We start from the raw sequence: 144,179 nt of genomic DNA, 5'->3' as shown, positions 1-144,179 counted from the left end.
CACAAATGTACACAAATGTACTGCACATGTGATTCATGCACAAAAATTTGACATTTATAAATGAAAACAAAATCATACATTAAAAAAAAAACAACATTAAAAACCAGTTACCAATTTTAATTTCATATATATATATATATATATATATATATATATATATATATATATATATATAGAGAGAGAGAGAGAGAGAGAGAGAGAGAGAGAGCGAGGAAACCTTTTTTTCAACATTTAAAGTAAGATTAGTGGGGGTTTTTTGTTTGTTTTTTGTTTTTTTCTACAATTTTAGAGTGAAATAAGGAAAGTAGCACCCCAAGAGATTTGACCTCTCAGATAACATTTACCGAGGTCTCAGACCTTAATTAGCTTGTTAGGGTTCTGGCTTGTTCACAGTCATTGTCAGGAAAGGCTAAGTGATGCAAATTTCCAAGCTTTGTAAATACTCTGACTCCCCAAACTTTTTCTTAACAATCAGCAGCCATGGGCTCCTCTAAGCAGCAGTTTAATGGCAGTTAACAGGAACAGTGGAGGTGAAGCTGAGGTCTTGAAGACAGAGAAAACTTTCTGAGAGAACTGCTCGTAGGATTGATGGAAAAAGTCACATCAAAACCCCCATTTGACTGCAAAAAACAAGCCTGATGTCATTTGTAAACAAGTCCTGTGGACTGATGAATTTAAAAATCAAACTTTTTGGCCACACTGGGCAAAGGTATGTTTGGAGAAAAAATGGTGCAGAATTTCATGAAAAGAAAACCTCTCCAAGTGTTATAAACGGGGGTGGATCGATCATGCTTTGGGCTTGTGCCCCAGCCAGTGGCACGGGGAACATTTCACTGGTTGAGGGAAGAATGGATTCAGTTAAATACCAGCAAATTCTGAGAGAAAACATAACACCGTCTGTAAAAAAGCTGAAGATGAAAAGAGGATGGTTTCTACAACAGGATAATGATCCTAAACACACCTCAGAATCCACAATGGGGGCATAATAGTTCCCACAGTCCCTCGACCTAAACATCGTTGAAAATTTGTGGATAGACTTCAAAAGAGCCGTGCATACAAGACAGCCCAAGAATCTCACAGAGCTAGTAGCCTTGAGGGATATGCACTGTAGGAAAACCCTCATTTTCAGTGGTGCCAAGGTACAGACATACGATGAATGCAGACACAGCTAAAATCGAATAAAAATAAAGAAGAATGCATGGCTATATCAATTAAAGCAAGGTAAAAGTATCCATGTTTAAGAGTAAAAGTGTAGGAATTAACAATGAGACAAATAAATGAATAAACAATAAAATGAGGACAATTAAAAATGAACAGCAATGACAGTTACGATCAGTAAAGTTAACAGTTAAACCTTGGAATTGTCTCCTTGGTATTAATGAGGTTAACTTGAAGTTTCGTTGAAGCATATTCCAAGTATGTGGGCCACAGTAACAGAAAGCAGATCTTCCTAACTGTGTATGAATTTTTAGCTCCGGAAGGGGGGAGCCATGTCTGTGAACTGCTACAATGGCTACCAACATTCCAAGAAAGCAGGGCTGAGAGAGGGGCTCAGAAGTCATCCTGCTACCTCTATCAGCAGTCACATCATCTATAAACACCAGTGACCCAGTTCCACTGGCAGCCATACAAGTCCATGCCTTAACACTGCCTCCGCCATGTTTGACAGATGTGATATGCTTTGGATCATGAGCCGTTCCTTTCCTTCTCCTTATTCTTCTCTCCCATCATTCAGGTACAGGTTCATCTCAGCTTCATCTGTCCAGAGAATGTTGTTCCAGTACTGGGCAGGTTTTTTTAGTTGTTTTCTGTCAAAGTCTAATCTGACCTTTCTGTTCTTGAGTGTTACCAGTGGTTTGCACCTTGTGGTGAACCCTCTGTGCTTACATTCATCAAGGCATCTCTTGATTGTAGACTTTGACAATGATATGCCTGCCTCCTGGAGAGTGTTCTTGACCTGGCTGGATGTTGTGAAGGGTTTTTCTTCACCAAGGAAAGAATTCTGTGACCATTCACTTTAGTCGTCTTCTGTGGCCTTCCAGGCCTTTGGATGTTGCTGTGCTCGCTAGTACATTCCCTTCTTTTTAAGAGTGTATCAAATTGTTGATTTGGCCACTCCTAAAGTTTCTGACCTTTCATCTGCCTCATTTGTCATGAAATAATGAGGGAACAGGCCACACCCGGCCATGAAACTGATCAGTTGTCAATTGTCCAATTACTTCTGAGCCTCTGAAAATAAGAGACTATGTATAAAAACGGTTGTAATTCCTAAATGGTTAATACAATATTTTTGTTAACCCCTTGAATTAAAGCTGAAAGTTTACATTTCTATCACATCTTGATGGATTTGTTTGAAATCCATTGTGTTGGCTTACAGAGGCAAAAACAGGCAAATTGTGTCACTGTTCAAATACTTATGTACGTAACTAAAACACGATTTACTCACGTATATGATGATTTACACATTTGGGGTAAAACTTGTTTTAGTTGTGTATCATGAGAAACTAACTCACACTTACTAATGTTATTGTGGCATTTTTACCTTTAATAAACAATGGACAGGAAAGATGAGGAATGACATGCAACATTTACCCTAGGCCCCTAGGATGCCCGTATATGACTTATTTCTCACTGTATTTTTTTTAGTTATAGTAGCTTTTCACTACTATAGTAGTAAAAAGCCCCTTTTGTTTAGTGCAGGCTTAGTCTGTTTCTCTTGTTTTTGTAGAAAGTTTATCCTGAAGCTATATTCCATGCTGGAGAAAACCCAAACTGCAGCTTAGAGCTTGATCTTTGATTCAAATTGGTCATTCTTGGGAGCAGGAAAGAGGGGAGCACCTCACTGCCTGACGTCCAGTTTTCCCGAGGTTGGGAATAATACAAATTTGTGGCTTGTCTCTTTGCTCCCCTCACTGTCTCATCGGGTAAATGCAGACAAATTAAACAGGTTTTAAAGAAAAATAAATCAATAAAAAATAAGATATATATATATATTTAATAGGCTTGGGACTCGCTCAGGTTTGCATGAGACCTAAGGCATTTTAAGCCACATCAGTTTTGACCTGATATATGCCTTCCAGGGGCTTAGGTGCCTCAGTATTTTAGGATTAAAAGCACCACTGACAGCAAACAGTCAAAATCTGCTTTGTCTAGATTGATATCTCCAATCTCTGTGAAACCCCATGTATGCTGATGAGCACCTGAGTGAAGACCACGCCAGTTTCCTGTCAGCACTCCAATAGTGACATCAACATTATTGCTCCTGACAGTGTCTAGCCCCAACTCTTAGATTTTTTTTCTCCACCTCTGCCATGCACTTCAAAGAAAATTGAGTGAGTGCACATTCAAATGTCAGTATGCTGCTCAAATAATAAAAACATTCTCTTGATCTGCCGGGCTGCATCCACACTTCGCATTTGATTGGAGAGCCACACTTACATAAAAATTATAGCTGCACTCAAGCACATTCTCAAGTACATTCTGTACAAATTTCAGGAAACATTCTGTACCGTTGGCACATATTAAAACTTAACATGTCTGATTTTCATGAAATATTTGTAAAAATAATAATAATATTAATAAAACTTATAAGGCTAAAAGCAGCACTGGTGACTGGGCAAAAATACTCTTCGTAGTGCTTTAAGTACTTCATGCAATCCCTCTTTACTTATTTAGACACAGTGAATAAGTCATATCAGAAATGAGCCCGTCTATCATTTTTTTGGTGCAGCTGTTTCATCCCTGTGTAAATATGGAGGTAATGAAGGGTTTTGGACCGCTGTAAATAATGAGCTCAAAGCAGACAGAGAGACTTGTTAGTAGTTACCATCTGAGTTTTATTTTTCACATGAATTTCTCCGAGAAATCATTTAACAGGGCAGTTTCCTCTCTGTTTCTTATACATTTGTCTAAATGCTGTAAATGTCCAAAAAGTGATATTTTATGTAAATATGTCGTCCTACTAATTGAAGTGCTGAGACACACTGCGGGGTCAGAGAACCAGAGACTGGGGTTAAGTAATCTGGCTAAAAATAAAGCACCTCCCATGATCCATTTCACTGAAATGCAACAGTTATTAGAGCTTCAACAACAAATTTTCTTCAACTGATTGCAGCCAAAATGTTAAAAGTCCAACTGAATATACCTTTACTCATACCTTTTTATGTTTTATTAAATGTATTGTTAATGGTTTTTTATAATTGCATGGAGGAAGAAAGGTGTTTGGAGAAATATCAGCAATGCTCCATTTTGTCTCTCTTTTCCCTGGTGAGTGTTTGTTTGGTGGCTCGTTCCACAAGCTAAGGTGCAGGACAAGATATGTGTCAATGTTTGTAAGTTAGATAAGAAGGAGACATTAAAAGGACAGCTAATGTGGGCGGATGTTCAAGGCTGGCGCTCTTGTGTAGCAGGTTGCTGTCTGGCTCAGTGTGACAATCTGCTCTGCCAGTGACAGAATGCTGATGTTACTGATTTCTGCAAGGTTCCATTTTCTGTACCCAAATAAAGGTCGCTGCCTACGTAGACGGATATGCGTACCAACCGAGGTGTGCTTAAGGTAAGGGACGGATGATGGTAGAGGTGTGGTTAAGGTTAAGATTGTGCTTCTCTGCATCAGGAGCACACTACCTCCTGCATGTTGGCGCTGGACACAGTTGTAACAATGCTAAAACTGAGTTTCCCTCTCACAGTGAGCTCAATAAAAACACGATTAAAGTAAAGTGAAATCATGGGACTGAAATCTTGATCTATAGTAGCTACATCAACATCATCTATGAGCCGAATCAGTTTCTGAAACAATCAGCCACCCCTGTCCGTGAGCTTTTTTCCCCCCACAGGTATCTATTGTAAGTTTTTTTCTACATATTCAGTTTCAAGGAAAATGATGAGTTCTTGTCCAACTTAATTACCTCCACCAAGGAGGTTATTTTTTCACCCGTGTCTATTCGTTGGCTGGTTTGTTTGTCAGCAGGATTACGCAAAAAGTACCAGACGCCTTTGCACCGGACTTGGTGGAGGGATGAGGAATTGGCGAGGGAAGAAGCTGTTAACTTTTGGGGCAGTCGCGGAACATTAACTACGAATTTGAGTTTTTATCTCTGGAGTCTGGTGTATGTTTTTTGACACTGGCCTTACCAGAGGTATGTGCTCCACTGAGTGCCATTCTAGTTTGAAAAAGCAGCTGTTAGCTTTCTACATTTTCCATATCTGTATAACTTCTACGAAACACAATCTTCTTTATTGAGTAACCTGGTAATAGATGTGATTTAATTTAACAACAGCCAGTCTCCCCAGAGCACAACAATTCATTTACAGCCTGACCAGTCAGCCTGAGCTGCTAGTTCAGTATATGTAAGCTTTTTCCAATTATATACTTGATAGACTTCATGTGCTACCATGCTACAGTGAGCTTTTCAAGTTCTGCTGATTGTTAAACCCCAGGTCGGGTCTTACTGTAAGTCTGTGTTAAAAATCTGTCATGCGACCAAAGCTGCTGCCCCACACCTGCACGCACTCCTCCCCTCATCTGCTCAAACCTGTGTCTCAGTTTCCGTCGTGCTTCATTCTCCCTCAAGTACAAAGGTAATTTAGAACATGGCAGAGAACTGATATTTGTCAGTTTAAGTCTAAATTGCCTCCCTCAGGCTCCTCAACACTTGACAATGTGAATTTATTCTGCCAAGTGCTTGGACCTTGGGAAACATTCACTTTGCATCCAGAGGAGATTTGTCAAAGTCTTCATGGTGACTAAATTCACTGGAAATGTGGGGTCTTCATAGTTGCTGGTTGAGTAGTCGAGGATGTATTAAACACATTGCATATCAGATGGTATTAACTATGTTTATTTTAAGTACTTCCTCAGCGTAAGTTCTTAACGGGTTCACCCTCCAACAAAGTTTCACTCCCTGTTGCAATGTGTTATATTTTAAAACAATATTGTCTCATAGGTTTTATTAAGGGCAACAGGGGAACTATGGCTGTAGCTCAGCAGTAACAGCCTGACAGTGATGATGGCTGGTGTTAATCTGCATCTCTTCTTATAGTCAACAAATCCCACTAAAATCCCAAAACCATCAATGCTTCAGTTTATCTCTAACCTGTCTGTGAGACTCAAGCCCAAGCCCATTTGTTCTTCTTGAAGACACACGTCTTCAAAAAAAAAAAAAGAAGTCACAAATATATTTTTTTAAAGGCTCTGTAATTTCCTGAAACAGCTGGGCACTCTAGTTTTTAGCAAATGTCACTCAAACAGAAGGAAATGGTGCACTTGTTGGGGATTATTTTTAGCAGTGAATTATTACACATTTGGTGTGCTTGTGAGTCTTTACAGCAGCAGGATGCAGGATGGTGTGTGGAACTGATTCAAAATCAATTACCATATCAGCTATATCAGGCTTTGGCTACACTGGCATTGCCTGTGAAAAAGGAAAATATCAAATGTCACCAGGTTTATCCTTTAATGGAGGTGGGACATGATTCATTTTCTGTTCACTTTATTTGGACATACAATCATAGAACTCTGAGGGAGGACATAAAAAAGAAGCTTTGAGTGTAAAGAAAATATCCTGAGGGATATTAAGCACCTCATTACAAAAAAGATGTATCCTACAGCAATTCAGAGACAGCAAAAGTAAAACATGGAGTAAAATACATTGAAGTTCATTGTAAATGAAACACAGAGCTCTGTAGCTCTGTCTCAGCTAGACAATTTGGACATGAATTATAACCCACCAAGCTTGATGAGCCAGACCAATCAGACAGGATGCAATGTGGAGGCTCCCTTAAAAGGTTCAGTGCTCATTTCCTTGATGGAGTCTCATTCCTTTTAATTCATGAGGCGTGATGCATGATTTGAGGTTTAATTGGTGAAACAAGCATCCCCTTCACTCTCTCACTCTCTCCCCTCCCTCCCCTTCCTCACCAATTTGACCTTCAGAAATAACGAACGTGATAACACATTAAGGTCAAGATAAAAGACATGAAATCTCTATTTGCTCGATTACAGTACACATAAAGAAGGTCAAATTTGAATGGACTGCTAAACACAGTGCTACATTGAGCACTATAGATGTGTTTTGCGAGGATTGGGTTGTACTGACCTGGTGGGCATGTTCAAAATTGCCTGACAAGCTGAGTGTCCCTGGCAGAAATTATTTCACAATGACAGATATGACCTGTGATTTTAAACAATCATCCCAGTGGTGGAGCAGTGGGAACAATAACATCAAACAAGAGGTCGGTCCCGTGATTACTGTCACCTGTAAGAAAACACTGGTTCCCTGCTACACCTGACAAGGTCTTTCAAAGGTGTCCTCATGGGTAGTGTGTTGTGGGAGACCTAGACGAAAAGATAAATATTTCATTTAAAAAAGGGCAGCATTGATAACATTGTGTAATAAATGTTGTTTCATGTGCGACAGCATTTTTGGCCATGGGGATGAAATGGGATGAAATGTCGTAATCTGAGCACAGTGTCTTAAAATACAGATGACATGGTCCATGCATTACAAGATACAAAATAACATATGCAACAGGTCCAAGTTTTACACTAAAATAACATGCTGTACAGTCAGGATGTTGAGGTCAGAGAGGTGAAAGGGCATTTACACTACTTCCAGTGATTGAATTGAATTCAACACTAATACAAATTTGTTTTGTTTTTTTTCTTTTTCACTATGAATCAAGTCATTTCATTTTCAGGGAAAGTTTTCCTCATTTATCCATGACAAAAACTTTACCCTTACTACCAGTCAAAACTGTCTCAACTCAACCATTAGATAATTATTTAGGTTAATGGTACATTATGTCTCATTTTTCTGCTTAAATAATTTGATTTTTTCTCTGCTGCTTCCATTCTCACTATTATTTTCATCATCACACTGGTTATTTTATGTCCTTCAAGCTTTCAGTTTGTGAACACCAGAGGATCCTTATCTTGTGCATTTATCATCTTAAAACTGTGAAATGTAATTTTCATCCTAATCACAATACAGCAAAGATGACTGAGAATGTAGTATTGCATTTGTTAAGCTTTTTCACATTGTTGATGAAAAATGTAATGGTTGACTAGGCGTCTGTGTGATTGTATCATGAGAATGAAGCTACTTTCTGTGTGAAATATTTTGTGTTTTTTTTAAAAGTAGCTGCATGCATTCCTGCCTGCCATTGTCTTTTTTGATCCTACCACTGGGGGGCCCCATGTTGGAAATTTTAAAATCCAAGTAAGGCTCTTGAATTAATTTAACACTGTCAGCCATACATATGCAACAAATATTACAACTATACTTTATTTTTAAAAACATCCATTTAAATCTGAACTTTTTAGCAACCCTTTTTCTATTTTCTTTCATATTTATAGAGCTAGGATTCCACATCCTGCCAGGTTTTCACTTCACCCCTCACAACTGTAGGTTATTTCAGTCAACCTCCAGGTTGATTTTGTTGTGCTTCTGGGTTGGAATTGTTATGCCAGTAGCAGTGTGTGTGTGTGTGTGTGTGTGTGTGTGTGTGTGTGTGTGTGTGTGTGTGTGTGTGTGTGTGTGTGTGTGTTCAAAAGAAAAGAGGAAATATGGCACTACACAGACCATCAACACTCACTTGATGCAACCACCAGAGTCTCATAGTTCAATTATTAACGACTGATGTGTCTAAGCAGCCCATGCAGTCAGGCCAGTTTCTCTGCAGTTTGTGTCAGTTAGCTTCACTGTGTACTGCATGTCAATATAAATTCCTAGCCACTGTCATAAGATCTGTCTTTTAAAACACAGAAAATGCAGTTTCTTGTCTTTGATTGTACATGGCAGGAAAGTGTACTTATGGTGTGTTTATCTTTGAAGTCACAAGCAGTAAAACTGAAGGGTTTCCACAAATATATTTATTTACTATATGACTTGTTCCATTTTTTCATCATAAAACCAAATCTTTGCTGTCTCAGGCTTGTCAGTAACAACAAAGTAGACCTTATTCCCTCAAAAGAATCAAGGGAACCAGGGTGTGCCCCGAGTGGTCCCCGAGAACAATTTCAATGCCTGCACATCAGCTCAGGACACAATGCACTCTTGTCACAGAGATGAACAATAGAAGATGACATAGCATACAGTCTCTGTGTAGTATGCCAACAAACCTGCTGCCTAGGGCAAGATAGAGAGTCAGGGGGGGAGAGGAGGAGAAAAAGTTTTGGCATGAAAATCTTACCAGATGCTCTGGCACTATGTGCAAGTGTCAGTCAGCTCTGCACGCAGGCTGCAGGGAGGTTTTGCTTTTACACTATATGTGTGTGTATATATGTATATATATATATATATGTATATATAGGCTTTGCAAGAAACAGATTTACACACAGACCATCACAATCACATTAGTCACTTTTGGTTAGCATGGACAGTGACAGTTCTCAGATCACTTTCACCACGGAAGGATTATTCGAGGTGGAGGACCTATCTCCACTGAAGTCCACTCGCTCTGACAATAATGAGCCAGAGGATCACGGAGGTCCCTGAGCCTACCAGTGTGAACTTCTGGCTGGTTCCAGGCCCTCAGGACCAGAGTCTGCAGCTGGCCATGTAGGTGGCTAGTCCATGGAAAGGACAGGAGATGTTGGGTAATGGTAAGTGGCTAGTGTTAGTGTAGTTCTCATTAGTGAAGGCAATGAAACAGTCATCACTCATTTATGGCCATTTTCAGCTCATCTCACTTCCAAAAAGAGTTTGGTTACCAGCTACCCTGAGAACTGTACTTATGTTCTCAGTGGAAAAGAGCAGGTTAGCCAGGGTTATGCTTTTTATACTTGGCTCAGCAACTGCTACCACAGTTGGGAGGGTCAACAAACAAAATATACCTCAAGGTCTTGGCTGCGGGAATGCCCACAGAATTCAGCTGAACTGAACTTTCAACCCCAAGGAGGCACATATTTTTGTTATTGTCTACAAATCCCATGAAAAGACCAAAACCGACTGTTAGTCCACCTCTTAATTCTTTCCAGTTTATCCAGCCTATCTATGGCACTGTGGCCCCCGAACCCATTGTTCATACTTGAGACACAAATTTGTATATTACTTCAAATTTAAATATAAATGATCAAATAATTTCCTAAAGCAGCTGGGCACTGTAGATGTTAGTAAATGTTCTTCAAACAGGAGTAAATAGGGCATTTATTGGGGACTGTTCTTACCATGTATGCGGCTCTGACTCAAAATAAACTACAGTGTGTGTTCATAATAATGGAGGAACATTCATTTTACCCAGTGTAACAGTGTGGCTCATTGATGTCTGTGGCACAGGAGGATAAGATGTCATCAAGATATCAGGCTTTAGCACGCAAGAGATACTTAGGTGGACATATTCGTTGAAAATATGGGTCTATTCCTGGGATTTGTCAACAATAGGAAAAACAGAGACACCAGTCTTGTACTTGTACGTGATACTTTAATTGAATAAGCATTCATAATACATTCAGATATCTTATTTGATGAAGCTGAAGAGCAATCTTAGATTTAATCAAGCAGTGTGATAATAAAAGGATTATCGAATGTGCATTTTGTGTCACATTAATCATGTCCTGCAAAGCGATGAGATGAATCTCATCTCCACATAGAACTCCTAATGAGTTGCCTGCCACCCTGGCCTTTGTAGAGAATGCTTGCACTGTGTATCATTTCCAGCCATGCACACTGATAATAAGCACTGTGCTTTTCACTTGAGGCGTGGAGTTTTAGCATGGGCCAGCTGATTGCAGGCCCATGCTAAAACCTTGAATGCTCCATCCACGTGAACCATGTTGGCCTCAAAACTGGGCCTACACTGGTCCACTTGGCTTTCGGGAGGAATAAATGGACAAATCACCACACTTTTGTCTTGTTAGTGGGCCGTTCCACTGGGGACATGCTCACTTGGTGGATTGCCAAGATTAATTAAAGCCCTGCAACACATTCTTGCTTAGTCTTTTAGACATTAGCAGCTTTGTTGTGTTGTTTTGCACAGTTGTTGTTTTTTTTCCCCGTCTGTTATCTTCTCCTGCCTCTCTCAGTGTTCCTAAGACTCTCTATCTCTCTTTGCAGCTAACACACTCTGTGACACCTAGGCCAAAGGATGTGGTCTCAGCACACTGAAAAGCAAAGGAAGTGTTGATAGAGCAGAAAATTGCCCTTGTTGGTCCCTTAAGTGAGGCTGGGAAATTAGATAGCCATGGTGATATACCTCCATAGCTGCCACACAGCCTCCACTTAGCAGCTTACCACACTGGGCAGGCACCAACCAATCCCCTCTGGGCAGCCTTTGCTCCCTGATAAAAAAAATCAAAATGCATTAGGACTCCGGGCATATGATGGGGTAAGCAGAGAGCCAAATCCAGGAGGACTCTGGAAGAATGGATGACAGCAGAGCTAGGTAGCTTTTTTGTGTGTTTGTTTGTTCACCACTTTTTCCCCATTTTTGGCTGCCATTTAGAGTGAGAATAACCATAGGGTGAAAAAGCCTCAGTGAGGGAATACGTTGAAAAATATCTGCAGATGCATTCTTCATCCACTACATTGTCATCTCATTACCCCAGAGATGGCTCTCTCCTGGCCAGTGTAATATTGCTGCAAGCCATTCCCACACACAATGAACAGCATGGGTTGGCTTTCCAACAGCCTGATGATCTATCATGAAGTCTTCACAGTAACGGAGCTTAAACACCGGATGACTGGTGGGAAGAATAATATAATTTTACTGTGCTGATTTCGTTTTTTTATCAAGTACATCTAATGGCAGCAGGTGCGACAAACAGATCTGACTGTAAACGGTGTTCATTGAAAATCCCCTTAGTCTTTTATTGCGCTTTCCCCCAGTGGGGGAAAGCGCATAAAAAGTCTTATTTGGTGTGATTACTCTTAATGAGCCAATCTGCTGGAACCCTGCTGTAAAATCTTGATCATGATAGTGTTACCGCATTGCCTCTCACCAAGTTAGAGACCACACTAAAATATAAGAACTCCTACTGGAACTTTGATATGGTTCTATTCAATCAGCTGATGATATGGCTCCTCTTTTTTCTCTTACGTTCAGGTTTTGATTTACTTAACTGTAGTGTATTTTGATATTTGGCTTTATTGGGACAGTAATAATAATCTTAAAGTACAGAATTTCCCATGAGATATGAGCTTTTTATTGAAAGAAATGCCAATAATTTGCCAACATTTGCTTTCAGAAATAAGCAAAGACCAATAGCGCGTCATATGAAGGCCAGCAGTTGGTGTCTGAAAACAAGAAAGAACCAACTCCCTTTGCCGTGATAAAACGTCTTTCAAGTTCCCTCCAAATGCTGGCAATCTATCCTGAAAGCTGTTCATATTTTCCCTTACACATCTTTCTAGGCAGGAGGAAAATCAATGGCTAAGCTAAGTAATGAATTCCTACTGGCCTGCAGCAGCGAGCACACTGCCACTGCCAGGTGTGCATCCCTGGGTAGTGAGGGTCTCCAAACAGAGACTCCAAATAATGTGCTGGAAAACAATTTCACTTCTCACAGATGAGCCATAATTCACCCTTTATCAAAACAGCCTGCCCCCCTGGCTACTGCCTCTTGATTTGGCACTGGACAAACACTTTTTTTTAGTATTATTATTACAGCACAATTCGTCACTTCCTTTGTAGTTGGGAGGGAAAGTTTCATAACTGACATGAGGAACATATTCTTTTCAAATCAATTCAGTTCAATTTTATCTATACAGCGCAAAAATCATAAGAGGTTATCTCAGGGCACTTTTCATATAGACCAGGTCCAGACCGTACTCTTTATAGTTGTATTTACAGAGACCCAACATTCCCACATGAGCAAGCACTTGGCAACAGCGGCAAGGAAAAAAATTCTATTTCAACAGGTAGAAACCTTGAACAGAACCCAGCTCATGGTGGGGGGGCTGTCTGCCCCGACCGGCTGGGTTGAGAGAGAGAGCGAGAGAGAGAGAGAGAGAGAGAGAGAGACAGAGGGAGAAAGGGGGGGTGAATAATAATACTAATAAAACTCAATATAAAAATAGTAATGATAATCATAATAACTGAAGCAGTAGGTGTTGAGCATGGAGGCAGTAGGTGGTTTGCAGTAACGGATCCAGACTCTGCAGCACCAGGAGCAGAAATACCTGCAGAAAGTGACAGGAAGAGGGAGGAGAGAGACGAGAAAGCACAAAACTACCGGAGAGAGAAGCCGTCAAGTTTGTAACGAGCATTGATGGGATATGAATGTGTACAGATGGAGAGGAAGAGGAGGAGAGTGGAGCTTGGTGCATCATGGGAAGTACCCCGGCAGTCTAGGCCTGTAGGGGTGGTTAAAGCAAAGCCTGAGCCAGCCCTAACTAGAAGCTTTATCAAAAAGGAAGGTTTTAAGCCTACTCTTGAATGTGGAGAGGGTGTCAGCCTCCCAGACCCAAACTGGAAGATGGTTCCACAGTAGAGGAGCCTGATAACTGCAGGCTCTTCCTCCCATTCTACTTTTGGAGACTCTAGGAAGCACAAGCAAGCCTGCATTCTGGGAGTGCAGTGTTCTAGTGGGCTAATAGGGTACTATGAGCTCTGATGGTGCCTGACCATTAAGGGCTTTGTAGGTAAGGGGGAGGATTTTAAATACTATTCTGGATTTTGCAGGGAGCCAATGCAAAGAAGCTAACACTGGAGAAATATGATCTCTTTTCCTAGTTCCTGTCAGTACTCATGCTGCAGTATTCTGGATCAGCTGGAGAGTCTTCAGAGATTTGTTGGGACAGCCTGATAATAAGGAATTACAATAATCCAGCCTAGAGGTAACAAAAGCATGGGCTAGTTTTTCTGCATCTTTTTGAGAAAGGATGTGCCTGAATCTACAATAGATTCTCAAATGCCCTTTTCTGCTGCTTCGTTTACTTTGTCTGACTGTTTTCCACGAGGGACATGCAAAGCTTGAAAGTGTTGGGGTGAATTTCTTCATCTGAGATATCATTTAAGGGCTGTTAAAGCATGAAGCTTGTTTTCCTCACTGTTGCATCATTTAAGTGATAAAACTGCACCATTAAAATGACTCATTCTTAACCGAACTGCCCCTCGGTGTGAAGTATAAAATTTGGCAAGTTTTTTACATCATATATATAATATATACACACACACACACACACACACACACACACACACACACACACACACATATATATATATATATTTATATATATCACTTTTTAAATTTTTTTTTACAATTTATTACCTGGTCATCTCTTCCTTTGTTTTGTTTTTTCTTTTTTTCTTTTGATACATATGCAAAAGGTGACAATGCTATACAACTACTCCAAATTTTTAGTTGCCACATGTCGGTATTGTAGTTGTAATTGGATGCAATCTATAGTTTTGCATAAAGAGGTGTGAACAGCATGTCAAAAACACACAAATTAAGTATCCATCTAATGGAACCTGAGTATTAGTCAACCGTGACAAGGAATTAAAATACTAATTAAAATACTAATCAACTCATTCAAAGCGCAGATAACCTAGCTCACAGACCACAGGACACAAGCTAAAAAGCACGCAGCATCACCAAGCAAGCAGCAATTTATGGCTGCAGTGTCTTGGCTAAGAAAGTGTGGTTGGGACAGTTTGTTGAGAACAGTGATAAGGGAGGAACAAACCATCAGCAGTCTGCTCCCACTTTGCAGATCATGGACCTGAAACGGCAGTAGGAGGTAGGAGATTTTATTTTGGTGGAATATTTTTGCAGTCATCTTCAGAGTTTCAGCATACACACCTTGTTTTTAAACTAAATGGGATTTGTTGTGTTGCATATGCAGTCCTCTTTACTTTCCAATGCTGCACTCCCATCATTGCCACAATGGGAGAAAAATGTTGAGGTGTGAAATTGAGATTCACTTGGAGCTTCATGTACTCAACTCTCTTAACGGCTGACCCATTTTTAACAGGATTTCCAGTTCCATGTGTTCTGTGCTTGTGGGTGCCATCTTGTGTGGAGACTACATTTGGCCATCGCCCACTAAGAGAGAATTAAGGCTCTCATCAGCCTCCTATCCACACATACACATTTATTTCAAGTATGCATGTGTACACATACACACACGGACAGACAAAACAAAAATACACAGATGCCTATAGACTCATACTGGCAGATATCTGAATTTATAAATGTACCTGTAGCAGATTGTCATTATCTGCCTGAGATGGCTGAGTAAATTCAGAATTTTTGCAAAGGAAACACACACACACACACGATTGTTTTACATTTTACATTACCCTCGCAAATAAATGCCTAACCCCAACCCTTACCTAAAACCAGTTCTGACCTGAACTCTAAAACCAAGTCTTAACCCTCAAGCAGCCCTTTGAAGTTTTGAGGACCGGCCAAAATGTCCTCACAACGAAATGTTTCCACACAACCTTAAAAAAACATGTATACACACACACACACACACACACACACACACGCACTAATCCACTTCTCTTATGAATGCATTCAGCATATTAATGCAAGGAATACTTTACAATATAACACTAAATTGCCACGTTATAACTTCAATTTACAAGCATTACAAGCAATATTTCTTTTTGTTAGTATCCCAACAAATCCCATTATCGGACTGCAACATGTTGTCACTACATCAAACGTGGCCAGTGTTATGTAGTCCTTGCAGCTCAGCAGACTACCAACACAGTGTAAATGAGGAGCTGCATTCCTGAGCATCCTCAGCGATGTCTGCCTGACACAGAGCTACAGGACTCTCTAAAGATCAAAAAAGCAGTCGTGGACTTGTTTCAGAGTAACCCTGCACTGGCCATTTTCATTGTAATGAAAGACTATGCCAACCAGTGCTTTGGTATGGCTTTTTTATGTATATTAATTATTAAGTTAATAGTTAATACAAATGAAATGGTTAAATTATGCCATCTTTAGCCTCAAAGTCTATGGTGCAGTATATTCTGCTGTCATAAACTTGGAAAAGACAGGACCACAATGGAAATAACATATGGCGACACTTAAGATTTTTGTCACATAACATGATTTTATTTCATGCTATTTTTGTGTTATATGTACTATTCTCTGTCACATTCGTGTCCTTATGTACGTAGTCCAGTATATAGTCTTCTTTAGCTCTGTTGTAGTCTCTAAAACAGAGCTAAAGAGAAAAATTTCTGGCTCTTTAGCTGCTAAAACAAGCTGAAGTTTTATTTCATCAGTATAGGAACCACAAAAATCTACATACAATCTATATACAATCCTCCACTATGTTCAACGGTTAGTCACTAACTTCGTTTATCTGTCAGATAGTGTTTGGCAGGTGCTATACAGTTGGTTTATCAGAGCATTTTTGGCTGGAAACAGCTGCCTGCTGCTGCTGCAAATTACATGAGACTGAACAAATACAGTAAAGTCATGGACACTGAGCTAACTGACCCCCAAAAGGGTTCCATAGTGCAGAAAGGAACTGCAGACTCGGGTGATAATTCTCTATGAATTCATCCCTATGAGTCACCCTTTTGACATAGTAATTTGATACATTGTTTAATGTAAATAATATTGATAAGTGCAGCTTTAAGACAGGAACACACCGCACCCCACATATAATGACTATTTGCCCTTACATATGCAGATTCGTTTAGTCTTTGTACACAGGAAAACGTATTGAAGTTGCTATGTGCAAGTTTTATCAAAGTTTGCCTGTTAGAGATGGTCCATTGCCAAGAGCTTCAGCCATTGTTGCATTTACAATAGGAAAGGTTAGAATACACCCTCTGAGCATAGTGACTCAATCGCAAAGGGGTATAACGAGACGGCACAGGCGAGAAAAGAAGTGATAGAAACAGAAGCAAAACAACTTCAATTTGCCGTTGCTTTCCACTGCTGGAGACAGCTCTTGGCGAATTAATTAAGGAAGTTTGATGCTGAACTCGCAATGTTTCTTCTAGACTGGTGAGTAAACAGCTGTTGATGCAAACATTAGCTATGTGGTGATGGCAAAAACTAACATATAGCTCCTTTAACGAACTGAGTAAATAGCGGGGACAAACTGGATGACAGGTAGGCTATGATTAAAGCTGCATCACTCGGCAATCCTTAATGTACAACTAAAAGGAAACAGCTTGTTTTTTTTTTGGCTGCTACATTATACATATCTGTTCTGTAAATCATCACTCTCCCTGTGTAATCCTTTGAGAAAAAATCCTAATTTTGTATTAATTTGATGAAATATCGACAGGGTACGTAGAAGGAGACCTTATTTGGATACAGCCAATCAAATCATGCGTAAAGCAGTAACATCAGTGTTGTATCATCGGCAGATCAGACGGTCACACTGAGCCAGACAGCAGCCCGCTACACAAGACCAACAGACCCTGAGCGCCAACCCACATTAACCTTCCCATTAAAGTCTCCTTCTTATCTCACTTACAAACACGAACACGTCTTGTCCTGCAGCCAAGCCAGCCTGAGGAGCTGCTCGGCTGCAGCACATTAAACGGCACGTGAACAGAGCTGCAAATGTCACCTGGGTCTGGCTAGATGCTGGTGTGCTCCTTACTCATCAAACGCACTAGCAATACACTGGCTGCCGATGACATGTAGACAATAGCACAGGTTTGTTTACTTTGTTTCTTCTTCCCTACAGCGTGACACCTGCACTCTGGCAGCCTGCCAGCTGCTGTCGATGAAACAGAGACAATGACTCGGCCCTCCAGCCAGCTGAGACAAAAGGCAGCATATCTGATATTCCTATAAAGAGCCTTATCCTTCCTTTTAATAATGGAGAACTATTAATAGTGCATTGGTATTATTTTAGAAAGCAAGAAGGGAAGACTAAATGCGATTTCAGTTGGACCTGAAAATCTTGTGTGCCTGAGAACACAAATTATTCTGTGTTGTAGTACCAGAACAGAACCGAACATCCATCAAAAACAGTTTGTAATACTAGAGAGGAAACTAGAGAGAGGAGGTTGTGGGTGTGGTGGTGGATCGACTCACATACCAGGTTCAATTCAATGAACTAATGCCAATAACATCTATACGATCGATGAAATGCTAATGAACAGCAAAAGGTCAGCCGTTAACAAATCTGGCCTTCACCAAAGTATGATGAAATACTGATTTACTGTTTCCTTTCGATTAACTAAATGAATGATTAAATAAGGTCAGAGTTAATCTGCTGTGTTTGCTGTAGCCATGCCTCTAATGTAACACTGACTTTTGTTTATCGTCTCTTAGAACGCTGACACTCATTACTCAATGTATAATTTGCTAATAGCAAAGTCCCACTGCAGTCAGTGAAAGTTAAAAATGGGGTGCTTCACATGTACTGTACACAGACACACAGCCACAGATGCGTGTCACTTGTAAACCTCTCCGCTGTGATGTACCCTAGAACTGAGTGTTAATGTGGCATCTTTGATTTAATGGTTGCCTACATCTATAAACTCCATACGCTTATTTTTTATTTAAGGCTTTTTTTTTTGGGCAAAAATAAACCACAGAGCTGTCTGCAGTGCACGCATGCACTTACGGACGCTGAATGTGTAGCAGCTACTCACCAATACCAAGATACCAAGTCATCTCTTTGCGTGGCCTTTGATCTTCTGTTTCTGTACATCCTGTTGGTGCACAGAGCTGGATAAGGAATCAGCATCAAAGCTCCTGAATAATATATCTCCGCATGGTACAGTCATTTTATTTCAAAGCAAGTGTTTGGCCTTGTCACATGGGCAACAAGCTGCAGCAGCTGAGCTGAAATAAGCCAAGACTTAAAAGGTTTGACAGATGGATCTGTGACTGTATTTGTGCCACAGATCTATACCTATATGGTTGATCAACTTCAAAGTCGCTACTGGGCTCCAGATATGACCTTGTTAGTGGAATCAAGCCATAAAGAAACACATTTCATACATTATAGCTGAGATAATTCAGTCACTGAGAAGGTCGTGGTCACTGCAGTGTTAAAATAGCTGTGATGGCATAGACAACGCTAAGTGGACACTGAAAGAGCTCCTAGGTGGTCATAAGGCAACGAACCATGATGCCCCTCAGGGTGATCCCAGTTAAAGTTTTTCATCCTATATACTTTCCACATTAGAGCAAGAAAAGGCAGGTGCTTCCATAGTCCCTCCAGTGCATTGTGAGTATGCAGCAAGACCTTTGAGACTGATGTTTATAAGAAAGGGTTACATCTATAAAACTGAAGTGTACAAAATTTACACAGTGTGCTTGCCAAGTTGCTATGGGTGTGCTCACTTTAACAAGAGCCAGGACTTTGTTGTGGTCAAAGTGACCTTTAACCCCTGACAGGTCCCGAGCCAGGTTTTACTTGATGCCTCTGACAGTGACCGCAGCAATTGTTATCCAGCAGCCATCACCCCTGAGTTTTATTACCACACTGAGAATCAAAAGAAATAATATGGTGGCCTGCTGAATATCACAAGGACAGGCTGTATCGAGCAGGCCTCCAGTCACACACACACAACAACAGATATGCAATTTTTTGAGCATTTCATAAACACTTTTATGTTATAGATTAAGTTTTTACTCCCTTTTTACTCTTGTAATTGCTCCACTAACTTATTGCAAGTTAAATTTACTGTATCTTTTAAAGAAATCGACATATTCGCTTTCATATTCATTATCTTTCAATCAATACCACTCTCAGGTCTGTATATTTATGTCAAGCCATATTGTTTAAACTGCACAGTCATGTCAGCATCCGACTTGCATTTCTCAGTCAATTTTCTCGGGTCACCGACCATGTCCCCCACTGGGTGAAAATAAATTGCAGACATGTCTGCATAGACCGTCACCGTTTCCATGTATTTATGCTGACTTTAGCTAATCCTCTCCTGCCATGAAGCACAATACTTAATGCACAGACATGAGAAAGATATTGATCTTCTGAATTGTTTTGGCAAGAAAACAAATACATATTTAATGTGATATGAATAACAATAAAATTCATTGTTTACAGTGCTTTCAGAAAGTATTCAGACCCCCTCGGTTTTTTCACATTTTGTTATGTTGCAGGCTTATGCTCAAATCATTTAAATTCATTTTTTCCCTCATCAGCCTACACTCAATAGCCCATACTGACAAAGCGAAAACAGAATTTTATTAAAAAGGAAATACTATGACACTTGAAATTTAGCTCAGGTGCCTCCCATTTCTCTTGATCATCTTTGAGCTGTTTCTACACCTTGACTGAAGTCCACCTGGAGTCAGTTCAATCGATTGAACATGGTTGGGAAAGGATGATGGGGGGAAAAAGGAATTTGAATGATTTTGGAATAAGGCTGCAACATAACAAAATGGGAAAAACTTGAAGGGGTCTGAATACTTTCTGAATGTAACTGCGTTAACTGACAACTGTTAACTGACATAGTGAACCATGCTAGACTGTGGACCTAAAGAATCTCTCGCTGTGCAAAGCCCCAAAAACCATTTTGTAGCATCTTATATCAATACATTGTTTGCCAAGAAACGGGCTAAAATTGATGGGGAAATCATGGTAAGTTATTAGAGATGCTGAATTAATTTCATCTGACAATAGCAAAAGCATGTCAGACATAGACAGGTCTAGACAAGCAGCCTCAAAGTCGGGGCTGATAGAAGACACTGGATCAAAGCATACTCATTCACCACAGGGCTTTTTTGGCTTTTACTTGACACTGCAAGTTTCTCAGTTCTTTTTTTTGTTTGTTTGTTTTTTTTTAATTTGCAGATTCATAGCAATTAGCTTATGTTTTTCACCATATTGCTCCAGAGAATAGTTTTTGCTCCATGATTTCTCCAAACATACTCTTAAAGGTTGCAGTCACAGCTAGATGGTTTACTTCTACACTTGAATGGCATCACGTGGCCACGCAGAGATGCAAGGACTCAGAGCTGCTGCTGCTGGGATCAACAACAGAACCTGGTACACGCACCGAAGCAAAATGAAAGTGAGCTCCTCTAATCCACTGCTCTAATCCACCTCTACTAAAGGCAACTTGCCCGCTTTTAGCAGAGGAACATCACTTGCCAGAACACCTTATTCAGCAGGCACAGTAGCCAGATGGCTGAAATCTACAGTATACAATTGGAAGAACATCCTCTTATCATAATGTGATAATAAAAGAGAGAAACTGGGTCCAGGAATCTGGAGACATGCACTGTATTCAGTGACAGCTTTGTGAGCCATTTTTGGTAGCATTAAACCGGCCTTATGTAATAACATACAGGTCAGAAAATGCATCTTATATCTGAAGGAATCAGCTAATAAAATAAATTAAGTCTCAAAGCCAGTGATCTAGTTTTACAGTTTTATTCTCACCCTCCGCCTCCTCTTGTTCCCATACATTACCGCATACATGGGGGAGTAAATCTGTTTTCCATACATAATCTCCGCTCCAAATGTATTGCATGTCTGCGATGATTTTAAATGTACTTATTAGAGGGAGGCTTTCATTCCCAAGATCATCAAGCTGACTACTGGAGAATGGTGTTACTTTGCAGAGGGAATTCTCGGAGCCTGCAGGCCTCTGATAACAAGAACAAAAATTGGCAATGTCTTTAAACAGAGTCAATTAAAATTAAAGGAATGGGTGTTCTTCATCAGTCTCTGGGAGAGATGGCTTGTAATTTGATTGGTGGCTTGTGCGGAATGTGTAATGGTGAGGTCTCATTTAATCTAAAGAGTAACAAAGCATATCCTTACTAACGAAAGCTGGAAAATATGATCAGGGACACGTCTTTTCTTTGAACTGAGAGAAAAAAAGAGCCCTTGATACAAGGAAGAATGGGAAGAGATAAGCACAGACCTGTCTGCTGTCTGCCTGTCTGATATCTTCTCAAACAAAAGCTAAAAGCTAACGAGGTGAGGTATAATTAGAAGAGCTGAGGTGGGACAACTGCTTATGATTTCAATTGAAGTCTACGGAGCCATTCCCTTTTGTCTGTTCTGGGCGCAATGCAGGCTGACCACATCTAACACACTGTCTTTGGCCATTATCTCAGCCTGAAAATATGGTTCACCAGCTCCAGCTCATTCTCTTCTGTGTTCCACCAAAGATCACTATAAAAAGGTAATAACATCTACAACACATGGACCCTCAGCTCGGTAATGGAGATTTGATTTACTTGTATCTACCCTCAGGGTGTGAGTCGCCTGAGGCGGCATTCACACTCAGAGCTTTTATGCTCAGTTCCAAATGGCTTCTCCTACCTCTTTTTGTGTAATACTGTGTTTTTTGATCAGCTGTAGATTTCTGTTACTTGATATGATATGCACTGAATACATACTGTGAGATTCTTATACACGACTGCACAGGTTAACGTAATGAGTGTGTATTTATGAGGCGTGTCAGTAAGAGTAAGGCATTTTTAGGATATTAGCTTGCATGTTGCAAATTTGAGTAAATGGGCCTAAGATCAAAATTGAAAATATATGACTCCATGCAGATCTGACTGCTGAGACTGATTAGATAATGACATCTGTTCATGTGTCAAGCTAAAAGCCCAAGAAACCTTTGGCTGCAGTGTGAGAATTACCAAAAGAATTCACCACCGGCACGTTGAACGGGAATGCTGCGGGGCTATCAGAGCTGGTGCTGAGAGAAATTCAAAGTGTGACTTTAAATATATGTTGCACTATGTTAAGAACTTTTGGATTACTACTTACCAGACCCACTTTAAAATGTTTTACGTAACATGTATAACAATAGGCAAAGAAGTTGAACACTAGCCTACATATTGTGAATCTCAGTGCAGCCACAGCAATCACTCAGAATAGCGTACTTAGACTGAAAGTTTCAAGGAGCTGAGAAGAGAGACAAAGAGAGAGAAAGACGGCGCACAAGTAAGACAGAGAGAGAGAAAGGGAGAGACTGACCCATTATACGTTTATTATAGTTTGTAAATTGCAGTGCATTCAAACTTTAGAGCAACCTTCACAGATAAAAATGATCCGAGATGGAAAATAACTGGTGGAATCTGAGTCATGTCCTCTGTGATTATTATGAATCAGGAACTCCTAAAAACCTCCACTTCACTTGTTGTTATAGAGTCTAAAAGTCAGCAGAGGGAAGAGTGTGACACAGCCAGTTTGGTTCCCGTTTCCCGTGTTCATTTGTTTTTAACCATGACCAAAGTCATTCATCCACCTTAACCAAGCAGTAAATTAAAAAAAAAACTAGCTAAGCTAAGCTAAACTAAAAAAAATAAAAATAAATAAACCTATCTAAGTCATTTTTGTGCCACAGCACTGTTACAGTATGAAGCAGATTTACTCTGCAATAGATCAGAAAAGGCTTCTGTGTCTGGAGAGCAGTTCCAAATGTTGTGCATCACCTTTAGCACCCTCACTTCCCATGTCCCCCACCTCTGAGAGCGTCAACATTCTGTCTTTTTGATGTTGCTTTTTTTTTTTTTTTTGGTCATGTTTTTTTTCTCACTTGGAAAAACATGACAGTTAGAACATGACAGTTGAACCATTAGAATAAAACAGAACTGAAACCTGCCTATAATGATGATGACTTAACCACATGACAGCATTGCATCACAAAACTACAGGTTCATGTAATGAGACACAAATTTAAGAAGCCTGCTGGCTGAACAGAGTTTTAGTAAGTTGTTTATCCTGATGGTGGTATGTTCTAGTGTCTCGCCTCTTCAAATCTCCTCATTATTTTATTTTGCTGCTGCCACTGCGTTGTAACTCTCCATTATTCAATGATTCATGAGGGGCCATTTCTTCGCCTAGTGAAACTAATAGGATCTTGCCTCCAGGCTGGGCATGTAGCGCGGCACTTGTCTAACCGGCTCTAATTTTAATAACTCAGATCTGCAAATTTGAAACTCGGGGTGAAGCCTAACCTGCAGCTCATGTTGAGAGCTCACTTCTATTTAAGTGTCAGATTTGTTCTCAGACTCACCCTTCTGTCAGGATCCCGAACACCTAAGTGATGGAAAAGAGAGGGAGGAGTAATTGATGTGAGTAAGGCATGACAGTGCATGCAATCATGGTGAAATTTGTAGCCAATACCATCACACAAAGCACAGCTCCCTAATGGCTGCTTTATGTGACATCAGTGCTCTCATCTTTTCATGAGATCGGATGTACAGAGTATAATGCTCTACTTTTGAAACAACCCCTCGCTCACAATGCTGCTGCATGGATTTCAAATCCAATTACTGCAGCAGCAGATCACAGGACTGCTGAATTTGAAATAACCCTGTGCATGAAATGCAGAGTTGCCTTGCTGTACTGGTACTAGACACCCTAGAACAAAGATACAGTGCAAATATATTTGGATTTTTGTTTTCTTCAAACACCTTAAAGGGGTTAATACCACACATTTCTATTTTGTGTACGACTGCTTATACTGTATATGTCTGCTAGGGTAAGACATACCATTCTGCTCTCCACTGTATTATAACGGAGGAACTTACAGAAACACTTTAAAGGATGTAAAATATACTCTGAAGTCACAAGAAAGTGTCTCTCAAAAAAACATATAAGCTTAAGGATCGAACAAATATAGAAACATAGTAAACAACGCATGCTCCTTCTCCATCGAGACAGAAATATGAGACAGAAATAGAACCTGCACACTAGATAGAATTAAAGCTGGAAAACTTAAACCGTTGTACGGCGCCACTGAACTTGCAGTAGCTGATAGTGTTGATCTTGGCAATTGTGGGTCTCATTTTCTCCGTTTAATTCCAAAAACACACTATCATTTTCTTACCATCTCAGTTTAAGGAGTGTTGGGAAGGAAAGCATGGCAATATTCTGCTGTTGCACCTTTTTTACATCAATCATTGCAACAGTGATCCCTGCTGACAGCTGCGCTGATGAGCTGCAACAATGATGGATATGTAGATCTGTCTTTCCGCTCTGCTCTCAATGTGCAGCTTCATCTCACCAGATGGAAATGGATAGATTAGGGGTGGTGATGATAGGTATTTTCTCAAAAAGGGACCCCTGTTATGGACAGAGAATGGAATGGAAAATAGCAGTATGAAATAGAGATAACTCAAACAAGCAGCTATTGCATAAAGCAAGACCTTCAGTGCAACCGGAAAATACACTCTAATATCTTTTTCTGTACAAGAATTAATGGGCAGGATGTAGATGGTGTGAATTTCTGATATTTGCCTGAAAATAACTGCGATGCTGAATATACACTAAAACATGTCAAAAACAATCAACGAGACGGGCTCGGCTTGCAGTTAAAATCAGCAGGCTTTGACATTATACAGAGGAGACAGCATCTCTAATGCAGGGAGCTGTTTTGAAAAAGCATATTTTTCTGTTCCATGCACTGCGAAACAGGGAAGCTAGCTGACAACAAGAACAGTAAACTGGGAGAAAGTGGATGCAGAGGAGTGTTTTTCTACATCAGTATATCTACAGGAGTGAATTAGTGCAAGCAGCCTTTAACGCTTTTAAATTTACATACCTTATATTATATTATATTGTATTATATTATATTATATTATATTATATTGTATTATATTATATTATATTATATTATATTATATTATATTATATTATATTATATTATATTATATTATATTATATTATATTATATTATATTATATTATATTATATTATATTATATTATATTATTTGGGTAGTTTTGCCTTCCTCAGGGGCTTGTTCCAGGAATACACTGATGGTGGCAAAAGGAGGATTGATTATTGAACCACAGGATAACATCATCAGCCCATCAATCAGAAAAAGATGTTTTACCATGGTAAAATAGTGTCACTAGCCGCAAAGTATAAACAACAAAGTCTTGTCGTTTGGTAGTTTTGTGATCATTTTCAGGTGTCCAGAGGAAAAAAAAAAAACTTTACAACAACAACCCTCCATGTGGAAATAAGCAAACAAGGTCAGCTTCAGATCAGTACAGGATTCTGTGTCTTGCTCAAAGAGCCCTAAAAAGGACTAAAGCTTCTAAAGCTATCATAACATGAAGAGATAATGTTTTTAATGAATGTAACTGCCATGTTCCAACAGGGCTGTTGCTCCGTCACTTAGTATCTGACTAGCTTAGCTGAGGTTGTTGTCATCATGTTATCTCTTCTGCTGCAGTGTTACTGGTGTTATTGTGATTTGCATTGTGTTCTGCAATATTTTCCCTTTTCCACATGGTTGTAGACATAGTCAACATGACTGAATAAAATTAGACTGCAAGTGACTCACAGGAATCTGATGACCCAAAGCAACACTGCTAGTTAATTTAGTTCCACCAGTGAATCATATTCAGTTTCCCTGCTAAGTTTTTTTTCCTCTCTGAAAACCTTATCTTGACAGAACATGCCCACCGACGTTTGTGAACTTAAACCTCAGTTAAACCACATCTGCAGCAGGTTGCGGTTAAACCTCAGATACTGTGACCTCTAGAGGAGTTTAGGTCCTTTCTACTGACGCGTACGCCAACCTAAACAACCAGATAGGCCTCTACCTTCTGACAGAACCCATGGGGGGGGCGTCTCCTGAAATAGCACTCCTACTGCTGCAGGCGTACCAGCCTTTGGTCGTCATGGTTACGATGTGTGTTATTGCTAAAAATCCCATGAAAGAACAACAATGACACGGTGTTGGGCCACCTCTCAATACTTTCTCAATACTTTGCTTCCCTGGTTGTGGCAGGTAATGAATAGGCCCAACCCCATTCTACTGGAGACAACATCTTTAAAAACAGCTGACAAATACATGGTTTCTTCTTTTTTGTTTTTTTAAAAGTCTGTAATTTCCACTGAGCACTGTAGTTTTTAGCAAACTTTACTCATACAGGAGGAAGTAGGGCAGTTGTTGGAGAGTATTTAAGGCAGCAGGACGGTGTATGTGGGACTGTCTCAAAATAAACTACAGTAGCCATGTTCGTGGTAGTGACCAGCGCAACGGTGTGGCTGACTGCGTACTTTTACTAGTTTTTGAACAACAACCCAGCTCTATGGCACGGAAGAACAAGCTAGAGCAGGCTTTTGCTACAAAGACAATACTGTGCATGTTAGCTTGTGGTTTGTTGACAGCGGGAAAAATACAGAATATCATCAGACTTATGTTTAATCAGTGTGCTTGTTTTTGGCCTAAACCCACCCTGACCAAGTTCTTTGGGGAAATGCTGCCCTGAAAATAATCCAGGCAGCAATTAAGTGTACAGGAAAAATAAAGACAAAACAAATTAGTAGTATATAGAAGCAACGTCTAGGAGAAAAATCTGTGTTATTACAACTGTAGAAGATATGCATGTTTATTAAGAATGATTTTTACCCATACGATATAATTCTGATATTCATATTTATCATCGACATTTAAAGCTATCAGTGAAATTCATCACAAACAGTGTCTGCCCTAACCTGGAATCTGGAAGTGAAGTAACATACTTATTTGCAATGTCATCAGAAGAGTCTCTCTGAAGTTGGTCAGAGGGGGGAGAGTGTAAGTACTGTGAAAGCACCTGGAGTGATTTTCCTGTGATACTGATACATTTTCAGCAAACTTTAGTTGAGGGAAAGTCATTTGAAGCTGACTGTCTGCCGGCTCCTTTGAGACCAGGGTCTATAGTCCTCTGTGAAATATTCAGCAGACATGGGCTGCCATGAAATAAACTTAATTTTCTTGTAAATGCTTTCCACAAGATCCTACATTTGACCGTGCAAAGCAAATCTCTGTCATCGTGGATACAGCGACTGACCTATTTGGATTTTGTTTTGACAATCATTCTGTTTTGAATCCTTAACAGAGGGCTTTATATTTTTAAGTAATGCAAGGTGTCAATGATCTTTGTAGGAAGCTGTCTTTTGAAATTAAATAAATATAGGACCTCCCTTTGTTCTCAACAGCCTCAAGTCTTCGTGGCCTGGATTCTACAAGATTCATGCTGTCAGTCTCTCGTTCTACTACATGCCAAGGGTGTTCTATTGGATTCAGGTCTGGTGACCGGGGAGGTCACTGAAGTCCCCTAAACTCACTGTCATGTTCATGAAACCAGTTTGAGAGGACTTCTGCTTTGTGACACGGTGCACTATCATGCTGGACGTAGCCATTAGAAAATGGGGAAACTGTGGCCATGAAGGGAAGCACATGGTCAGCAGCAACACTCAGATAGTCTGTGGCATTCAAACCATGATCGATAGATATTAAGGGGCCCAATGTGTGCCAAGAAAACATTCCCCACACCATCACCCACATCACCACCAGCCTGGACTGGTGAAACAAGGTAGGTTGGGGCCATGGATTCATGCTGCTGGCACCCAATGTTGGCCCTACCATCTGCTTGCCTTATCTGAGTTACCGCAGCCTTTCTGTCAGCTCCAACCAGTCTGGCCATTCTTCTCTGACCTCTTTCATCAACAAGGTATTTCTGTCTTTCTCTGATTCAGCTGATGTCATAGCCATGTTAAACTTTGCCATATCTGACCTTGTACTTAGATCACATTCTTGTAGGCTTAGCTACATAACTTTGCTGTGTGTGTCGTATTGAGGTGACCATTTTTCTGATATTTTGATATCCAAATGCTGATGCAGAAACCGCAGGGGAGCCCCTGCCTATTTATACAGGCAAAAAGGCTTCGTCATAACATTATGTATGCAGCAATCATTAGTAATTTACTTGATGTGAATTTTAAAGTTTTCCTGTAAATTCAGGCATGTCAACAGCTGAGTTTCTTCTTTTTTTTTTCTTTTTTGGAAATGAATATGGCCACTGTGGTGAAGGGGTAGCCTCTAATGTGGTGCCTGCCTCCCCGACCCTTCCGGTCGCGTCTCTCCCCTCCTTTTCCATGTATTATTCACGCTGCGACCACAGAGCTCCGCCGGTCGAGACGGAGTGCTTGTTGACGTCAGCAAACTTCTCCGGCAGCTGTCGCGGCGAGCAGAGGAGGAGAGGGAATGAGACTGCTGGATGTGGAGCCCGGACTGTGAAGCGCCGAGGACCCGTGGGCTGTTGCTTTTTTTTTTTTTTTTTTTTTTTTTTTTTTTTCTTCCTCCCCTTTTTTCTACGGGACTGTTCGGACTTCTTCTTGCTTCAGAGTAAGTAAAGCGGTCTCCTTCTCCCCCTCTCCCCCTGCCTTTTAGAACTGAGATTCCTGCACTGCTGCTAGGAGTTAGCTGTCGAGTTTTCTCGCCTGCCGGCAACAATCTTTTGTTTATTGGGGCTCACTTTGGCGTGTGGGATTGCGTCGTCTGCCCTCCGAACTCGAAGTTGACATTGTTGCTGTGGGCCACCTAGAAATATTTCTTCCCGTCATATGTTGTCGGGGGCAATGTGCTACATTTGTGTTTTCGAATTTAATTCACCCCTGACCTAACGGGAAACTTTGTTGCGCAAGTCCGTGCAAGGTGGACTGCGAGCTAACATGTCGAGTTTGCCTCTTTCCCCCGGTCGAAAATCTTTTACCTTTTTTACTTTTCAGTGAATATCTGCGCGTCACCTCCCCATTTTGACCCTGTTATTAACGTCTGACTATTTGGCAAAAAAAAAACACCAAACAAACAAAAAAAAAACCAACAAAAAAACTGGCGCTGTCATTTGCGCTAGCGGTGGCATTCGATATGTTTGGTGTCATTGTAGTTCATGATGGAGGCACATATTGGAATACAACAAGAAACCCCCCCACTTCGTACACTGTCCGCGTCTAACGATAAAAGCGGAGGCACGACTGCGGGTCGAGCTGCTGCACTTCGCAGCACATCTATTCCGTGCTGCTCAGGCACCGACCGTGAAACGTCTCCTGAGGCGCGGCGCGAGAAGAGTGTTACTGTGCCGGGTCGGCGTACTGCCTCCGTATGGAGTATGCATGCGTGTGGGTCTGTGCGTATGCAGGGGAGGACTTGGGATGTTGAGGGCATCGCTTTCGTGATTTCCTCGGGCGGGAAGAGGCACATTGAGACGAGTGGACCCTCAACCTTCGCAATGAGCGAGGGTCACTCTTCAGCGTTCACCTCTCATCTTCTCTTGTCAGATATTCTGCCTATGTTGTCGTTTTCAGCAGAGAGCAGAGGACTCAGTGTGTTGTTAGCGTTGTACGTTTTCTGCCGTTGGTCCCTGCCAGGTATTAATAACTGAAGTGACTGATAAAGCCAATACTTTGAGGATGGATGAGCATCTGTCAGCTCTGTACTTCTGGTCTCTGTTTCACACTTCTCAGTTGATGGCTGAAGATAATGATCATTGTTACACAAATGGAAATGTCCAGTCTCCAGTCGGCCCCCGAACAGGATGAAGGGGTAACAACCACTGAACAAGCTGACAAAGTCTTGTTCAGCTTAAACAGTCTGGGAACCCAGTGTGTTATCACCCTTTGCTTCATCGAGTTGGAGGGGCTTTCTGCTCACCACAGAGTGTTGGTGACTGTGGTTGCCATACAGCACATCATCAGCAGTGATACTGTCTTTTGGAAACAAGCCGGCTGCCTCTTGTGTTCAGGCGCCGTCGGTTCGGTTGCATTCAAGATTTAAGGCACTTTCAGTGTCATTGTAGAGCCAAATAGTCCCCAGATCCTAACATCGGGATCTACTGACGATGTTGCAAATATGCGAATTCACAAATTTAGGAAACAGTGAAAGAATCTCCTGCAATATGCCTGTAATTCACATTTAGTTGAAAATATAACAAACACACACAACACAGATGGACATGTTTCTATGAAAAAAGACATACCAGTGGAGGGCATGCAGATGAAAAATTACACACAGTATGTCAAAGTGATATTTCAGTTTTTCCTTTTTAATAAATTTGCAAACATTTCTAAAATTCTTTTGATGGAGTATTGAGTGTAGCCTGATGAGGGAAAATTAATTTAAATGAGCATAATCTTTGGCATAAGGCTGCAACATAACGAAAAGTGAAAAAAGTGAAGGGGTCTGAATACTTTCTGAATGCACATATATGTTTTGTCCATCTCTGGTCCCTCCTGTGTCAATTGATTGTTAAACCTTGGCTGTTTTTCCTCATTTTTTCTCTCTTCTTATGTGTAGGCTTTTAGGAAATCTATTTTACATAAAATATATATTATTTTCAGAGAAAGTCAGCAATGCTATCACATACGTGTCAGTGGTTTTAGGATATATCTTATGAAAAAAATTGATTGATTTTATGAAAAATAATTGTCCACAATTTGAAAATATTAAAATTTGTTTTTCTTATGTCTGTATATTTTGAAGGCACATTCTGTGCCCTCTCTATGCTCTTAAATGTGTGTCACTCCTATTGTTTTTATTTTATTCACTCATTTTATTTTATTTTTCAGACTGAATATACTGTATGTTTTGGGCAATGTGCACAGGAGTCATGGAGTTGGTTATATGTGGTTATACTGTTACCATGAATGCACAATGAACTGGATTACTATCGATGCTTAAGAACATATCCAAATTGATTGTTGTGATACAAGATCTGAAGTAATATGAAGCATATAGTATTTCTAAACAGATTTGATGGAGTTTGTCCTCAGTGGACATCAGAGCTTGAACTTCAAAGCATAAGAGAGTAAGTTGTGATTCCAGTAGCATGGGTATGACTTATGTGTGTTCATACTCGTCCAAATTATGACTCTGAGGAGAGGGGGTGTGTGTTTTAATGCAAGTACCATGCAACAGCTTCAGAGGGTTAAATTGTATTAGTACATTTCAAACTGGCAACCATGTAGTCTGACGATGCCTTTAAGTAACTTGCAGCAGAATTTCAGCAAGGAAATGGGTTGGTGGAAGTTGGGACCACAATCAGCCACCCGCTGAGCTGAATCAGACTTATCCAGACATGTTTTAATCAATGTTAGAACTATGTCAGTTTAAACCGTGACAGAGTGCTTCTGCCTGTTTTTTTTTTCTTCCTGAAGTCTAATAAGCCTAATCTTTAGAGGAAAAATGATTAGTTTAAACATATTCTGCATCTATGTTGATGATTAATTAAGTGTTTCAGTACTTTTTCAAACTAGAACAATGAAAAAATGCCAAACATTATCTAGTTTCTGCCTCTCAAATTAGAGTATTTACTTCTTTTCTTTGTCATTCATCATTGTAAACTGAATATCATTGGGTTTTGGACAGTTGGTCAAACAAAACAAGACATTTTAAGACATTATCTTCCGCTATTTTTAACAATTATTTGCGTAATTGAAAAAATAATCGGCAGTATAAACAACAATGAAAATGAGTTAGTTGTACCCCTACTTATATTAAAAGTTAAATTTTCTTCAGATACTAGCTGTGGCACTCACTATTTCAGGCGAGGCTGGGCGCCTCCACTGTAAAACGCTGAAGGAACCCCTGTGTAGCTCACATACACCTGAATGACTTGTTTTTTTCTGCGAGGCAGTGACAACAAATGTGACTTATTATGTGGCACTATGTTTGGTTTGCAAAGTGAACAAGACATTATGAAGTGTTTTTTGTTGTTGTTGTTGTTGCTCCTATAATGTTGACAACACTCATGTTTACCACTCACTGCCTGCCTTCAGAAGGTTCAGCAGGCACTCCATCCATCAGTGCGAGATCACACAGTGACGGATAACATCATTACTATCAGCCCTTGCTCCCCATTCCTCACTGTCACCAAAAACTCTATTACGACAAGTTCATCTTTCCACCTAGAGCTTTTTGTTGTCAGATCGCTGGAAAGCTGAAGCGTCCTCAGCTTCATACACAGTCGGAAACATAAAATAGCTTTTCATCCACTATGACTTTTGCAGCTGTTATCTCCAGAATCAAAATTGAGCAGAAATATTATACCGCTTCTTATTACTGGCTGATCTTTTTATCCTCATCATGTCTATGTCAAAACGAAAATCGTTCTTATAGGCTAAACCCACACCAGTGACGTACCCATGTCTAGATAATTGATATTTTTGTCTTGCTGGATTAAGGTGTTGACACTCACAAATGTCAAAGCCTTCAGTTTCACCATCTCTGAATGAATTAATCCTCTCAATTAATCATGGGCTTAATGAGACACCTGAGGGAACCCTGGGTCTATAAAAGCTACTACCTGTTCCATACTTGTGTCCTCTTTTTGTCTTATTGTTTTTTCTTGGATGAGATTGGTATTGTTTTGTTAAATAGAGGCTCCTTTCCAGTGCTAATTGATCTTTGTTTCATGTTCATATGAATTGTCACTCTGGAGGTATATTAAGACCCAGGCACGTAAAAAAGGTATATTTTACGTTCAGTGCTTTGATGTTTAAGCTGAAAATAACACGTTTGTGCCACTTTCTGCAGCATAAATCATTTAAAATGACCCACATAGCTAACCAAAAAGGTACTGTAATAATGTATGATGATGGAAAAGTTTTATGAAACATTGCTGGACAGTTGTGTAATTCTGTTTCAATCAAACAGGCAAACACTTTTGTTTATTCATCTCACATTAAGTTTGAATTCTTTTGATGCATGGATTTTTGGTAATGTAACAAAGAGAAATACCACACTAGACGTAAAAAAAAATATTTTATCAGTAGGCAGCCATTGATCAAATGATTCTGATACCTGGACTCAGGGTATCTTCTGATACAAAAATACCGATCTGATACTAGTGTTCTCTTTTTGCCAAGATTAAAAATCTGCATACCTCTCTGTGTGAAACTCATTTTTTGTAAGGTAAGACTAGTACTAAAAACAAAGTTTGCATCTCAGTTTGACTGAATGAATGTAAGGTAACCGATAGTAAAAACACTGAATTACAAAACAGTACAATAACACTGACAAAGACACTGTATTTAATGTAGACTGTCCACATCCTGACCGATACCCGATCTGCTTACTAAGGGGCCGATTCAGATCGGGGCCATCGGGGCCGATTCAGATCCAGCCTGTAGGATTAGTTAATTGGCAACTGTTTTGATAATTGAACAAAAATGTCAAACATTCACTAGACCAAGCTTCTAAACTATACAGGATTAGCAATTTAGTGCCTCAGTCAGGGCAGCGTGACTGCTTGTTGTGCAGTACTTGTCCTCCCAAGGTTGTGATATGTTTTTAGAAAAACACACAGGATGAAATTTCTTCACTGTGCCTGCTTATGTAATATAAAGCTTCAGTGTCATTAGTAGTGCTTTGGAAGGTCAGCTGCAAATATGGTCAAAGTTGAAATATGCTGGGGGGCAAACTGAATTGTCCAGGGTAGTGCTGACATCAAGGTGGGCCGTAGAAATATGCCATAAAAAAGCTCTGTCAGTGCAGATCTGGTTTCCCCATCGATATTGCGTCCAAGTCTTAACTTATGTTCGATAATCAGTATCAGTGTTAATTACACAAGTTTTTGAAATCATACTGTCAGAATGGTCCTCTAATCAAAGACTCCTGCACCATTATGTTAATTTAAGTTTGAAAATCTATTAATACATATTTAACCATTGCATCTTGTAATCTGATAGCACTAATATTTTAGGTAATAAATGGGACTACATAAACATACAAATTCATTTAATTTGTAAGATGCTGGACATGGCTTCTATGTAAACATGGCTTGTTGCCAAACCCTTGGGATTTTACCATAATTCCCAATGATGTAGTAGAGCTTTTATGAACTATGCTCAGTGATACAATAAATCACTTTCTATAATTTTTTTGTTGGTCTCTACCAGTGGAGGAGAAAGGCTGGTGAACAAAATCATTCTGAGGCCTCACAAGAATAACCTCAAACAGTATGTAAAGCCATTGCCAGCTCAGTCTTTGCTTGATTCATGTAAGAACCCATAAACACCAGAGGTTGGAACGTACATCAATGGCATAAGGAATAAACTTCATTGAGTTAAAACAGTTATATTGCTTTCAGTTTTCATCATTGATTTATGTAGCACTATTGCATAAAGTATGGATTCCACTTGTGTCTTTTGTGCTAATATTATTTAGAGACTGGCCAATAAATCACTGGCTGATTTTATTGGTCAGTATTAGCTTATAGATGATATATTGAAATTGGCAAATATATATCACCTGTAAAATTTCCTGCTCAACAGATACAGTCTTGTCAATTCCTTAAAACCAGACTTAAAGGATCTCTATAAAAAGGTTTATGTTATGCATTAATGGTGTAAATAAACAAAACAAAACAAACAAAAAAACCCTGAACAAACAAATATAGGGTTTTTAAACTCTCATGTAGTGATAGTGGTATTGGCCTCAAAAATCAGGCAGACTCTGCTACATACTATATACTTCACTATACAAGCTTGAAGGTTTATTATTGACCTTGGAAGTAGTAATTTGACAGTTCCATTTACCAGAGATTTCCTGGAGCTCTCAGCCACATTGATACCAGCTGTACAGTCTCAACGAGATGTGGCTCAAAACTCTTGAAAATGTGATATAAGTGCTAAGAGTTTTTGGTCAGATGTGAAATGCACATTTACAGTTGAGCAAGATTTTACATAATTATTTTCATTTAGGATTAATCTATACATTCCTTAAATGTTCATTAAATAAATAAAGTCTTTAAAACTGTCAAAAATAAAGATCAATGCCATAATTTGTTTGTCATTAACCAAAGTGATACAATTTAATGTTTATAGATATAGATGATGGTATTTCAACTAGATAAATAACAAACAATTAAATGACTAATTACAATCCTATTGGTCAATCATTCTGCACTATAATATTGTTATAATGCAACTTATGATTATTTTCATCATAGATCTGAGTATTTTCAAAATTAATCATTTGGTTTTTAAAATGTCATAAAATAATAAAAAAATCTCCAACACAGAGCCCAAGATATCTATAAATTGCTTTTTTTGTCTGATCAATGGTCCAAAACCAAAAGAGATTCAGTTTCAAATAAAACAAAAAAGAAATGAAGCAAATCCCCACATTTGAGAAACAAATTGAAGAAGGTTTGTTCCTTCTGCCTTTTAATGACTTAAAAGATTACATGATTCTTGTTGCAGATGAATCTGGAAATCAGCTAATTGACTCATCTTTTCAGCCCTGAACATAGAATTGATTTTGGTTGGATTTTTTTGAAATTGGCATCAGGATGTTTCAAACCCGTTACTTGAAAGTAATTTATAGTAATATTTGAGTTATGTACAGTTCTTTTAAAAGGACAATGTCAGTCTATGTTTCTATAATCTCTAACCATAGCACTTTAAACATTGTTTACTAAGATAGACAAGAAAGGGAGCATAAATACAAACGGTTCTTTTGTAATCATAAATATCTGTTGCCTTTTGACATTTGGAGGAAATGTCTTTTATTGTCTCTGGGATAGGATAAATGGATCATTTAAGTAAATCACAGTTGAGACAAGGGAAGCAGGTGACGGTGATAAATGAGCCGGCGAGCTGATGAGAAAAAGCTCCCACTTTCTTGCCTTGCTCGTCTGAATCCAGTGTATGGCATTCATAAAGCCAAAATGCCTGGAGATAAGCTAAAAGTAGTCATGCAGTTTTAGATGTTAAACTATTTATTTTCTTTATTGCTTCTGTTTTCTCATTTTACCATTTTATTTTAAGAATGGGTTTCTGTGTTAACCTGTAACACGTGCATGTGTTATTGAAAGCTGGGTCACAGCTGAATGTCAATGAGGAATGCTTGTCATAGTTTAGGCATGGATATGGTTATACGTTTTGATTAATGAAAGTCTCTCTGCAATGTAATTTCCTGATGAATGTGCTTCTGCCTTTGGAATAGATAAGCTAATGGGATGAGAAACATGGCTTCTTACAATTAGTGCTCATAGCTGTCAAAATTTGATAGTGATGGTAACTATAAATAGACACAGTGGACATGTGGACTGAATACTAAATCAATTTGTGGTTTTGATGTTTTGCATCGTTCCTCACACCTTTGTCCTTATCACGACAGCGAGCTCTTAGACATATTATTACAGGAGATGACCTTTAATGTGCTGTGGATATCAAGGTCCACATCCCCAGGGTGATGCATATTGTTCGTTTAGGAGTAAATTTGTATTCCTACAGCTCAGCTTATTTGATACATTGCTTACCTATACTGTAGTGCAAAAAAAACTTTCCACTCAGATATTAAAGCCTCACTTCACCCTTTCACTTTGCTCAACCATTCAATGAAAAAACTTTCTGGATAAAATAAAATGCATTTCCAAGTAACTTATTGAAACAAATTTAAAAGGCTGCACAAAACACCGGAAGCACACCTACTGAGAAATAAAGATAACTTAACATTTCATTGTTCTTACCTAGTTCTTGGCATGAATATGGAGGTAGGCAGACTGATACACAGGCTGGCTACTCCAGCAGAAGACTAAGGCTTACACTGTAATAAAAGTAGTTAGATTACTTAAATAATAGAATTTAGAACTACTCATGTTAAAAACTATCCATTCAATCTCAAAACTATTCAAGTAAAAGTAAAAAGGTTGCTCTATTTGAAGAATGTATTGCAACACTGCAGCAGGGAGTCACTGCTCATTCCTGAAATTGTGGTCCAGTTTCAGGAATAAGCTGGGCCAAGCCAGGACAGTGTTAGCCCTTAACTGTGTCTTCACTTCATTCTGATTGGGTCAACATGTGTGGTAATCAGGAAACTACAGAAAAAGCATAAGACTGCCAACTATTTTCAGCTTTCAGAAGTTTAACGAAAGTTTTGTTGTGCTTCAAAATTGTCTTCCACTGTTTTGCTTCCATTCTCACCTTCATCTAACAGACAGCAGCTTCATTGTTTTCTGTTTTCATTTGCTCTGTTGTTGGAACTGTGATAAATTCTGTTGCTGTGTGTGAGCTGTAATGTGAACCTAACACCTGCTGCTTTTCACATGAAAAGTAGAGCTTGACCGATATATTGGACTGGCTGATAAAAGTTTTGCCTTCGCAGATATTCTGTGTTGACAGTGACATTTCTGATTTATGGAGGAGAACTTGGGCAAATGGCCCAGGTATCCAAACCATACAGAAACTGGGCACAACATGCCCCTCCATATACTGCCCTGTATCTCTTGTTTGCTCACATTACTGAAAAGCATATTAAGGCTTTGGATATCTGCATTTCATCATACCATCACAGATTCTGTTCAGCATGTATGTAGCTGATCAACAGCATTTAGAGCTGATGTCTCTGAGCAAATCAGACAGGTAGAGACAGACTAACACTGTCGTCACTGGTGTTCCAATTTGGCTGAGGCTTCATAACGTGTGTCTTCTTGATCTAGTACCTCGAAAGAAATCAACGGCATACGCCTGTCCAAGGTGTCCCCACTTAATTCAAGAAGCTATCCAGTTCTGAGCAAAACAGCCCACTTTTTATGGCTCTTTTATTTCTTGATGAGTACTATTAATTTCGCAGGTCTCAGTGCTTTGCAGCTGGCATTTTTTTATCCGCTTGGAACAACATGACTGCATTATCCTTGTTCTGGTAATGAATTGGCAGGATTTATTTGTGTTTTATTGTTATTGTTTAGCACTTTAGTTGGGAGGCTGATTTCTCTGTTCATTCTCTGAGTAGACTGCATATCTCATCCTCACAGGTCTCAATGGCTATTAATGTGTTGTAGATGTTTTGCCAAGGCTGCAGTCTGGAGTAAATACATATTCTTCTCAAGTACCATATTTATTTTCTTCTACACTATCAGCCTTGAAGCTTCCTCCATAAAAATCATTCACATTAAAACTAATTAGATTTATTTTGGCTCATTACATCGCTGCCTTCCTGTGCAAACACAGTCAGGATTTCAATGTTGTTCTGTTGCTGTTGTTTGTGCTCCAGGTTGACTATAACACAAACCTTCTTTATCACTCTGACATATACTTGGCTGTATCACTTAAGTCACTTTCCAACATTATTGTAGTTTAAAAAAAACTGTGATGACACCACAAAAATTCAAAGAATTACTTTACAATATCAAAATTATATAAGGTTTTCCCTTGAGTGCAATGAAATAACCAGTTCTCTTAACAAAAATCAAAAACGAACTAATTCTGTGTTGGAATGTACTTCTTGAGTTTTTGTCTTCCACTTCAGTCCTGTCAATTGTAGGTTTTTAGTAAACACAATCAGAAGAAGAAAAACCATCAGATTCCATTTTTGGTGAAATCCATCCTGGTCAGACACTACGTTTCTTATCTGCTGTACATAATCTGGCATGTACCAAAAGCCAACACGCAGGAAAAGGGATATAAAGTCAACACACAGTCATTGAATCTCCAGCAGAAATTCACTTATTATAGTTACTTCCTATAATGCGTTCTTTGTCAATTTTGTTGAGGACAAAATTTTGAAACCTTAACTCCAAGCTTTTACCATGTGTTACTGTGACAGTTTACACAATCTAGATTCAGTCAGCTTTGACACCGTGACAGAGGCTGAGATGGTATATTTATCAACCTCTCGATCAACTTTGCAGAATTGACTACTGTCCACCAGTTTAACTTTAATCACTCAAATTAAATGCAGATCCTGTATGGAACATGTATGACCAGAGCTATTAGTTATCAGTGAGAGTTGAGACTTAAATATTTTTGTTTAATTCTGTTTAATTCCAAACCTACAAGTTTCAGATTTTTCACTATATATACTTTTCTGGTAAATGATGAACATTACTTATGAACATCTACTGAAGCAGAAGTTATGGTACACACTAGCACAGTGCTATTAAATGTGTGTTTAAACCTTACATACTGGTGTTTGGCGGGACTATAAGGAGTACCTTAGCTCCTATTTCACTGTTTTGGTGGAGTCAAGGCAGCAAGATTCAGTGTCCAAGAGGCCATTGAGCTGTTATTCCAAGATGAGCAAGGAGACATTGAGTAAGAGGAGGAAGAATCAGAAGAGGTTAATGTGGAGGAAAGCTGATTACAACTCTTCAGATGACAATAAAGATGAAGAGGACTCTGAGGAAGGACTGCAGACAGCAAGGGAGACTCTTACGTCCAAGGACAACATAGTCAGTTGGTCTTCAGTAGCTTATCAGTCTGCAGGCAGGCGCGCAGCAGAACATGTTATGCAAATGACTCCAGGATCTACAAGACTAGCTACTTCCCATCGATCTGACATTTTGTCAACTTTCCTACTCTTCTTCCCTCCAGCCAATGAAATATTGTCACTGAATGACAAACATGGAAGGGATACCAAGATATGGTCAGGAATGGAGGACAACAGGTGGGTTTCCATCCACCTGTTTTTAAAAAAAAAAACAAAAAAAAAAACCCTGAGTGAAAATGGTGTGAGTTTGAGAAAATCTTGAAATATCGCAAAAAAGTTTTTTACGCTTGGCAAAGGTGGAAAAGTTGGTGTATCGATAAAAGCAAAATGCAACAGAGTGCATTGGAAATAGACTGAATAAATCATGACTAAATTATTATATGTAACAAACATAAATACCATATATCCATCAAACTTTGTATGTTATTTTTTACAATTTGACGCTTGATTGATGCTCTTTTAATTGCGTTATTTTGTTACACCCTTTTCCTCTGCAATGGTTTTAATGGCACCCAACTAGAAAATTAGCACCACAAGCTGTTTATGTTGACAAACCATGTCCTAATATTCACATAACAGCAGTGGATGGAAACACGCATTAATTCTTATTTTCTTTTGCACTACATTTGCATGGAAACCCATCTTATGGAGGTGACCGCTGGCCTTTCACCATATTGTACAACATCACTAATATCTCCACCTATAGTTCCTATGTGATATGGAGGGAGCTGAACTCCACCTTGAGGGCAAGGAAGAGGTAGGCTACTGGAGGAGGCTCTTTTTGGAGGAGCTTGCAAGGCCACCTTTCCCACACAGCAGCCGCAGCAGTACTTGTAGGGGCAGTGCAGCAGTCTGAACGTGGAGCTGATCATATCTGTAGTCCCACAGTCAGTTGGAACAAGGGGGAAAAAAAAACAAAGGAGCTGCACTTCTGCAAAACAAAAGGCTGCAAAACAAGCACAACTTGCTGCAAGTGTGGATAGCCCATATGGGCCACACATTCAGTGTTTCCTGCCATTATGACATCTGTGAATACTATTGCTTTTTGCCATTTTTGTTTGTTTGCAATTTGCAAACCAGTTTGTTGGGTTGATTTTTGACTAATGCAGCGAATGCTGTATTGATAGTGTAGTTTGATAGAAAAGTCCAGTATCCCAGAAAGCCTGTTTTTTGGGATACTGAACTGTTTAACTTTTATGGCAATGTGTTAGCACTGCAGACCTATTTAAATTCCCCACAGAACTCCAGGTTTTTAGAAACCATACCCAGTCAAATCTTTTGAGCTGGTTGAAATTGAGATTGTTTTCAGTGTCTTGTCAGTTGTTTTTTTGCTTTATCCAGCTCACCAGCTTGTTTGGTGGCTGCTTGGAAAGCTTCTCTGGCAGTAAGGCCAGACATGAGGTCAGTGAGGAAATCTAGTGTGTAATTGCAGCACTAACAGCAGTCCAGGTTAGCTCTTTGTGCAGGAGGTAAGATACAGACCTGGAGGGTGACTCCTCAGGGACTGTTCTTCTTTGGATACTGTAGAGTCAGTGTGGCCCACTGCCACGGTGTCTAAGATAATTCTCCGGGAAGAATTATAAAATGAAATTGTTACTGAATTATATGAAGTGCTGAAGATATCATTACTCCTCTCCTGTTAGATTTTGTACTTGTTCTGTCTCCATCTTAGTGAGTATTCAAATTTAGGCAACTGTGCATCAGAAACTACTCTATCTTTTGGTTGGAACCTGGTCAGATCAAACTTTCCAGCTGACTGCTTCACAATTATGTGTGATGTCAGTCTGTGAGCATAGTGTGTGAGCAGAGACAAATAAAAGAAATACATTTTAGATGACAGATAACAAAAATAAGTGGAAGCTTAGGGTACAAGTTATTTGTCAACTTTTGATAGTATCTAGATGACTTGAATGAACAGTAGGTACAATATGTAAAGTACAAGCCAAGTCATAGAGCTTTGTTTACCACAATATTCTAAATTCATTTATATGTGGATCAAATTATTAACATCATTGCTTTTTTGATAATTATAGAGCTGTAATATTTAAGAAAAGATAAGATCGGGGGTTGGGAAATTCACATTTACATGTCAATTCAAACAATTTTCATCTGGCTTTGCAAACCTCCAGGCCTTGCTGTGCAGGTGTCACTAACATTAGTTTGTAGCACAATGTGAAATTCTAGAACCTCCATGGAGAGCTGTTTGAAGAGTTTAGAACTCAAATGATCTATTCTATTCTATTAGGTGAATATATTTGACTATGATAAAGTCACTTCACATTTATGGATGGAAAGAGAGCAGGGTGACGGCAACAGAGGGTATGTATTACTTCCTTCTGTTTGCTGCTGTGATGCTCTCAGCTCTGAATGTTTGCCAAGTCAGCTAAACTAATTTTGAAGCAGACGCTGGTACAACTTCCTCTACTGTTCAGTGTGACTGACTTTTCACCTTTCAGCACTTTCAGCAGCCACACTGGAGAGACACTCCGGTGTGCCCTAGGTTTTTAAACTGAGCTATGATCAGAAGGTTATTTCTTTGACTGTATGGAAATCTTATGGTTTTACATCAAAGATAATGAACAAAGGCCTCATAATCGTAAATGAGGTGTACTGAAGAAAAAACATTAGTAATAATGTTCAATATTTCAAAAAAATGAGAAAAAAGATCTTTAGATGAAAAAAAGAATGAACCACAAAGCACACAACAAATTAAATTCTGAGCATGCACTCATAACATGGTCAGGTCACAAAGTGAATGCAAAAGTCAGACAAAAGATCCGTACACAATTAATAAAGCACAGCAACGTTTCAATCTAACAGAGATCTTTGTCAGGAATTGTCAACTTGACATCACAAAGAAAAACAAGCAATATATAAACGCAATCCATCAGGCAGCTGTGATCTGCATCTGTATCCTGTTTGTCCCAGGTCATTAACAGGCAAATATAAGGCAGTAGTATGCCTCAAATGAACTGTCCGAATTCTCCCAACATATCTTTGTGACATTAGAATTGGGTAGACTGGATTTGACAATTTTTGTAACTTTACAAATCTCACAATCTAACAAGTAGCTCACTTCACTCACTGATTGGCAGTGAGAAAGTAGGTGGGGCTTCTAGCTCTGGATAGCTCTCTTTTTTTCATTCTTCACATACTGATTTCCAACACTTTTTGTGTACAAATGATTGTAATACTATGAATGCCTTTGACAAAAGACTTTAGTCATAAAGTCTGCACCACTATCCCCAAGTCTGAATGATCGTCTTATCTCATCCGTCTCTATGATGGCCAGCTTTTCCCCAAACCTTTGAGTTTGGTCATTTTGAACAACTATAAACACATTTGCCTTCAGACGAGGTCAAATGAAACGTCATATTAATTAGTTTGTTTTGAGCATTTGAGCATGGGTTGTGTGCAGTTTTCTAATGTCATTTGATTTTTGGATTGAATTTACAACTTACTGCCATGTTGGAACATTATCTTGCATTCAAGTGAAACTAGTTCTATGCCACGCACCGTTGATTGGACATAACAGCATGCCAATAAATACATAGCGTAAATTTGTCAGTGCAGATGAAGAGAGAAATGTTTGTCATTAGACTGAAAAAGAGACAATAGAACTTTTTCTCTCATCAAAGAGGATCGTACAAAGTATAAGGATAGTTATTGCACCTGAATAGATGTTTTAAAACAGTTGCTGAAACAAACTGCTGAAAAAAATAAACTTGAATAAAGGAATTGCAGCCAAAATATGATTAGGTAATATCTGAAGTTTTTCATCTTGTATATGCCAGGAATATTTTGGCCAAAAATTAACATACTGTAAGATTTTTATAACGGCACTTGGCAGACATCAATTTATTGTTATTTTGACTTTGAATTTTTGATTACATACTGGCAGAGTAGTAGGTTTCCGGGAATTTAAAAATGCCAGCAGTAACAATTGGAGCTCTTGCAACTTTGTCTTTTTTATAATAGGCTGCCATTTACCAGAAAAAGGCTATTCTTTAATCACCTTAGAAACCCAAAACACTACTTTCAAACTTCCCTCACCATGAGGAAAATTTGAAGTCAGAAACTTTAGATACTTAGCCACGGTCCTTACTCAAAACTAAAGACCGTGACCAAAGGAGTCCCACTACTTGGGGGCTGGGACAAATGTGAGGGAATGCTCATGCTCTGCAGCCCTGCTCTTAAGTGCAAATACCCTACATTTGCATTGGAATATTTTACGATAACTCTGCTGAAAAGGCTTGTGTTTCTCTGTCAGTTTAAGATGCATTGTAGCCTGTGCTAAGAAGGGGGAATGCCCTACAGACTGATGTTTGTCTTTGCTGACAGTTTCTCATAATAGGTCTGTATTAATATTCTACCTGTAGTGTACAGTTCACAGGTTTTACTAATGCAACTTCTCAAGCTTTCCTGCGCACAAACAACGGGTATTCAGACCTCTGTCATCCTCACAAAGCACATTTTAAAAATCCTTATCTCGACCTTTAAAAGGTAATGCCCTAGCTTTCATTAGTTTCAGTGGACCAGACTCATCTTCTTCCCTCCCAGGCTTCTATCTTTTGCCTTGCTTTGCTGTTTCACCCCTGATTGTGTCCCCTTCATCTGTCACAGCCCTCTTGCTGTCTGAGAGGAAAAGACAGTGATGGATGCTAATCACTTTTCCTGTGTGCCCATCCACCTCACAGCCTATCCAACTTGCTCAGCCCAGGCTTCCCCCTTCCAGCCTATGAATAAATCATTTATAACACCGTTGTCACCGTTAATAATATACAGTACAGTACCTGTACTCATTATAGTTGACTCCAGACAGATGCAGTAGTCAGTAGTCATAAAGAGTAATGCACACATTAAAATATGTAAAACAAACAAGAGCAAGTGTGTTTTTACTTTTTCTAAATCCAGAGCTCAAACTAAAAATACATCCAAAACTTTGTTTTCTCTAGCTTTCTGTCTTTGATCTGAAGTAGAAGGAGAACCTTAGCTGGCCTCTAATCTACTCTACATTGATAAAGTGCAGGAGACAGTCAAAAATCCAGTATTTATCTTTTTGTGGCCCAAAACCATCTACTAAGTTAAAAGATGAGGTGCTGGCAAGGAAAAGGTCTTCTGATAAAGCTGCCTCAAAATAACCACTGTGATGTTGGTAGGCCTTGTGTTTGTTTGCTCAGATGGCTTTGTTGAGTTCTTTACTGTGGTTTGTTGCTTATGATAGTGGCTTGAAATATTTCTGGGCGTCTGATTAAAATTCATGTTACACAAACTATTAGAAATGGCTCCACCCCACCCCAATTAATAAAACCTTTCATTATCATTATCTGTAGATTTTTTTGGTTAATAAACTTCTATTAATGTTTTGATGTTTTGATGTATTTTTTTCTGCATTTTCACTGATTGATACATGTTTTGTAGCTTAAAAATTAAATTCAATATTATATTTTTGGTTTAATACAATTTGACAAAATCATGAATAGAAGCAGACTTGTTTCAAAATCCTAGACAATGTATTGTGTTTAATGAGAGCTCCTCGGCAGTCTGGGTGTGGAATTCTGAAATCCATTTTCAGTAATGAGCTGCTGACTTCCTTTGTCAGAAAACATTTCAAGCAATTAAATATTGATGAAAATAACTCACATGGCAGTATTTGAAAGAGAACATCAGCCCTCTAATGATGAAAGATTGTTGCAGTCTTCCAGAAACTTGGTGGAAATATTTAAACATGCCCTGTCTAAAAGTAAGGCAACGAGATTTTTGTTCTTAGTCTTAAAGACAAAATAATTTTGTCCTGAGCGGTGCTAAGTTCCCCGGCCCTCTACCTTTTTCTGTTGGGTTGTTGCAGGGCTGCAACTGACAATTTTTTTCATTATCAATTAATTCTGCTGATTATTTTATCTACTAATTTATTTATCATTTGTTCTGTTAATTTTCCAGAAACAGGGAAAAACACCTTTCACAATTTGCCAAGATTAAGTCTTGTTTTGTCGACCCAACAGCCCAACACCCAGAGATAGTCACTTTACTACAGACTAAGACAATAAAAGCAGCAAATTTTCCCCATTTGGAATCGGGAATATTTGGTATTATACCTGGGAAAAATTACGTAAACGTTCTATAGATAATCATAGTAGTTGTCAGTTCATTTTCTGTCAGTTAATTGATCTATCTATCAAATTGTTTAGTTCTTTACATACATTGACATTAAAATATAGATAAGATGCTTCCCAACATAGACAATCAATGACTAAATGAGCACTGTTTCCTGCATAGGACAGAACTGGAGGAACATGCTAATGAAAAATTGTTGGAAATTATTATTTTTTCTATTCTTCCCTTTTGTTTTGTTTGTGTGGAGAAACTGAGGATGATAAGTTCTCCAAAAAAGATCTCTGCCTTTGAAAAGTTCAATTTCTTGAACAATCCCTGAACAATACACCTACCCACACTGGATTATGGGATACTGAGGTCTGTGTACCGTTATATTGTCCTCTACATTCGGACAAATGAAGGCCACATTCCCCAGAGCCAAGAGTTAGGGTCAGTTATGATGCATTCAGTTTAGAAATGTGGATGATCCAGTCCATTAACTATGTCACAGTTGCAATATCTTGTCTTTCTGAAAGAGCCCTGAGATGGCAAATCTGGAGCTCATTTGGTCTGATAACAAGGTTTACAGGCCAGTGAAGTGTATTGACCTAAAACTTACTCTAGAGGAGAGCTTTGCGTTGATTCAATAGGCACCACCCTTGTTGAAAAGTTTCTCCTTTTTTTTTATTTCTCAAGGCTGAACCATCTTCATCTCTAAATGACAGATGATGAATGTGGATTTTAGCAGATACTGTCAAAGAGCACAGCATTGTTTGTTTGTTATAGAATGCTGCTGTGAATCAAAGCATCGTCATTAAATAGACTGGTCTAAACTACTGTTAAAACTTTAATAGGTCATATTTTTAAGCAGACTAATAAATACATAAGTTTGACATGCAAATGTTAAAAATGATAGTTTGAAATCACATTTTGAACAGACTCGAACCTTTATTCTCAGAAACGCGTTCAGTTATCTTTATCATCTATATCTACCGCATACCCACCACCAATGTGACAACAGCAAGTCATGCTGACTTTAGGACTATCATGAAATGCAGACCTCCTTATGAGATAAGTTAAGGGATAGTATTTCAAATGATCATCATGCTAAGAAATTTTGTGCAGAAGATGTGTTATAGCTTTTGCTGTTGGGTGTACTGTGATGGCGGTGATTGATAAATTTGATTGATTTAAATAGGTGCTCACCTGAGAACCCGGCGGGGAGGTGAAAATTTGTGCAAGGACACAAAATATGTTTATAAATAAATATATTTTCTTTTCTTCTGTTTTCTGATCCCAGCCACACTGTTAGTCAGACGGTTGTTCTTTAGATACTGTGGCAAGATTATCAGGTGTGTGAAATACTATATACCATCATGAATTAGTTATGGTAGTGCAGTTGATATACGTGCAAGGGATAACAATTTGTTTCCAAGTGGGAGCTTAATAACTCATTCAACATTGGAAAAATTATTTTCACTTGATTTACGTGCTCTTATTCAGCCACACAGGGAGTTGGAGCTCTGTGTAAGAACGGAGGAGTCCTGACCTCTGAGTTAAACCACTAAATCAAGATGAGATGGAAAAAGCTTGAAGATGTGTTTCGCTTGCTTAGTTACCCTCAAGGCTATTTCCTGTCACAGTTACTCTGTACTCTGACAGAGAAGAATAACCCCTAGTCAGATTGTTTTGGCCACTGGCCCATATATGCATTGAACTTTAAAGTTGGCATGAGTCTTTCTTTGTGTGAGTGGAATCCACTCCAGTGACGTTCAGTTCATGAGTCTAACATGTAGGGCTGGGCAGAAATACACTGCAGAATAATATATATATACATATATATTATGTTAAATAAATCCCTTCAGAAAGGTTGTCATTTGTAGGTCATCACTTTAATGCACTAGAATATAAAGCAGTAACCCAAAGTGCAAACAGATATTCCTGTCAGTCAGAGTGTGTTTGTGTCCTTTGTGTGGGGTCATTCAAAGTTAAGTTGAGTCGGCATTGTTCCACCTAGCAGTTGAGAATAATTAACTATTTATTATAGTACTTTTCAGTCCAACTCGTATATATAGAAGAGGACTTAGATGGTGGAGAAAGTTTGTTCCATCACATATATCACCACCATGTCAGAGAATATGATGAGTGCATGGCGAACGATAAATTAAAGGCAAAAAAACATATTTTAGACAAAGCACTCTATTCTACAGCAATAATGCTAATGGCACTCCCTAGCCTTAAATGTCCCCAAGATGAAATTGGATAATGGAAGTCATAAATATGTTACTGAAATATGTTTATATTCTTGAATAATTTAGTATATATTTTGTATTTACAAGAAATGTGAAACATAGCCGATTTTACTGATTTTCTAATTTATCACACAATTACCTACAAGGTTCTTACTGAATATGTGAAATAAATGTCACCCAGAGTTATAATCAATGAATTTCTGTGTATTGTTCAGTAAAAGGAATTAATAAAGAGGTCCAGGCAGAGGTCCACTTCAAGGACAAAGGAACTAGTGCACAGGTCGCTTTACAAATAAAATTGGCTCTAAAAAATATCACCCAGCCCCACTTCCAAGTATTGTCGCCATCGGAGAGTTTTCAGTAAATGTTTTACCAAAAATACAGGAAAGCTCCTTTTGCCCCACTTCTGAGTTACCAAACACTTGAGGCCCCTGTGTTCTTCAGACTATAAGAGTTGCTCAGCCTAAATTTGCCCATTGTCATCTGTCTTTACAGTGATACACTTTACAATGTCCTGCACTTGCTTCTAAAGGCGACAATAAAGATAATGGACACCCATGATTCCCCATCACAGTGGCATAGAGTTATCATCTACCATGTTCCTGTTAAATTTAAAATCAAAACTGAAGTCAGCTGTCAACACATCACAGCTGCTGTGATACTTACAAAGGTCAACAGATTGAAAAAGGTCACTTTCCCCAGAATAGATTTAGACACATTCAGAGTAAAAGGCACTGCTGAGTTTAACCTCAAGAAGAACTGGTATGGTAAATGCAAAATGTCTTCTGAGTGAATAATGTGAGGGTGTTACAAATGCAGCTTACCCTCTGTGTGACACTGTGCTCATTCAATTACTGAGGGGCATTTTTCACGTTTCTGACAATTTTATAGTATTGAATTGAGTGTTGGGAACTAACTTTTGATTCCCTGAAGAGTAAGTTATGAATAAGTTATGTGTATATATATATAATATATGTATTTATGCATATATATACACATATATATATATATGTGTGTGTGTGTGTGTGTGTGTGTGTGTGTGTGTGTGTGTGTGTGTGTGTGTATGTATGTATGTATGTATATATATATATATATATATATATATATATATATATATATATATATATATATATATATATATATATATTTTATAGAGCTGCGGCTCAGCAGCTACTGAGCCTATAGTTGTTAGTATCCACATGGATAATTACATTATAGGTAGTTGGATGGATGTTAATCAAACTTACTTTCTATTTCATTTTCACTTAATCTTTCAGTCTGACATTGTGTTCATGTGAGTCCTCCTTGAATAAATATTATCCAAGTTTGGAAAACAAAGGCAATGTCAGAGAGAAGCAGACAGAGGGTCTACAATATGTGTTTGAGGGATATATCCAGGATGCCAAACTGACTCAGCAACAAAAAAAACATGTTAAAAAGTTAAAGATAGAAGCTGAAGCCTACAGATCACAATGTAAAAGTGAACCACATTGCCTGGCAAACGAGACAGAAGACTATGAAATTAAGGAGCAAAACTGTTCTTCTAAATCAGGGTAGGTTTACTGTTTGAACTGATCAAGAAGCAAAAGCAGCATGTGTATACATTCAGTATATCTTCAATAGGTAGCATAGCAAGTTAGAAGTGCTGGTTAATGATTGATGTGCTGATTGGACTTACTTTGATTGGTATCACTGTTAAATTTGCACCAGACACAACAATTAACCATAACTAGATCAAAATCCACAAAACCAGCCTGAAAATGCAGAAAATCCGAAACGATCACATGAGAGTCTCTGGAGCCCAGCTGTATAGTTGTCGGACCCTGGTCAGAGCTGGCCAATGCTAGGCTATGATTGGCTAGTCTGCGTTTGAGGGGCAGGACTTAGTGAAGGATCAATTACCCCCATAGAACTTTCTCAAAGAAAAGGGAGCACTACCACAGTGAGGCTGCAAAGCAGCTAGCTGGGTGTTACGATACCGTACAGCTGTCATTTTTGAAAGTCATTGATAAGATACTCAGTGGATAAAAGCTCTGCCTTGATGTTGGAGATATCAGACTCAGGGGTTGGTCAGTGGTACAATATTAAGCACAACTAAAACTATAAATAAGAGCAGCTGAGCAAACAAACAAACTATTAACAAACCAGCACGCAAAAAATGTGTATGGGCTTGATTTTGTGTTCGTTTTGATGTAAGACATGACTAGGGTTGACATAAATTTTTCCACTGGCCAATCAAAAGCAAGTTGAGCTGTGAGTCACATTTCCCCTGTCTGTCAACTAAAATGATTTTCTGTTTTTCAGTTTTCCATTTTTCAATATAAATATCCAGAGGTAGAAAACTGACAAAATGACTACAGTACCTTAATTTTATATTCAGCTGACAGACACCTTTTTGTTGCATTGTCTGTTGGTTTGATTTGCTCAGATAGCTGCTTGAGCAAATGTCTACATTGCGACAAAGGGAGAAAAGCTCTCTTCAGGTTTGAGTGTAATGCTCAGTCTTTCTGAACCCTCAAACCACATGAGAAAACAGTGGAAATCACTTACACATTGAAAAAATCTTTATTGTGCATGTTAGCCTGGCTAAGCAGAACCAGAGATGTGGAGTGCTTCTATATTTATTTCAAATCAAGCAGGTTTACTGGTAATGTTTCATCAATAATACAAATCCCCTCGTTGCATTTGCTTTTCAGTCAACGGTCTTGCTGTGTGCACACTGTGGGAGAACCTGATTATTTCTGCTTTGCTCACATGGAATTACAGTTCATCCTAGCTTGACTGAAGTGGACATGGAATATCAGTTAGCGTTTTAACTGGGTCAGGTTGATCATTAAAGCTGCTGTAACCTCCATTTCTTAAGAATTCTCTGTGGGTTGTTTGTGAGTATTGCTGACAAGCTCTCTAATCTTCTGAGATGCAGTATATGACAGCATAAATAGTGTTTGCACCTCTTACATATTACTCAGCTTTTCAATAGACTTATTCAGACTAGGGCTGTGCGATATGACGATATATATCATGTGATGATAGAAAATCTTTTCATATTATGCTCTATCGTATATTTTGTTGTGTTGCAAATCACACTCTTTCCAGTAATAGTTGAAGTTACTTTGACAATGCTTTGCATTCTTCCACACGGCATGGATGAATGAGACAGGAAATTTGCATGAAGGCAACACAAACAAACATGGAGGAGAGTGAACGTGACGCAGAACGAGGTAAATTCAAACAGGAGAAGGACTCCGACCAGGGAAGACAAAATGAGGAGCTGGTACCTTAAAGAGGGGCTACTTCTGTTGCATGGGCGTGGTTTGGGGATGACATGGAGCAGAAAACTCCAGAATACTGTACTTCTGTACAACACACTCAAACACCACTAACCTCTTTTTTATTTTATATTTTCTTACATGCTTAATTGAAAATTTGCACAAAGGTTCTAAATAAAAATGATTCAGATTGTAATAAGAAATAGTCCTTTCTTTGTGGACATTTTATATAAACTATTAATACACTGAATTTACAGAAAATCTACTGTATTGTGATGTGTATCGATATCTGGATATGAAATGACCTATACTGGATTATGTGATTTTGGTCCTATCAAACAGTTAGCCCTAATTCAGACTTTATTTTATTCATTAGATGTCTAACTCACTTATCTCCTCCTTTGCCATCTTTCTGTGAACATTTTACTCAACATGTTTATTTCCTAGATCTGATGCATGAGTGAGTAAGTGAAGATAATTACTGTATGTTTAAAAATGGCTGCTGAACACACATGCCTGCACATTAATGTTATAATTTTACAATGTAAGGAATACACCACAAAATCCATTAATTACTATTCTGGAGCTCTCAGTCATATCACACGATCTTCATCAGCAGACTGAGAGTGCTTTCTAGTTCCTTTATTTTCTGAGCACTTTAATGTCTTCTCATCCATGCTGTCTATGTTTGAAAGCTCTAGAAAAGCTACTAGAAATCATGGTTGTTGCAGATGAATTCCAATAAAATCTAATTCATCAAAAAAAACATGACCTATTGCATGCCTAGCAGTTCTTGCCATTTGAGGTGTTTTCACCTTAGTCTTTGCTTGTAATTAGTGGTTTAAATTATACAGTCAAACTGGGCATATTTGATTGTGACCACTTCTATTGCTTGTTTTACTTGACTTTGTTGTACAACTGCATCCAGTGGTCACCTTATCCCCAGATCTCAGCAATAAAACTGGTGAATAAAATCACGCCATAACCAAAATGAATGATGGCCCAGTTTACAAAAAGAAAGATCCAGTTGTAAAAAATGACTTTCCATTACCTGGATTATCAGTGATCTAGAAGTCAAAGTTTTAAAATGAAATATCAATTTCAAGATTCCTCTAGAACTGAACTTGATGTACTTTATATTTCAAGGTGTTCTTATTTAAAGCACTCATTCATAATCTTTTCCCAATGTCATTTAATGCCATGAGTGCACGAATATACCATGAAGGATGAGCTATTTTAGAAAGCCTAAGAGTCACAAAGTCCGTGCTTGTTATTTTGAGCAAACTATTTTCTCAAAGGTTTCAAGGCATTCTGACTGTGTATTTCCTGTCTGTAGGTCAGAATGCTGAAGGTTTTAAGATTTTCTTTCCAGCTTGTACCTTTTGTACACAAAACCTGACATCTGCCCAGTGCAAGCAGAGTTCTGCCCCTCAGGAAGTGAGATGGGCCAGAGCCAGCATGGTGCTTTCTGTATGTCTTCTGTCTCTTATCTACCACTTCCAGCATCATATGTACTGGATCTGTGTTACTGCCCACGTGATGGTCTTTTGAAACTCATGCTTCAGAGCCTAGAGCGAAGGAAAGGGTTCAAGATCTTTATGAAGCTTTGTTTTTTAATGAGAATTATTATATGGCAGTTTATGGTGGAAGGCGCTGCTCACCATGACCACATCCTGCACAACTGCTCTATCAACTAACCCTTATCCCCCTACCTGGACCTGGAGCAACATGAAGAACTGATTTAAGGATTTGATTGGACTTAATATTTCATTAGTTGTGACTTTTGGGTGATTTGCTTCTAATGATAAGGAACAGGATAAATTAATTTCAACTGAATGGTGCTATGAATTCTTGCCATTTTCTTTCACGTCTTACTAATGTGCACTCATTACAAGGACAAATAAGACAAGTAAGCTCATCTTAAACTGAAGTTGTTCATTTTTGTTGCTATTATGTTTTACAGGGGAGCTGACTGCCTGCCCACTAGATACAGGCTAAACTGTTATTTTCCATAACAAATTAACTTTTAATTTGGCTGTAGTGTCTCTGTCGACTTGTTGGTTGGTTGGTTGGTCGTAATGATCTCGTTCAACAACATTCTCATTGGTCGGTCAATCGCCGGGTTACTTTCATAAGGGGAAAATTGCTACATCGATAGCCTTTCAAGATTAAGTCATTATTTTCAGCAGCGGGAGGGACAGACTTCATATGAAAAACGGGGGGGGGCACCCCTATTACTAAGTACTGCATGTAATGACATTATGTTTCACAGTATGAATAGCATCATAAACACAAGTTTACACTCGTGTTAAGATTTGTATTAAGTAAAACAACATTTCTGAAGAATGAACTCACTGCTTAAGGGGAGATTGAAATGGTAGTTGTTTATTTATCTACTCCCTTCCATTATTCAGTATAATATATACTGTGGGATGCCAAAAGGTACCCACTTGAAGACATTTAACACTTTGAGAAATGGTGAAGAAAATCCATTTTACATTATTACTCAGCTGGAAATAGGAGAAATTTCATCTTGTCTGCTTTGTTTTTGCTATGATGGAAATGACAATATAGGGGGCGAAAAGATTTGATTTTGAGAGGATATTCATCTAAATAATAAAAGTAGTTTCACTTTGTCAGATCTGAGTTAAACAGAGTTGTCCCAGTTGCCATTTTTTTTAAAAATACTTCCTTTTTCCATATCAATGCGGTTGTTGGACTTTCTGAAGAACTGCAGATTTTCACTGCTGGTAGTAAAGGTTGTTTTTCTCTCTGTGGATGCAGATGTCAGATTTTTGATGTACGACTTGGCTGCTGTTTTAACAGGGGTAGGACCATGAACTTGCAGGGCTAAGCATTAAATATTATGAACTCAAAATCTTGGCGAATAATATCCACTGAAAACTTTGTGTGTGTTATCAATTGTGCTCATTTCAATATTCAAAACGAGTGTGTGCAGAAATGATCTGTGGCAGCATATATCAGGGAAATTTTGCATAAAGTCATTGCTCAACTTTTATTAATGCAAGGCCTTCCACATTTATGCACAGTCTCTGCCCTTTACACCTGTCTCTGTATGTCATTTCCCACCAATTCCTCACACTTTTGGGATAACTATGCAATGCTGCAGGGTAACACATAATAGAAAACTTTGGGTACTCATTTATCAAGTGTATAGACGACCCGATTTAATCTTGAAAAGAGTGTGTACTTTTATGAACCATTAATTTGAACTTGAACATACTCAAATATAAAGGCCAAAACATAGTGATGGTTTTGGGGAGTCTCCTCAGTTTTAAAATGTTAGACCAGCAATCGTGTGTGACTAAACTTGAAGGACTGGAGGTCTAATAAAGACAAAACAGATAAATCATTCTAGTGAATGGGCCTGGCTGTCTTATGGGTTTTGATTTCAGATTTGCAAGAGAGGCATTTCATAGATTTTTTTTTTCTTTCAACATTGCATTTCTGAGAGTGATTGATCAGTGTGTTAGTTTGCTTTCTTTAAACCATTAATAAACACTGACAGCTCACAAATCTCCTTAACTGATGCTGTGCTATAAATTTAATAGCTTAAATGAATGAAAATGCTTTATAGTATTGGGCAGATGGTAAAGCTTATGGTGCTTGAATAAAAACATTTCTCATGTGCTACTAGTGGAAAGAGCTGAGTCAGCACCTCAGTCATCAAGCACACACTAAAATAATAACAGTGGCTGGATATATTCCGAGACTGTACTTTCATTTATTTATTTATTTCATTAATGTTTTTTATGCAGACCTGTTCTGTGTAACACCAGTCATTTGAACTTTGTGTTGCCTTATCCACACACTTTTGTATTCTTTAAGGGCGTTGACAGGATTGACAGGGGATGTGCATTGCTTTGTAAGTTTAGGCTTATCCTTCTTCCACTTGTCAGTCTGAGGTTTGACATAAATCAGTAGAAAAAACCTCAGTTTCACTTGGATGATGCAAACATAGAAAAACAAAAAATAGCTTTTCCTTATGTGTCTGTGATAGCCTTAATTAGAAACGAAACACAAGGTTATCTCTTTAAACCTACAAATTAATTTTCTTATACTAAATGGAATTTGTAGATTTTAGTAAAGTGCTTGAAGTAGTCTCTCTCAGAAGTTAGACTTGTTCATCTCTAAAAGCTTGATTTTTAGTTGTTTTGTCTTGCCTCTTCCTGCCTACAGAAGATGCAGCGCTAATGAGCACCCGCGAGCCTTTAGTGAGGCACAACAAAGAAACCTGAACATCAAGAGTCCACAGTAAAAGTAAGACTCCTTACCTTTTATCTTCAGAACTGTCTGAGAAATTAACATTATATATCATTATCATTATAATTCACATGCTTAGTGTTCAGATGAGTGAACATGACTGTGATTGTGGGAACAAAAGACAGAAAATGGCATATGGTAGCACTCACATACAGCTTTGACACATCATTAAGGTATGTATATTCTTGTCAGGGTTCCTTTGCTTTGTTATACAACATAACAAGGAGTGAGGTGACATTCTGATGCCATCCTGTTGATCTTCTTCGAAAATGTGTTTATGCTTTGCAGTGATATTTCTATTTTCCTTTTTCTAAGAGCAACATTCAAATTAATACCATACTGGTAAATATTATAGGATAAAACACACACTTTTATACTGTTGTACATATAAATTCACTCAGTGGCTCCCAAATGAAACCCCTTTGTAGGAATTGTTTTTTTCACTGCAACCCTCCATGTACACCCCTACACATGTCATATGTGACATATGATATATTTATATGAGCTAATGTCAGTATTAATTGTATTAATATGGGCCCATTCTAAATCAAAACATGCTTGAGCTGTTTATGCTGTGAAGATTTTCAGATAAATAATGACGTTTAAATAAATAATGAATAAAAATGAAGTATGCTAATTGACAAAACCTTTTTTTGTCATTCCGTTCAAAAGTAAAAGTAGCCTACATTTTTACACATGGCATCATGCATTGACTCTGCTTTACCCTGCAGAAGATGCATTCCATTGTTGGACAGCTACCTTTCCCTGTCCACAAAATGCAGTGAGCCAAGTAACTCTCATTGACACCGCAGGTTCAGTCATCAGATTGTATTTAAGGCTAACAATTGTAAGCATTTCTTTAAGCTCTATTTCCAGTGACAAATCTTTCCATCATCTGCTCTGACAGTCACTATTTCTGACTGCCGTTCATCTGGAAAACCTGCATGTTGTGTTATTAATGCAGCCAGCAGCTGTGAGCTGTCATTATCAGATTTTGTTTGGTTGTTTTAGCTTATATTTAACAAGGGTTTCATTTGGTATCTTCAGTGTTTCTTGCTAATTTCATACATTTTTATACAATTGTAAATTTTGTCAGTGTTAGTTGTTTTGCCTTTACACCGTAGTCATCCGTGGCCGGAGACATTATGTGTATGGGTTGTCCATCCGTCTGTCCATCGCACCGTCCTATTCTTGTGAAGGTGATCTCTCAGGGACACCTTGAGGGGACTTCTTCAAATTTGGCACAAATGTTCACGTGGACTCAAGGATGAACTGATTAGAGTTTGGTGGTCAAAGGTCAAATGTCAAGGTCACTGTGACCTCACAATACATGTTTTTGGCCATAACTCAAGAATTAATACGCTAATTATGACAAAATACACTTAATACTTTTTATTAAATTCCTTCAAAGTCTTCAGTCATATATCATATGAGTCTGTACAGACATAGATGTAAACTGCAGCTTGACTGGTTGGCAGAGGCATACAACCATGAGGCAGTAATTCCAGTTAGATGTGGTGAAATGGTACTAGTTATATATAGTAAATCTACAGTGAAAATATATATATATTAGATAAATGTTGTCACAATTATTTATGACAAGGTGAGTAGCATGGTGATCACTTTGTGAACCACCACAAGATTTTATCATCTAGGAATAGATAAGCTGTACACATTCTAAAATTTGATGCACATAGACAATAGTTAGGTTAAAATAAGGGTACATGTATACAGCATGCTTGTGCATGTGCAAGTGTGCATTTGATTAGTAAATAAGTGATGAAAAGGAAAAAACATCACATATCAAAGACCCTTTTAGAGCCTGGCTTCCTTACTGTCCGTCTCCCAGGTTATAGCTTTTGTCAGGGAAAAAGTCCAAACTAGAACGTACTGAGTGACTTCTTCAAATTGAGACATTATTTCAGAGGCACAGTCAGGACAGAGAGTGATATAGAGGCAGAGGAAAGGAGAGTGGCATGCTATAAAGTTTAAGTTTGACATGTTTTCTTGCACTGAGATTGGCAGTGTTGTAGAAAATGTGATCAATGTTTTTTTTGGGCCAGACATCACATGAGTAGTGTGCATCTTTAGCAGGACCTTGTTTACCATTTAAAAGAGGACAGTTTGCACAGTTGCAGTAGGTCTTTTATCATATAAGTCCTATCTGAGCCTCTGTGGACCTTTTGGCTTCTATTGAGTGCCTTTTCTTCTTCTCATGCACTGGTATATTTTGAGTGTCAGTGAGAGTAAACATGACCTTAAACATTTTTTCATATATAATTATAAAAAAAATAGAACTTGCCAGACTCTCCAATGTAGTCAGTACATTTAAAACAGTCACTGACAGTAAAATATTGCTGTGTATAAATGACATTGGCCAGATTTTATGTTGAAGCTCAGTAAAGTCTTATCATGCAGAAACAGGGGTATAGATTAGAAGTAAATTACTGAGGTAGATTATGGTCATAAATGGACCATTGAAATCCTTCTTTAAGATTTATGAGTGTGTCACATCAGTTAAAGCGCCATTTTTTTTTCTCTATGAAACACAATCCACAATCCTGAGGTAATTTCTATCATGCATTGTATTACACAGTATTGGTTTCTGTCATATATTGGTATCTTTTTTTTCCCCAAAAAATTACCTTGTTTGACCCTGGGGTTGGTATTGAGATGGCAAAGGGCATACTTGTAGCTGTCTGGGATGCAGACTAAGCATCCATTCATCCTGGCTTTAGGTGATGGCCCTTGACAGATCTGTACAATCTTAATCCAAACACTTTGGAGGAGCTGCCATGCCCCTCCAGATATGCTGTGCTTGGTCAGCTGTTTGCCAAGCTACAGTTGGGATGTGGTTAGCTTAGTGCAGCATAAAGCCTGGAAGCAGGGGGAAACAGCTACCTTGGCTTTGTCCAAAAAAATCTTCAAAAGTGCACCCCCCTGCACCTCTAAAACCCATGCAGCTACAGAAATGTAAAAATACATTTTCTGGTCTTAGGGGGAGTCATGTATTAGAACTTTTTCTTTACGAAAAACAGTTTATCCATCCCCCAAATTCTTCTGTGCAACTGTAGCCTGGGTTGTCACATACGGTCAGTGACTGCAGGTTTTGGTTTCTGGACAGGTGCAGTGGCGCCAAATCCTGCAATATCAGTGTGAGGACAAGGAGGCGGTGCACAAGCACTGTGCCCAGCTGTAGTTTACCAAGAAATAGTTAATGCAGTTTTTTAATTTTATGTCTCACAAAGATAATGAGGCTAAACTAAATCCTATCACACGTGTGATAGGATTTAAAAAATGCATGCCATAAAATTATAGCTGCAAGTATCGTGGTGGATATAAATGTCAGGAAATAGTTTCAACTTAATGTAATTGCCAAGTTAGATTAAGGCTTAGCATTAAAGATAAGATTCTGCTTATTAGATTTATTAGGGGAGTGCTTTGAAAGTGGAAACCTCACCACTAAACCTTTTATTGAAGTAATTTTAATGGGACTTCTCTTTGCAAAACTTTTTTCAAGGTTTCCCCTCTCTTTTAAAAAAAAAAGTGTTTTATTGTTAATGTAGGGAGTTAATTAGATTTTGGTGGCAGTCTCTCTGGATTCTTTGAGATTCTAATGCTGGGGACATATTTTTCTAATTTTCTTAAAAAATCAGCTTTGACAAAAGATTTGTCAGCTTACAGTTACTTTGTTCTTGTGCAATCGAATTTTCCATGACTTTTTCTGCTCCCTGTTGGGATTCTCTCGAATTATTATTGCTTCAAATTGTGAGTGTAGTGCAAACAGAACTGAACCAAGGGTGACACCTCCTCTTCCTCCTGGAATAGGTGTTGTACAACATGACTCATAACACTTCATATACAGCTTCAAAATATAGTATTCATTACATTTTCACTTGCTCACTACTATTTTAAAATGCTCCGAGGATAGATTTGTTAGGTATGCATGTGTGTGTGATTGTATCTATATGACAACATGTGTGTCATGTCTGCATGTGGTCTATATACACATACTATAAGATAAGATTTGGACATGGCTGTGGCTGTTCATTGATTCAACATTGTATCAGAGATAAAATCTATGTCACCACTGATCTGATTTCAACAAAACCTCAACAGGACTCAGTTCCACCGTTTAAAAGATAAGCGTATCGGCCTAAAAGGTGTGCCATGAGAAAAGGGCAAACTTGTAATTCAGACATCGTGTATAACTTGTCCAATTTTGATGTAATTTGGAGAGATATTCAATTTCAGCTCTGTGTTGGCCTTCAGAATATTACAGTGAATGGCCTTAAGGGTTTGATACCGTAAAAGTTAAAGGTGCGATTAGTATGAAATACATATTTTCTCAAAGTAGTTTTGCCTATGAATGACAATATTCCCTCTATGAACAATGAAGCAAACATGCAGTTATTGCTGGAATTCAAGGCTTGTGAAAAATGGCTAAATGGTGGAGTTATCTTTTAGGAATTGAGAACTGAGACCAAAGGAAAAGGTTGTTGAAAGCATTTATGGTTGGTTTGGTCTTGATGGATAGTTGTAAGTGTCCAAGCCACGTTTGCTTTCTTTTTAGCGATGATAGGTTTATGCTACCAGTTATAAATAAATTGGTAGCATAAACCAATTTATAATGCTATCAATTGAATCAGTCTTTTGATGAAATCAAAAATAAAGTTGTTTTTTTTCCTTTCACTTTACTTTGTAACTCAAAATACAGCCCGTCAAGTGCAAATACCTCAGAAACAATATGAGTCACTCACATTCAGCACTCTCATTTTAGCCGGTAATCATCAGTTTGGGCAACTGAAATGACTAGTGTTTCCTGCAGATTTCTTTCAGTTGTAGATTTCCCAGAAAATGGAAAAAACAAAGTATTGATATTGGAAAAGTTAGAGAACGTGTTCTGGGTAGATCTCTTAGCCTCTAAGCTAATTTCAGGATTTGACTTTGTCTAATAGCTCCATACAGACAAATGGACTCAGCCAGCAAGCACAAACTACACAGGCCTTGCACCGTCAGTTATGCCTCAAAGTTTCTGATCTGTTGATTTAAGTGAAATGTGGGAGGATTTGAATAAAAGATTATGTGAATTCAGAAGACTTCAATCTATCTAGTAGATCACAATTCCAAAAAGAACACTACATTATGGTTTTCTTTGACTACAAAAACATGTTTGTATTTCTTTGCAAGAAAATGTATGTAACATATGCCAAGAGAACCCTGGTCATTGCTGAAATGCTTCCCAAAGCTGTGGTAAACTTTGCTTGTTGTTGGCCGTTGGCTTGTTTCTGTATTTGGTTTTGTCTTCTGTATTTGCAGCTCTTTATTTGGTTGTGTTTTCGCACTTTGCAACATTTTTTTTTTTTCTAAGTGCTATTCCCATGTTGTCAAATTGGTGAAGATGTTTTCTTAGTTTGCATGTGTTTTCTTAAATTGCAGGGGGTTGACCTTTCAGGGCCACCATACTTCTCGTAATGAAATTATTGAGATTTACATGACATTACATTTAGTGGATAATTTATAGGATAAAAAAAATCTTTTTTTTTTATTTTGTTTTTTAAAATTTTTTACCACTTCGGGGCAACATAAAAAGCATAATATTGCCCATAATTATATATATATATATTTTTTTATTTTATTTATTTTTTTTTATTTATTTATTTTTTTCAGTCACATGTTCACTTTTACTCATGCTCATACCAGTGAATTAATTTGAATTTATTTTTTACCTGTTATAAATAATTTTTGTGGGTAACCCATCCCTGTGTACCTGCAGGTACCCAACCCTGTGCAAGACTCTGATTTGGAGACTTGTGCACCCGAGGAATATTCATTTTAGCTTTGTTTTGGAATCCTGAGAAAAAATATCTGATTCTTTAGCTGCTTAATGCTCCACTTTGTTCACAAGCTAGTCGCTAACTTTTGTCTGTCTGCTGTTTGGTACTGGAGAGGTAACAATGAGTTAAAAGATGCTAAAACATTCTGCTAACAGTAGAACTGCAGGGTTGGTGATAATTCTCTGTAGGTTCGCCACTAGACTTTCACATATCACAATTAGTTAATGTAGATTTAACCTTTTTTTGACCTCGTAAAATTAACTGTACCAAATAAATTCTCTAGTCAAGTTTTGATGCATTCCAACTAATGGTTAAAAAATAAACAAATAAATCAAAACTCCATACAGTTAATTTATGCTGGACATTAATCTTCCTACAGAAAATACTGTTCAGCGGGTATATCAGTTTCAGGTTTCACATCTCTCTTACTAATGATACAGAATAAATCAGCTTGGAACCAAAATGAATGCCTACACTTCAGCGTTGGCGACAACTTTAGAGGTAGATGGGGTCCTTGTGTGCCTTATATCAGCATGGAGTGGAATTTGTCTTTTCCACATTCCTGCTGAAGAGAGACTACAGGTGAATTATGGCAACAGTGAGATAAAAGTTAATTTATTCACACCAGTGGTACGGCACAACAGCAGACATAACATGACCTTTTGAGCCGTCCAGATTAAGTGTGTAGCTCTGCTGGGACAAGAAGAAAATTAACAGTATACCCTCCTGCGTTAACCTTGTACTTTGTGATATTGCATGGCTTGTCTCTTAGCTTCCAAGTGCAGAATCAGCAAAAAGAAAAAGAAAAAAAAGAGTGGTTCATGACCAACTGAGTTTTCCTGTTGTACAGTTTGGAGGTGAATTGATTTAAGTGCGATGTGTTCCGTTTTTATCTATTAATTTTTTTTCAATGAATGTTAATGCACTTTGATCTTTGCCTGCCAGTGACTAACTGCTTAAGATAGAGTTTACATTTGGATGAACCCATACTGTGGGGTTTCAGTGTTAGTCTATATAAAATGTTACTCGCCAAGTGGTAACATCATATTTTAATTGCAAACCTAACCAGAGCAGCAATGTAGACAATAAGGAAAACAGCTTCCACCATGTATTTTTTCCTTTTATTGTGGGAAAAAAAAAAAAAAGAAAGAAACTGGTATCAACAAAATGTGCAGTCTGGTTTTTTTAAAATGATGTCATTTTTTGTTTATATTTGAAAAAAAAATGATAGATTGCTGTTAATAAAAAATCATTGCTATCAAACAAGTGAGATTGAACACTGAATAACTATTACTGAATATTTTAGCTGTTTTAACTCAAATGTGTGTACAAGAACTGCAATGTGTAGATTTTGAGACTTCATGAAAGCCCCTTGATGGCCCTGTTGGTAGCCAGTACTAAAAAATGACTTTTTGGCCAATAAATATTTAAGATCCACCTTGACTGAATGTTCTGGTCTTGATTCTGCTCAATGGAGTATCAACTAAGATTCTGATGTGTTGTAGGAACTTTTTATTGACTTTTTTTTATAGGATAAAAATGGGGTCTTCTCCCAATCACTTCAATACAATCTGTGTTTTGTTGTAGCCATCTAGTGGCTGCCAAAGAGACTACAGGCACTTCCTGGAGCAGTTTCAACCCTCAGTTGAGGTGCACTGTAAAAAGAAAAAGTTTGGAAAACTCAGAATTTCAAGGCGAGAAACTTAAGTAAAATTTTCACCTATTCTAATTAACTTTTTTTTTAAGGTTAGGCTTTGAGTTTATCCAACTTAGAATTTTTACTTCTGTTAACTTATCACAAGTTAGAGTAACATATTATTTTACATGATCACAACTCAGAATTTTCACTTTTGTTAATTTACTCTAAGTTATAATAACTAAAATCAGTACGCTGTACCCACTTAGAATTTTCAACAGCCTCCTTCATGTGACTTTCTTCATATGAGAAAAGAGAAGGATTTCTGGGGAATTTTGACCTTAATAAAATGCATGCTGGGAAGTATATACAAATAAGCTAACAATGTTTCTAAATAACTTAAATCGATGAGTTAACAATCCATCTGACATTTTATAAACTGAACTCATGATTATTACTTCTGAAAGTGATAATTAAACAATTTAATCTTGAATCTGACAAACTCAAGTTAAAAGAACTCTCTCTATTTGTATTGAATCGTAGATTAGAATTCTAAGTTTTCAGGACTCCCTCACTCTCGTTGAAATACGAGACAAGCTTCATTTGTTGGAAAATTTTCAGTTTTTTCTCTAAATACTGATCAAGTTTCTAAGGCCTAAAAACCTCTAATTATTATTCATTCCAAAGAATACAAGTTGCAGTTTTTACAGTGTGGTTTCCACTTGTACACACCTGGCTAGACATCATATGACTGCTTGGCATATGAGTCTGCCTATTTATTTATTAATTTATGAACAGATAGAGTGAAGCTGTCACTTCCTGTTTTTGGTTGAGGCCCCTCCTTTGTGCTGCCAGCATCAATCCTGCACAGCTGGCTTAAAATGGACTAACACATGGAAAAAGCAGAAATAGAATAAGAAAGAAAATAGAGGTACCTAAACTATTTTGATATTTTGATTAATCATGTTTGTTGCATGTATTATATTTCTTTTTTTCAGGAAAAAATGCTTAACATTCCCCAAGTTCCAGCTCTTCAATTTTTTCGGATTTGCTGCTTATTTTGTTCTGTTTAATATTTTTTGGAGCATTGGTTATAGACAATGCTGTGATGGCCCTTTTTCACTAGTTTCTGATGTTTTATGGACTATTATCAGTTAATCAAGAAAATATATGGCAAATAAACTGGTAATAAAAATACTTGTTACTTGCTGCCCTAAAAGAAACTGAGAATGAGCCACCGTTCACAGCAGTGGTTTGTTACTATAGTTCTTAAACTGTTCATGTAAGAAGTTATATCCTGTATAGACAAGTAATGTCAGTAGTCTATTGTTTGCCCATAAAGCTTTCAGCAGCAGGCAGCTGACATTAGGTGACTGTAATAATAAATAATGAATGTTATTTACTGCTGTAAAGTTAGTGTACTTAAATCCTTCCATGGAGTCTGAGGGTGACTGCTACAGTAGACTGCACATACAGTATTTTCCTACCACAGTTGTCCATGGGAACATGGATGAACTTTGTGATTAGAAAATCTTAGCTGCAATGATGACATATTGCCAAAATTATATAGCAGAGATACTGTAAACCTATTATATAATTACCCATTTAAAGGTAATTCAAAGGCAAGTTGGCTATAAATATTCTCAAATCAACTTTTGATGGTGTAAACATTGTCGAGATTGTGCAGTGTACAGTAGTTGTGGATGGAAATGATTGCTTTCTCTCTTGGCCATAGTCATGATCATTTTTGGTGTAGTGAGTGATGCAGGGATGTTCTTGCCATGCCGACTGAAAATACCTAGCAGGTATCACACATTGCTACTTTGCATTACTACGAATCATTTGGAGGCTGCAAATCTCAATGAAAATCCTCTGAGATGCTTCTCAATCGAAATGCACATTCTTGCTTCTCCACCCACTCCACACTCCCACAAATGCAAAAGCACACACACACACTCACACATCCCAAGTGAGAAATGAAATAATTGGACTCTGAACTTGTATAAATCTGTAAACCGTAAAAACTGTAAACATACTACCATAGTTGGTAGCAGGATGAAGATTTGTTAAATGCTCTGTGTGCTTATTATTTATTTTGTCTACAATATTGTCCAACTTTATTTTTTCTCCTTGAACATTTTACTGCTAACCATGAAATTAGGGGGGAAAGTATGTTTCTGTGTCCTAGTTACTAAACAGACTCTGAAAAGATGACTCATTGGTATTGTTTTCAACTATTGACCTAGACTTGTTTGAGTTGTTGTGTCTGTTGTGCTTCTTTACTGCTGTTTCGAAAATCCTTGCTTTTCAGAAAATGCACAAGGTTTATCTTTGTGCACTGTGATAGAGGCAATGATACATTTAGATACTGTATAAACACGGATATATAAGCAAAAAAGAAAAGTGTCATCATCATCAATTATAACTAAATTTTTTCTCTTCATTTGTATAATGAAACATGTTTTACTTTACTTTTTTACTCAGTTTTATCCGTTTGTGTGTGTGTGTGTGTGTGTGTGTGTGTGTGTGTGTGTGTGTGTGTGTGTGTGTGTGTGTGTGTGAGTAGCATAAAGGGCCCCACTTTCCCGGAAAGTGTCTGGACCAGCCACTTCCCTTACCCCACCACAGCTGTTCATACAAGACGCAAACATAAAATGATACAGGGCAGAGCAAAGAAAAACCCTAGAAAAATAAAGTGTGAACAGCCCGAATCCTGAGACCCTCCCTGTTTTAAATGCTCTCTCAGGCAGAAACCAAAGTTCTGCTGGCAAGCAAGAATACACCACCAGCCAAGGCCCTGACCCAGCTGAATCTCTAACCAAATACTTTTAAAAGAACAAGAAATGCCCCTTTCCTTTGAGTGTCCTTTGTAAATTGGCTGGCAAGTTTTTGTGACCTTTGATTTGTCTTTATAAAAAATGATTGCAAAGCTATTTTCCCCTCTTAGTTACTACATTTCACATCGACAGCCTTTTACTATAGCTCTTTAAAGCTTATACAAAATACACAATGCACTTGTTTATTCACATCAATGCCAATGCACATATGATTTAGTGTAGGTCCGAAGTATGCTCATCATATTTGGATGAATGTCAAAACCAATGTTTAAAATTCCACTTTAGCTCTTCATCACACACAGCTGGACATCTCAAACATTTTAACGAAGGCATGTGATCTATTGGTATATTGGTTTATTTTAACTTGCTTTTCATCCTTTCTTAATGAAACTTCATCTTTTTCCCAAATTTGTTATCTGTGTTGTCTTTCTTTGTTGAAAATGTACGTACACTCTTTTAAAATTCTTTTTAACTCCTGAAAAAGTGGTCCGTTGCCCTTCCTTAAGTAGTTGTTCTTCATTGAGACACTCAAAAGGCTGCGGGGGACGTAGAGTCAGACAGACAGTTTCCTGATTAGACTTCAGGGAGAAAGTTTTAGATGCGGAGATACAGAAAATCACAGCACAGTTCTTTGCCCTACTCTCAATAAGCAGAGTAATTGGGTTCCTGGTTTTTGTCGGTTCCAAAATAATGCTTTTAGCATTGCCCCTGCCCTTTGCTCCTCTCTTTGACCGTGTTCTAGAAAGTTCATCTCTATGTGATAAAATGGACAATCAAGTGTCACATTTTAAACTAGTATGATAGAGTTTCAAATGCCAGCATACACACTTTTCAGCCTTCAGTGTGTCTGGAGTGCAGTGGAAAAGGAAAGGGTATTATTACATTGACATAATCTCACAGGGAGGCTTCCAGGTCTTTGTGTTGGATAGATTGTGTGACTTTAACTTCATCTTGTTTTGGCCATACTGCTGTTTTGATTGATGTCAAGATGTTGACCTAAGGCTATTGCCAATGCACATAGTGTGATGATGAATCACATACTGCAGCAAAAGGGTCAGACCGCAACCTCTAGCATGTTGGCTTTTATAGGTCATCTCTGGCATGCCACAGCGCATCACAGTGAAACAGTTCCTGTCGAAAGGGGTGTCTTTTTTGCAAATGCAAAACTCCAAAAGAATCCGTTTTGGACAAACTGTGGGCGGAGGAAGTTGGGTTTGAATGTCAAGTATCATGTGTCTAGGCAGAAGCTTCTTGTTGAGTTTGCAAACCCCATCATCTCTCCTTACTTCAGTCCTTAGTGTACCACCATCTGGCCCACAGCTGAAAACTATTAAGATCTGCTGGAACTTCCTCTTCACCATTCCTCCCGAGTTTGAAGGCAAGTAAGTAGCTTTTATCTCAGCTCTGTTGTTGTTTGTATGTTTCTCTCCATAGATCTTTTTTTTTTTTCTTCTCTCAGTAAAGGGGAGCTGTGTTTTTCCTTGATAAAGAATGTTAGGGTGCTGCATTTGATCAGTTAAAGTGCCAGGCTGTGAGAGAGCAAGCCTGGCTTTTAGATTAGACACCAAGACACCACGGTTGATTCAACTGAGGAATTCTGGGACTAAATTCATAAACAGATTGTAGTTGCAGTGTTTTACGTGCTGCGCTTGTAGCTGGGGTGAGAGCAAAGTGAAGAAAACAAAAGATCTTTGATGTTTTTCTTTTCTGAGGCATTATGTTGGGACTGCAGTGAATGCTCTTTTTCTATCCCATGTTAAAAGCCTGCTGCCTTTTTAGTGCATATGGGTCAGTTTAGTGTGTGGCTGAGAGGCATTCATAAATGGGACGTTAACCTTGTTTTCCTTCTGTCTTTCTCTTTCTTTTAAACATGCCTTTTTAAACATTAACTTTCGTCAAACTTCTGCTTTGGATTCATTTTCTTTTTTAAATTGTTGTTTGGGCTTAGGAGACGACATCACAGGGTTAAAGTAGGTTGTGCTCATTTCCAGAAAGACTCTTTCCCAAGCTAAATTCCAAATGTTTGAGTCACTGAAGGTGAATTGTCAGACTCTGGACATGGTTATAGCTGTGCATTTTGTAGAATATTTTAAGTACGTGAAGTGCTGGGTCGTGTTTTTCACTACTTTTACTAAAACTTCAGAAACACAATTAAGACTACATATTATGTAAATATAAGGGTTTATATACCTAAATGTTTTTTTTTTTTTTTTGGTATTAGTAAGTATCACTTAAGACCGTGGATCAGTATCTTGTTAGCATACTGTAACTGCATTTTGTGGTGTTAATTACCATTTAATTACCATTAAATTGGTATTCCTGTGTCCATCTCCATTTGTGATTAGACATAATAATGTTGTACCATTCATAATAATGGAGGATAAGTGTTGTGTTAAGTCAACTGTGTTGACTGGGACCACAGTATACATGTGTGCAGATTGCGCATGTGTACTTGTATGCAAACACTCTTCTGGTGATGAATTGAGCAGACCTAACCTGGTACTTCCACTGCAGATGGTAGACATCGAAAGGAGACTTAAGAAGTTTGCAGCTCAGTGTCAAGTCTTTGTGTGGGTGATTATGTCTTGGGGTTGGCTGTTCTCCCAAGGGGGTGCTGTTGAATCACCAGACAGGAAGCTATTAAAACTGGCCGAACACTGCAGCTGTCAATCAGAATGAGTGACATCACAATCAGGTGTCAGGAGTGGCATTGCATTACATCACAATATGCCACAAACAAACAAAAAGGTAGCCAGACTTCGTCTGCTGCCAGACCTTTTTGCTGTGGTTACCAAAATGAGGCCAGCCCTCAAGCATGGCTTTAAGAAATTAAAGCTCCTAATGGTGATTTTAAGGATGTCCTAAGCCAATCCACAGGGTCAGGACTGGGGCCAATTAAGTATTGAAGATAAAAATTCTGATCAATTTCCAGTCCTTTGTTTATTGTCACCCATTTTACTCTGAGAATTCCAGCTGTCAAACATACCTTTTTTTAATAGGTTTCTTTAAGTTGTATTTTTCAGGTGTACTGCACCCTTAAAGTGCTGCTTTTGGTTAAAAAAAAACTTTTTTTATGTCCGTGATGGAAATTAAGAGAAGCTGTCCAAATCTCCTTCATACTTCCTGTCACAAAAGATCCCCACTGACATTCCTCTCTCCCTAGATTTGATTAAAAAACAGAAAATCATGACACTATATGCTATACCATAACATATGACTATATAACTATAACTATAACATACCATAACACCAGAAACCATTAAAGGGAAGCTGTATTTTGCTAATGCTGTGCTCCTTTGTAGCAAAAATATTTCTATCTTGCTTTAGAGATGAATGCAACAGTGCACTTACATCCAAAAGCTGGTTCTCTAAAATCCTATAGCTAAGTACCAATGCAACCACTGCCAAGGTTTAAATTTGGTAGTCTAGATACTGCAGAGTAGCTTGGTGCTGAGATCTGCAGAATCTACTCTCCCTGTCTTTGGTGAAATGTAAACAATAGTAGTGTCCTTGTTCATCTGTCCATGCAATCCTTTCAGCTTTCAGCAGCAGCACGTCAGACCTGTAAAAGTTGTCTTTTTACACAGTGGAGATATTATGTTTTGGCAGACTGAGGAATGTCCCAGTCCCCACCCTGAAGCTTGGTTCATTTAAATTTTTTCTCCAGCCCTTTCTAGGGCCTGTGTTGCAGCAAAATATCCCATTACAATGAGGACCTAAATGCATTACATTTGCATCTGCAAGCTACATTTCCCTCAGTTGTATGCTATGTAGCAGTTTGTGCCTTATTACTGTATTTACAATGTAAAGCTAAGGGGCTTTTCATTTTTCAGTTTAAGGAGACAGTTGTTTATCATTGCAGAGCCTGTTTAACCAAATTAAGAAATAATTGGAGCTCTGTCTTAGATGTGTATTTTTTTAAGGATGGTTTGTTTGTTTGTCACCAACTCCTCCCAGCAGTAATAAAAATATTTTACTTGACATGACTACATCATTTTGTAGTGGTCCCTTACCACTACTAGTGCAAAACTATTCGACCATTAACGTCCTACGATATAGTGATCAATTTGTTTTCACAATCATCAGTTTTTCTCATTTCTCAGCCCCCAGGCTATTGGTCAATGATGCCTTTTACATAAAAGCCTATTTTCTGAACGGCATCATTTATGTCAAACCAATAATTGGTGTTTGTGCATCATACAAGGCACTACACAGCATAAAGTTCCTTGGAGTTTACTGCAGTGGCGGGTGATGAAACGAGCCAAAATTTATCTTGAGAAGCACCCACATTGTGATAGGAAGGCCACAGTACCAACCATCTAAAATGTGGTCTCATTTTTAAAAGAAGTTTTATCAAAGTAACCCAGTAAATTTGATAATTAATCTTTTTTTTTTTTATTGCAGCTAAAACAATTAGAAGTCACTGAGGTAGTGTATACTATACATAGGGGTCATAGGTGTCATCCATATTCTTTTGACCCGGTACATGAGTTGGGCTTGATCCAAAGTATATTCAGTCAAATCTGGTCTGGTAGGGTACCGTTGTATTCCTCCGGGTCTCACGTGTGTGCATTGTTATGTGTGAGCTGACATCTGATCACATGGTGTGTAAATGTCATCACTGAAGAAAAATGTGTTTTCTGATGCGAGATGAAGAGTGTGAACTCTACTGTTGGGAAAAATGACTCGAATTTTAACACTTTTCAACCCCGGGTGCTTGTAAATTCGTAGCACATTATGATGCGGGGTCCATTCGGGTCCCCTGCATTATGGATCAGGTCTAATTATCCATAGGTGTGTTTGAATCCGGTCTGACTATCCTTGGGTTTCTTTTGGATGAGGCTTCTGTTTTTGAAAAATGAGTTTATATAGGTGTGTTTCATCAGATCCAGAATGTTGAGACCATTTGAACCCATGAAGACCCCCTAATCAATGTATGTCTATGTATGTAAGCTATCATGATTTGAGATAAATACCGGTAAGCATGATTAATCTCTTTGATTTGATTTCTCTTTGATTTTAAACCTACCAATGTGTTAAAGCAGTTCTCAATTTCACATAATTTTGCAAAGAATTATGTTAAAAAATATTCAAGCCTACATGAACTGAAGGTTGCAGAAATATTTCCCTACTTTATAGTCTTTTGCCTTAAAAAAAATGAAATTTCATGTGACTACCCATATCCAGTGGATCCTTTTGGTTGTTCATGATTAGAGCTAACATAGTTTTTATAAACAACAAAATGTTAACGACAAAATTATAGCCGTTTTTTGGAGGACACTACATGTTGCCATTTGGGTCTTAGGCATGAGCAGGATTTGTTTTTCTATTCACTACAAATGTATAATGAGTCAGACTTCCCGTGACAAATGGAAAATGCCAGAGATGGAAAAATTCAATTCATTTTCTAAATTGCCCAGTCACAACTTAATTTGCTTGCAAAGGCAAAGATTGAAATAGCTGTTATGGAGCAGGTCTTGCATATTTTCCCACAGCAGAAAAGTGAAGAATATTGATTGTGTAGCACGGCGACAGATACCTACTCCTGGACACTTTGCCCCCACAGTCCGCAAGATTGCTGAGCTCTCACGGGGAATTGATGCAAAGGCCTGAACACAGTCAACGCAAAGAGTCACATTTTCAAGCCGTTGTGGAGTTGGACATTTTGCATTTGTAAAAGAAATTGCTCCTTCCTCTCTAATAAAGCACAGTGTGGATCTGCTGTACCAGTATCTGTGTTAGGGCATGTCAAGGCTACACTGCTACTACTACAGTAACTTTCAGAGAGAGAAGAAAAACTGAGCACATTCATCTCTTACCTCATTCAGACTATTTCACTAAAAGTGAAATAATAATGTGCAGTATACTATAATAGAAATCACCAGTCTTAGACACGTGCTATGCAGTAAAACAGTAAGGGCAGTGAGTACTTTATTATCAACACTACAAGGTCAGGAGTACAGACTCGCCAGATGATGAGTCCAGTGTAAAATAAGGTAGTTCAGAGGGACCAGGATTTTAATTTGAACTAATTCTGAGAGATAAATATTGCCTCACTCCCTGAAGAAAACTTCAGACTGTTTGTTTGTAGACTTTCTGCCTTTTAGTAGAGTCTTGAGGTCAAAGCCATTTTTAACTCCCTTCTTCCTGCTGCTTTTCCAGGTGGAATATTGGCACTAACTCAGGAGGGACCTCAGAGACGCACATTTTCCACTATGAACCGCGCCTTCAACCGGAAAAAAGGTGAGCAAAATAACTAATGCTCATTAAGCTTATGGAATTAAGTAAAGCCTATTTTAGCTGAAACAGTGCCACAGACTTCTTCTCTCAAGAAATCTGAGAGAGGAACACTGTTGTTTCTATCGCTTTAGTCAGTCTTTGCTGGGCCTGATAATGCTGAACTTCCTCAGTGTGTCCTGGCATCTTAGTGTCAGTGGGCGCCGTATACATTAATGTATTTTTTAAAACTAATTTTAAATGTTTTTCTCTGAAATACAAAGAATTTCTCTACATGTCATCGCAAGAGATAAGAGAGGCTCAAGAGTTTTATCTGGATGAAGCCCTCAGTGTTTCTGTTTTGATTTAATGTTCATCAAGATTTAGAAACTCATTTGTGAATCATGTACAACATTTTTGGTGAATCTACCATGTCTGAAATGGAGGATTGGAATATTTTCTCAATTTTAGCCCCATATAGTTCATTAATTTGGCAGGACTATGAAGTCTTCACATTTGAAAGCTCCCATGAAATAAACAAAAAAATGATTTTATTTTTCAGATAAAAATCATGCACTGTGCAACTTCAAATGCAGTTTGATCGACAAAGGCTGCAATAAAAAAACCCAAACAGAAAATGATTAATTCCACAAAGCTATGAAGGACAACAAAACTCTCAATACAAGCAGAATACATAACAGCAAGAACAATGAAATGTTAGACTAGTCATAACAACATATACATCCTGCCATGCCTTTGCCTAAGTTTTAGAAAGTTAAGTGATATTTTGCCTGTTGCATGCATGCTCAGTGGACCTTGATGATAGATTGTCACTTGTGTCATAATGCAATGATTAATTCCTTTTGACAAAATGATTTTTTCACTTTCCCACCAAATTTGACTCCAATTGTGGATAAAATGTTCCTATCATTCGGGATTATTGTCTGATATGCAACATTTCATTTGCTGCTGACAACCTCCCACATGAGGTTTAACAAAGGTTTATTTGCCAATGATTTCACAATAGAGTAAATTATTCTGTCCCTGTTGAACTCTTAACATGTCTAAAAGAGGATAATTACTTTGTGTTGTTGTTGCTGTTAATGTTACTCCTTTCCATTATGGTTTTATTTTTGTTGTTTTGTAAAGCAAATTGTTTGTTGGTTTATTTATTTTATGCAAAAAAAGTGGTTTGGACAGAGGCTACAGGATAGTTGCTGGTTGTCTCTTGTTGTTCTTGCTCACTCTTAAACTTGTAAAAGTTGCACTTAAAGAGCCATCTGAATAGTCAACATACAGTCCAACATGTGTATAAATGTCCAACAGTTTTTATTTCTTTATCATTTTTTGCACATTGCCTCTGCTGCTTTTGGCTGAGAGAGTGAAGGCTGGCACTCACAACAGATCCATTCCACTGATTTACATCCCCCTTTATCTCTGCATCTGGCTGGGTTTTTGGACTTCCATCACATCTGGCAGGTAATGCCAGCAGGGATCTTGAGCATTTTTATCTCCTATGTTTATGGCCCCATGCTCTTGGACGTGACTTGCACTGAATAGTTTGACTACAGAATTCATGTGGAGCTTTTGGTAAGCCACAGAGCTGTTTCTGAAAACATAACTCAACATAACATTATATACCAGCAATGTAACCTACTCTGAGGTTTGTAGCCAGCTGTGTGACGGTTAGATGCAGAAAGCTGAAAGAAAAAAACACTAACCAGTTGCCTATTATTTTATAATACCAATTATATCTGTTTTAAGACATTTAACACAACTTTACTTTGAATAATAATTTGTGTTCGATATTTTTTTTCCACAAAAAAAGTAAAGTTAAACTTCCATCTACTCGTTCTGCCTTCTTGAAAAATCCAGAATCGATGAATATTTTTCACTGTAAAAGTTTAATGGCTGGACACAAGATGTCACAAACAAGTCCATTGTCAGTGTGAGTACACTGGAGGTTTCAAGTTTCCTCATCAGTCTTGTGTAGGTTGCATACTCAACAACGATTGGCTTCCAAACCAGTTGTGATTAAAATAACACATCTTAAATTCAGATTTAAGGTGAGCACAGAGAAACTTTTCCACTTCAGCAGATGATTGTGAAAACAGCCTTCTAACGTCAAACTCTGTTCAAGTGTCTTACAATAAGAAAAACACATTTTTGAGTGATAGGGGACTCAAGCAATATGTATTAATAATACAATGTTTAATGTTAGTATAGAGAATGGTCTCCCGTTTTTACAGCATCATTACAAGTATACTACCTCTTCGAATATGCAAAGGTTAGCTTTAAAACCTTGACTTTGATATTTACAGTTACAGTGATAAAAAAAAAATTGTCGATTGTCCAGTTATAATGTCAAACTGTTCTGGTGATGTATTAAGAAACTGATAGACACATTAATTCTCACAGTTATTGGAAACACACTGAATCCACAGTGTGTATTTGATATCAGAAATGGAGGTTAGTTTCATTGACGGTTACAGTAATGGGCTGCATAGTATCTGAGTTGATTGAACTGATATTATAGTTCTGTCATACCAACAGATGGTAGCTGAAGATTAGCCATGTTAGTGCAGAAGAATAGCCTAAATATAATGGTCCAATGTACTGTCATCATATAGTAGACAAGGACAGTGCACTGTTAGGCAGCAGTGGGAACCAGCTTCTGAGGTATATTGGTGACATATTTTCTTAGTTTTACATACAATTAAACATACACTCATGGTCATCTGTCTTCATAATGTGTGACAACTGCTGGAACAAAATAAAGGACAGATTTTCCATGGTCATTTTCTTATGCTTTATCTTGAACAGTGACCAATTTTGGAAAGGTCATTAGCTACAGCTAAATGATAGCTGGTGAACTAAAACCAAATAAAGTGGATGGATAGACTATTCTGGCTTGGTCACAGAAAAGCATTAGACACTTATTCATCACAGCTCATCATTTTTAAGCAGTTTTTTTATTATTAAGGTCAGATGCCCTCTATCCATCAGTGTGATTGTATCAAAAAAAAGCATTCATACAGAAAATTATGTAGAGGATTCACAGGCTTTAATTTTCTAATGGCCATGGCCATGTTAACTGGTTTGCTGGACAATATAAACACCAGTTTAAATACCGCTCAGCTCAGAAATGTACCCTGAAACCATTACATGACACATCATTAATGGTTTGTAATATGATCAGAGCACAAATAAGTTGATGGGACTTTTTTATCCAAACTGTAATTTATGCATGTCTGATTGCCTTGTACTAGAAGGACACTATGATGTCAAAGGAGGGTCTAGAGCTGTATTTGCCATTGCCTGAATTCCTGCTCTAAACATGTTGACATATAGAGCAATCTGACCATGCCTATGAGCCTTTTTTGGCTCTGTATAATCCATGTAAGCCCGGAATGGGCCCTGACTTTCTTGCTACCAGCAATATTTGCTGCATTCGATCCTCCTTTAAATTGAGTGAACTCTTTCAGCGCCTTTACAACAGAATGGAGACGTGGTTTTACATGAATTTACAGGGGCAAAAGCATGAACACTTGTACAATATAATTTAATCTAATTCAGTAGAACCGCATTAAGATCTACCATCTTGAACCTTATAATTTTCAGTTGTTACTCTCAGAAAGGTTCAACTTGCGAGGCCATACATGTAGATTGCAGTGTTGCTATATTGAATAGCATTAAATTGTAGCATTAATTACTATACATGAGACACAACCTCAAGCGAGTTTCTGTCAGAAGATACCGTAAATATTTTTATGTCATTGCAAAATGTAGAATAGCCTTTTTTGCATCTTACTTTGGCCTCATACTGTCTCTCAAACAGTATTTGACAAATGGAGCCAGACGGGATTTTGTGCCCACACAGTCGTACAGTTTAAAATGCTTTATCTCAAAGTAACACTGAAGTGTGGTTTTGGTTCTCACTGCATGGAGGCCATTTGAATTTGTCTTCTGCATGATGGAGAACTTTGCATACCCAGCAAATTCGTTGTGTGTCATTGATTGAGCGCTGCAGTGAATTAGGCTATTGCCTCCCCACTGGGATGAAAGTGCCACAAAGAAGACAACCACATAAAAGGAGAAGACATAAGACAATAGACAAAGAAGTGGGGGTTTCTTTCTTTAATTTGGTGGTTATTTGGAGGATGCCAAACACATCTGCTTAGGTACATTGTAACTGCTCTGAGAGCAAAAGTACTTGTTGTCCTGCGGTATAGGTGGGCTCTGAGAGATTCTTCTTCTCCAGTTTATAGTAAGACTGCTCTTGCATATATATTTTCTTGTTTTTTCTTCTTTTTTTTTCAGTGAAATCTTGTCCTTGAACTCACATACAGAACCTTTAAATGTGAAGATGAATATGTAGTAATATATAATGTTTTTTAATTGGAGGACTATAGAAAACTGGACTACTTGTTTTCTTTGGATGCATATGTCATTGACATGAGGACTATTTATCATCCCAATGCCTGGATTCACAACAGAATGTGAAGTAGAACGATAAAGAAGTGTGACATAAGGCAAAATACAGCTGTTAGCTTGTAGATAAGGGGATACTGTTTGTGATAAAGGTCTAATAGATCAAACCATCAATGAATCCACAAATCACCACAGTGTGCAGGACTTTTTTTCTGTACATCTCCAGTGTGTTACAGTACAAATGTGTGGTAGATCAATAGATCTATAATGTAATTTTTTTGCTCTTAAAGTTACTAGTTAATGTAATAATGAAAGTCCAGACAGCAGAATCGCCAGTGCCTGAATCAATTCAAAGCTTAGTGAAATGTGCTGTTTTTATGGACTGCTTACCAAAGCATGTGAAAGCAGTGACATGTGTTACATCATTTGTGTAATTTGTAGATGAAAACCATCACTAATCAAAAGTTTCCTTTCATTTGCATTGCTAAGGAATGGGCTTTTATTTTTAGCTAAAGGCACCCATGGTTTCCTTTTATTTTTTCCCCCACACCAAACAATTAACCATTTATATCTGTCTACTCTGTTTAATTAGTGCAGGTATCTGTGGGCAGTTTTTCATGCACTAGTCTAGAGACTCGCCAGTAGATCAGGAGGGAATTTGAACAAGGAAAATGCAAGATTAAACAGCCACTGTTGGAGAAAAATTTTTATTATATTAGCACTGGTATACTATTATATTGGTATATTAGTATACCCTTTATTAATCTTCTTACTTGAAACAGTGAATTGAAACAAGCTTTTTAAAACCCAGGATTTTAGGATAGATTCTCTTTTAGAAAGCAAAAGCATAATGTTAAACATCAAGATTCATAATGGATTTGTCTAGTAAAGCAAATTATGAAAAACTCTCAGTGGTGCACAAACTTCCAGTAATTTATATATACAATATATTAAAGAACAGGGGGTATAACGTCACTGTCTTGCAATATATAGGGGTTGGAAAATTGTAAAATACCCATTTTCAAAACCTTGGGGTGTGACAGCAGGAACATGAAGGTTGCTGGAGTGTAACATGCATGAAGGACTTGTGACCTTTATGCTTTCATGCATCCTAACTGCTTTTGCAGGAAAGCAAGAAGAAGAGATGAGTAATGCAGTCCCTGTCTGTAGAGAAAGTACACTACAGCGTGACAGTGAAGCACTGACACTTTTCAGGCTGTCACCTCTTGAATTCTCCCTTGCCTCCATCCCACTCAACCTTACAGAGTGGCCTTCAGACACCACGACTCATCTTTATGCCCAAACAGTTAATCTTCCTTTCTGGCGACCCGGACAGCACTACTAACTTTTGCTACTTTTGGTGTGTTCATGTAGTTGCCATTTTATGCAGCAAAGAGCTATCAAAGAAGTATACCCCCCACACACATCCCCTCCTTTAATCAGAACAGTGTGTGCTGACGACTTGAAAAAAAGTCAGCCTACCTGCCATGCCGCTGTGTCAGCCCTCACCACTCTCCTCCTGACTCTTTCTTGGAATTTACAGTTTCTTAGCCTCCTTAGCTGTATATGAAAGGAGATACATCATCCCTCTATCATCTTTGATTCAAGAGTCCCACTAGGAAATGGATTGGGCTTTCAAGGAGACTGTTGCAAGGTTCATGTAGCGATAATCTCATTGCACAGCTGTTAAGAAAACTTAAAAGGAGGACAATTTAAGTAGAGGAAAGCCTCCAAGTTCACCATGCAGTGTCTGAGAAGTGAAAAAAACGTAACACCATCTTTTTGTGTTAGAGGTTGCTGGCCTGTATTTTTGTTTATTTCTTGCCTTCAAAATGATTCCCAGAAAAATAAAACAAGTCAGGAGTTTGCCTATTGGTTTCCTTGGAAATAATATGGTGGATTGGCAAACATAAGCGATCACAATTAGACAAATGGGGTGCACCAAATTAACACTAAGTAGAATAGACTTTGAATTCATCAAGCCACTTAGCCAACAACATCAATGCAAACAAAGTCATTACAGACTTCTGCACAGGACATGGTAAAGTTAATTCACATCGTTTGCACCTTGCAAAGTCTTGATTAATGCAATCAACCTAAAGGAGCTGAGTGCCCCAAGGTCACAGTCATGCATCTTTTGTCACAAGATTCATTAACTGGCCGATAAGCCAATTATGAATGGGAAATGAAGAAAGAAAATCGTCTTTAATCAGTGGATGATTAAGAAATGCTGAAAACGGCATGATATGATGCTTTGGATTGTGCCATCCATGACTTGTAATGATCTCTCAACCACTGCTCATTTTGGGTTCGTTTAATCTTCAAAGAGTGAGGTTGAGGTTTTGCCTTCATTTATTATGCGTAAATTTGACCACTAGTCTTTCTGTGCACTCCGTGTTGTTGGTCACAAACAGCCAATGTACAGACTACTACTGTATAGATATTAGGTCTAGTTAGCTAGCAACATGCTTGCAGGCTGTGCCTGTTTGTCTGTTTGTGTGACAATGCAAACCCTCGCTGAGCTCATAATTTGCTAGGAACTTCAGTTCTGTCGTTTCCCCCAACCCGAAGCTTCGCTCCATTTGCTTCTTGTCTTTATACGTTCTGAAGTGGAGTCATAGAGCTTTGGTTACAAGCAAGCATATTTCTCTAATGTTGAAACAATCTCGAAATTGCAAAGATGCACCTTCACTTTAATTTGTCCCACTTAGAACACATTCACATCTTTTTACATCCATGTCTTTCCATTTACTTTGAATGCAATGCGCCGCCTCTAAAATAAGCTTTGCGTTCACACTGACCACATCTTTACAGAGATGGGCTAGTGGCCAGTAGTTCACATGTATACCCCCGACTTTTCCAGTGGAGCTGCTTAGTGACCAAATCTGTTGTGGTGGACTGTGGTTGTAATTGGCAACTTTCAGGTCTGAATGTGTGTAACTGTATCGAGAAGAGAAACAGTTACTAAAAAAGAAAGCATTGAACTCAGTGAGACCTCCCTACTACATAAATATTTCTGTTCGTAAGTTTAGCTCTTACGTTTTCTTTGACATTAAAGTTTTGTGTATCTGCTTTGTTGTATAATATTCTTCCTCAAACACTCACTTGTGTGAGATCTAACTACTTGTGTAGCTGATTGTATCTCTGCCATACCATATTGAATGAGGTCATTGATTGAGACTGAGTGAGCTGTTTGTTTCATTTCAGATAAATCATGGATGCACACCCCGGATGCACTGGCCAAGCATTACATACCCTACAATGCCAAGGTATGTGTCACTGTCAGACTGTTTCGTTGTAGTGAGCATTGTCAGAGCACTATAACTGTATTGTAATTATACACAAAACGGCTGGGGTCATTCTGTTGTTAAACAATGGTTAGAGGCTTTTATAGTAAAAGGAACACAGAGAACAAACCGAAACCTTTTAGTGCCAGTGTTCCATGATGCATTTCTACTGAGACAACAAGGCCTTTCATTGAGGACAGCAGCTCACAGTGTGTGGCAATGTCCAGCAAGTGAGCATGGCTGTCTCTGGATAATGTTGTCGCAGGTTGAAGCTGCATAAAGTTTTCTCAGTTGGCGCATGATGAAGCCACCAGTACAGCCCAACATCCTTAAGCCATTTAATTTCCACATTGTCTCATTTAAAATTGACATCTTCAGCCATGACTTTTGGAGCTTAAATGGTGGTAGATTTTATTTTATTTCCCAATACACCATAAGTATGAACTGTCAAAAAGTTGATTTTCCTTTATTTATCTTCCAGAGCAGCTGTTTTCCCTCAGTGCTGTGATGAAGGAAAATCCCCTATGTCAAACTTTAATTTGAAAGAGTCTCTCTTTTTTTTCAACCTCTTGATTTGTTAATTTTTTTAATCAGCATGTCAGTTAGGGGTGTTTATGTAAAGTGACTCATGTTTCTGTCAAAACCAGCCAAACCCCTGATCCTGACGCTAGAATAACTTGAAAATAAATGGCTCACTCGGTCTTGACTATAAACTTGGTCTCTTACAAAACACTTAAAATACCCAACAAACAAATCTTGGAGGACTGTTTCACTTGGGCAGCACTTCCCTGTTAGAGAGGTTTTCTGCTTCAATTCGACAAAGAGTTTCTCTCCTATGACGCAAAGACTGTCAGCATACATCCCATGCTACAGAAATGTTATGATGCATCCAAGGCGGAATAGTAAAACTACCGCGTTCATCTAAACTGCTAAAGCTCCCTTACTTTGTGTAGCAAAGATGCAGGAGGAACTGGCAGAAGACACATCTCTAAAATCAAAACATATTCTCATTTTCCATATTGTCTGCATATTGTCAGCTTTAACTGAGTTGCCAGTTTGGCTAAATTTGCGAAGATCTGAGTACACCACTCATCGCTGTGCTGAGTGCTGAGAAAGTGCTAGACCTAATCTCCTGGGTTAAAGCACTTATGATAGTTGAAAAAAGGCTCAGTTGGCAATTCATTGTACAATCTCCCAGCTAGTTAGAACAGAGATGGAGTTCTTTGCCTCAAAAAAAGTTTTCATGAAAATGAAATATTTTCATCTATTGATTCAACAATGTCATAAACGTCTTCTGTGTCTTAAATTATTAAGATTTGACGGCACTACCAAACTACCTACTTTATTTTGCCCTTTTAATCTTTTCCTCTAGGCTTTCTGGAACTTAACCTGAGATGAAGTATGTTTTGTGACATGTATAAAAAGCAAGGCTGTACTATCGATGAGAAAACTCAGGTCACATTATCTGTATTTTTCTGGCAAGTTGGGGGTTTTACAATTAACAGTCAAAGCTTACACATGGTGGGAATTTTTAAGTTAATTTCACTATTTTTAGACTTAGTGTGTTTAACTTTAACTACTTCAAAACCAACAAAAAAAGAAAGACGTAAAGGATTCAGTACTTTTCCACCATAATTTCATTCATATAAACAGCATTTAAACCTTTATGTTGGGAAATAAAATGGTAGTGCTTTTAGGACTTCAATTTATGATTATTTTCATTATTGAATATTGTGCTGGTAATTATATTGATTAATCGATTCATTGTTTGGTCTGTAAAATTTCAGTAAATAGTGAATGATACCCAGTATACTTTTCTAGAGCCCAAGATGATGTCTTCAAATTGCTTATTTTGTCCAAAAACCCTTGAATTTACAATGTACTATCATCTAAAACTGAGAAAAACAGCAGAATCTGGAACCAGAATGGCATGATTGGCATTTGTACTCAAGTAATGACTGAATTGATGAATCAAATAGCAAAATAATTGCTGATTAAATTTCTGACGGTAAATCAAATACATTTTTAGCTCATTTGTTATTTTACAGGTCTGTTCTTTTATCTAGAATTTCCATGGACGTTTCCTTGAAAGAACTATGTAATTTTGTACTAATACTAGAGAAAATAGAGACACAGTTATTTAAATTAATTTAAGTTGTTGAATTCGAGAGACATTTCCTTAAAAGAACTGTTTTATTTTAGTTGAAACTTGTAGAAACTGTCTGCTGCTATCTGCTGACTACATAGGTAAAATATTAAAAAATCTATCAATCAAGCACTTTGGGTGGGTTGGGGTCTGTGGTATTTCAACATACCTCAGTATTTCTAAGATCCTGAGTACATCCATGCTTGAAAGTGTCTTGTTCGCATAGAATAGATGTCCAAGTGCTCTGCTGTGTTTGACTGTAGCTATACTGATACTAGAAGTGCAATGCGAAAATGCATCTTGATTATTGATTAACCATTTTAGTCATTTTAGTCGAGAAAATAAATACCAAACACTCTCTTTGTCCTTAATGGATACTAAGGGGCCACACAGCATGTATCAAGAAACCCTCCAACACCCCCGCCTCTACATTCCCAAATTCCACACCAAAGCAAGACCCTGTCATCAGCAAGTCACAACACCAAACTGAATGTGTCAGTCCAGGTGGCATTTTCCTGTTTTGAATTTTAATTAGCTTTATGTTCTGTTGTGCTGACAGTAGAGACTGTAATCGAATTCTATAGCCCATCTGTTTTAATGCCCTGCCACTCCTTTGTTCTGAGATGTCTTTATGTATTTGACTGCTATACACAGCTGCTATTGATACTTTTTGGGTAATCAACAAGCTTCGTAATCAACAAGTGTTGATTATCTGAATATCTGAGCTGCTGAGATCCGACATTAACAATCATATCACATCCAGAATTCACTTCAATTGCACATGACACAGATCCTGCCCTTTCTAAAAGCTTGTCAAATAAATAAGAGAACCTTTCGATCAGGAGGACTGAGCTGTGCATAGAAAATGGGTTGAAACTCAGTTTTCAGCTCTTCACTTTTCATCCCAATGAACTTTTCAGACCTGCCACAAGGTTGAAGTCTGTGCGTTCTCTGTGCAAATTTTTTCTAATTTTTTCATTTGAGACTGCGCTGCTGAAGCGTGAATCCCCACCGTGGGGAATGACGGCCAGGGTCGGTTCGTTTTTTTTATGCTGCATGCACCAGTTGATGGATGAGCCTCCGAGCTTGGTTATCCTTGTGAAACATCCCAAGTCGTAGCCCAGAATGCACTGGTCAGGAACAAGTGCTTCTCCATTCTATTCTGGGCATCTGTCAGCGGCGCTCTCGGACATGTCCTTAAGTGTGTGGAGTACATTTGTCATGCAGCTGCAGAGTGCTGACACTTTTGTATAAAGTCTAAATCTGCTTTCTGGCTCTATTGATAACTGGCATTTTTGTATTGTTTCTGCTGTCTCGTTTCATTTAGAAATGTGGAAAGAAGTTGAAGGCTCCATGTAGACAGAATTATAATGACTTATACTTGCAACAAATATTGCTGGTTTAATTAGTTGCATAGTTTGAGAGTTCTCTTAACTTCTTAGTTTTTTATATTGGTCTCTGGGATCAGCAAAGTCTTTTTTTATTTCTGTCACAAACACAAAATAACTAAGAGTATTAATAAATAATTGCTCAATTCATTAAAAACCCTAAACATTAGTGTTAATGTGGGTAACAGAAGACAAAAGGGTTTTATAGAGGCATCAGACGAGTGCAAGACGAAACAAATCACTTGAAGACTTTGGCATCATTCCACCTGCAGCAGAAGGACAATAGTCTGTGAGGCAAACTCCAAAGTGAATTGGACATTAGCAATGCCAAAAAAGCTTCACACAGATTTTGTTGTGTCGTAGAGACAATTCATGTCTGTCTATGCTGTTTGCTCTGTTCCACTGGGAGACATTGTTATTTTGTTTTTCCCAACCTTGAAGGGGCTGACACCAATGTCTATGAAGTTGATACTGGAACAGGCTCCTCACATTAACCTCAGGAGGCACTGAAGCAGTGCGTGTGACTGGAACAATTACTGCTGTTTCTGCCAGATGGCAAGCACCATGTTCAGGCATAAAGGTTAATGGCTCCATCTGTTGGAGAACGGCAGAAGTGCTGCGCCAGTGTGGTTATGTCTCTGTGTTTGTGTGCGTGTGTGTGTGTGCGTGTTTTAGTTACGTACATGCATTCCTAACAGGGATAAGGCACATGCATTGGCACCTTCGTAAACGAAATCGTTTCAAATGGCAATCTCATGTCCCTGAATGGTGCGAGCATGAATAATATGATCCAAATGTTGTCTACGTGCATTTGAACTACGAATAAGAAATACCAGATGATACTGTCTCAAATGTCACCTGCAATTGGCAGGAGTTCAATCTTAATGCAGATAGACATATGCGCTGCTACAGTTTATGGACTATTTCCCGAGAATACTTTCCTTTCCTTCTTCTTTTTGTACCTTTTTAATGCACCAAACACTTGCATGTACACTTACTTGTATAAACAGTACTTTATGCCTTTGTTGTGTTACTGTCATATCATAAATGTGCAAACCTTTTGGTCTCTTTCTAGTTCCTTGGAAACACAGAGGTTGAAGCCCCAAAAGGCACCGAAGTTGTAAAGGATGCAGTCAGAAAGCTAAAGGTAAGGCCAGTCCTCAGAACAAATTGTAGCCTAAAGGATAGAAGAGTGGTTTTGAGAGGCCGGATTGGACAGGAAACTCAGAGCAGAGGGGGTGGGAGTGAGTGACAAATGCTCCCCTCCCTCATTGCTTACCAGCAAGGTGCCCTTGGAGTTTTTCAGTTCCCAAGTGTGGATGCTTTTAACTGCCAGATGAGTACAACACTTTGCTCAGTCAACCTTCCCCAGATAAATGTAAAATTCAATAAAACAGATATTAATCTGCTATGCAACCTGTTGTTTAAGATCCTGAGCTTAAATCCTTTAACTATAACATTTTTTCTTGATATACAAACACACCGTTTTTTACTTAATGAATCATTTAGGTACTTTAATATACAATGTCAGACATGTGATAAAAAACTCGTGACACTTAACGCTCTCCACAACTGGTTCCTCATGTGAATTAGATGCTGCAGCCTACATTTGCATAATAATGGAGAAAAAAAGATTTCTTGAGACCATATAATCTTTTCATAATATGTTAAACTGCTGTTGTTTATACCAGTCACGTAAACACACAAGTGTGCTATAGAAATATATGTTAATTAATGTATTAATTAAAGTTGCACTAATCATACACTAACAGTGGTTTAAATAGCTATATGTAATGTGAAAGGTGTCGCTAACTTTATCCATCTGCCATTTAGGGCTTCTAATCAAGTTATTTCAGAGCTTGCTTGCCTGAAACTGCCTAATGTGTCTGGAAATGACAGTGGCTGTAGCAAATGTAGAACTGATGCAAACTGCAGAATTGGAGGAGAAATCTCTGTGTGTCATTACAAGTGACCCCTTTCAGATTACACATAGTAAATTCATTCCGTGTTTATATAAAAATATTGATTATCGCAGCTTAAAGATTTTACATGACAGTGCAGCAAAAACTGACTTAAGGTGGACGTACAAAGTGTTTTGAGTTCTACACCAGACACTGGGTTTCATGCCCCTTTATATTACGAACAGTTAAGGTTTGGTTTTCTTTAATTAGGACAGAACTGTCCTTAACCAAGTAGTCCTAGTGCCACACACCAGGGAAATGCCCAAAAAAAGCTCAGTGGGTCATTGGACTGTCCTGACAAACACTCGATATTTAGGGTTATGGTTTTCTGGTGTATTCAGGACACAGTTTCATTAAACGTCCACGGTGAATAACACTTAACCTGATTTTCTTTCAGGACACATTACTACTCAACATTAGTAAAAGTTAACTGAACTAGCAGTGTAAGCCTGTAAGCATGGGAACCGCTACAACCCAGGCATCTCTCCTTTCTCACAGCTTCTTGGTAATGTGGCTGTGCTCGCTGCCTGCTGGCCTCCCCTCTGTCTTCTCCTGCCAAGAGTTGAATCTGTGAGGCCACTTGTAGGGGAGGCTTGTTTTCCCAAACCCATACCTCTATTGTTACATTACATTTAATCTTGAAAGCCTGTTTGGAGACCAAACCTCCACGGTTACTCTCCCAGATACACTGACAGTCAAGGACAGGCTTAATTGTATTTCCAAGGATCATCTGAGGGGGGAAAAAAATGTGTTGCAAAAATAAGAAATGAGAGACAGCCCAGGAAAGCATGTATCCATGGTTAAAGTCAAATACTGTAGTCGCATATCAGTTAGAATATAAATCCCTGTGTTACTCAAGAAAGATGAGAAAAAAAAAATGTTTTACTGTAAAACATGCTTACTGTTTTCTCTCCACGTCTGCTCATGTTAGCATCTGCAGGCCCTGGAAAGTAATAGTCTTCAATCATAGAAGCGTAATTCGAGGCCATACGAGGGCTTGATTACAACTGAATATATAACTGAATGTAATCCAAAGTTTTATAGTATAGACTGTAAAAACACAGCAGTGTCTGACTGGCACACACATACAAACACACACTTTGTCTGTCCTCACAAGCTGAAAAGAGAAATTAGGCAAAGGTTTGAGCTGCAGATTCAATCTTCTTTAAGTTTTAACATGCAAATACAGTGTCTCCTCAAATGACAGCGTACACGCCCCTTTTAACAGACATTTTCTTTTGTTATTGACCTATACTCACTGCCAAGTCTTGTTGGTACTTATGCCACTTGGCAACAAAACTGTGAAAGACTTAAATCGTTTTTTGGCAGTGCTTGAAAGAGTGACCCAGTGGATGAATTTCTTCTTATTCGTCTATTAAAGACTTCACATTAATGATGAGTTTTTCCTAAACAAATGACCAAAAACATGACTTTAAATCAATGCAAATGCTTCTCTGTGCCTTCCAAATGTGTTAAAAAGCAATTGATTGCTAGCACGTTGATCATAACAACTGTTTGAGCTGATATTGTTATGGTTCCAGCTTGTTCTGCTGCCCCCTGGTGGCAGAAAATTTAATTGAGCAGCTTTAAAGATGTGTACGTGGTTTATATTTTTGGACAAGATTTGTTACTAGACTTTAGGTTTTTACATATCATTAGCATGTGCCTTTTGCTCCTCATAAATATCTTTGCATTAATAGGGTGGACTTATCAATTTTTTCTGTTTGTAATTTCTCCAATCTGCAGTTTCAGAGGCATATCAAGAAGTCAGAGGGACAGAAGATTCCCAAAGTGGAATTGCAAATCTCCATTTATGGCGTGAAAATACTAGATCCCAAGACAAAAGTGAGTCAGAATATTTGAATTTTATCGTTTGGCTGGTGCAATGATACTATACCTACTACACAACATGCTGACAACACCATGTAGAGGAAGAAGTGGTTCATAATCAACATTTTTGAAATTATTTCTTCTGTTTTCCAGGATGTGCAGCATAACTGTCAGTTACACAGGATATCCTTCTGTGCAGATGACAAAACTGATAAAAGGATATTTACTTTTATCTGCAAAGACTCTGAGTCCAACAAACACCTCTGTTATGTGTTTGACAGTGAAAAGTGTGTAAGTTTTTCCTTGTCGTTACATTGAAACACACTTGATAGATTGTAGAATTAATGCATATGTTTCATGTTTTTGATCCTGTGTTGAATGCCCTCTCTCTCCTAATTGGTATTTTGACAATTTGTAGTTAACCATCAGCGATCAGTTCAAGTGTAAATAAGCTATAGTGACATTTCGGTGAATACCATGAACAAGTCTTTGTTTCTTTCGTGCTGCAGGCAGAAGAGATAACTCTAACTATCGGTCAGGCCTTCGACTTGGCATACAAGAAGTTCCTCGAGTCTGGAGGCAAAGACGTGGAAACCAGGAAACAGATTGGAACCCTTCAGAAAAGAGTATGTCTCACATCCCGTTGATTCAGCTTGTTTGCTCCCACATAGACTTTAATTGCATTTGAAATCTTGTACCCCCATGCTGACACATTGATATTTCTAGTAATTAATGCAGAGCTTGTTTCTATTGATTTTTTTTAAATCGTCCAGTGTGGAAAATAAAGCTGTGCTGATGAAACACGTCCGTAAATCAATCAGTCTGTAATTGAATTATTGTGCACCCTGCTGAAAAAGTGGAGCCATCCCACTGGTTTTTTGAAATGGCAATTTATTAAGACATTTGTATGAATTTGATTTAATGAATGATGTGGTAGTTTAACACCACTGTGGCATGTACTGTATTTTAGGGTTAATTTGCAGTCTAAAATAGTCATTAAAAAGACTATTTTGTGTTTTAGCTATTTGCTAAGCTCCACATCAGCAGTATGAACATTTACTGAATATTTATCCAAACTTTACATAGTCAAAAGTGAATTTACATGTTTAAACACAAAAGTTCATTGTTGACCTTTGACGAAACAATCCCATCTCAAGGTGGACTCACTAGCTTTTCCAGCGCTTTTAATCGCAGCACATAGTCTTAAACAGCCGATAAAGAGTGCTCATTTGTCGTGGAGATTAAACTGCTGACATGCAAGCACAGTAGCTGTTGTGGTTTCATCCACAGCACTATTAGGACTTCCGACACAGAAGACAAATACTAACAAATGTGATGAAGACTATTTTGCGACGGTGAAAGCTCTTAGGAAAGCTAATAAGTGGCTGGATCGTTTTGTCAAATTTAGATGTTTGAAGTTTATGGAAGGCTTTGGGTGACATGATGAGGAACATATCAAGAGACAGTATAAATGTTTCTACAGTCAGACTGTTTATATCATTTGTCACCAATATTATAAGATTTCTTGCATTAATGGGAAGAAGTACATAGATTTGTTTCTGTATTTAGTTCTGTCAAAAGCAGACATTCCCATCTGCTATTCTATCTACAGTATAAAGAGTTTGAATTTTCATACAATTTAAAATATCACAATATCTATTGATATCTATTGAATTTAAAATTACACACAGTGCATTCAGAAAGTATTCAGACCCCTTCACCTTTTTTACATTTTGTTGTAACCTGAGCTAAATTTCAAGTGTCATAGAAAAGGGTCTGAATACTTACGTCAATGTGAAATTTCAGTTTATCCTTCTTAATAAATTTGCACTAATGTCTAAAATTCTGTCTTCACTTTGTCATTATGGGGAATTGTGTTTGGATGATGAGGGAAAATGAATTCACACAATTTTAGCATAAGGCTGCAACATGACAAAATCTGAAAAAAGTCAAGGGTTCTGGATACTTTGTGAAACCACTGTATTGTCTAGTGACAGCCATGTCTCCCCAAATGTGGTTAATTTGAAATGTGTGTTCCTGTGTTGGTGGAGAAAATGTTCTGACTTTTAAAGCTTAATGAATTATTTAAAAACACTTTTTAAATATCTAACAAATGCATAATCACAAAGTGGAAGAAAGATTTGTTTTTGTCAGCACATGAAAACGTTTCATGTTGTTGCTTTTCACAGATCAGTGACACTATATAGTACAGTATCATGAACAGAGTTGATCAATGTTGCCCACCTGTATGTAATACAAAGACTGTAGAATTTTCTGGAAAGCTTTAAAGTTAAAGTGGATGTTTCAGTATCAGGTGCCACACTGCAGTTCATTTGAGCTTTAATTGACTTTAATGTGGCTACTAAAATTACTCAACTGCTGTTGTTCATTTGCAGATTCAAGAACTTGAAACAGAGAACTCTGAGCTGAAGAAACAGCTTCAAGATCTTGAAGAACAGCTGATGATAGCTCATGTGCCACCAGTAAGGACAAACTGCACGGATATAAACCTCTTCAGCTTAGAAAATGAACACAACTTTCTTTTTTTCTGAACAGCAGCCACTGTGGCCACAAATGACAACTAAAGGATAGCGATATATGCTAGGATGTGGGCTAACTGTAACGCAAGTAGAGAACTGCAATGTCTGCAGACCAACTAAAACAGCCTACTAATCTAATATGACCTTCAGTTCATTTTGGATTCAAATGTTTCGCATCGGTCAAAAGTACATAACCATGAACACCTTTAACTACAAAAGTTGACAGAATTTAATCTTGCAAGTTTGGAAAGTGTTTTTAAGGCCAGCTGGGTTTGCTGATATTGCCTCTGTGATTAAATGCACAGCCTCAGACTCAGGTCTGGTCATTCCAGACCTATCTGGAGCGAGTCGGTAGGGGTCTAAGCTGTGTCTGAAGCAAAGCAATTACACACCTGATTGGTCTGATGAGGAATGCGATACATTCACCATCTCATTGGGGCAAATGCCAGTACTGGTGACAGCCTCCTGCGAATGCAGTTACCCACACCTGTCCTGCTCTACGAGACTGAATAATATCGTCCCTCTCTGGTCATTTTCTGTCTGCGATCTCTTTTTCTCAGCCTCTGCACATAAACGCAGCTAATGAAGCATACATGCTGCAGAGGCCCTCCTCTCTCTTCTGGTGTCACAGCATCAAGTCGCTGTCCTGTCTGGAAATTTCCTCTGTCACACTCACTCCAATGAGCTCGCCGGAGTCCAACCTGTCTGCGGGGCTACTAACTCCTCCGCCTGCCAAACCTGCTCTCCTTCCTCCTAAGCCTACTGAGGGATGCAGCATCCCACGGCCTCGCGTAAACACACTACGCTTTCTCTTTCTTTCTGCTCTGTGCTTTGTCACTGTCCCTGAGGCCTCATTATCCCCTGCCTTTGTCTCCTTTTTGCATTTCCTTCTACTTCTCTTTTGCTATTGTGCAAAAATAGCTGTGTAGTTTTGTGTATCTGCAAGCTCACACAAGACTGACCTTGCCTTAACCATTTCCATTTCCGTGACTTTCGATACAGGCAGGCAGTATCTCCATGAAACCACAATCCACAGACATTTTCGACATGGTTCCCTTCTCCCCTGTGACACCGCTGGTGCCCACACTGGCCAGTAACGGCTGCCCACCACCGCCGCCAACCACACTGCCACCAGATATAAGTGAGTAATAACTGATCATAAGATTAACATTTGAATTACTTCTCTGGGTTCTGAAAGGTTTTGCTTTTTTTTTCTTGTTTATTTTCAGAATTGAAGGATAACAGCTGATAGAAAAACACTTGTGTTTTGTTTAAATACGGTATCTGTAGCATGATACTTAGAAAATATCATATCACTATTTACTGAAGATATTCCTCCTTTCTCCAGCCTGCCTGATGGTTATCCGCTGTCTGTGTTTGTAGGGAAAGACTTGTTTGGTGCTGAGCCATTTGATCCGTTCACCTGCGGATCAGCTGACTTCCCTCCAGATATTCAGTCAAAGCTGGATGAGATGCAGGTGAGAGCCTGTCTGTGTCTGATGCCTCGGCATTGAGTTTTTTGAAAGAACTCCAGGGAGGCTGGTTAAACTATGACGCCCGGGTCTTCTGTCTCTCTTATTATCCGTATCAGCACCTTGAAGTTGAAAACCCCTTTCCTGTTTTACATGAACAAAGGCTTTGTTCATCATGGGCGATGGCTCAGCTGAGCCTAACGTTAAACTCCCTTCAGTTTTCTAACAGTGGTGGACACGACTGCTGAGTCATTTGTTTGACTGTTTGGTCTTAATTGGCCTGTTTTGAACTGAAAGCGAGCAGTACGCTTTTTATTAAAATTATTCATATTTAAAAAGATCAATTTCATACTCTGGTGCATAAAGACGTAAAAGCAACAGATGGGATAGATTACCTAATTCTACTTGTTTGGATTCTTTTTCAAAAAGGCTGATACAAAAAGATTTTAATGAAGTCCCCAGTCGACTCTGGAAGTAGGAGTAAAAAGTCAATACCAGTATTTTGCAAGGGGCGAGCTGTTGTATTGTTTCTGTTGGAGTCATCAGATTTCATCGCTGTCACTGTTGCCTACTGGTTCTCAAACTATGGGGTGGGCCTGCCCGTGAGGACGCAGAACCATTTCAATTGGACCCAGAGAAATGCTGAAAGGAACTTAAGTTAGGTCATCCAATTCATGTAGCCAGAGCAAACAAACAAAAGAGTTCTCTTACACCAGCACAGCTATCAAGATTTATGTTACCAGAATTTATTTGGACACCGTTGAAAAAGTATAACAAGTCTGTAACACTTTGCTTTTCAGATTTCTGCTTTAACATTTAATAAATGGGTAATAATCGCTTATAATGTAGTTGTTAGTAGCTATCCTATGTCCTCATCCTGTGGACACCTATATGTGGAGGATTCTGAACACATAATGAATGACAATGTAGTAAAACAGTTGTAATAATATAATGTATTAATATAATATAATATAAAATTATTGAATGGGTTCAATTTAAGTTCTCCTACTGTCTTAAAAATGTGAGTTAACTGGGTTAAACTTGAATAATTTGTTGAAAGTTGTCTCATGAGGGTACAAACTGAAGAGGATGGTTCTTGTTTACTGTTTTTATTATTATCAGAAGAACCTTAACATGAGGTAAAGACACACAGCCAGTCCTCATAGTGCCAGCTTTCTTCAAAATGCCAAAATGAGGCGTCTCTGGAGTTTTAACGCCTCTCTTTTGAAACTTCATTTAATGGGATATGTAAACACTGAGCGGTACATTCATGCAATTCATCATTTGCAGTCACAACACACGAGGTTCTAAAATAGTCTGGGAATTATGATCATTTTTGGTAGAGAAGAGTGAAGTTGGTTTACAGTGGTATTGGGGACTATGCATTTTCGCTGCTTCCAAAGTGGGAATGAGAAGAGGTTTGAGAAACATTGCTGTAGTTTGAATTGCCACAGTTACTGCCATATCCACAGCAGCCAGTCCTTGTTGTTTGGTCTGTGTAAAGCATACCATTTACAGTCTGATGAGAAAATAATGACTTCCACTGAGTATCAGCTGCAACTTTTGTGACTGTGCTTGCAGAGTAACTGCCGAGTTTTCGCTGTGTATAGCCAGTAGGAGGCAATGTGGCTCTGATACGCTTTTTTCTTTTTAGTGCAAACTTTTCCTTCAACCCCTTCCTCTCCATAACTATTAACAGCTGAATTCACCTCTTGTCCTTTTCTACTTGTAGCGTCAGAGATGGTTTGTACTCTTTGCTCTCTGTCTGTGCTGTGACTGCGGTTGTGTTTATGTCCTGCATGCTTTGAATGCCGCCACATGTTCGCACATTTGAAGAAATGGAGTGTGATTTACAGTGCGACTGTGGTTGTGTCATTGATGGTTATGTACTATCCCAACTCTCTTGCTCTGTAGTTGATGAGCTCCTTTTCTCTCAACAGACTCTGTGGCTAACTCACTAACTTTTTATACTCTAAAACGTAAAAATGTTAGAGGTGCATCATACATATGTTTTTGCGATTGCGACCAGTATCAAATCCTGCATTATAAAAGAGCAAATTAAAAACGATTACAAATCCAGTTTGGCTACATTTACGTTTTGCAGTTTGCAAAATAAAAAATACCTTTTCCATTTGATGTGAATGAGTTTCACCAAGATGCATGTCTTGTTGTTTCTGCTTGAGTTTATTGGTCTTGTATTGCATGATCGAGCATGACGGAGCAGCAGTGTGGTAATCTCTGTTTTGCTGAACATTTCATTCTTTCTTTACCTCAGAGTTTTATATACCTTATCCCATTGGCTCTACTCAAGACATCACTCAGACCATCTTTTTATCAGCAACAATTGGGACGTGTAATCTCGTGGTCACTGTCACAGCTGTTGACTGACTTGTCTTCCAGGAGGGGTTCAAAATGGGACTAACCTTAGAGGGCACCGTCTTCTCTCTGGACCCGCTAGACAGCCGCTGCTGATGCCAAGAAGATGCTCCTCGTCACATACTTTTATCTTGTTTGTATGAAGAAGTGCCAAAATCCACTCCACAGTTGAGTCAAGATGTCACAGTTTTCATCTTGAGGTTTATATGCATTTGCATTTACATTGGTTTTTCGATATTTCAAGGTAAACTCGGATCCATTATAGAAAAAAACTATTTTTATATTAAAAAAAAAAAAAGAAAATGTAAGGAGTAGTTTTGAGTACCTTTGCTTGCCCAGGCGATGAGAGATGTAAATAGTCGAAAAATACTGAACGGTACACACATGGTGGCAGAACTTTCACATGAGACAGTTTGTGTGTGTATGCACCATTCGAATTCTGTATCGTTGACACATTCCTGTTTGTACGCCAAACACAAGCTGGCAAGAAAAATAAATGGAACCACAAACTTTCAGCTTGCCCATAACATCACATTCTGTTGCTTATTTTACTCAACATGAAGTCACACATTATGTACTTAATTAGTCCAATTGGATATATATTACTTACTGTCATTTCCACCCTTTGTTTTTGATATTGAGGGTTTTCATTGTTGTTGTTGTTGTTGTTGTTGTTTTGTTTTTTTTTCCTATTTCATTTCACAAGTTTGAGGCGGCATTTCCGTATTTAGGAGTCACATTATTACCTTGTCATCATTTTAGTCTCCTCTTTTCTTGCACCAGAAGGCACTTTTTTTGGACAGACTCTGTCCATACATGCAGTACTAGTCCCATTATTTTACTTTTGGTTGCATTGACTTTGCTGTTGCAGTTATTAAAGAATTGATTGACTCATTGATTCTGTCATTTTAAATTATTCTTGCTTGACTGTATTCAGCAGTTGTTTGTTTAGTAGTTTGTTTAATACTTTTTGTGTTTGAAATTCAGATTGTTTATTATCGGCCAACTCTAGCAGCGTGACTTGAGGGATGGCAGTGTCGGCCGCCGGGTCCAGACTAAAATGTCTGTCAGATGGATTTCCATAAAACTTGGTGCAGACCACTTTGGTTTATTACCAAATGCCTGCAGAACTAATAACATTCCCATCAGCATGCTAACGCGCTACACTACAGTGGTGAACAAGGTAATATCACCTTAAACATCAGCATGTCGGCAGTGTCATTGTGAGCATGTTAGCATGCTAACACTAGCATTTAGCTCTAAGCACAGCTGTGCCTCAGTGCAGCACAGAGACGGTAGCATGGCTACAGACTCTTACTCTTGTTTTAATGATTTGTTCAGTTTCGGTAACAGTTCACTCTGCCATTGTCCTACTTATTCACCTACCGTTATATTAATTCCGTAGTCTGGCTTCACATTTTCCTACATTCATCGCAGAATTTCTGTTTTTGCCTCAAGATTTCACACCCTCTCGACGCTGAAATTATTCTATTGTGGTGCAAAAGTTTTTTTAAAGGATCAAATGAAATCTCTTCAAACAAGAACAGGCAGAGAGAGATATTTTCAATATTTATTTTCAAAGGATGAAACAAATCTGCTTCCAGTGTGGAAAGCTCCCTCCTCCTCCTCCTCCTCCTCTTCTCTGCCTCTAGGTTGTTAGCAGGCAGTCAAGCCTTGCAAAGTTTTACAGATCTATAATAAATATGCTCAAATATGAACCAAATGTTCACAATGGAATTACTTGAAGGCACATTCATAACAATTCAAAACAAACAGCTTACATTAGAAAAAAACTGTAACTATGTCAAGTACATTTGTTTTTTAAACTACAAAAATATGTTTTAAAAAAAAAAATGAGTCTGTGTGCAAAATAACAAACCTAAAGTACCTAACTATACCTGAATTAATTTGACAAGAGCTTGGGGGGATTAACAAGCATTTTGTTTAATTTGTTGCATAGCAAGAAATACAAAGCAAACAGGCACTCACAGCCACCTTATTCTATAAAACTGATTATAAAAAAAGATTCCAAGAGCATATAAGTCCAGGATACTGCAAAGGGGGAACTGACATGCATAAAAATAGAATATTCTGTGCTACCCTTTTACTGTACGATATTAAAGTTGAGAGAAGGAGAAACGTTACAAATCACCACACACCACTCACACAAAACCTCATTCATCTCTCCATCGTTGACAGAAAGATCTTTATTGGCATCCCCGAACCCTGCCCTGTCCTGCGTAGCCGGGAGAAGTGCACAGAGATCACACTACTTACAAAACAGCACCTGCGAAAAAAGATTTACATGTAGTGTCATCGTTTTCTCAGTTTCGGTGACGAGGTAGCTAACACTGAGGAATCGACAGTCTTAATGTGTCTTTAATGTTCCACGTGATTGGTACAGAGTTTAAAATAACTGGATACAGACATTGGTTCATCAAAACTGTCTTGAGAAAATACCTGAGCTGGTGAATGCATCATCAGCTGTATTTGGTTCCTCAATAGCACCACGATGTGTTTTTTTTTTAATATTCAGACATTTAAAGTAAAAAAAGAACAGACAAATCTGTGAAAAAAATTGTAGTGGCAGGACAACATTTGACGTAGCTTCAGTGGATTTTTCTGGGCCAATGAACAGCAGTTATAATTAACACTTTAAAGCTTTTATAGTCATAAATCTTTGGCAATGTTGTTTTGTGAAATAAAATTAAAGGGTGAGATCTTTGGATCAAACTACATCATAGTGAGCCTCGAAATGCATGAAGCTTAAAGTCAAACATACACAAGAAGACAGAGGAATGAATCTGTTTTTTTAAACCAATTTTTTATATAAACTCCAAACATTCATCTAACTTACAAATCTTCGATGTCTTGAACTGGGTCGAAAGGCACAATAAATATCTTGCCACAGGGCCAGAATAGTTCTCAGTACTCATATGTACAATGTGGCTGATCACGTCAGCTGTCAGTTCAATAGTCTCAGGATTGTCCTCGACGCATCCCTGCTCACGATCTTACAAGAAGCACACTGGCCCGATATCGATGCCGAACTCTTGATCCGGGCCACCAATGTCCACAGGGGCAATATCCACAATAGGAAGTCTTGCTGTTTTCTGTGTCCTGTACTCAAACACTGTCTTGCCCCATTTGCCATTTGCTTGCTGTGAAAGGGAGACAAAGGCAAATTCAGTCAGTATCTTAGTAGTTTTGTAGCTTTCAGCTTGAGTGAAGAACAATACATCTCAATAAAATGGTAAACAGTATTTTTATGACTTTGTTTCGTGGAGCTGGATGCTGCTTTACTGCACCAGACACAGATTAATCTCGTCTGGGCACTGACTTTAGAGACGAGGTGGCCGTGAAAAGGCCAAAACCTACAGTGAAATACTCCTGCTTTCTCTGTGTCAGAGTTCTCCATTGTTGGCGAAAAAAACTTTCGAAAACTGGCTGACTGATGTTCTTTTGTTACCATGAACACACACCCTGTAGTTTATTTAGACTCAATCCCACGTACACCGTCCTCCTGCCAAAAATCCTCCTTAATGCAGCAACTGCGTATTAATCCATGGCTAAACATAGTGTATAGAATGCAATATTGAATCTGATGTACACCTGATTTAATCAATTTCTTGGCCACTTGGGGCAGCACAACAAGCTGTAAGCCCACCATTGACATATTATCATCACATGAAGGTGTTGTGGCTAGTGTTTTAGCAAAAATTTGCCTATTTACACACTGCCCAACACTAGTATTAACTTGGAATCGTGTATTTGAGTCATTTGTGTCGACCTGACAATATAGATCTAATACTCACTCTTCTTCTGGCTCTGTTTTGATCACAAACTCCTGAGGAAAACTGGCTCGTCAATGATAAATGCTCCACTATGCTTCACTAGCTAACTGCTAACCTGATCCGTCTGCTGTTTGATTATGCGCACATAATGTACAGTCTGTTTATTAGACCATTTTTGCTACAAAATAGGCTATAAAACATGTTTTATAGAGCAGGGGGGAACTGAAGAGTTGGGTTATAATTCTCTGTGGGTTTATTGATAGGAGTGGCCCCTTTTATATTACACAGTCATTTCATCTGCTGTTTATTTAAAGCTGCTGTTATCAATATTATTATATTAACTCTGCAAAACTACAGTGCCCAGCTATTTTAGATAATTACTTTTTAAAAGTGAAATTATGAACCGTTATTTTAAAAAAAAGATGTCTTAGAAGGTATTGAGAGGCAGACTAATTAATTGCTGGATCTGATTATTTCATTGGCTTTGTTGAAAATATTAAAATATATATACGATATGTCCAGCCTTACAGTACCTTTGATACATTTGATAATTAATGAACATGTAAAAAAGAGCAAAGCCGGGACTGAACTTACTGAGCAGGAGTCCTCCACCACTGTGTATCTGAAGCGGTTGTTTCCCTCTGCTTTAAGATCCAGATCATTGGAGCCTTTGAGGATTACAGCTTTCTTCAAGTTGCCCATCCTCTCATCCTTATAGCCCACAGAGTTCTTGCAGTGGTAGGTGATGGTCTGGGACGCCTCTTTGGACAGAAGGCGGATGAAGGTCATCTGCACTGTGATGGCGTTTGTTGGCTGATCTTTGTTGCCATAAGTAAACTAGGGAAACAAATACGGCAATCAAACAGAGGCTCGAAAAATCCACCAGTAAGCCAAGATGCACCTCTACAAATACAACATGAGTTTTTCATTATTGTCCCCTGAAAAATTCAGTTGTTATGCACAAAGCGCTGCTTTCTCGGTTAGGTTGGCGCTGGCTTATTATTTCAATTACAGCAACAAAGACTCTTTTTTCAAACACAGATTTAAACAACTTTACTGTACGTTTGCCGTTCACAGCTCTGCTGCCCTCGGTCTCCCGCCATCAAAGTGTAAGCACTCACATGTGTTCCCCTGTTGATGTCGGCTCCGAACCACACAGGTTTGTTTCTGGACGAGCTCCACCACACTTTACGAGGTATGCTGGACGGGTTGGCAGAGATGCAGGTCTCTCCGGTGTCCATGTTGCAGTGAACTTTGATGGCGTCTTCAGCACTGCCCTGGTTTGGATCCACCCAGTAATCACCTATATAAAAAAAATCATCAGGAGACGGTAGGACTCCGAATTTTGTGTTGATTTATTTTACAGCTGCTATGGTAAAATAAATCAGTGCCAGCATGCCGGCAGTTTTATTTCACCGTTTAGAGACATCGTGCCCTGACCAGATTTCTACATTAATCATATAAGAAAGAAGCCCTGGGAAGATGAACAGGAAAAGTAGGTGCTGAGATAAGAACATAAGAAACTAGAGGACATAGATAGAGAAGAAGGTTGGGATTAAAATTCCGATTGCGCACCCTGTGAGGCTTCTTTCATTCTGTGTGGAGTGCACTTTTGTTTGGTGCATGTTTCTGCTACTCTGTTTCAACAAAATCAATGTGAGAAAACATCAAAACAGACGTTTTTGAGTAGTGTAAAACCTCCCAAAACACTCCTCTCACTCTGTGCATTGTCACCGACACTCACCGCTCTTCTTCAAGGGGTAGCATCTCTTCAGGTCATCACAGGTCCTGGCAGGATGTTTCCTGCTGCCGTCTGGGCTCTTCATGTTGTCGATCTGGCTGCTGAGGGCCTTCAGTGTGGCCTGGACGCTTGGGTCGACAGGGACCATGTTGGAAGAGTTGCTGTTGGGCAGAGCCTCGTCCTCGCTGAACTCAGGAGGAGGAGGAGGGCCGGAGTCGTAATCCTGAGGGCCGCCGAAGAGGTCGTCCATGGCAGCCATGGGAGGTCCCGGTGGACCGGGAAGACCTGGGGGTCCGGGCTCTCCTGGAGGGCCCTGCGGATTTAGCAATAGTTTGTGGTTTTATTTTTCTGTATAATTTTGTGTTTTTATTCACTGTTAAAATCTCTGTTCAGACAATAACAGGACAAATAAACCATTCCCTTGTTCCCTGCGTCTCTTTAAAATATGTTCAGTCTCTGAGCCTTTTTTTTTTCCGGCTGTTACTAACTCACACAAACTGTTACTGTTTTTTTTTTTGGTTTTTTTTAAACTAAATTTGCTGAAATCTTTCATTAATTCAACATAAGTACAGTATAAGAACTTTCTATCTGTTCTGTATAACAAGATGGTACCTCGGGCCCAATTTCTCCACTGACTCCACGAGTTCCCGGAGGTCCCATCGGCCCCGGCTGTCCGATGTATCCTTCCTTTCCAGGAGGCCCAACTGGTCCAGGAGGCCCCTGAATCATATAACAGTTAAGATTTGTTAGCTTTTAGCCTCAAATTTGGGAGTTTGGTTCCACAATAAATGTTAGCATGAGAGTAAAATATATATCATATATTACCATAACTCATAATATTACAAAGGATGAAATGTAGACGTTTACCCTGGGGCCATTTGGTCCAAAGATTCCTGGAGCTCCTTGCTCACCTGTTGTACCCTAAAAGTAAGAAATAAATATTCATTAGTCTCTTTAATTAGTCTCTGCACTTGATGACCTGACTTGTTGGATGATACTCAAGCAGGAAACCTCACATGTTGGCATCTGCACCATAAGAGACTTCCTACTATAATTACAGCAGAATCAAATATATATTGGTTTTTATTCCGTATTATACAGTGTGTACCATATTTGTTTCCGTTGTTCAGATGCTTCTTTTAGAAAACAAAAAGCCAAGTTATGGGAATAGGTCACAAACAACTTCATTCCAGTTTGCAAGAGAGTAAATTAATAACTCCAGTGTTTATGAGTTTCCTTAGTTTTTGAGTGTTGAGTGAATAATAACTAAGAATATTTTTTTCCTAACATTTAGGTTCCATTGATGTTTATTTCGTCTGGAATCTTCAATGTCACAGAAAAATACTTTTTGTAATAAGTTAATAACCATTTTAGGCAGTCTGTTTACTGTTACAATGTTGGACTCCTGTTGTCTTCCTACAGATTTTCCCACCTTACATTCGCTTATTTTTCGCTCTGCATTTTTATGAGACAGTGTACAGCAGGTGACTATCAAGTACATCCGTGAAAATCTGACTTCACTGTCATTACTTAGTGTTTTGTATTTTGTTTTTGTTTTGTCCTGTGTTTTTTTTTACCTCTGTGTGTTCTCACACAGTGCATGGGAAAACACAGCAGAAACAGATCTCTCTTATTAGGAACACGATGGAGAACAGTGTTAGCAGAAGGTTCTCAGCTTGTTGTTGATGTTCTGCATTAGAGTTGTGTGACAAATATGGACAACTGTGTTAAAAGAACCAGAAGCCATCAAAAGTGAAGTGAATGCATTTGAACTTTTGATCAGAACCTTACTGCTTTTACATTTTAGAACACGGTTGGCAAAGTGAATCTGAACAATAGAGAGACACTGTAAGTATATGCAGTGGTTGTTTCAGGAATCAGAAGCGACATGAGTCAAATGTTCTCATTACTGAGCATCACTCTGACTTACTGGAGGTCCAGGAAGACCCTGCAAACCAGTGAAACCTCGATGTCCCTTCTGTCCTCTCTCTCCATGATCACCCAGGTCACCCTTATCTCCTCTTGGTCCTTGGGGTCCCTGAATTAAGAAAGAGTTAACACATTTCATATTTATTTTGAGAGCGCGAATTTTTCATTGTGGTTCCGGGATAATATTAGCTGTTATATTCATCTAAAACTATCAGAAGAGGTCTTTTACAAAAATCTACAATTTATATGGAGTATGTAAGCTCTTTTAGCATATATCACATAAACTCAAGGTGTTGTAAGTTGGAAATTGGATACCCACTACTAATCCTCTCTTTCCAGCCGAGCCAGGTGGGCCAACAGGTCCTCTTGAGCCCTGCAAATGAGTCAAATCGTTATACGGCCTTCAGGGACTACAGACCTCTGCCAGCAATGAAGAACTCCGACTCCTTATTATACGCAAACACAGCATTTCCATCACTTCATATTAAGTTCATTCACATTGCAATATGCCTCGGGGTGAAATCAGGTCTACCTCCAGAATGTACACGTGTTCTTAGTACATGTGTTAATCTGTTATTACTCCTGTTCACGGACAGAGACACAAACTAACACACCGTCAGAGGGGAAAAAGTCCACTTACAGCCTCTCCTCTCCTTCCAGCATCACCTGTTGAACCAACAGGACCTGGAGTGCCAGGAAGTCCCTGTGGACCAACCAAGCCCTCTGGACCAGGATCTCCTCGGTCTCCCTAGAGAAGTCAACACCCGTCAGTCACTTGAAATAGGCAAAACAACACAAAGCTCACATCAGAATTCTTTTCCCCTCTTACTCTTTGTCCAAGAACACCATCCTTGCCTGGTGGGCCATCAGATCCTGCAGGGCCCTGAGGAGCACACAAAAACACATTAAGACAACTGTAAACATTAGAGAAACACTAGGGGTAATGCAACTTGAGAAAGTAGACCAATTTAAAACTCGTACTTACATCTGGACCAGAATCACCACGAGGTCCATTAGCACCAGGAACACCAACTGGACCTGGAGGGCCTTTATCTCCAGAAGGTCCCGTGGCTCCCTGTTTTCCTGGTGGACCCTAAGAAAAAGAAACAGATAACTCATGTTGCAGCACTTAAAGGATCATTCAACCAACCACACACTAATCAAGACACACATTAGTATCGACTCTAAATTGTAGAAGCATTTAAATAAAATTACTGGCTAAATGTTTAACTCAGTCTTGTAAAACACAGAAGCTCATGTGCAGTAGAACCAGGACATCAGTGATACAGACCGCTGGTCCTGGAAGGCCTGGCATCCCACGCTCTCCTCTCTGACCAGGAAGACCCACAATGCCTCTCTGTCCTGTAGTTCCAGCTGGGCCTGGAGGACCATCAGGACCCTAAAGCCAAGACCACCACACAGAATATTTAGAATAAATACTGACATAATCTATTTTAACTGTTATAACTTTGAGAATCAAATTTGTGTCTACCAACTTGATACATTACTGTATGCCTGGTTGACCATAACACCACCATACAGTCCAACAGCTATACAACTTGTTTCAAATGGATTTTTGTTTAAGAGGAACCAATATACCCCATAGTTATGATCAGGCACTTACAATAAAAACAGTTTGCTGGGATCAATAAAAAGGCCATTTAAATTTCAAGTGTTTGTTCAATTGAAGCACTTTCTCCTTCTTTATATTAGAACTTTATATCTATTTTACTGCAACAGCATAGAGTGATATGTGGGTTTGATCAATTCAAATATTTTTATTCTTAACCGGCAAAATCGTTAAGTTAGTTATAGCAGACGCTTATTTCTCACAATATTAATAACTAGAACATTAGTTTACCGTTGGTCCATCTTCTCCAGAGTCCCCTTTGTCTCCTTGGCTGCCAGGTGATCCTGCTGGACCTCGCTCTCCTTGTCTTCCAGGGGATCCATTGTCCCCGCGAAGGCCAGGAGGTCCCTCTTTCCCTGGAGGTCCAAGGGGTCCGGGTTCTCCAACTGGACCCTGGCAGGAGTGGTTACAGTCATGAAATATGTAGTATGCAGTCATATGGCATTAAGCACAAATATATGTGGGCACTGTACAGCTTAGGTAATTGCATTATTGGTTAAAGGTGCATTGAGACTGTACTTTACAGTAGCTACAATAAAGGAAAAATGTATTTGCTGCTACACTTGTGAGATCCACAACAGTGCTGAGTGATGATGTCTCTTTTAGATTCATTTAAGAAAACTAAAGTGGGTATTCACATGTTTGTAACTGCTGTTGTTTCCAGTAAAAACTATGTCAAAACTCCTTTCCATATTCAATGTTTTACTGAAAAGATGTCCACACGAGGTTTTACTTTACAGTTTCAATACAGTGCATGAATAGCAGAGTTATACTGTTAAACAGGCGCAGTCATGGTGCAAATGGTGTTTTTACTGTCTGATGTTTGGAGGTATTTTATCAAACTCATTCGAAATTAGATGCTGGCGTCCCTTACAATCTTAAGCTTATATGGCAAATATTTCTACCTGATACCTTGAATGTGTTTTCAATCAGAGTGAGAATAATACTTACAGTTGGGCCTGGTGGTCCGACTCTTCCTGCAGATCCAGGGAAACCAGTGGGTCCCTAGAAGAAGAAAAATTATACAAGGTGCTCAGATACTGATTTACAAGTTTTATAACAGAATGCAAAATCTACTGTTTGACAAACAGTCATATCTGCATAAGATGAACTGATACCCTTCCTGTGCTCATCGTTCTGTCATCATCTAATTTCACCTTGTAATAGCATCTCTGGGATTATGAAATGATCTTACTGGTGCACCCTGTGTTCCTCTTCCGCCTTTAAGTCCAGCAACACCGATTGGCCCCTGAAAAAACAAGACTTAATCAGAAAAGCATTTATCAGCAACATGTTTGCAAAATATGTAAGGTAACTTCTCTCTAACTTTCGAAGACATATAGTTAACAGATGATAATTTATTTTGCAGGAATTAATACACCAAAACCTCCAAACTGGACCAAATAAAAGTACAGAGATGACTGATAACACTGTTAAGGACATCTGCATGAAAATGTGACTGACCAACTACTTTTAACATTCTTCATGTAGTGTCTTTATATTTGCAACTCACAGGAGGTCCATGAGCCCCGGCCAAGCCTTGAGGTCCTGGTGATCCGGCATCTCCTTTCTGGCCTGGCTCTCCAGGCTCTCCCTTGACTCCAGGTTGACCATCAGGACCCTGTAAAGTGTAGATGTTGGAAAAACATAGATCAAAAACAGCTAATTAAGTCAATAAATACTAAATAAATAGTTTTAGGAAATAAAGCTGAGAAGAGTGTTTTTAATTACTCACAGGGGGTCCAGCAAATCCAACAGAACCAATTGGGCCAGGGTCACCTCTTGCTCCCTGTGGTAGGAGATACATTTTTGTGTCAAAACACTATGTAATAACGTATACTTAATATACTGCAGTGCAACAAACAAGGCCAAAATAGACTTAATGTACAAGTTGAAAACACTGGCCAGGACTACTCACAGGCACTCCTCTGGATCCTGGAGGTCCATGTGGTCCTTTTGGTCCAGGTTCACCCTGTAAAAATGTCAATAGTTTACTGACATAACTTCTATCATCATTTATTGAGCCTCTGCTGTCCCATAAATCCAGATTTTTTTTATTTTTGTGAAAGCAATGCAAGCCAAAGATTGTCCTTCACTAGCTGGCAGATGCTATCAGATACAGGCAAGAAAATAAGCAAAAAGGATTAAGAGCATAGTGGGCATCCTGGGAACTGACGCCTTCCTAAAAATAGCTTCCCTTCCTGCAGTTATAACCGTTAATCACTGTGATGTGAATAGCAGCTTTTTTAACGTGCGTAAGAAAGAAAAGAAAAACTGTACCTTCTCACCACTGGGTCCAGCAGGTCCTAGCGGGCCAAGAGGACCTGGGGCCCCCTGTTGACAGAAAAGAAATGTCATTGGGGATATTCGCATCACCGTTACCAGTGAATTGTGCTGTCACATCAGGAGACACATTTCTTTGAACAAGCTGTGACTAGTCTCGAGCTTGCACTGAGACACTGATTTCTTTAGTCTTACAAGTGTAAATTGAACTTCTTTGTTCATGGTTGGCTGAGAATAAATGAAAGAGAGATGTTTTGCTTACTCTTGCGCCATCATTTCCAGGTGTACCTTCTGATCCTTTCTCACCAATTGCTCCCTAAACAGACAGCAAAAGAGCACAGATCAGAGTCACATTCAGTTTTCACAGAAACTAACTTGACAGTCAACTCGGACTCATTGATTGTAACTTTACAGCTAGTGGCTGTAAGATACATTTGTGTTGTTATTTGTTATGTGTACTATGAAAAATGTACCATGAGTAAGAATTAACAATATAAAAAGAAGATGATGACAAACTTACCCTGTCACCTTTAGGCCCAGGAGGGCCAGAGATGCCTCTCTCTCCTGGCATTCCCTGAAGACCTGGAGGACCAACATCACCCAGTGCACCAGGGGGACCAGGGCTACCCTTCAGTGACAAACACCAAGGTTAGTCTTTGGTGCGAATTCTTCAACACTTAGCAGTATCTTTTGAAATGCACATAAGCTTTGCCGATGTAAAAGTACCTTTGGTCCATCTGGACCAGGTGCACCAGGGATTCCTTTAGGTCCCGGCAGACCAGCTGTGCCCAGTTCTCCTCTCTCCCCAGGAATTCCACGCTCCCCCTGGAGAAAAAATATGATAAGTTTCAGTCTCAGGTAATCAGAGTCACTATCTACCTCAGACTAACTGAAATGGATGTAATTCATCATGGGGACATTCACCTACCCTTGGTCCAGTTTGACCCACAGCACCAAGCTCTCCAGGAATACCCTGAAAATAACAAACAGAGGTATGGTTCGTTGCTCCAAACAGAACTTCGGTCACTGTCAGCTCCATGAAATTTCAAATGATTTAATGTGTTAGTATACTGAACAACATTATATTTATATGATTTGATCAAAGCAGGATTTAAAGCTTTTTTCACACTTACTAGATCACCTGGTTTTCCAGATTCTCCAGGGGGGCCTTGATTCCCAGGCAAACCCTAAGTACATATAATAACAGTTAGGCATGGTCATCAGAGCACTTTTGCAGCACAGACTGAGGTCTAATTATTTTAAATACGTTTTACCCAAGTCTATGTTCATAAACTGTTTTGCAACTTTCTCACATTTTACTACCAGCCAAAAACAATTACGTACCTGGAATCCATTTACACCTGGAGGTCCTTGCTCTCCTCTGTCTCCTGCAACACCCTGTGAGAGGAGATATTAATGTCTCAGTCATTTATGATAGCAGGGCAACAAATATAATTAACGTAACAAAAGAGAAACCAGACACTTACAGACGGCCCAGGGGGACCAGCAGGGCCAACTTCTCCATCTTTTCCTGGAGGACCCTAAAAACAAAGTGACAATTAAAAAACTGCCCATTCCACATCTGGAAGGGACCAGTCTGTTTCATCTCCTGAAGGTGGGTATGGTTTTTAGATAAACTGAAATTATATTAAGCAGAAACTAATGATCTCTGTACAGTGGATTGTTTTAGAATTAAAATAAATAAAAGAAAATACAAAAAAAAAAAAACAATACAGAAATGTAATAAGTAATTGTAAGTACATATTGTCAGTAAAGGCAGTGTGTTCATTATGCCATGATATAAGCTGTAATCTTGCTATGTATGCTTACTACTGATGGATCTACTGGAAATGTATTAGCAAATGGGCATGTATTAGAATAAAAAAGTCTAAAACACAATTTTTCATTCATAAATAGTACTCACTCTTTGACCTGGGACTCCTGGAGATCCTTGTTCACCTGTTTTTCCTGGGTCACCCTTTGAAAGTAAAACAAGTTTAGAATGAGAAAGAGAACTGACTATACACAGACTGATCAGACTGACTGTTAATGCAAAGTTTTGAGTGACTCTGCAGCCTTACATTGAAGCCCTTGGGGCCCGGTACTCCCATAGTTCCTGCGGGGCCTCTGTTTCCAATGGACCCTGCAGGGCCTGGACGACCATCCTCACCTGGGGCACCCTTAACAAGAAGTAAACCATACTTTGACTTAAAAATCACTGATAATTTATCATAACCTTAAAGCTGACTTGGATTGATTGTAATTATAACACATAACACTGGACATAACACATATGTCCAGTGTCTAATTTATGTTTGAGCACCTACCAGTGGTCCTGGCTTGCCTTCTGCCCCCTGGACACCAGGGGTACCAGTAAGACCCTTGGAAAAGAGATTAAAAATGTAATTAATGTAAACTGGGGAAAGTAAATAAACATTGTATATACACTTAATTAAGGAATGTGAATTAAACAAATACTCTAGCTCAAAAGTAAAATGTAAAGATCTTCAGTGTTACCCTTGCACCTGGTAGACCAGGTTCTCCAGTACGGCCAGGGTCTCCTAGAGAACCTTTGGGCCCTGATGATCCAGATATGCCACGATCTCCTTGAGCACCCTTTAGAAAAAAAAAAAATATATTACTTCAATTTGCTGTTACTATTAGATCATTTGTTATTGCTGTATATACTGCAGTAGACTAATTTCAAGAAACAGTAAGTCTAATATATATACTGTACCTTAGGACCTGGCAGCCCATCAGCACCAGGGAATCCTCTGTTACCAGGAGCTCCCTATTAAACACATCAACAAGTTTAGTTCAGAACTAGATGTGTGTAGAAAATCTATTCCTCAAAATGCAACATGGAAAACCACCATTCATCCATCATTTACACCAGCTTTACTTTGTACAAGGTCATTGTGGGGGTAGTCACCATTCTGTTGGCAATTTAGATTCTCCAATAATTTTTGGACTGTGGCAGGAAAACAGAGCACCAGGAGGAAGCTACACAGGCACGAGGAGAATAATCAGACTAGAGAAAAGCCGCAGCTGCCTGGGATTGAAACCCAGGTCCTTCTTGCAGTGAGACAACCGTGCTAGCCCCCATATTTGCCATTATCCATTAATCAATATATTCCCTGCAGGAATGGGAGCAAATCCAGTGTCACACACTAATTTTATTAAACCGATTCATTGTATCCCAAATTTTTTCCCCCAAAGTGATTACTTTTCTTGATTGAATTAATTACAGGGTTGACCCCTGTCCCCAAAGTGCAGCTCTATGACTGATGATTGTTACAGTAGGAGGCAGGATTCGGACTTACTCTCTCACCAACGGAACCAAGAGGGCCGACAGATCCAGGGTCTCCACGTGACCCTCGCTTTCCCTCCTCACCCTGAGGTCCAATCCCTCCCTGGGAGCCTGGTGGACCCTAGAAAGTTGACACACAAGCCAGAATACGCTTGAAATCAAGAGGCACGTCTTACCTGTTACTTCCTTATATTATATGTTCTTGTCTAAAGATTTCTAATGAACAAATAATTCATTTGGGTTTTATTTTATAGATGAGTGTATATTTTCTGAGTGTCTCATAAAGCAGAAATAAAACCTAATTTCTGCAGATACATTTGGAACTTACAGGTTCTCCTTTGGGTCCTGCCTCTCCTTTATATCCTGGTACACCAACATCTCCCTTTAACACAAACAATGTTTGGTAAGGATTTTAAAGGATTCCAGCAATAAAAAGCAGGAATTTTCATAAACCTAAAGCTAGTTTACCAGTTGTCCTTTGATACCAGGCTGACCAGTGCTTCCCTGAGGTCCTGGAGGTCCAGGAGGTCCAAGATGGCCACCTGGACCTTGTGGACCAAGATTACCCTGAGAATAGTCAGTCATGTTATATATTGCCTCAATATATTCATATCACAGATATATATGTTGTTTGAATTGAAAATAAATGTGTACATACCACTGGTCCTTTGCTACCCGTGCCACCATCCGTACCCATGGGTCCCTTTGAACACAAAAGTTCTCCAGTTAGAATATCAGAGCAGTGCACTGAGCAATGTGATTTAAAGTTTACTACTGTAATAAACTAGCTATCCTGTGAGACATTACAATTCAACTATGAGGATGTTTCCCATCACAGCAGATCATACAGTTTCTTCTTTAAAAACTTCCTTATGTGCTGTATGTGATGTGTAAGTATAAGTAAAGCAAGAAATTAACCCTGAGGCCAACTGGTCCAGATCTTCCCTGATGACCGGTCTCTCCTCTCTGCCCCTGTGGGCCCTCGGGACCCCGGACTCCTGTAGGGCCAGGTTGTCCCTTTGGAAAACAATCACCAAGTACAGTTAACAGACAGAAATGTGACAATGACACATTTGGCTTTGAATTTATTGGCACACTATAGTCTTTATATATGTTTAAAAAAAACAATTGATGGTAATTGGTCAAATGATAAAAGATAACAATAACTGCGAATAAGACAATGAAGAATAAATGACTGATCTGCTAGAAACCAATTATTTATCTTCATTATGAAGTCATCAAAAAAGCCTGTTAGCATGAGAATATAACGTAGCTGAAGTTAAAATGCTTTCTCTGTACTTGCCTTCATTCCTGGGTTTCCTGGATATCCAGCTGGACCACTGAGACCCAAGGGACCCTGTTAAATAAACAACAATGAAAATAAGACTTAAACAATAAACCAAAAAAGTCTACAAACATACTGCTAGACCAGGGATGGGACAGTACAGCTACCTTTTCACCATCACTACCTTAAGAGGAATTTACATGACTAGCCTCATTAACAAAATATTAGCATTCATATTTATGAAAAACTATTTACCAAATACTTAAATAAAATAAAACACTGTAACCATGTGATAAATGGTACCCAGCCATTTTCCTCTTAGATCCACATCTACATGTGTTTACACATATTCTGAACTGGTCACAAATGCCATATTGGTTTTTATAAAAGTATAAGTATAAAGTAAATCCACAACAGTGTGAATGCTGACTTACCATTGGACCGGCTTTTCCAACATTACCAGGTGCCCCACGTTTACCCTAAAAGATAAAAAACTGTTCACTTCGAACCAAAACAAAACTCTAATAACAAAACTTTATCAGCAACATAAAATCTACCCATTAATTCCAAATGTTGGATGTTAGTGACATTATAGAGAAAAACTTTAACATGGTAGCAGATGTCACTGTTGGACAGTGATATCATCCTTACTGCTATACCGCTGGGTCCAGAGCGTCCTCTCTCCCCAGGCATCCCAGCAGGACCCTGTTATACACAGACAGTGATAAATTAGAGCTGTCCTCCATTCAATGCATACATTTAAAGTTAGGAAGTTCAGAGGGTTATTTACAGTATTCTGGATACAGCCTTGTCTCATTCAAGATAAGAGCAGACAGCAAAACCAGAAATGTCTGTGAACTGTGTCCACATACATTCATAAGCGTAATAAAACTGTATAATCTGTTTAGGCTGCCCCAGGCAACTGGTCTGTGTCTGTGTCATACTTCCTTAAGCATCCACTGGCTACATGGACAACTTAAAAAAGAAAGCATTAGAAACTTCAGTTTTGAGAATATAACTTACCATGGGTCCGGGTGCTCCCATTGGACCAGGGGGCCCTGTAGCACCCTAGAAAACCAGAGAAAACGTATTTGTTTAGTTAGAGTTAGATAGCACTATTACATAACGAGATATTTGACAGGCCTCTTAGCAAGGCAGGCAAGCATTTAGTCAAAGAGGTATATTTAACCAATGACCAGGCATCCATTCAACCAATCAAACAAACTGACAGACTGACTGAAAATAAAAAACATGGTGCATTTTCCTTCCTTTATACCTTAGATCCAACAGCTCCAGTTTCACCTTTTTGGCCAAGTGGTCCAGCATGGCCCTATTAACAAGAAAAAAAACTGTTGACAAACTCCATATTCCTTTTTACTGTGAATGCAGAGCTGAGATGAGTGCACCAGCATGAATTCTTTAGTAATCGTGTGGAAAAGAAGAAACTGAACAGAAGAAAACCAACAAAATGAAGGAAATCCACTTTTATCTGAAGATCCCTCAAGTAATTGTAGTACCATTAATGTTTATTTTATAACTCAATAACATGTCCATAGATGTTTCAGAAATGTTATACTCACTCTGTGACCTTTCAGTCCAGGAGGCCCAGGAGTACCAGGAAATCCTCTAGAACCCTAAAATATGTGACATGGAACGGCATCGTCGGTTATATCTACTGAGGATTCATAAACGAGCAACAGGAGCTTACAACTTCATCTCTGTAGTGACAGAGTTTGTGTAGTTAAGTGATGCATGTATAGAGGTGGAGAAGCTTACTGCTGATCCAGGGAATCCAACTTCTCCAGGATTTCCTGCTTTGCCTGCTTCTCCCTGATTGAGCATATAACATTGAAATATCACAGACTTATTTGACTGCAAAAGGTTTAGCTGTGGAGGTGAAATGAATGCCACCGAGTCACACATCAGATTTTTTCTCTGGTTTTGCGTTACTGAAGTAGCGTCTTAACCATATACTGCACTTGGTATTCTGGTATTCTTGTTTAAACAAATTAAAACTATATGTGTTCTGACGCACATAAACCTAGATGTAATCTGAGTTTGTTTGTTAATGTCCATTGTTTTCCTCATTTTGTTCTGTGTTTTTCTCATTACTTTTTTACTCATCATGATCTTTAGAAACCCAGTTTCAAGAAGCCAACACAGGGTTGTTGGCTTCTTGTAGAAACCAAATCCTTTCATTACGCCATTTTCATCACACTGCCACCAACATGTAGTCTTTTATTTTGTCTTACTAACCCACAAAATGAAAGGAAAGAAAGAAAATACTATGAAACATGTTTATATAATTTATGTGGATTTAAGGGAGACTCAACCGTCTGTCAATATGGCATGGAAAATAAAGTGTTTGCAGGTCAATGATGGTACGTAATTATAACAACACTTTAAACTTTGACAGTTCAGATGGTGTTTGTGAGTATACTATCTATCTTCATGTACTCTAATTGTCAAGCGGCTCCAGGATCCTTCACTTCAAAATGTTATGAATGTAGACGGGCTGTCAAACTGTGGGAAATACTGATTAATGATTACAGATTTTAACTCCACTGCTCTAGGCTGGACCGTTTTCTAACTAGACAGTGTAAAAGAAATGTAAGACTGATTGTTGATAAAATTGCTGCAGTTTGCGCAAAGTAAGATGGAATGTGATTTTGTCTCTCTAGAGTTTCACACGTCATGACAGACAAACAGCCCAGAGCTGACTTACATCTTCACCTGGCTTCCCCGGAGGACCCTCAGGTCCCCTTTGGCCAGACGGACCCTGAAACACACAGTCAGATCGTAAACATCCAAGAATTACCGACTCTCAGAGTAAAATAAAAAATATATTCAGGCCAATCCAACTGTGTGCTCTAGCACTTCTAAGCTGGGGGAGAAGACCAAAAACATCATAATTATGTAAATCACACTAAGAGTATCAGTGATTTGACTATACACACTAAATTTACAGAGAAATAATGTTGTACCATATGTCCTGGATCTCCAACTTCTCCAGGAGAACCTTGTGGTCCAGCTTGACCCTTAGAAGGAAGGAAACAATAAAACATTTAAATTATAAAATAATCAAATGCCACTGAAGTATTATGCTTGTGGAGGATGTTGTGGACTTACAGGCAGGCCAGTTGGGCCAGGAGATCCTCTTGCTCCAGCCTCACCCTAAAACAAACATGATGCAAAATCAAACGATGAACACAATTCAACCTAATCAGTGTAAGAAAACAGATATAAGTGAATGTGCTTTCTGGAGTTTGAGCAACAACATGGAAACAATACAGTGAAGTCCTAAAATTATTTGTAGTTTCTGAAACACACAGTGGAAGGATGGATTCATTTGGTGGATTTTAGTGGAGAAATTTTATGAACCCATGTGCAAATGGCTGTCAAAGCACAGATAGCAGTCCTTGAATTACTGGTCCGTTCCCCACCTGACCAGTCTTCACACACACACACACACACACACACACACAGACACACACACTCTACTAAAGCAGTGTGTTGTAACTTTGCCTTAAAGGTCTATTTATATAAAAGTTAAATGGAACTCATTTTCTGTAAAACACAAAAGTTACCAAAATGTTTCACGTCCACAAGTTGGTTTAAGAACAATCCAAAAAGATAAAACCAAATTATAGTTCTCCCCCTGCCTTCATGGCCGTGACTTTGCTTCAAGGGGATTCAGTTACACAAAGGCATGGATTGATTTCAAAAGTCTGCCAAAGCAGTGTGGTTGTGTACTTGCTAATGGAAATGTATGATGTAATTTCTAATTGTAAAAAAAGAGTACATTTATCCTGATCTGAAGTCAGTAGCTGGTTAGCTGTGAAACTCAGAACAGGATGGTTAATGTTCCTTTTTACACCTCAGCAATGAAGTAAAATTACTTTCAGTTTTTAAAAAAAATGGACCATTCAATCATTACATGCTCTAAGACGAATGCAAAAGTTCCATATTCCACGAAGTTTAGCGTGGTTTATATTGAGCCTGAATATGAAAATATGCCTTCAGTCTTGCACCACTTATAACAGTGACAGTGTTTTTGCAACGTTCAGCCACTTCTTGTATTCGATAAAACAAATCTGCTGTGAGTGTGTGTGTGTGTGTGTGTGTGCGCGTGTGTGTGTGTGGTGGTTAGTAGGTCCAAAATTCCAATGGTTTTATTGCAGCGAGCTACCTCTGGAGGAACAACATACAGTGCTACATATTATTCATGTTTATGGGAGAAATCCACTGATTAAACACATCAAGTGCCGTTTACTCATAATGGGGAGTATTATTCCTACAGTGAAGGCTATATGATGTTGTGTATCTCCTCTTTAGCTCGGGCGTGTGTGCTCCAAATTCTGAAAAAATAACCCTGGTGATGCCATCAGGGTTACCTTGGTTCAGGTTTGCAGGCCACAGATTTATAATGGAAACAACCTGGGTCATTTGTATCATCCTGCGTGGAAAGCAGGGGTGTTTATTAGACAGGGATGATCTAACAGAGATCAAACAAAGATGCATCAAAACGCACCATGGGAAGTGTGGGATCCAGTGAGTTTTTGACTAGGAACTGAATTCAGAATATCTCAGCATCTGCTGCACTGATTTTGACCTCTCTTTCTGGCTCTCTCAAGTCCCCCCACTTTATAAAAGTGCAACACTAAAAAAGTTTATTTATTCAACCCAAAATTACAAAACTGTTTCTGAGTGCTTTACAATCTGTACAACATCCTCTCTCCCCAGGGCCTTGGTTAAATACGTATTAAATAAGTATTGGCAGCCAGTGCACACTGTACCTCCGGGCTGCTCCTACTTGCCAGCTAGCTAATGTCCTCTGCCAAGGCTACGAATTGGAAAGAAAATAATTTTCCAATTCAGAATCAAAGCTAATTTTCAAAGATAAATAGTGCTCTAGTCTGCTTTTTGGTTGAGCGGTTTATGAAACACTGACAGATTAGGTACATTCATATTTTGCCGACATCCTCTTACCCTTGAGCCACTTAACATGCTTTGGGGTCCTGATTTTCCATCAAACCCTGAAGCCATTTGGGATTCCAGACCCTGCAGGTGAAGCACACACCCTTCAGTTTAGGCTAACTGTGGCAAATAGCACAAATGAAAAGCAAATCTGGGTAGAAGAGATACACCACAAAACACAATACATAGTGCACAATACATGTATGCAAAATTAATTAAAATTGTATCAGTCTAAGCATATGAAGTGATGGCAAGTACATGCACAGTTGATTTAATCTTTCAAGGTACTGTGTTAGTATTGTTCCCCTTGTACATGAATATGGCCCCATGTATATCGTGTAGTGTCGGCACTCTGTCACAGTTTAACTAAAAAGCCACCTCCGAAGTCATGGCACAGGTTTCCGCTTAAATACGATTAGCCTAAAATCCCAAAATGCAAAGTGGCAGGTGCTGACATCATGTAAGCGATGTCATGGATAACTTTGTGACACCAGAGTTTGAAGTGTAGTATAGTCTTCATATTTTTTGTCTAAGGTGTGTGAGCAATAACTCTGGTAGACAACACATCCTTTGAGGTCCATTTGTCCTGTGTTTGCTCTTCCTGTGCTTGCTTGTACATGCATGTATGTGTTTGCAGTATGTGAGAACGCTCCCTGCACGACTCACTCCTGGGTGCGTTGGATGTCCCGCAGGTCCGGGTTCACCAGGCTGACCTGGCACACCAGGCTCTCCATCATAACCTGCAGCACCCCGCAATCCCTAAAAAGTTAGAGACAGAGAGATGCTGATTCACTTGTTCGAAAACCATTTTATTACTATGCTCAGTCTGATACTGATTCATTATTTTGTGGCTATGAAGGCACTTTGGTACACTTTTTCTTTTTTAAATTGAATAACTTTATTTATTTTGTGGAAAGCTGACACGTACATTGATCAGACAATCAGTGTAGCTATGATACTGTGCTTTGACCAAGATGTACAGTCGATCCAGTTTGATACAAATGATGCAGATTAATTTCTGTTTGTATATGAACTATAAGCTGTAAAGTCTGTACAGGAGTCACACGGGAGAAGGAGGTCGTGTCTAATAAATCAGCCTCAACTTCGCAACTGCGCTGCCCAAGAGGGGCACATTCATTCATCAAACTGCTACGCGTTTTTTGCTTGCTAAGCACATTATACATCAGCTTTCCAAATTACATTACGTTTTGACCATTAAGTCCCATGCCCTTGAGCTGAGAAAATGTTTTTATACAGCAGTTTTGTTTTGTTTTTTTCGGTTTGGTCTCTTCGGCTAGTTTGACAGAATAAGGAGTAATAAAGTCACTCTCATGACCCCAGTGATCAAAGAGCCCAGATGTCATGTGAAATGCTAAGAGCATGAAGGGAGGTTCAAATGGATTATATGGAAACGATACTATATTTAAAGATTTCATTTGTGTATTAAAAATATACAAAAACATTTATCATTATACTGTATTAGGCTGCATATGAAGCGAGAAGGCTAAGAAACTCAATACGCAATATTACTGAAATAAAAATAAACAGACTTAGACACAAGGTCATGATTGCACCAAATTTGAGGAGATTAAACTCTGGACTCTAAAGTGTCGGCCCCTGATTAATTTACACTGTCAACCCATTAAATGCTGTTACGGTTTATCACGTTGTGTACTGCCATATATTAAAAGATGTATAATGTCTTTAACAATTCTGATGACATCAGGCAAAAAGAGATCGTCATTTGAGCCCCCCACTTTGGCAGTTTAGTGTGTCAGTATAATCTACTGACACTTTAAGATCTGCTTTTTTTCTGTGGAGACTTGTGGATGTGACATACAGGCTTTCCTTTGTTTCCGCGTGGTCCTCTTCCTCCTGGAGAGCCAGGAGGTCCCTGTTGTAATCAAGAAAAAGAACGAGTAAAAATCTGAGAGTGATGACATTGCAATTGCATCACAACAACGTGCTGTATTTTAATATGCTGTATGTCAGTGTGGTGCTAAAAATGACACAGTGACTCAGACGATTGTGGGACTATTCAGTTGTGTGCACGTCCTTTTAAGGTGAAGTTATGCAGGAGGTAACTGTCCTCTTATGCCATCTAGTGTCAATTCAGGTAGTTGAACAGTCACACCGAGACTAACAAGCATTTGAGGAAGCTTCCAAGAAACCAACAAATCGAAAAATTCTCACCATAGGTCCAGGACGGCCTCTAATGCCAGTCACCTGCAGGGAAGTCATCAAGAACACCAGTTAGATCCTGAATTTAAACTGAGCCTTTTTGGCTAATATTAAGGGCCTGTGTAAAATCTTTATATTTACTAGCAAACACTTACAAGTGGGACATCCCCGGGCTCACCCTTCTGACCCTGAATAAACAGACGGAAATGACAAGACCTTTCAATCTTCTCCTACATGGTGGTGATAATATCAGTAAAAAAAATAAAGCTGAAATATCCAATGTCATAACACTGTGGCCTACCTTATAGAGCCTACCTCCGCCTAAGTTGAGGAAAAAGCATAAGAGATTGTATTATTTCTTCATCCTACCATAGTTCATCAGTTGGTCAGCAATAGGCACAAAAATCCCAATGAAAGCTGAGAATGTTTAGTACATGCTGAAGCAGATATAGACTGATCCATTTGTCATCATTATGCAGGTCAGACAAGGTAAACAAAAACGAACTAGTCAATTCAAACAATCAACTGGATGTCACTCATTCTTAGCAGCCGAGTGCAGCAGTCTCATAAAGGCAGTAATTTGTTCAGTGTCTCTGACAGATAAATTGATCCGCTCACTGACAACCTTTCGTAACTAAAACATCTGTCAGGGTCACGATATTGTTGTTACTCTCGATTGGAACTTATTGCTTGTCCTCATTTGCGGCTTTTAAAGTTTGTGTTAAAACGAAGGTGCGTGAAGCCTTCTGAGCAAATGAATGTGCCCTCCACTTTCAGTATAAAGTCGTAAATTTAAAATTCATTCCCTTTGCATAGATATGTTTTTTCACTACTAAACCTGAAAAATAACCACAGAGCGTGACTGCTGGCTCACCGAAAGTGCTCGTCCCGCCACTGCTGGGTGAATCACTCTGGCAGGTAGGGCAGCACTCTCCCTCAGGGATGACCATCTTCTCACAGTTAGTCAGCTCGTCGCACTGTATTTCATCGCACAGGACCTTGCCATTGTCACAAACACAGATCCGGCATGGCTCTGGTTTCCAGATGTCCCTGTTTGTGTACACCTGGTCGTCTACCGTGCAGCTCATGTCATCTCCTGGAACACACAGAGGTGGAGGATACTCTTCGTCAATCAGATTTGTGTAACTTCAGTTAATAGCAAAAAAGACCAGTGGATTGTGATTTTCAATTTTCAAATTTTTGTTAATCCACGAAAGGTTTGCCGAGCACACCTAATCTTAGTTATGATCCTTTTGAGGCATAAACATATTTTCTGAGATTTCAGAAAAGACAGGTTCAAAATGTACCTTTTTGACCAAGTGTTCAACCTCACCAGACCAAAAGGAAGGATCCCATTTTTTAATCCTTTAGACAGTTAAGCAAAAAGGAAACAATCATCCATCCATCTTCTATTAGCCCCGTTTTCTATTAGGGTCATGGGGGTGAAGCCTGTCTCAACATGTCCCCACAGCCTCTGGAAATTAAACTGTTTATTCGTCCGTGGCGTAGCTGCCTCAGGGGGATCAGTTTCTCAGTTATTTTATATCTCGTGTAGTACCACTGCAGGGTTTTATATTGCAAAAGGATACATTTTTAAATTGTAAAGCCACATTCTTAGGTTTATCTTAACTGGTGTTCTCGAGTAATCCAAAAAAGGAAAAAAGTCTTAAAAAGTCACACTGGAGGCTGTATATAAGGTATACTGACAATCAAACAACAACATATACTTTCTGTATGCAAGTGCACCCTGCATTTTAGAGTGTAATATTCTGCATTAAGACTCATAGAAAACAGGTCTGGAAAATGTAGCCCTTTGTTGTAGTGAAGTCTGCAGCCATCAGACATGAGATAATTTCCTCCAGAGGCAGCGTCTCAAAAACTTGATTCATGTTCAGGAGACAAAACCCGCAGCCACCTATGAAGCAACTTTTTCTCCCAGACGTCACATTAACCAGTGTGGTTTGAAAGTTGCCTTTATGCTTTGCAATGTGTGTCTGAACGTAACTGAACATAGAATAATGTGGCCCATGGTGGCTTACACTTGCAGCAGATTATTAACAACTCAATACGAAATGTAGTCCACAACAAGCCTGAAAATATGCATAAATAGTTCTATTCATCTTTATCTTTTTCTTTCCCGTATGTAAAAACAAAGAAGTGAAGGTAGAGGGAGACCACCAGTCTGCTACGGGGTGTGTCCGGCTTTAACAGGCATCCGACGCATTAGGGTTCTGTAATCTGAGCCCACGTGTATCAGGTTTGCAGAGAGGAGGCACTGAAGCCTTTACCTGTTCCTATGATAAACAGCAGGTGGCAGCTCTGAGCTTCAGACGGCAGGTAAATCAGGTTAACCAGCTACAGAAAGCAAGAAGTTGCAGAGAGAAGCCTAACGACTGATGAAGGTTTACATAATGATGTATTATCCCAAGAGAAGCTACACTAAAGACTAGGAGAGTATGGTGTCAAACCTGTGGAGAAAACTGACCTCATTCTACCTCATTCTACACTGTCGAAAAACCTCCAAGGAAAAGTCAAATAGCAGCAACAATCAGGTAGAAGTGCAGGTCTGCTTATGAAAGGAGCTGTCTGCCACAAGGCAACTGAGTGAGCTAAGTCGTTAGTCAAAGGAAAGGACTGAATTTACCTAACCACCTTTATTTTGTCCAGTATAATTTTACCCACTTGTTTAAGAAAAAAAAACAGACTAAAACAAACTAAAATGTATAGGCCATGATCAGAATATTTTTGGCCATGAATGTTGACACGCTCTAGGGATTTGATTCTGCTTTTTACTGGCTCTCAGTGAACCTATACACATTGCCAAGAACAGTTGTAGCCGAAGATACGCATTGGGATAAAACTAGGCAACGGGGACAAGGATAAGCAAACATTAACATAAACATTCATATAACATAACTGAGATATGATGTGCAGATTGTATGACTTTGGAGATGTTCTCAGTTTATCTCTGCTGTATGTAACTTTCAAGTGGAGTTTACTAATGCCCCACTATACTGTACACATGCAATATAGCATGTGTGGGTTAAAGGCTGACTAGGATGTCATTGGCACCAATGAAATTGGTGAGTTAAACACGAAAAAGTCTGATAACAATGCATACCACATAAACACATTAATACATTTTCCGTCAAAATACCTGAAATTTGGTTATCAAAGGGTTAAAAATATGTACTAAGGCAGCATATTTTGAAGGTTAACAATAATCATTAACTGTGTATAAAAAAACACTCTTTTCTATAGATGAATGGTAACTTACTTTATAAAGAATTTCAACTTTGGCGCCCCCATTGGTAGTAGCAAAAATACCATGTGACAGTAATACACCCTCAACACCCCACTGCATCAAGCAGTTAATTGATTGCAAGGAATTCCTTTAAGAAAATACAGTAAAACGACAGCGAAGGACACAAGTGCTATTCATTTCAATATATCCATAAGTCGAATATGCAGTGATGAAATCTATGCCTCTGTCTAAAATCTGATAAAACAGATGAGACACATCAAGACTCTCGGTACAAGATCAAACAAAGTTAATGTATAGTTAGATGGAAGATGTGAGAGATAAATTACATTTAAACTTGCCTTAACAAGATATCATTGGGACATCTGAAACTCCTGTAATTAAAGGAAACTCTTGGATGCTGCACAAATGCACCAGCTCATTACATCTAAACTCACAAAAATGGGTGGCTGAAAGACAAGATTTCTTTTTCCTACCATTTTTTGTTGATTCGTTTTTCTTTCCTTTTTTCTCATTCATGGTAAAATATACTTATTGCAAGAAGAATGTGACGCAGTCTTGCAATAAAGTGTAAATAAAGTTGTTGGGTTTTTTGTCATAATCATGAAACCATCAACTCAATGTGCAATTTGTGTAACACCAAAACATACATTTCATGACTGCAGTAGTGGCAAATCTCTCTTATTTTTTGTGCTGCCTGTCTTCCCTGTGCTGAAAGTCTCTCCCCTGCATCATGCTGCACTCTGCCTGGACATCTTCACCTTTCTGCACTCCTTCTTGGCTGAACAAGTGTTATTCCTTTGAACTGACGTTAATTAATTTCATATGTGCTGTACAGAGGAAAAGTAACTAAAAATCACTACTATGCTAACTGACAATGACACACTCCAGTGACAATGCAGGATCTTGTATGTTCCTGCCTCAGTATGCAATCTCTAACTTCTCAAACTTACTGAAGACCTTGCACAGAGAACCCTACACCTTGATTAAGAGGAATGAAAAGGTATAAATACGATGACTAAAAGGCAGCACAGAACGAAAAGGCTCGGGTATTATGTTACATGCTTAACTGTGACTATGTAAATTGAATAAATAATTCTGTGTAAACTTTCCTTGCAAGAGGAATTACTAAAAGCTGCTCCACAATACACCCTAACTCCTCGTCCTCACACATGTTGACCAAGGTAATTAGTCAGACACCTTTTACTGATCTGAGACGAGAAATCACAGTGTAATTTGCTTGTTTACTTGCTCCTGCTACCTCTTAATGCTTTCGAAGAAAATACTGTTGAAGTAATTTTCTATTGCACAAGAACAGTTTCCACACATATCTGTGCATGTGTATAATAATGCGCGCAATACCATAACTGATCTCAGAACGGTGGAAGCAGAGTCAAGGTCAGCTTGACAAGCACGTTTGTCTGTAGCTAGCTATAGCTAGCTACCTGTCGACGCGGGTGCACGTGCGCAAACGTCCAAAAAAAATGCTTCTCCCCCATCTGCTTGACAAGCCCCAGCCTTTGTCAACGGGACACGGCCACGAAAATGACAGAAATGACAGATGCAACGGCTGGTAGTCGACCTAGCCTTCAGAGACAACAGCCTACTGCGGCCACAAGAGGGCAGTAAATGACAAGATGAATGCAAACAGGCAATATCGGATCCTTTTCGGGACAGAACGCTGGTCTGAGATGTAAGGAGAGATATCGCTTCCACTTTGGTTTTAATTGATGTCTATTTTTAGCTTTAACTGGTCAAGCACGCTTGCCTACCGCCATTAACACAGAGACACACTCACCCATTCATGAAATTTGCAGCCTTTTTCCAGCCAGTAACATCCCACTGTCTGAATTGTTGCCTTTTAAAATGAAAACCAGTACTCCATGGAATGCACGCGTGCATTTCTCTTTTTTGTTTTCTTCATTCACTTTACCCATGAATCTTAATTTTTGGAAAGACGTATTTTTTTTACTATAACAATCTGGTATTTTGTTTCACAACAGCAAGCTCTAGAAATACTTTAAGTGCCTATGAATGACAGGATTTGAATTCTTGTTCGTATGTTTTTAATTGTTTCTTTAGCCTCAAACAAACTGGATTGTCTTTTGTTGGAAGAGGAGTTAAAATGTGTGTAACATCTGTCCTTTTCAGTGCTGAGACAAAGTAGCTGGAGAGAGATTTTTCCTGTTTTCCTGAGAATTCAAACAGTGCGTGTTAGGAGGGTCTGAAATTTACTGGAAGAGAAGTGTGGTTTTCAGAGCAGTCTTAAAAACCCCACCGCAAGCCTTGAGGAGGAGGAGGAGAGGGACGTTCACTTTTTCCCCTCTTCTCAGCTAATTCATTGTAGGTTCCACACTTTTCCAGACACTGTAAAGGCAGAGTTTAATCGTGACAACTGTGAAAAGGCATGCTCCCCTCCGACGGCTTGATCTGGATTTTCCACTACTCAGCTAAGAGGGCAGACAGTTTCCTCTCCTGGTTTAAAACATGGAGTCTGGAGCTCTTCAACATGACTCATGTGTCTACTCTTTACCTATCATTTAGTACAGTTCAACAGACATCCGCCAGATAACAAAAAACCCCAAATCCTCCCTGAAGTCATCAAGAACTCAAACATGAGACAAAACCAGGGAAACAGACTATCGCATTGCCGCAATTGTGAGGTACTTGGCAGATGTGAGGAAGCAAAAAAAATAGATAGTTTATGGATTTTCCCCGGTTAATATGGAAATACTCATAATATACTGTGTTTGGGGAGAATCTATTACAGCCAGAAGTTGAGGGGTTAGAAAATGACCTTATGGAAACAATGAGTCATTTTAAACTGGATCTCTCATTTCCTTTAGCAAAAAAAAAAAAAAAGATGAGCGGGACCAAGTGCAGGCCTAAAACTGATGGCCACACTGTCTAATTTTCAGAGAGATGGTGCCCATTGGATGGTAAGTTTATGGAATCAAACCACATGTAGAATTTGATTCCATTCCTCTTCTATGAGAGTTCTTCATTACAGTGAGATTAACTTGCCCCAAATGACATGGTTAATACCATGAGGAGTACAGCCTGATTCCTGCTCCAGATGCAGATGAGTTAAAGCTGCTGAGGGTGGCTCTGCGGCAGCTGCACTTTCCTGCTCTAAAACGTTTGGTGTCATGGCCAGACATAAATCTCCCCTCTGTAAAGGACTTTCAGCTCAACCTGTGACTGGTCTACTGATAAAGCCGTCCATAAAACCAACCATTCCACAAATGTCAGTCAAACCCGAAGCCTGAGTTTTAATGGGTCAAGAAAAAGGACACCGACCTCTTTGCTCACACGTCAACACACGTTTTGCTTCATAGTGAATCTACACCCTTTGATTATTCTACACCCGAGTAGCTTTTTCAGTGACTGGCACAAGGAGTTTAATATGTCAAAAAACAATCTTGTCTGTTCAATACTCTGAAGCATGGAACATGCTGCATTATGTTGACAGGGCTTGAAATCCTAAAGAAAACTCTAGTTTGAACATGCTCTTTACCTTGGCTTCCACAAACAAAGCTCGGTATCTCGAGGGAGGGGTGCTAAGCTCAGGCCAGGAAAGTTGAAATGAATAAGTAGCTTGCTGATTACATGTCTAGGCTTTTCCATCAACAGGCCCCATCTCCAATGGGTCTTTCTTTAAAGATGCAAGCACAGCCCTGGGAGGATCATGGTCCTGCTAAATTACACCCCCAACCCCCAACCCCAAACCCCCCACCCCACCCCACCATCTTTCGTCTCTACCTATTCTGCTGATGGAATCCTTACTTTCTGTTGCCTTGGATTTGATCTATTTCCATCTAATAACTTTTATGTTTTAGATGAAAGATGGTAACTACGGTACAAATCTGAATCTTAGAGTTGCTTACAAAATAAATGACCTACAAAATTAAATGAGGAGTGGGGGGGGAGGTTGCATGGCAACATTTAAAAGATGGATTATGCATGCAGCCACATATTCTCAAGCATCCTTCACTGCCATGACATATTGTGACAGCAATAACTGAAAGAGAGATCTTTAGTACCAATCAAACAGGTTCTGTGTCTTCATGCCTTATGGAAAATGAAATTTACAGCATGGGAGTATACTCATTATGAACTAAGTATGCTGCACAACAGATGGCGTGCTCCAAAATGAATAATTTGGCGTAATTACAGAACTGGAAAACACAAGCTGTTGAAATGGAAATTTAAGATACTAAACAGTGAAAGTTCTTCACTACAAATGCCAAAGGACAAACCCTTTTTGGCCTGGCCTGAGGCTCTCACCAAGGTCAGGGTCAAAGTTCAAAACTAGGGCAATCTTTTCCTGGTCAGGTATAAAATCGCTTCATGTGAAAAACTCTGCTTCAACACAGAACATGTTTGTCTTCATGAGCATTATTATTCTGGCCTCGCTTTGTTTTATACTTAACAATGTGGCTTTATGTCCAATTATGTTCAGGTTACTCTGTGGCCACATTTATTCTTTAGGCCTGTTTTGTTTTCTCTGCTTTTCTGCGTCAAATATGGTGCAGACATCTGCCTTTTGGAGTTACTGTCAGTTATAGTATTTTATCATAACTCACTTGAAATGTAATGCTTAGACCATCAAACTGCACAGTCCCTTTTATGTTGCAGTTCTCAAACCTCGAACAACCACAGTAAAGTACACTTATTGGTCTCATGGCTTTTGGTCTTCTCAATCTCAGTGTAAGATGCTCTCGCACACTGAAGACATTCTAAAACTGACTTATACTGCTACACCTATACATGAATTCATACAACAGTACAAGCCAATAGACTGGCCTTAAAAAAAGAGGGTTCCTATTGAAACATTATGAACTAAATGGTTTTTATTATTGTGTTAGTGTGAAATTTCCTCTGAGTCCAGAACAAAGTGTTTAAATGACTTTTAGACCTTACCAGGTGAATCTGTTTGAAATCAAATCTTACACAAAGTCCTGGTAAACTGTCAAACATATGGCTTTCATATCCTCTCAGGATGGTTCCAGTGTACATTGATCAAACTAAATAAAACACACTGACACATTTCACTATATGTGAGCATTGTGCTGCACCACCTGTCCTTAATTTGTGAATTGTAACTTCACTCACTTACTAGACAAAAACTAGTTCATGTACCTGCAATAATGTATAATAAACTACTGAATCCGTCAGTACAGACCGTCTGGCCATCAGGTCTGACCACATAATCAAACCCATAAAACACTGACATTTCCTGCTGCTGTTACTTATAACACACAGGAGAAGTCGGTGTTACTGCAAAAGGAGAGAACTGCTGCGTGCTCCATGCACTTACTGCAATGTGGGGCATTGTGGGGTCCATATCCTATCATTATCTAATCCCTGCTGATGCATTTGTAAGTTCTAATAAACTTGTTAAATGTGTTTATATGACTAAACAACATTACATTTGGCTGGTTCGTGTAAAAGCAAGTATGCAGCAAAGGAAAATGGATGACGTCAAACATTCCAGTTTATCAGAGCAGAGCGTTAACGTATACAAAGGGTCAGAGCACCCTGGTGTTTTACATCAACTGAGCAAGCAGCCAGATGTGAAAGAATAAACTGTGGATACTGTACACAGAGGAACTCAGAGGAAATTGTTCCAGCACAATATGCTCTAGCTGCATGATCCAAACACAGGGAAACACGATGAAGGCTGGTGTGTCAGGGCTTTACATGTGAGAAACAAATGTCAATGAAACATAGTCTCCTACAGCAAGATACTGTAGATGTAACTAGAGTGGAATGGTACAAGCATTATTGTGCTTGTATTTGTCCTCTTAATACATGTCTTCTACTACTATCACAACTTATGGATTTATTCATAACCATCTTAGGGAATGAAAAAGGGGAGATTAAAATATTTAATCAAGCTTAGACTGTGGGGCGAGCCTTTTCCTGGCTACTCGAGCCTCTTTCTACCAACTGGATAGAAGAAAACTGTACCGGTCAGCTGTACTCTGTTTCAACATGGATTATATTATGCACTGTACACTAAATTTACCTGAGTGAGTAAATTTACCCTATTTACCTGATCCCCATCATGGAGGGTCTAGGGCTTTAGAAAGTCACGAGATAGAGCATACTGTGTTAGAAATGGATACTTCTGTATGGAGGTTGTCATAGATGGTTGTCAGCATTAAGGCAGTATTAGCCACAATTTGTGAAAGACAAAATGACAAACAAATCTCGTGTAACCCCTATGGTTTCAAGCTATGCAGATACTTTCCGATCAGAAAGAACTGCAAACATTTTCATATACAGTATCTGTCTCTAAAATCAGACACCCAGTGAAAACTGCTGACAGTGTACTCTGTGAATTATCCAGACTAGCAGGGACACTGCTCCCAAAACAGGTTGCTTTTGTTCAAAAGTTCAAATGTCCCACACAGCAAACAGTTAACTTTCATGTTATGTTACATGTTATGTAATCTCAGACACCGATAATTCAAATCTTTAGCAGTTAATCTAAAATTATTTGTGTGGTTAGATAACAGAAGGGGTAAGTGAGAAAATGTGTTTTTTTCGGTTAACCAACAGTTAAAAGCCTTAAAGTCCATGCTCTGCACTTTTAGGCATGCCGAACACATCTGTTTGCCTTTTCGAGTGCAGCCTGGGGTGCTGGCACAAAATGTCGCTCTCTCTCGCGCTTATCTCTCCATCTCATTTGATTATGTGAGAGTACATGAACATTATCGCGGATGGTTGATGATTAAGGTGGTTGCATTTACAAAGCATCTTGCTAACCATTTCCTAGGTGCAGAGTTGCTAAATCAGTACAATAGCAACAGAACAGTCATCGGACAACACTATCATGCACATATTTAGATATCAAACCACAGAAATCCAACAAACGCCAACACAATGTCCTTTATGAAAAGTATACAGTACGTACAGCATTTCTAACAATCTGCTGACCTGCAGAAGTCAAATGATGGAATGCACAGGTTCAACCTTTATCATTCTTAAGGTGGGGAAGGACTTTGAATTGTTTTATGAGACATCCTATGTTAGTGGTGAGGAGCAAACCCAAAGGCAAAAGAGATTTATTGCCTCCACATTTTGTCTGACCTCAGTGCTACAGCAGTTTAAGGATGCCTCATCCTCTCCTCAAACCAAATGGCTGCCGGAGGCTCCTTTCTAAATCCCACTTTTTCTTTCGCATTAGCTTTTGTTTTCTCATATCCTCGTCAAGCTCTCCAACCTTCCTTTCTTTCTCCTGATCCCTTTCAAAGCACACTTTGACTTCTCCTTCATGCTCCTTTCTTTTTCTCTTTTCTGCTCTCCTTTCTCTCTTTTCCTGTCTTACTGTATCCATTTTAAATGTGTACTTCTCGCTCAGTTTCTTCCCCCTTGCTCTTTAACAGCAGGGCTGGTATTTTTTTAACTTTGTGAGACTGTGTTGATATGTGTGTGTGTGTGTGTGTGTGTGTGTGTGTGTGTGTGTGTGTGTGTGTGTGTGTGTGTGTGTGTGTGTGTGTGTGTGTGTCATCATGGCAAAATGTGGTCCTGCAGACACCTACTCTAGCGGGAACTACCACAGAGGCAGTTATGAGTACTTTGGCATCTGTTTACAGAGACGGGTGATGAATTAAAGGAAAAAGAAGTATAAATTATCTTAGTAACGTGGTGGGTCACCACAAGCCACCAGAACAGCTTTAATGCTCCTTGGCATTGATTCTCCAAGTCTCTGGACTGCACTGGAGGGATGAACACCTTTTCTTCCAAAAGATATTCCCTCATGTGGTGTTTTGATGATGGTGGTGGAGAGCGCTGTCTAACATGTCATTCCAAAATCTCCCATGGGTATTCAATTGGGTTGAGATCTGGTGACTGCGCAGGCCATACAATATGATTCACAACTCTAATACTCATCAAACCATTCACTGACCCCTGGAGCCCTATGGATGGGGGCATTGTCATCCTGGAAGAGACCACTCCCATCAGGACAGAAATGTTTAATCATAGAATAAAGGTGGTCACTCAAAACAACTTTGTATTGATTTGCAGTGACCCTTCCCTCTAAGGGGACAAGTGGACCCAAACCATGCCAAGTCTTTTTTCCACATCTCTGTAGACCAGTTCCTGTGGTTTCTGCAGCACTGAGCTCTGAAATGTTCAGTCATCTTTGTAATGAGGGGTTTATGAACTGCAACCCTACTATAACATCCCTCTCTATGTAATTGTTGACGGACTGTTCTTGCTGACACAGTCTGATCACGTCCTGCACTGACATTGTCAGTCACCTGAGGAAGAGTCGCTCTTCTGTTTTCCCTTCATGTCGCACTAATGGACGAACATCAATGTCATCAAATGTGCGCTGTCGAGCACAATTTCTAACCCTATTTACTGAGTCTTTCCCATAGATCTAAATGCAGATGTCGCTTTAGTCACTGTTCCTACTGAATCATTAGCCAGCTGAGCAGTCTTTGTGACTGAAGCTCCTGCCGTTCACGCCCCCAACAACAAATCCTCTTTCAGAGTCACGTAGATCTCAAAATCAGCTCGGCCTGTGCGGTATTTTTACACATGCCACAGAGCATGATGGGATGTTAACTGCCTAATTGTACCAGTCAGTGCACCTGTGTGGAAACATCTGCATTCCTCATGTTACTCCACTCATTTATTCAGGTTTCTCCTTTAATTTGTCACATGCTGTGTTACCACCTGCCAAAGTTTGTCTGTCTGACTGTGGACAGATTTTGTCACACACAATAGCATCACAACCGAGAAAGATACAGCCACGATACGTTACAGGTGTGTCGTTGAGATCAGGCATGGGCCAACATATTAGTACTGAGTAGCCATGTATTATGTAGTAATAACTAGTGAGTGCTCCTGGGCCGGAACGACAACACGTTGACAGGCGTCCTGTGATCCCAATCCGAGATGGTCTCCAGTTTCGTCTCCGTCCCCATTTTGTTTTTCTAAAAGCTCAGAGAAATGATGCAGCTGCTCGTGAAACCAGCATACACTGTATACTATGAGCAGCCCCGCAGGCAGAGGATGTTTTCCATAAACATTTACATTTTCAACCGGATTGCATATTGTGAGGCCACAAGCTTGACATTATTTATAATTACGTTAGGTTGTGAGATTTAGCTCATTCTCTTAGCCAGAAAAAATTTACAATGTCTGAAACAGAAAGATAAGTTAAGTTAAATAAAGATTATGAGCAATCAGTACCACTATGGGACCAACTTCACTTAAATAAACTGAAAAAAAGTTATGCACACACTGCTTAATATAATCTACAGGTCCATTTAATCATATCCCTCGAGTTCTTCTTAAACCCCTTTTCCATTAATTTAAGAGTACAGAGAATAAAATCACTTATTTTAATGATTACTTACTGCTCAGTGTTTCACCTTATAACCTCTATATTAAAAGAGGTTTGAGGGTATAAAAGTAAGTAGATAAGGGAGTGAATGCAGGGCTTAATGCCACAACATACTGCAAAACGTTTTCAATGCTGAAAATTGCATCTTGATCCATCCAAAACACTGCTGGAAGACTCCTCTTTGAAAGTTATGTGACATGATTTACAGAAATGTCTCACAATGGGCTACAGTCCTGAAACTCAAACACAAAGCCAATGTTATGGAGAGGCTTTTGGAAGCAGAGATTGAATCTGTAAAGAAAACAGTGTCTGAGCAGATGTTTAGGCCAAATCCTCAAAACAGTGTGAGATATGCTTTCTTTGGCGTTAGTCCAGTATCATCTCTAAAATGGAAACCTTGACTTAATTCCAGGTGAACCACATCAAGTGTTCTTCTGGTCCATCCCAGAGTTATCTATTATTACTTAGCTTAACTCAAAACATAGAGAAATAGCAGCTTGGGTAGTTTCCAGCGAGTGCCTCTCTGCAGATACAAACCACCTGAAACTTTCAACAGTCAATATTAGCTGTGGTTATTATTGGCTAGATAATTGAGCACAGAGAAGAGCCTACAGGGCAGACGACACTGCGGGGCCGGTTTCCTGTGTTGACATCACGTAGGCTAAAGCCCCAGGGGACATGCAGCATTTATCACTTTCCCTTTATTGCTAAATGGAGCCCTTGAAGTTTACTGCAGCCTGCATTTCTGTAAATGCTGGAGACAGACAGAGACAGAGAGGTGACGAGGTCAGAAGGGTGCTGCTGCAGTGGTGCAGTTTAGCTTGGTGAAGTCACTCGTGCCTGGCTAAGAGGTGGCCACGGGGATCTCTTTTGAAAAGGCTGTTTGTGAAACATCAGTGTGATATATAAATATATATTATGTGTTCATTTTGTTGGATTAATAAGTCAGGTTCTAAAACTCAACAGAATTAATCTACAACAAACAACTCTACATAAAAGAAGCAGAAGAAAGTAAGATGCAAATAGTTGAACTTAAAGGGATATTTTCTTTGTTTTACTATAAATATACTGCCATCAAGTTGATGGATTGGGTGAAGGGACTCAGCTGTATAGCCGGTGTTTCAGTGTCATCAGATCTCATCATTAACAGTGGTGAATAAATATTATTATAACCAATGACACTGAAGTCCAAAACTTAAAATAAGGTCCGCGTTGTAGGAGAAAAGTAAGCCTTAGTTTATCTTTCCTAAAATGATTAAAGTGGAAAGTCTTGGTGTCCAACCAATAATACACTCACGGTTACTAACCCATTAAGTCTACAGTTACATTAGGAACTGCTGTTCAGGAGCAAGTTGTACTGCACTTAAGCTTCAATTTAACACTTTTACGCCTCTTGTGAGTTAAATTTTCCTGCCATAATTTTATTTTTTCAAGGGTGGATCAACACAGACTTAATCACATGGGCTACATGCAGCTGCATGTGATGTGGGTGTGCCTCATAGAAATGTCATGCCAAAGAAACTATCTGTTGGACATAAACAGTGTTAGAGGCAGAATCTGGGGCACTTGTTTGCGACTTTTGAAAGGACAAATCAAATGATGAAATGCTGTATTACCCAACACAATTTCATGTTTTCAAGGAAATTGTGTCCAAATTGAATTGTAGTTGAATCTACTTACAAATACATGCTCTCTGTCAGATACACACTCACACAGTAGCCTACGCTTCTCTAATGGGAGAAGTATGAGGGGTATATCCCCATGCCCTTGTGATGTTGCAGCAAAACAACAAAACTGCAGCAACCAGTGAAACCCTTCTTCCCTTGCATCTTGAGAGCATTCTCACGATGTCATCAGTGCCAAGCAGTGGATTATTTCTTGGCAGATCTATTGCAGTTTGTTTGCTGTAACTCCTCCCTTCTATCAGTAGAAGTTGCATACTTTATTCAACATGTCATCAACAGCTGTGTGAGCCTCAGAAGAGTCTTCCCAAACTGCACAGTCCAACCAGAAAAAGGCTAGAATCTTATTTGTCTTCAGTTCTAAAGAGCTAACTAATCACCAGCTGACCTAATTTTGATAGTTACTAAAGTGAAAGGCAAAGTAATTAGGTTTCAAAGAGCCATTAGTGCTGGCAATAGCTCACACTTCTTTTACTTTGGTACTTCACATTATTCTAAAGAGTTACGGGTGCACAAAAAGGCAAGAACTTGTGGTTATAATGTAAAAAATAATTTAAAAGCAAACAAACAAACAAACATTGTTTTGATCTCATGTCTGCCTTATCTTTCACCATGGATTACAACTGTCATTAACAACGACCAGAGCTGAAACGTGCTCTTTCAGAGGAAATTCCAATTTGACAAGACTTCCTGTGCTGGAGTTAAAGCAGTCTGCACAGGGAGGTATTTGCCTTTGCTGACATGTACCAAACTATCCTCTGGGCTTCCCTCATTGCTGCTTCTTCTCTTTTTCTCTCAATATAGCTTCCAGCTCTTATCCTCTGTCCTGCCTCCTCTCTCTCGTCTTCCTCCTCCTTTCTCTTACATCCTTGTGTTCTTTCCACTCTGAACTGCAACAGTGCCAGTGCTTTTCTTCCTCCTCAACGCCCCTCTCCTAATAAATATAAAATTTTGATGAGATTAATTTTCCTCCTTTCCAGTCTTATCCCAAGTTTAAAGTTTATGCCCCTAAATACCAGGTCCCATCAGTGAAAGACTTACAAGCAAAGAGGAGTAGAAGATTAAATAGAAATCAAGACTCAAAGCTTGTACTTAGAGCTCTAATTGAGCCCAGGTAAATAAAGACTGACATGATATATGAGGTTTTTGTTGGTGTGGAACTGGTATGGCTGATTGACTGAAGCCTGAGTGAAAATGTTAATACACCACGGCAACGATAACGTTATTCTGCCAGATACTGTTTCTTAAGGCAATCCCATGTGGCTTTGCTATAATTCTGAACTATATTTACAAAACTGCAGCATGCTAGTATTTGATGTAATTAGCATGGATATAATTTTAAAGCTAGTGAACTGTAAATTGCCATGCCAGCATTTGGTTTTGTTGTTCTCCTGGTTGAAATGTTTCTAACTTTCCACAATGTACTATAAACAACTGAAAGCTAGAGGAGTAAGGACAGCTGCTGAGATTGATGAGCAAGTGCTGGCTGACAATTTGACTTCCAACTAAATCATCTCTCTTAAATGTTAGATTTTCCAGTTTAACCCATTCTAAAAAACTTCAGCTCTTGTGGTCTTCTCCCACTGCAGCAGTTTACCCATTAAACCATCGAGGTTAAATGGTAGCCATGAGTCACTGGCTACAAGCAGACATTTCCGGATCTCATCGGCCTGGCTCAATGTGAGAAGTGTCTGTTTGGGTACACTGACTGGACATTGCAGCCAGTGGGTTAGGGGCAGGACAGACTCACATTGTGTTAAAGGAATGCACCCTTCTTTTTACAGAATAACATACCATCCAACTGGACATTTTCAATCTGTCAAATAGAGACCTCAATGAGCAACGCCATTTTGATGGAACGGAACGATGATCCAACGAAATGTTTATAAATACCTAGAATATCCTCAGCCCGACTTTTCTCTCTCATTGTTCTGTGTGCCAAGGTTTGACCAAGAATTCATCTTTTCATCACTTCTGATTTTCTTTGTGCTACACTGAACTCAGAACTTGATGCTGCTCCCAGCTAATACACATATCTGCCTTGCACACAATGTGACTATGATTGTAGATGACATTTCAAGACACATTATATCCTCTGTTGAGATTTGGCAGTGTTGCACAGTAAAGACTTCAGTACTATGTTCGTTGGATCTCTCCTAAACCTAATATTTTTCCCTCTGAACATGAGCCTCTTGGTGAATATCCATGTTTGTACTATGGAAGACCACTGTACATTCATTTTAATTATTCATTTTGTCTGAAATCCACTCTGCTTAAAGACTTTATTCTCATGTCTATATTTATAACTTCCTAACTATAAATTAATAATTAGTACAAGAAGATGTAATTTAATATTATTACACTTAACAGACTGCAGAAATGTATTTCCTACTGCTTGAGCTCCACTAGTGGAGGACCACCTAGATTCAAAAGTTACCCAAGGCACTTTACCGCACTTATACGAGGCATTTCACTGTTAAGTCAATCAGCTGTCCTACAAGTTGTTAAGGGCCTAAACATATCTTGGACCACATTGCTAACCTTTGTCACCCACCAACACCCATGTAGATCCACTTCTTCACCCTCAGAAGTTGTACTATATACAACCGGGCTACAACTTAGAATTTAGGCTGGACCACAACCTGCAATTATGGCCGACAGTCACCATTTTGTGGCATTTAAACAAGTAAGCATACCAAAGTGTTTGAGAAGCCGACGGACAATATTATCACAATTTTAAGAGTTTATGAGTTGCCTTCAGAAGGTTACATCTAAAAACATGAATGTTACTTAATTAAAATGCCATTAAATTTAAGGCAAAGTATGTTGCTACTACATTTTAATGTCTTTCTAAAGCTTAGCTCTGACTCATACACACATTTTCTCTTATGACAATCATTTTTAATTACTGACAATGAAACTTTTCTTTGCTTAATTCGAAAATTCACTCAACAGCAACTGTAATCTAATTTACTGAATCACTACCTGGCTGAAAGTACTTCACCACAGAGAGAGACAGGTTCCCAGATGGGACATAACATCTCATAAAATTTGAAGATTTAAAGCAATTACAGCACCCTTTGAAATTGTCACCTGGGGAGAGACTGAAAACATGTTCGAAGGGAGTGCTGTATCTAAGACCTGCCAATCTACGGATGATCGCTCCAGAGGGCAAAAGTCATCTGGATCTACTGGAAAAACTACAAGCAGCTGTATAAACAGTCACTGTTCAGGCAAACTTCACTGTGCACCAGCGATGGCTGACTTCTCAAAAGCATTAACACAATGGTCATGCTTGTTTTCCTGGCATTCAGGGATGGACGATATCACTTTTTAATTGTTGAGAGAAACAATTGCCTACATAAGATGACTAACATCATTGCTGTTATGATTCTTAGTTGTTTTATTAATGATTAAAGGGGTATTCCAGCAATTTAGTATTGCACTTCCATAAAGTTGGAAGACTTACAAGAAACAGATTCAAGAAAGTGTGCTCAAAACTGAAGAAGCAGAGGGTGAGATATCCTTTCATGCCTTAGTGGTCGAGCGACAAAAACCCTGGATCCTACATTTCCCATAATGCAACTGAATAGCGCCTTTCTTTGACCATCCCTGCCTGCTATATGCTGACTTCTTTCATCTCCAGGTTGAAATACAGACCTCATAAAAAAAAATAATAATAATAAAAGTTTCAACCCTGATGACATGATCAGGGTTATGTTTTTACAAACTTAGGAAAGCTGATTCCTGAACCACAGAGGACATTTTTCAGCTCTTTTCACAAGCTAGCTCCTCCTGACAAGTAAATTGAACCTTACGTGAAGAATCCATGTAGTGCCCCTTTAATTTTGAACTTTTTTTCTCTACATTGGTGGGACACAGTACACACTATTGTACCTGTGAACCGTACAGAATCTACTGAAATGAGTTTTATTTATTTGATTACGACACGTCTCGTGCAAAATTACTGGCTGACCTCTTGCCCTGTGAATAGTGCGAGTAGCAGCCCTGTCATGTTTTTAATCAAAATGAAATTAAGACAATTATAGCACTTGTAAAACCCAGCCCATTCTGTGTTTACCTTCTATCCTGTGATCCTCCCACATGGACAAGCTGAGAGGATCACAGGACACCTGACAGGAGGAGCCATAATTGCATGGCTTTTGAGCAAATACTTACTCTAACTTGAACCTGTGGATGTGTTCAATGGAAAGATAAGGGAGGTTACATGCTCTCAAGCTGGTTGGGCAAACTGTGAGCCAATGAGCACCACATCTATCCATGCTCAAGCCATCCTAAAGCAATATTGGCACGTTATGTCTCACATCAACCATTTAACGTCCTCCCCTTCCAACTATCTTTAAATCTAAGGCTTTTTTTTAAAAAAATATTTTTCAAATACTGCCAAAGCAACTATTTTAACATCTGGAAGTCATCCCCCCAACCCACGCCTCCATTTGCTGACTGCAATAATTTGGTTTATAAGTAGTTCCCATGGAGCAGTCCTCACAGGCACAAGCTGCATTAAAAATCTATCAGCTCCATCGTCTGTACCACCGAGACATCCGAGGTTCAGTGCCAGTCACTACACATCAGACAACTGATAAAACGTCCTCGGACTCAAGACAATGTACAAACATGTGAGCCCGACCCCCCCTTAATTGTGGAAGAAAAGAGGCATGTAATCAAGTCATAGCTTAAAAATGCAGCATGTGTTTCCAATCAAAGCCGTCTGTGGACCTGGTTGAATTCACATGTTTGGACGTTTCAGCTTTGGTAGAAAAAAGCCCATTTGTTGCAATGTCAGTGATGTGGCAATGACAACTGGAACCAATTTAGAGGACAGAGTGACCTAATGTAGGTTTGTTGATTTGGAACACCAAATTTCTGCTTTCAGCTTGTGTGTTTCTTTCAGTGAGGGAAAACAGTTTTAAGTTGATTTGCGTTTTGGCTGCGATGACTATCAAAAACCTGGTGATGATCGGACAACTGTTACTCTGCTAACAAACTAAAGTAAGCCACTGTTTCACAAAGACTTAGTGTTTAGTCTCTTTGATGCAAGGCGCTAAGTGGCATCTTTGAAGATGTTTTACAGCTACGTCAGCATCTGGGAGGAGTAATGTTCAAACTCACACACACACACACACACACACACACACACACACACACACACGCATGCAGAGGCATGATTCCCTCTTGCTAAACTCTGGGCACAGACTCCTGTTTTTTGTTATTGGAATCAGTGATCTGTTTTTTTTTTGTTCCTTTTTCCATATTCTCGTCCCTAAACTTTACCCCAAATATTATTCGAACATTTTTGCTTCTTCTAATATAGGTAGTAGGTATTGTATGAGGGCTGCGCTATATTTTTATCCTGGTAATCTATGCTGGCGTCACCATTTCCAATTGTGAGCTTAAAATCTGCTCCTTGATCTCATTTGCCAACTTATGTTCTTCTGCAAGCACATGTGCAGGCGTATGACTTCCATCTAGAGCTATATAACTGTGCTGGCTAAAATGTGCAACATTTGCATTAAACATGTTTTCAGTCTTAAGTCTTAGAAGCCATACTTACTTTCTGAATTCCTAAATCAGGTCTCAATCTCCTCAACATAGACTTTTGCTGACTTCTATGTATCTTCTGAACAGACTGAGAAATATTGTGTTTAGACTTTTCTGTGAGTATAAATCTGCTTACAATTATGTTGTTGCATCAACATTCAGCTACACTCTTTTCCGTATAAAAGTTCCAATTAAATGGAGTAAGATTAGCAATAATAGCCATGTTCATATTCAGTATCGCACTTAGGTCAGTGTTTGTCTGACCTGAAGTGTTTCTCTTCTCAATGAGCCTCAAAACGCCCCAAAAGGTTGGTTAGCAAGGCCTCTATTCACAAAGCTACACAAACCGCTAAAAAGGTGGAATATAATGCCAAGAAATCTGCACCATCAAAAACCATCACATATGAATGTAATTTTGTCATTGTGTGGAAAGAGCCTTGATCGCCCCCCTCACACACACACACACACACACACACACACACACACACACACACACACACACACACACACACACACACACACACACACACACACACAAGTACATTGTCTGAAAATGCTGGTGAACCACATTTTCCCTCAGTCTACAAAAACCATGAACTTTCCACTGTTTTTATTTGGTCGAAATGCAATCACCTCACCCACCACTATTCCATGGAACGAAGCCTGCTAGGTCTCTGGGCTGTTTCACGTGAACAAATATGGACAAGGAGTGTTCCTCAACCAGGTTGGAGAAGCTGATTAAAACAAAGCCTCTACTTAAGACAAACATTAATTAATTCACAGTCTGTTTCCCTGGTCATGTCAGAACAGCAGAATGCTAGAGTGGTTGGTAAAGTTGTATTTTGTTTCATGGTCATGTAAAGTATCCCGTTGTAAATCTCATTCAATGTCCATGTTAGTGAAAATGAATTTCACAGCCGTGTTCCCCTATTCCTCACAATGGCAGCATCATTATTAGTGTTCAAATATTTCTTCAGCACAGTTAAAGTGCGCACAAACAGTTCAAGACATGTTTTAGGCCCTGTTCTGCGTTCACCACAGGGTGGTGCTCGATGTGGTGCTACACTATCACACAACTGTCTGTGAAATTGAACTTAAAGAATAAATCTAACTAATTTTAACTAATGATATAATGAAATAAAAACTTAAATTGTCCGGAGGGAATGACAGCTTAAAAGAATAAACAAAACTGTCTTTGTTACACTGCTTAGCACCACACTCCATCAGGGGCCCATCAAATGAAATTTCCAGTGCTCAGTGTGGTCCATGACATCATATGTAGAAGCAACACAGTCCCTGTGACGACACAAGAGATCAAACTCTCCGGGATGAAAAAAAAAAGGGGGGAAGCACAGTTCAAGTAAAACAAGACTACTCAGGTGTTCCAGCTCTCAGTGCTCTTGGTGTTGCCAGCTGAAGACATCAGCAGCCCCACAGTCTCAAAGACTCCGAGAATCCAACTGCATCTCTGCTTCTCATGTCTCCTCACATCTGCCCTGAATTAACATGCAGTCTGTTTCCTCAGAGGCTCGTGAGCTCTGGCGCTGAAATTCTTTTTGCAGATGTACAATGTTTTCCAGGGGAGGGGAGGAGGGGGTAACGTTTAATGAATGTTCCAAAGTGGTGGAATGGTGCTGGAGTAATGTAAAACCACAAAGGTGCTCATTTCCCTCCTCTGCACATTTTCAGTGCCTGAGGGTGACATCACTTGCAATCACTGACAGATGTCCAGAGGACTGTTTCCTGACATGCAGAGCTTATTTGCCAGTTGCAGATAATCCACGCTAGAGCTACTCTCATCTCTTTTAAATGTTCTCTAAGCTACACAGACTCCTGAGTGACCACGATTGTCTCAATCGACTCCACCAGAGATAAAACTTTACTGTAAAACTTCCATGCTGTTTCTGCATAATCAGCTGGTGTCCAGTAGAAAACAGCAATTCTTAACAAAGCAAGAGAACAAGTTAAGTCGTCACATACAAGGAGAATTCACTGTGGCACAACAAAAGCAACACATAATGTAGGAAATTAACAGTTTTGGACATATCCATCTTCTCCCTTAATTAAGAGCACACTTGTAGGAGTTTCTGTAGTAAATCACTGAAAACCACTGGGAAAAGGAACTGGTACAAATAAACCCAACTTCTGCTTCAGAGTTTGCACAAGCACAAACAAGAAGTCAGAGGTAATGTTTGAAGGTCAGCCAACTTCACACATTATCACTAACAGCAATTAGGTGTTAAAGTAAACAGCAGAGGGGTTCACTTACCACTGTTCCCATCTTGACATGTAACTATCAAAACCTGAGCTACGGAGACCACCAGAAAAAAGAAAGTCCTTAAATGCACAAAGCCCATCATGTCTACAAGACAGACATTAGCCTTCCTTGTGTGCAAAGCAAGGAGAAAAGTGATGAAAAGGGGAAAAAAATGCTCAGGTTATCACTGCACCACCATGAATACAAGAGTGCCTCTCCTTGTAAGCAGCAAGCAGACCCAGCCCAGACTGCGTGAGTGGTTTTTTGTGTAGTTACAGCTTTAAATGAGAAGAATGCTGGTGAGCCTAATTTTCCTCCCCCTTTTGTCAGCCCTCTCCCATAGCCATCCTCTCACAGACTTTTGTGGCTCTGGGAGAACTACACCCATGTTCACAAGTTCTCATAGTTTCCAGTGATCCTGTCTGTCTGTGTAGCTATCTCAAAATGTAATCGTCTTAACTCTGACCCACAGCAAAAAGATGCCAGTGAACAGATAAGAAAAATGACTTTGCTTGTTTGAAGAGGTCACTGATTTTTGCCTCTCTTCAGAAGTAGTTGCTAAGCAAGATCATAAAAGCGCTGTTTTATTGCAGTCTCTGGGGCAAAAAACACGACACATAGTAAGCTGAGAATCCTTTTTTACAGGGCAATTAAAAGTAAGAATAAAGTTTTATAACTCTATTGTTTTCTGATGAGAAATTGTGGTAAAGAAATTGAAGCATACAAGATTACTAGTCGACTTGTTTGCTTATAAAATGAGCGGTATCTCTTAAGTTAGACTGTCCTGAGTAAAAAGTGCTGAAAGACAGACAAAAAGCAAACTGAAACTGTAGGTGACAGTCACTTTGGGTGGTCATGATTGTAGGTGGTCATCCTGGGGGACCCAGAGTGTAAATTTAGAGTGAAATCTGAGGTCAACACCTCGACTTATGCTGAGAACATGGAATCCGCCCACAGTGCCAGTACGAGTTTTACATCGGATTGTAATATTAAACAAAGAATTGTATAAACTGTTGGCTTTTTCAATGCATATAATTTCAATGTGTAGCACAGATGAGGTTATAAAGTCCCTAATCTTGACCCTAAACTAAAGGTCCTTTTGAAAACACAGTCTAATATTTTTTATGTCATTGTTGGCACAGCACATGTCAAGCAAACCCAGTATACATCTATGTAGCTATATGTAGCTTGTATACAAACCCTGCCAGTATTTTCGTTTGTGAGTGTATATGTATGTATGTATGTATGTGTGTGTGTGTGTTTATGTATATGTGTATATGTATATATATACATACACACACACACACACACACACACACACACACGTAACTGGATTTAATGTTTTGGCTGATCGGACAGAGCAGGTACATATTTGACCCTGTGTCATCAAATGGGACTACTTGGAATGATGAGCTGATCCTTTTCCCCCCAGAAGACTTGAAGGAATCTGTTGTAGTTTAGCTCCATAAGTCACTGAAATTGTAAAGAAGGCAATAATTCATCTTTGGGAATATTAGAGACGTAGGAGTAAAAAAAAACTGAGGGGTTCTCCATGGAACAATTTTTTTCACTGGGTCATCCAGTTATGTTGAATCTTGGTTAGGAACAATAGGTTCTGGTTCCAAACATGATGTTACCATCACTATACAGTACATACTGTATATTCTAGTTTGAACAACAATTCTGAAATCTTAAACAGAGAAGCCATGAACAACTAATTTGATAGTATACACCTTTTTTTTTTAGATCTAAATTATGGCTCAACAAACTCATGTGTGAATGAATAAATGACCTTAAATACACACATAAATCTTGCCAATTTAAATGAAATAATTTATTTATACTCAGCTAATTAATAACACAGAGATTTCTTGCCTAACCTATGCCACACACGACTAACCCTTAACTGTATGACAGGAAACAGCTGTGTGCCATGTTCACAAAGTGCTAAAAGTATCAGGTCATTGGCTTTCCATCAGACAGGGTGTGAGTGTGTGTGCCTGTGTGTGTATGGGGGGGGACAAGAAACTAGAGCAAGCTAATGAGAAAGACAGCTGTTTTCTTGCCCTGCCCACAAACCAGGTCAGCCGATTCAGAGTCCCTCTGCTACAGGAGTCACAAAACGCATCAGTTGTATTTTCTCTGAAAACTGAAAGAATAGAGGAAACATCAGGGCAGTGCTAACACTGCCAGCTGCGGCCTGTTTGCCAAAGATTTGACATAATAGACACTGTTGTCAAAAAGAGTGTAGGTGCTCTGGGTGTCAGGGTTTGGTGATAACAACACAGAAAAACGCACAAAGGCAGACTGGAATAGTGAAGAGGCTTTAGTAACAAATAACAGGTGACTGGTGAGCAGGTAGACATAGTGGCAAAATTCCACAATGCAGGCAGTTGACATACAGCGAAACACTGAGGAACAGAAACAGACAAACTCACAAAGAACAAATGAAGGGAGCCAGTGTATATATATGTATATATATATATATATATATATATATATATATATATATATATATATATATATATATGTATATATGTATATATAGTCCGAAGTTGATTACTGAATGAGGTGCAGGTGGGGGGAGCTCAAAGGACTGCAGGGCTGAAGATCAGTGTTAACAGGTGTGAGGATGGATGGGGTAGCAAGGTGAATGGGAGATGAGGGGCGAAACATGGCTTTGGAGAAATGACAAAGAGCTGGAGACAGGGACTGAGTCAGTGGATCATGACACTGGGATTTAATTTGAGTAAATACCTTAACACTGAGCTCCTACCATATGTGTGGCTGACAGCCCCAAGATTATTTATATTTATTTTCCCTTAAATAAATCTTTAAAAAATGGGTTCCAAGTAAGCTAAAAAATTTCCTGAAGCAGCTGGGCACTTCTGTTTTCAGCAAACATTGCTCAAACAAAAGTAACTAGTAAATTTGTTGGGAACTATTTTCAGCCACGGATTAATACACATTTAATTAATACATATTTGGTTATAATATATATATAAGTATATGGCAGCAGGATGGTGCATGCAAGAATGACTCAAAGTAAACTGCAGTGCCTGTGTTCGCAGTTCTCAAGGAACATGCCATCCACATGCTTCTGACTATAATGAAGCTCTGTGGCAGAGAGAAAAAGCTATATCTGGATACATTGTAAGTAGGATCGATTCATTGTTGGTTCCCTTTGCTTGGATTTCTTCCTGTATTGCCACTGCATGAACAAGGAACATGGCATTGGTCCTGCAGAGTTTGAGGAAGACTCCTCTACAGCAGTGTCAATTGTGGCAACACAAACTACAACAAAAAATATTCGCAACATATTTTTTTAATGACGAAATTAAATGAAAAGCAACCTTTTTATTCATCAATGAATGAAAATTAAATGATGATGTGAAAGACATACGAATGGATGTTTTAATGCAAAGTCTTATTCAACCACCTGCATGCATCTGCAGAACCATACACTGTAGCTCCTGATTAGCAAAACAGATTCCTCCGCCACCCAAAACGTCTCTTGTTCAGAAGAGGATTCAGCTGCTGGACCCGTTGCACTATCGCTAATATGAAACACCTTCCAAGTAATCGGTACTGTTATCTGGCGTTACCTGTTCTTGAAAGAAACAGAGTTATGAACTAAATTACTCTAAAATCCACTGACAATTAGACAAGAGGCGGCAACAAAACAGCTGAGACAAGCTAAGAAAACATTCAGGCAGTGCAACGATATAATAAAAAGGTAAGCTATTGTAACGATCAAGTGCCTTGGGTGTGGATGTAATGTTAACGTTACTTTTAGTGGGCTATCTTTAATGTTTGCCAATAGAAGGAGTTAGTAAATTCCAGGATTAATGTCGGTGCTCCATCTAAATCACCCTCTAGATGTTCATAAACAAACATCCCATTATTGGTGTTATCTGACAATATAGCATCTCCTCTCAAACTAAACCCAGAAAACGAACAGTATTTTGAACAGGGGAGCGAATCCAGCTTCTGAATGACTCACTGCTCTGCAGTGAACAGCACAGGTAGCTGCACTAATTTTAGGTTAGCAGCAACGACTGTACTAGATTAGATTAGAGAGAGCGGTTCTGGTCAAACAGAGTCTGAAAATGCTAGCTGGATTTACTGAGGTGAGTCAGTCGGTAATACTGCAGAGCAGGGGAACAAAGGAACATGGGAACAAAGACATAAAAAATAAAAATGCTTGACAAAAAGGAGACTAACATGTCAGTGATGAAAGTCACAATAAAATACCTTTAGTTTTTGCTGACTAAAACTAGACTAAAACTAACAAAGATTAAACTACATTAAAAGATTAAAACTAAATGAAAATCAGGTGCCAAAATTAACACTGCTCTACGGCATGTGTGTATTTTTAAAACAATATTAAGCCACTATTCAGCATGAAGGTTGTGTTCTGTTTTTTCCTCATTGGTAAAATAAATAAACAAGGATTCCATAGAAAAATGCACATGGCTATGTTTGCAGGAAAGTGATGTTACTGTACCAAATCCTCTTATGTTTGGTGTTACAACATTGTATATTGTACATTTACAGCCAACCAGAAGAGAGGCTCAGAGCTATACACTGCAGAATTTGAGACCATGAGGGACATCAGGAAACTGAGTGTTCGGGCAGCTGGAACAGCAATAGTGGAAGACTGCATATTCGAAACATGTTTTGTCTGGACAATAGTATTAATTTGATCATCTATTTTTTGATTTAGTCTTAGTTTTAGTCCCGAGATACAAAGTCTTTTTTAGTTTTAGTCACATTTAGTCAACCTCACCCTTTTCATTTTTAGTCAATTTTTAGTCAAATACAATTCTGGACATTTTAGTCTAGTCAAGACCAAAAATGAGCATTTCTGTCAAACTTCAGCAAACTGCCTTTAAATAAGATTTCAGCCAACTGATTTTAACAGTTGATGCAACACCATTAGCAAATCCAATGCAATCGACCTCATGCAATATGAGTCCATCAGAAAGTAACAAGAAAAAAGAAAACCCTTCACAATCAAAAAGAACATTGTACAAAAGCCCTGCCATAAATCCTACTCTTATAATGTTCCGTTTTGTCAGGACTTTGTCAGAAAGGTGTTGATTTTATTCTGTAATTTTGTATACCTTGGTGGTAGCGTTGTAATAGATTGTGTTACACAGTAAGTGTTTATAATAGGTTGTACACTAACATTTGAA

At 38.9% G+C, this 144,179-nt stretch overlaps 2 protein-coding genes and 1 long non-coding RNA gene across 4 annotated transcripts; 2 read left to right on the top strand and 1 right to left on the bottom strand.

Annotated features, from left to right (window-relative positions):
- The first annotated feature begins 28,957 nt into the window (after nucleotides 1-28,957).
- Nucleotides 28,958-94,723, top strand: gulp1a (GULP PTB domain containing engulfment adaptor 1a). Of its 2 annotated transcripts, XM_040148844.1 has the most exons (13): nucleotides 28,958-29,003; nucleotides 55,681-55,761; nucleotides 67,366-67,456; nucleotides 72,237-72,317; nucleotides 79,929-79,990; nucleotides 84,618-84,689; nucleotides 87,250-87,348; nucleotides 87,487-87,624; nucleotides 87,843-87,959; nucleotides 89,730-89,816; nucleotides 90,876-91,014; nucleotides 91,257-91,351; nucleotides 93,746-94,717. In XM_040148844.1, exons 4-13 carry the CDS (start codon nucleotides 72,290-72,292, stop codon nucleotides 93,815-93,817), a joined length of 909 nt encoding a protein of 302 aa, XP_040004778.1. In that variant the 5' UTR covers nucleotides 28,958-29,003; nucleotides 55,681-55,761; nucleotides 67,366-67,456; nucleotides 72,237-72,289; the 3' UTR covers nucleotides 93,818-94,717. The 2 variants fall into 2 exon arrangements, with proteins under 2 accessions (XP_040004778.1, XP_040004777.1); XM_040148843.1 differs by lacking the exons at nucleotides 28,958-29,003; nucleotides 55,681-55,761 and adding an exon at nucleotides 90,434-90,664 and having other exon boundaries at nucleotides 67,321-67,452; nucleotides 93,746-94,723.
- Nucleotides 94,724-95,317: 594 nt separating this feature from the next.
- col5a2a (collagen, type V, alpha 2a) lies at nucleotides 95,318-139,244 on the bottom strand. Its single transcript, XM_040148102.1, has 54 exons — nucleotides 138,994-139,244; nucleotides 117,726-117,947; nucleotides 117,153-117,172; nucleotides 117,007-117,039; nucleotides 116,864-116,896; nucleotides 116,511-116,564; nucleotides 115,337-115,429; nucleotides 114,683-114,754; nucleotides 112,823-112,867; nucleotides 112,678-112,731; nucleotides 112,419-112,472; nucleotides 111,470-111,523; nucleotides 111,274-111,327; nucleotides 110,970-111,023; nucleotides 110,717-110,761; nucleotides 110,345-110,398; nucleotides 110,128-110,172; nucleotides 109,712-109,765; nucleotides 109,327-109,425; nucleotides 109,067-109,111; nucleotides 108,877-108,975; nucleotides 108,737-108,790; nucleotides 108,422-108,529; nucleotides 107,836-107,889; nucleotides 107,616-107,714; nucleotides 107,426-107,479; nucleotides 107,180-107,278; nucleotides 107,023-107,076; nucleotides 106,586-106,639; nucleotides 106,443-106,496; nucleotides 106,232-106,285; nucleotides 106,027-106,071; nucleotides 105,825-105,923; nucleotides 105,619-105,726; nucleotides 105,361-105,414; nucleotides 105,096-105,149; nucleotides 104,734-104,787; nucleotides 104,551-104,604; nucleotides 104,329-104,436; nucleotides 104,011-104,064; nucleotides 103,767-103,820; nucleotides 103,047-103,208; nucleotides 102,477-102,584; nucleotides 102,171-102,278; nucleotides 102,015-102,068; nucleotides 101,826-101,933; nucleotides 101,505-101,558; nucleotides 101,187-101,294; nucleotides 100,124-100,177; nucleotides 99,869-99,976; nucleotides 99,260-99,569; nucleotides 98,637-98,818; nucleotides 98,110-98,352; nucleotides 95,318-96,882 (listed from the first exon to the last, which is right to left on the bottom strand). Exons 1-54 carry the CDS (start codon nucleotides 139,082-139,084, stop codon nucleotides 96,736-96,738), a joined length of 4,488 nt encoding a protein of 1,495 aa, XP_040004036.1. The 5' UTR covers nucleotides 139,085-139,244; the 3' UTR covers nucleotides 95,318-96,735.
- A 2,370-nt stretch (nucleotides 139,245-141,614) lies between these two features.
- On the top strand, nucleotides 141,615-143,590 carry LOC120801137. Its single transcript, XR_005709057.1, has 3 exons — nucleotides 141,615-141,730; nucleotides 142,053-142,134; nucleotides 143,539-143,590. It is a non-coding gene; the product is annotated as an uncharacterized LOC120801137 (long non-coding RNA).
- Nucleotides 143,591-144,179: the final 589 nt, after the last annotated feature.

Source organism: Xiphias gladius, chromosome 16 (genome assembly GCF_016859285.1).
Source record: "Xiphias gladius isolate SHS-SW01 ecotype Sanya breed wild chromosome 16, ASM1685928v1, whole genome shotgun sequence".
NCBI lineage: Eukaryota > Metazoa > Chordata > Actinopteri > Istiophoriformes > Xiphiidae > Xiphias > Xiphias gladius.
This window is presented reverse-complemented; position numbering and strand designations above follow the sequence as displayed.

Bases quoted from the DNA above. Each gene is read 5' to 3' on its own strand.
- gulp1a (XM_040148843.1), top strand. From the start codon at position 72,290: ATGAACCGCGCCTTCAACCGGAAAAAAG. The intron at 89,817-90,433 runs GTAAGGACAAAC...TCTTTTTCTCAG, and splicing joins TGATAGCTCATGTGCCACCA to CCTCTGCACATAAACGCAGC. The intron at 91,015-91,256 runs GTGAGTAATAAC...CTGTGTTTGTAG, and splicing joins CACACTGCCACCAGATATAA to GGAAAGACTTGTTTGGTGCT.
- col5a2a (XM_040148102.1), bottom strand. From the start codon at position 139,084: ATGATGGGCTTTGTGCATTTAAGGACTTTCTTTTTTCTGGTGGTCTCC. The intron at 116,897-117,006 runs GTAAGTGTTTGC...ACTTCCCTGCAG, and splicing joins AGCCCGGGGATGTCCCACTT to GTGACTGGCATTAGAGGCCG. The intron at 109,766-110,127 runs GTAAGTCAGCAT...TTTATTTAACAG, and splicing joins TTGGAAAAGCCGGTCCAATG to GGTCCCTTGGGTCTCAGTGG.